Consider the following 144,179-nt stretch of genomic DNA (forward strand, 5'->3'; position numbering starts at 1 on the left):
GAAACGGAACTTCAAATCTCGATGGGTAAATCTTGAAATTTAAAGGCAATATTGTGGTGTGGATTCCATCTTAAACTGTAAATTCTTGTCTCATACAGCCCTGATACTGACAGGGGATGCTGAATTGCAAACCAATCAATAAATCAATAGCTTTAATAGTAAGAAATTCATGTTTTCGTGTTTAGATTTTAACCAGTTGAGAATGCTCCAAGAGCATTGCCAGAATGGACTAAAATAATTAGTTTCTCTTATTAACTTCTACAAGCTTTATACTAATTGTTCTATGTACTTTATTACTATACTCATTAAACAATTCTTGTAATATATCTATCCGTTTATAATTTCCTTGAGTACTCAATTTTTGCCACATATTTTGTTTAAAGATTCTGTTTAAATGTTCTACCATATGTTGTTTTATGAAGACACATTCTCAAAAGTGGAAAATTTGCAAAATATGTCCCTATGACTTCCCAGAAATACGGCTCCTTAAATCTCCCGAAAATCGAACTTTTTTGGCCAATGTCTGGGGAACGGTGGCCAATTAGCCAGTGGCCACCGGTTACTACTTAGTACCAAATATTCACCATCCTTTCAGGTATTGATTAACACCAATATCTCTCTATGACTTACGGTTCCCGTGATATGATCCTTAAATCTCCCGAAATCGGAACTATTTTTTGGCCAATATCTCGGGAACGGTAAGTCATAGAGACATGATATTAGTGTTGATCAATCCCTAAGATGATGAAAAAAACAGTGCTCAGTTGGACAGTAGCCACCGGTTACTGTTTGGTACCAAAATGTTCACCATCGCTTTAAGTATTGATCAACATCACCTCTCTATAATTTATGGTTTCCGAGATATAGCTCCTTAAAATTCTCGAAATTGGAACTCTTTTGGCCAATATCTCGGGAACGGTAAGAGTGATGCGAAAAATTTCACTTTCTCAGATGATGGTCTATCAAATGGAGGGTTCAAGATTGAAAAATTCCCAAATAACAGATACACACAACACACACACACACACACACAAGTATAGAAAGAGAGAGAGAGAGAGAGAACTTGAAAGTTGTTGTCATTCGCATGTCCAATATTATAAGAAGGCATTAAAAAATCAAATTTTATTCTCCCAAATGTGATATTCTACATTGTAATTTGTCACATAAAGAAATTTAATTGAAATATAAGCATGCCCTGATGATTTATTGCCGGCTATTCGCACATGCATTCAAAAAAAGATATTAAGATAAACATACGATTCAAATTTTTATTTTCTTTCTTTCTTTTTTTTAATTTTTTAAAGCATGAATAATGAATAAGAAATACTTATTATATAGTGAATAATTCTCATTTGCTTAAGCGAGCATTGCAACAAATAAGAAAAAAGACACAACATTCACATCAAAGTCAGTGAAGCAAAATAATAAATCTCTGAACAGCATGTCCGTTGGAATGGAATCTAAAACTTTCATTGTCAATGAAAAGACAGAAAGGGGAAAAAAAAAGAGAATAAAATTGAGTTTCGTTGTTTTCTCAAAGGTAATTTTCCTAAAACTTCCCATCAGCATCGTTTCAAACGCGCGATTGCCATGCTCGGAGGGAAATCCATGCAACAGCATTGGCGCTCTGGAACGCTCCTTCCGGGGCCAGGCGCTGTTCTCAGTTTTCATTAGCTGGGTCATATATAAAGAAAGAGTCGCAGTTCCCGCGCTGGTTTATTCATTGTTGGTTCATTGTTGTTGAGTGCACACTGTGTTAAAGGAAGGCCTGTGAAAGATGAGACAGTGGCAACTGGTAAGTTTGAGGACAATATTTTCCTACTTCGATTGTTGTTTGTTTATTGGATTCTTCTGATTTTTATTATTTATTGGAGATGTTACGAAAAATGTGGTGCAGTGGTGTTGTGGTTCGATTCTCGGACAGCACAAGGACAGAAGATAAATTGTGATATTTGTTCTCACCAATGAAAGTGAAACCAGTGAATTCGCTATGGTGTAATGTGATAATGATCGGGATTAAATTTATGTTTTATTTGACATTGTTTTCGAAAAATTGCCAAATAAAAACAAAATTAACACCACATTAATTAGTGGCACATGCTAATAGTTAAAATAAGAAATTTGCGTAAACCTTAGTGAAACAACGCTCACTTCTGAAGAGTAGGTTCGCGTGTTCGAGTCTTGGGTCGCACTGTGTAGGCATTGTGGCCGACAAATATATTGTGTTTTTTTTTTCCTAGACTTCATTTTACCTACCTTATCCCAAAATTTCAACATTAAACACTTGTATTATAAATCGTTTCCTTTAGACTAAAAGAAATAAACTTTGAACATTGGTATAGACATTCGACACTACTTCTTTTCGATACAACTCGAAATATTGTATTGTTCAAAAACACGTGTATATATCTCAGAATATTGTATTATCACACCAAATATATATCATGATATTATATATAGATTTTTTTATATCAACCATTGATATGTTTAGAATATTTTACACGATTATCTAAAGAAAAGTAAAGAAACACTTCGGACAACTTACGTTCCCCGTGTAAAAATATTTGCTACAATCTCTCTCTAAGTAACTATGGCGACTGTTAAAATGTGATTAAAAGAATTCAGTATGGAGTAGCAAGTGAATCCTTCCTTCGCAATAAGATTAAAAATTGGAGTTCAATCGCGGACCTTCTAGAATTATTGCAATCCCATCAAGCAAATTGTGGGATACTATGTGGGATACAACTACAGTCTCTTTCTAATGTTCCTTACGTTATTTCATTGTTGTTTTGAGTGTCAAAATGTTTCACAACTGTGTCAAATAAATCTGCTGAGCATCTGGCTCTATCTGGACTCGAACCCACTCACTGCAAGTATTTTGAAATTTTCCAAATCTTGACCCATTAGGTAGGAGAATTTTCACTGCAATATATGTTTTATAAATGGGTTAACGCCTCAATCTTACATATTTTTGAAGGTCACAATTGTATACTACCTCTGTTGTGTGGAGTCCCTGTTCGATTCCCGGCCAAGTAAGTTTGTGCTGAACACCGTGACCGTGGGTTCTCTCGGGGTACTCCCGTTTCCTCCTACGTTCACATTCCACCAATTATTCCATAATTCACTTGCCTTAATCGTCCATCTTCCTTAGCTTGACGGGCATAATCATGAGACGTTAAACTTAAATATATCATTTCGATTGTGTAGCGCCCACCTCTGACCCAAAGCAACCCTGGTTCGATCTTAGGCCCCATTTATTGTATGTAATATCGTCATCGAAGGTTTTTCCTGGATTTTCCATTTTCTTCTGGCTTTTTAGACCAACTGATTCAATTCTTGGTGGGAACTGATGCGGTTTGAATTCTACGTTAATCAGTAGATCCACGTCTCATACAATCTCGGTGCTAAAAAGGGACACTAAAATTCAAAACAACTAACTTACACTCTCATCCCTTGTACTTTGATATGCCATCCGTTTCCTTTAATCGAAAAGGCGCAAAAATGAATTCTTAAGTAAATGTATAATTCCATTTTCCTTATGTCCATTTGAGCATATGTAGATTGGTCTCCCAAGAGAGATCGAACTCGGGACCCGACATTATAAATGCACTGTGATAATCACATCTGAATGATGACATATTTGTACCATTTTACTTAAACTGAATAAGAATTTCCAGTTGAAAGTTCAGTCATAATTTCTTATATATCGCATAACCTTAGAAAATGTGAGCACACACACACACATACATACATACATACATACATACAGTGGCGTATTTACGATTTTGTTTCGGGAGGGGCTTTGCTAACTTTCGGGGGGGGGCTTTGCCTGGGAATGTGAAAATTCTGCAAGATATTTCATTTACTTTACTATACTAAGTAAGATTTCGGGGGGGGCTTAAGCCCGGAAGCCACCCCCCTAAATACGCCACTGCATACATATATATATATATAAACAAAAGTGACTATGTTTGTGAACTTAATAACTTGTGAACCATCCAACCGATCTCGATCAAATTTTCAACATAGATGAGGTTCGGGTCTGGATGGTTATCATCGTATCACTTTGATGGTGCAACTTAAGGAAGGGGGAGGGAAGATATTTTAAAATGATCGAAAATTACCGACATTAGTGTCGAATCCATAGTTTTCGGGGTTATTAAGATGAACAGTGACACTTCCGATGCCATTTAAATCCAAATTCAGCCTCTTATTAGTACTGCTAAAGAGGGATATGACATGTAAAAATAATTGAAAGTGAACTATATTTGTGTCCAATTCATAGTTTTTGGGATGCTTAAGTTGATTGGTGACAGTTTTGGCGCCCTTTATGTCCAAATGAAAGTATTTTCCCCCGTGCGAAAAACGGACATTCTGATAATTAATAAGAGATTGAATACGGGTTTATTGATTTATCGAAAAATTTATATTGCAATGAAAACTTTTTTAGCAAAAGGTTAATGTTACTCTTAAATTATGCAACCCCATTTACTTTTAAAAGACTTATAATGAAGAACTTTTATTTAAGAAAAAAATCATACACTGTTCATAGCAAAAGATCCTTGATTAATTTTCAATTCATACAGACCAACTTACACATTAGGAAACAATGAAATGAAATGTTTTGTTTCAAGTCGCACATATTGTGCACTTTAGACGAACGGTTGATTAATCAAAGTCACTGTTTATGAAAGAAGGGGTGGAATGAAAATTTGGGAGAAAACAGGACAACCTCGACAAAAACCCGTAGACATGATGTGTACACCCCCAAACTCACATGGGCTGGGATCAAGGGAGAGACCTTTCACACCAGAAGTGAGAGATCTACCATGTCCCCTCTCCTACAATATTAGGAAACAGAAAAGCAGTGATAGAGCTTGTATTGTTATTTTAAAACATGAGTCCTAATTCTTTCACAAAAGTTAAAATTATGTGTATTCATTAATAACACGTAACGTGTATTTAATAATTAATTTCCTGATTCGCCATCAGTATATATATTTTGTTTCCCGAGCTTTGGAACCCTCTTCGTACGTTCCTGCGTACCATAGTTTACGAGAAAATTTATATTCGGCAGGATACCTCAGTGGTAGAGCGTTTACATCTAGTGCAAGGGGTCCCTGGTTCGATCTCTGGCCAAGTAAGTGTGTGGTGGTGTCCGTGGGTTTTCTCGGGTACGCCCTTTCCTCCCACATTCACATTCTACCAAATCTCCCATCATCATTCACTTATCTTAATCAACCGTCTCCCTTAGCTTCACAGGCTTAACCGTCTTACGTTAAACTGAAATATTTCATTTCACTTTATTTCTCAAGAAAATTAACAAAAACTAATTTTTGTGGTGCTAAATATTTATCATTTGTGACCAACAATGATAGGCAGAATAACACGCCATGTATGAAAGTAAAACTGATACTAAAACATATCTCGTCAAACCCTTTCGTTATGACAACAGCTGCAGGACAGTACGTCAAGGGCTACCCAAGGGGAGTCCGGACCTCCTCCAAAACTTTCTAACTCAACGTACCTTATTTGTAAGCTTTCTCAATAAAATTATAGCTACTTCAGAGTGTCTATCGGTCACGAAAGTCACGAATGTCACGAAAAAGTCACGAAATCAGAAAACGGTCATGAAAGTCACGAAAAAGTCACGAAATTTAGCTTTTGGGTCACGATTATTTTTTAAACTGTGCAAATGTAAGTACAGATTGGAAAATTTTGTTCTATAAAACGTCAAAAATTCACCATCAAAAATGTCTATGATGCCGGCTTTAGATGCTACCAAATCGCAAGAAAAGTACGTTTCTATAGCATGGATGAAAATTCGGCCTAATTCGCACCCAAATTCGCTCTTGAAAATGTTAGGAAATCTTATGATTTGGTAAAGAAAAGGTCACGAAAAAGTCACGAAATTTCATTTTGGAATTTTAGTAGACACCCTGTACTTGTTTAACAGGGAAATGATTGATGTAGAATGAAAGTTTAATCTTACACTTCATCTGAACTTTTTCCTTATAAAAACAATCTAGTTCTATATATTTTTTTCTGAAAATATTGGTGAAAATACTTTACAATTACTTATCGTCTTGTCTGGTTCACAATAATACCCGTTCAATACTACTGGCTTGTAATATTGGACTCCCGCTCCCAAAACTTGGACAACTCCCAATAGAAATTTCTGGGTGCGCGCCTGCAGCACGTACTGTGAATAATGAGATGTAAGGAATCTACCATAAAATTAACTTATCATTAACTTTTAAACTTTAAATATGTTTCAACTAATATTCGCAGAATTTTACGTATTTCTTCTTATTCTTAGAGCTATAAACTATACCAAATCCATCTAACTTTCCCTTGATATGTTAAAGGTGTAACTTTTTTAAACTTTTACTGGACAGCCTCGCTAATGCAAACATTAAGTTGATTAATGTTCCTTGCTTCCCTTAAAAGTTTAAATGGTTAACGCAAGAAGCTCGGGATCTGAAACTGTAGAGTTAAAACAATAAAACACTCAACTTTGTAAAAATGTAAAACTTATAGCCATACCTAATTTTAATTACCTATTAACTTAACAGAAGTAAATTTAAAAAATATTCAAGAATCATTGTGTTATGTAATACCTATGTTTTTACCTTCTAATTACGGTACTAGCAAGAAAAACACTTCACAATTATTCCTGTTTTTCTGTGTTTGTTTTTGTGCGTAATGATAGCTATTCACGTTGCTACTCTTCGTTACCTCCATTAAAATCTCCGAAGACAATCCGAGATCTTACCCATATTCGGAACTTTCTCTCAATTTGAATTTGATTTCCTATCGAATAGCACTTTGATTTATCTGTATAGCCGAATGGCTATCGTGTCCACCTTAGTGTGTCTGAGCGGGGTTCGATTTGCGTTGTAAATGTTTGAAATTTTTAATCGCACATTAAATGGTGAGTCTAATATAAGTCAGTCTTGGTGCCAAAAACGAATGTTAAATTCCACATACTAACAAAACAATAGAATCGAATACACGCACAGAAAGCATGACCATTAGCAATTTAGCTATGATGGAATATCCAGCATACAGTAGATATATAGTCAAGAATGAACTAGAAAAGTATAGATAGAGGAAACGTCGTGATATGATATGAAACATTTTGAAAATTTACCTTTCTGAAAATGCATACTACTACTGAAGCATTTTTTTAGTTTCACATAATTTGTTTCGAGACTGTCAGACGACACCGAGACGAGATCGTGACTTGGACCTTCAGACAGACTCCGAAATCGATACAAGCATATGTTGAACGAGACGATACCGATATCGATAAAATGATTTTCGATTCGAGATAAAACCGAAACTGAGATAACTATTTGTTAACCAAAACGAGACCAAGACTGTAAGAAGTCTCGTCTCCTTTTGTCTCTATACCATCCCTAAACTCAACAGAGACTTCTTTTCTGAAAAAACACTCTGTAGGTCAAAGTAATCATAAATGTTATTTTAAACTAGGAACTAGAACTAGTTACCGAGATCAATTTGGTGTTGTTACTCGAATAACTCAAACGTAACTTTCAAATGTTTGGCCTGCACGTAACTCTGTTGAGCTCTCCCTCACTCCTAACACCTCTCACACAATTTCCTATGTTACCAGAGACGGTACTCAAACATTGTCCCTTCGTTCTGCAGTTATAAGCAAAACAAAATATAGAATTTCATTCAGTGACTAGTGGAAGTGCTTTCTATCCCTAAGTTTTCTTTCAGCTTAAGTTTTCTACCCATTAGCACTTTAATTTTATCTGGTTAGCCGAATGATTAATGCGCGTTTAGTCCGGGCTCGTTTCCCAGTGTTAGTACATATGATTTGCGTCCTACTTTAAAAAAAAATAGTTAACCTCCTTTAAAACTTAATGGACTTTATGCAGACTCGTTCTGAAGCGTGATCAGTGCCATACTAAAGAGTTCGACTAACATATGTTTCCTGCAGTAGTCAGGCCTACAGTATGACGCTAATCATACGTCAAAATGACTCTGCGTAAGGTCCAATATGTTTCGTTAGTGCTTCACAACAGTAGCAATGTATTATTATTATTATTATTATTATTATTATTATTATTATTATTATTATTATTATTATTATTATTATTATTATTATTATTATTAAAGTAGTAGTAGTAGTAATAATAATATACTATTATCTTCTTAATTATTAGAAACTTCCGTTTTAAAATCAGTTTTAGGACTTCATCAATTAACAGCTTCTTCGAACATAAATCATATTTGGCATAGCAAAAGACTGAGAGTAAAGTGTCATTTGTCTCAATTCATTGTATTTTCTTTTTAAATATAAAATTCTGTAAAAACTACAGTTTAATGTCCTATGGTTAAGCCTTTCTGACTACAGAAGGCGAGTGATAAGTGATAATGCAAGTAAATGTTAATGGAACAAAGAGTGGAAAGAACCGAGAATCTTGGAATTGAACAATGAACCCCTCGCACCAGATGTGAGAGCTATACCATTGGGTCAACATTCTTTTAAGAAATTTTAGTTCTGTCATTTGATTTTTGAAACGAAACGAAATGAAATATTTCAGTTTAACGTGTAACGTCCCACGATTATACCTTTCCAGGCTAAGGCAAGTGATGATGATGATGGAAAAATTGATGGAATGGGAAAGTGGAAGGAAACGGGAGTACCCCGAAAAAACTCACGGACACGATGTTGTCTACCACGAAGTTACTTGTCTGGGAGTAGAACTAGGGATCCCACGCACCGGAGGTAAGCCCTCTATCATCGAGCCACCTTGCTCCCTATCATTTGATTTTTAAGAAGGAGGCCGCGGTGGCTGAGTGTTAATAGCGTTCACCTCGGTTGCTTGGGGTTCCGTGTTCGATCCCAGTCCCCGCCAAGTGAACTTTGTAATGGACAAACACTGTGTGCCTGAGTTTCCTCGGGGTTTTCCCGTTTCCTCCCACTTTCTTGATTCCACCATTTCACTCATTTCTCATAATCACAGTCTTCTTTAACCTAGCCGGCATAACCGTGGGACGTAAAACTCAAAAATTTCATTTATTTTGATTTTTAAGAAATTTGCTTTTTTTCAAAACTGTTATTCTGTCAGGAAGACACAAAATGTCAAATATTATTTGTTGGATCACCATCATTTTTGACCACGATGTACACTCATGTCCAAAATTATTGTCGCATGTGTATAAATATGTTGTTGTAGGAATATAATTTTATAACGAATCACTCGGTATTTCTTATAATGTTAGTAAGTGTACAATCGGCAAAGACATGTATGTGGCAAATTTCATGTCAAAAGAGCAGTAAATAAAAAACTATAAAACGAAAATAAAACTTTCGCGTCCATTTAGCAACATTTTGTTTTACTTATTCTAATTTTTATTTATAATTATTTTTCTATGAAATTTACCACAAATATATATTTCCTGTTTGTACACATAATATCAGTACTAAAAGTACCCAGCAAAATCATTATTACATTATATTCTTACAAGAAGACAGTTATAGATATGCGACAATCATTTTGGACATGAGTGTACAAGATCAAAGATTAACAATCGGGTTCATTGATGGAGGTGATCCATCCAGTTGGTTCCAAAATAACAAACATTTAACATCGGTTCCCATGTATTATATACAAAAAGTTGCCCCTTCGTAGAATGCAACCCAACAAACGTCAGATTGGTTGCATACCTTTCAGTTAGTTTCAAAATAACTAAACTCCTTCACGTAGCGTACAAGTGACGCTGCTACTAGTTTCCTTGTAAAAGTGTGGCATCACAAGGATAATGTATACAAATGTGATACATTGTATAGGATTGACTAAGCTTATCCAATCCCGACCAAATTGGTATGATAGTTATTAACCTTAGTAAAGTCAATATGCATATGAATATATTTTGATGTCATCCCTTTTTGGTTAGCTGGTTATGTGTCGTGAAGGTAAGGTATGTAATTTGACAAATTTTGATAAAAAATCTGTATAGATTGACAAACCTCATGCGATCTTGATCAAAGTTGGTATGCATATGAAATTTATGGTATATATGCTTTTGGTTCCCCATTATGACCTAAATCATTGATGAGTGACCAAACTTAAGTCAAATTTTCGTGATACTTATATTTACAAAAGAGAGAGAGACGGAGAAAGAAAAGTTTTATATTCTCCCACTTTCTTCCAATTTCTTCATTCAGTCCCAAACTTCCAAAAAATTGAAATTTGCCTCCATAATTCTGGACTCACTCTATGAAAATATCGATCGAGGTCTACTATCATTTAAGAAATGTGGTGAAATATTAGAATTTTCTTCTTTTCTTGTTTTCTTTTCTCTCTTTTATTCTTCTTCTCTCCTCTTCGTGGGATAACTAAGCACCCGCAGAGGCGAATCTATGAGGTAAAAACTGGGGGTGAGCTGTCAGAACTCAGATTATGATAGGGATATTATCTTTACTATAAACTTACAAAAATATGTAAATGATAGCTGAAATATTTTTGTCACTCAAAAAACTGGGGTCTAAGCCCCCCGTGTAAAAATTCTAGGGTGGTCGAGCTCCGGAGCAACCTCACCGTCAGCGCCCCTATTAAAGAAAATACACTAAAATCTATCAGATAGTATTTGTAGTCGTAAGTATTCTTCTAATGGTGACACAGAGACTCCTAGAAGTGACTCACGTACTATCTGTAAAGATTTGCGAACATACGTAATCAATAGACGAATAAGGAAATCTACTATTTTGTTCACCGATTGGAGATCAACGCCCCTTTTCAGAGCCAGTGCAATATGAGAGGGGTACCTATATACCTTTAAAAACTTCCAAATAAATATTTTAGAATATCGATAAGTCAGGGTTTTACGTGATAAATTTAACAGTTTAATTAGAGATTTTTGATTTGATTTGATTTGATTTTGGGTTAAGCGTCCCTATCAGCAGCGAGGCTATATGAGACATGGACCTATAGCTTAACGTGGGATCCAAACCACATGAGTTTCCGCTGGGAATCGAACTCGAGTTTCCTACTCCCAAAGCGCGTACGCTAATCGCTTAGCCACGAGGGGCTCAATTAGATACTTTCATAGTTGACCTTGGTATTCTAAGGGGCCTGAATACTTTTAAGAGGCTGAGAGGTTTGTTACTGACTTTTGATGTATATACCTTTCATAATTCTTGTTTAAGGGACATTTTTTTTTTTAAAAAATCTTACATCAGAACAGAATAACACGCAGTGATAATCCTTGAAATATTACGATTTTTTCCTCAGAACGAAATTTGCAACGGAACGGTTATAAAATGGTTGAAGTACACCATTCCACTGTCTTGAGTACTTGCTTGTCGTTGGTTCCTCATGTTATATTTCTTCAAGGGTGAGAACATCTTTTTTTTTTCGACTTAAGTTTTGCTCTTGTTCTTGTTCTAATTCACATGAGAATCCTTCTCATCTTCGTTTTCTTCTTTTTATTTAGTAAAAAATTAAAAAAAGAAGAATATGCAACATGACAACTATGCTCCACAAATAAATCTGCATTGTGGAAGAGTTATAGTTTTTTTTTAAATAAAAAAGAATAAAATATTTTCTGCAGTTCAAGGTTACATTTTTGTATTTTTTTGGTCATTACTTGACCGTTTTATATGGCGTCCTTGAAACTCCAAAAAAATGTAGTCCTAAAACCATCTTTTAGTGTTAACCAAATGTATTATGTCTTGGTATGGCTTTGAAGAGGCCATCAGTGTCACGCAAACATATTGGACACAGAAATATCACTTTTTTTGTTCCTGTTAGTTTATGTATTGTCTACGTAAGTCGTGACCGCTTAGAGACATTTTGAAATAACATAATGGAGTTTTGTGTTTATATTATACTTGAACGATACTTCATTCAAATAAATAAAAAAAAAAGATAAGAAATGTAATATCTTCCTTTTTAAAATTCTTGTGGGAGATCAAGTCATGACAGCTGTGGGCATGTCTTTCATATGAACAAGATTTCTTAATCAACTGCGGTTCGGAAACTGAGGACTTCGTGACGGTTTATGAGTCGTTTAAAAACGGCTGGTGATCACAGAACGTGTTACAACAATGTATGTTGTAGTTGATATAGGAAATGTAACATACACATAGTAATCAAGTAATACTGTATTAACAGGTTGTAAAGTCAATATTTAAGAGAGAAAGTTGTTCCTGAATAGTTGAATTTTCGTTTACCGATATTTAATGACCATGCCTCAAGTACCACTGTTCACCAGCTACTTTTAATGATACAATGAGAAGTCATCTTTACATATTTCCCCCCCCCCCAAAAAAAAAACTTTGGTCTTTCTGTTACATTTCTGTCTCTTTTCGATATTTCGGAAACTATTTTCATTGAAAAGTAGTCACAAAAGTTTTGTGTATCAGATGTTGTCTTTGTAGCAGTGCCGTAGAAAATTGGTTTCAGTTTTGATGTAATATTATGTTAAGGAGGAAATATTTTGGCTTGGTTTGATTTGAATAGAATTTAATTTAGTGTCCCTTTCAGCAGCGAGGCTATATGATACGTGGAACTACAGCTTAATGTGGAATCCTAACCACACGAGTTTCTGACGGGAATCGAACCCAAGGCAATAATTTTGTAGTTGCGCATTTTGCATAAATATGGTTTCGTTTATAGAGAAGAAATAATACGTATTTTGATTTTTCATGGTTGCACTTGTGTTAGTTCGAAGGATTTAAAAAATCTTTTGTGTTTCTAAATTATGTATGTAGACTTTTGACTTTTACATAATTTGTTGAGTTTCTCTTTTGTTTGATACACTTCTGTTTATTTGAGATTTTGGGGCACAGTGGCTTAGTGGTAGAGTGCTTACCTTTGGTGCGTGTGGTCCTTCGTTCGACTCCCCTTCCAAGTAAGTTTGTTGTAGACATCGTGTCCTCGTCTTCCTTAGCCTAAGAGGCATAAACGTAGGACGTTAAACTCAAAGATTTCATTTCAACATCATATCTGTGGAGCTCCTTCGTGGCTAAGCGGTTAGCGTAAGCGCCTATGGCGTGGGAGTCCCGGGTTCGATTCCCGGAGGGAGCTCATGTAATTCGGATTTCACGTTAATTCGTAGGTCCACTTCTCATATAGCCTCGCTGCTGAACGGGACGTTAAACTCAAAATCAAATCAAATAAACATCATATCTGTGGGTTTTCTCTGGGTACTCCCATCCCGCCAATTCTGCCTAATTAATCACTTGCCTTGATCATCGTCTCCCTTAGCTCAATGGTATAATTGTAGAGCGTTAAACTGAAAGAATTTTCAATTCATTATGTAAATCAATGGACAAGAAAAAATACGTTGATATTCAGCACCTTTAATAGTTTGATTTTACATGTTATTTGATTGGAGTGGCAAATTATTGTAGTTTGAAAAGACAGTTCCGTGTTTGCGTTCACTCTCAGTTTAGGCGTATCTGTTCTTTCACATTTACTTCTCCGAGAGTAATGCATAGAGAAAAAAAAATTAAAAGGATTTGAAGGTATTGAAGCAAATTTTACTATCCATTTTGTTGTGCATGTGGGTTCTTTTGGACAATATAAATAAAACTGTCACATAAAGACAGTAAATTCGTGCCAAACAGTACCTGTTAAAAAAATCAAAACAAAAGACGAACGGAAAACCAGTTACTTTATCACCTATTGTAAACAAATCATGATATGCGTGGATTCAGCTTACTTATATATACAAAGGAGTAGAAGTTGGCAAATGTTACTTTTGTTTTCATCTTTTAAAAAAATAAGAGTTTAAAAAAAAGCAAGGATTTCATGCGAAAGGGGTCCTTGCAGAATCAACCAATGATGGCGTGTCTAGATGGAACACGCCAGTGCGTCCAAGAAAGGCGTGGTGTGCCCCAGGAGGCCAAGGAGAGAAATCAGTGAATGACGATCGAGGTAATCTCTCTCTCGTCTGCAACTTTCAACTCGCCCATAGGAATTCTGTACGTCTGCAGCTTTCAATGGTATTTGTAATGGACTCAAGAGTAGTAATTATAGGTCACCCAACAGGCAACGCGCAATACATACAAAAGTGTCTTGAATAACAAGCAAGATCAAATAATAACAGAGAGTGGGCCCTTCTAACAAAATTCGTCTTTTACTGATAATTATGAGTAGCAACAAACCCTATATTAACTATACATTTGTCACCCAATATTTGCTGTTCTATTATGTTTGAATACATAATAGTATTTAACATTTTTATGATAATTTTAATTTAAACATATGCGCATAAGGAAGACCAATAATATCTTGAAATCGGCTTATAATAACACTCTTAAAATATCTTCTAGGTTACTAGAAAATGTTGTGTTCTTAGTTGCCTATTATGTCATAGCTGATGGCCGATAATTTTCTAAAAAAGAAAATTACTTTGTAACAAGTTAACAGCAGCAATAGTACAGGTTCCCTTAGAACTATTCGTGACACTTCCATTTTGGACACAATGTTTATGTAACGATTTTTTTTAAAAAAAATGTCTTTTATTAATTATTTTAAAACTTTAACTGACAATTTAATATGTCATTTGTTTTGAACGTTGTGGAGTTTTGCTTTGTGTATTGTATGTATTTGTTCTTTCCTCAAAATCTTCTTACAAACAGGCACAGGTACACAGGAACTAAGTTTTTAGGAAGGAAGCAACACCTTTATAGGGGGTTCAGAATTTAATATGAACATAAATTATATTAAGATTTGTAAAATAACTCCTAAAATTAGAATAAATTTGCAGGAAAGTCGGGATTTCGGAGAGTCCTAGGGTTACCAACTTTTGAAAATGGAAATAGCGGGCACAATCCTGGAGTACGTATACTTTTAAGTTCGTGACGTCATTGCTAGTCAAAAATGTGTACAACCTGAAAGTGGGTTACTTCACATAAAATTGAGCGATTCGGAGTTCGAATTTCATAACTTCAGTTACTTTTGAAGCATTTATTAAATTTACTTATTCCACTTCCCAATTTTGAGTCGGCACATGTAATTTTTGTAGTCTACCACCAATAACAAATCGCATTTAAAACAAAAAAGCAAATATAATCTGCAATATAATTATGGCATGCACAAAATATACTTGAAAAATAAGTCTCACCAGCTTCGCTGGGGCTGGCAATGTTTCATAATTCGTACATTCTTTTACTTTATGTGGATGCATGATTTAATTGGAAGATGTAGCTGAGGATAAAGCAGTGTTAACTGTGTTATTGAAAATGTACTTTTGTTGGTCTTTAGCAGTTTTGATAAGTTCAGTAAATTTTCCTGCCTTCAATTCTTCAGCAAATTCCACGCACGACAGGTCGATATCAAAGCGAATTGTAAGCTCTGCTTTAACCATGTTCATAAAACATATAACAAACTATTCCTTCCGTCACTCAAAAATAATCTGAATAGAACAGAGAATAGGACTAGTAAGACGAAAAAATTACCGGTCATTTAACGTCCGGTTTTGAGGTCATACCGGACACCGGACAAGGAAGTCAAAAACAGAAAATGGACGGTTTTCAATCCTAGAAAGTTCGGATCCCCAGGACCCGTCCCCTGCCAGGAACGCACCCATAATTTCTTGTTCAGAGGAGTCCAAAGTTTGGGGGTGGGTCCAATACCACAACTCACTACGTCTATGTAATATTAAACTGGTGTTATTCTGGATCTGAACTCATGATTAATTGTTAAATATTGTCACCTATATTCTCAGAAAAAAGGGCACAATTAAATTGTTTTTATAAGATAAGAAATAGTACAAAAATGAAAATCTTTTCTTTTACGTCCCACGTTTATGCCGGCGAGGTTAAGGAGACGGTGATGGTGAGAAATGAATGAAATGGTGGAACGAAGAAAGTGGAAGAACCTCGAGAAAATCCACGCACACGGTGTTTGTCCATCACAACGCTCACTTAGTGCGAGCTGAGATCGAACCAAGGACTCCATGCACCAGAGGTGAACGCTCTACACTGAGCCACCGCGGCCCCAAGAAATAGTATAAATGAAGCGTAGTTGATTCATTAAATGCCTGACAGATTTATAAGTAATCTTGAAATATCCCATAGGTGTAACAGTTCCCTTTCCCTCCTCCCTGCAAATAAGGAATTCTTTTAGTGAACAGTACCACCTTGATACCAAGGCCTAGGATTAGCGATTAAGTTTGACATCATAATAATTTCTAGTTTAATAATGAAAACGTCTTTCAATAGCCATTTTAAAACATTGTCATTATATTGTGTTCATTAAGCTGTCATTATTTGTTTCGTTAACTGTATTTCAAAATTTAAAATTGAGTGATTAAAGATAATTAGTTGTCAGGAAAGAGAACGCTCTATTTCAGGGTGGTAGACGCAAATGTGAAGAAAGATTTGAAAGGGAAAGGATTTGTACTTCCCCCAAGGCCGTGACCCTAACCCTAAGATCATCTTTGTCCAAGGTTACACTCAGATTGTTATCAATCTTCAATTTATACTTTACACATACATGTTAGCTTTCAGAACAGCAATTTTTATGTTCATTAATAGAGGAAAACCTAAAACTATTTTTAGTAATTGTTGCTTCTAGTAATTGCTAACATTACGTTTTACCTCAGTTCTGGCACGTTTTTAAGTGGTTCACTCAAAGTTATAATTTCACAAATGCAACCCATGATTTTCAGGAGTTATTTCTACTGAAGTACGTGTTACAAACTACATGTTCTTGTTTGTATGATTATGGTCCGTAGTCTGTTAGGTGATGTGTGGTCAGCGCATCACAATCTCTCCTTATTGCATTTATTTCTGGATTTATATAACCTCCAAACGGTTGGGATTAAGAGAGCTAATTTTGAATTCTCACCAAAACTCCAGTCAAATTATGCTCCTGAAAGACAAAAACTCTAATCTTTCAGTTACAGAGTTCCTTCAGTGCTAAAACAGATGTTAATCTCAAAGCACTTCCGTATGTGTGGGTTTTCTCGGGTTCTCTCGTTTCCTCCCATTTTCTTCATTTCTCATCGTGACCGTCTCCTTTAGCCTAGCTGGTATAATCGTGGGATGCAAAACTTAAGATTCATTTCATTTTATTTTAATTCTAATAAAATAAGTTACTTTTCTAATATGTATATTTACCGTACTTTTTATTTTGGAAGTAAAATTGGTTCATCGATATTAGTTCCATTTTTTTTTTTAAACCAAATGTGGCTTTCTGTGGTTACAATCCCAGACGTTATCACTTATTAAACGTTACGTTTCATGTTTTTTCTAATCACGATGCTGAGGAAGTAAGTAAAAATATATATATATGAACAAATAAATGAACAAGGAGACCGAGACAAATAAAAATGGAAAACTCCTACATGGCTATATGGTTAGCTTACGCGTGTTCGGAGTGGGTGAACCGAGTTAAGATTTCCGGCAAGAGCTCATGTGGTTACGATCCTTCGTTAAACTGTAGATCCACATCTCACATGGCCCCGGTCTGAAATGAATTCTAAACTTCAAATGCAACTAAATAAAAATGTTTCGTTTGAGTTTCAGTTTAGTATTCCTTTGAGCAGCGAGGCTATATGAGACTTGGACTTACAGCTTAACGTGGGATCAGAACCACATAAGCTGCCTCCGGGAATCAAACCCAGGTCTCCCATGTCAAAGGCGCGTATACTAACCGTTTAGCCACAAGGGAACTCTAAAGACGTTTGAGACAGCTAAAGCACCGAGCATATTGAGGTGCAAGTTCTTACTAAGAAAAAAACAAGAAAAGAAAAGAAAAGAAAAAATGAAAACTTCTAAATATGGAGATTAAACACTCAGTAAAAAGATTCCAATAAAAGCTTGCATATCCGAAAAATATTCGAGTTACAAACCCGAGTACATAAAAGAGACAGTTGCTACGTATGTAAAATATAATATTAAAACGCTAAAGTATATTATTTTATGTAATTCACTGAAACGCTCAGTCACTGAACACGGATCACCTTTGCAATATTGCTATACATGTAAAAATGTCATCATAGGTATTGTGTCATTACTAGTAAAGTTACTTGACAGAAACTGAGAATCATACATGCATTACGATCGTCAGCTAAATTCTGTATGCACGTAGCAATTCTTTGGCTTACTACCGTTCATTAGTCATATTCTCATTTACTCCTTCTTTGTTTCCTCCCACAGTCCCTTCTATTGTGTCCTGACTAGTTCCTCCTCAGTCAATACTCCAATCAGCTTCTTTTTCCCATTTCAATTACATCTAAAATTGTTCTTTTCTCTCCCTTTCCGTTCCATTCAGCTAATTTTCTTCACATTCACCTAATTGTTGAAAACTTCTTTTTCTTTTCTTTTTTTTTTCACCTTTGCGTGGTGACTATTTTTTGCCTCATCGAGTTCAGATGAAACATTTTGTGGGTCTTTCCCTTAACTCTTTGTTTAATATCCACGAACGTACACTGCACATTGTTATATCCTTATAGTTTTGTGTCTATGTGTATTAAGTCCTGAATCAACAATGAATTCGTAGGGCCTACCAGTGGCGGGTCTAGAAGGTAACAACTTATTCAAAACCCAGACTATGATAAGTATATCATGAGTTTACTATAAACTTCCAAAAATGTATAAATAATAGCTTCAGTTATATTTGTCACTCAAAAAACTGGGGGCCTAAGCCCTCCGGCCATGGTTAGATACGCCACTGATTCGTAGAGTCTACGTATATATCTTCACATTTCTTCTTGCACGATATCTATTAGTGTGATTCAAATAATCTTCCGTGAACTTCAAACATATATAGTGAATTTTCGTTACTGGATATTTTTTCTTTTCTTTTTCTTTTCTTTTTCTATTTTGGGTGTCTGTAATACAGTCAGGTTCGTACTCAGGGCTCGAGAAAATTTAGAGTGTCTTTCCCCCTCATTTGTCTTTTATTCAGTTATGTGTAAGCAAAAACAATAGAAAGTTATGTGTGGCAAAAGACAAGAAGATACTATCGTTTTACGTTGGCAGGCAATAGTCAGGTTCTAACTCCATTAGCATCCTAATGAAAACACTATGGTGCCAAAACCATTGCTTTCATTAAACTTTAATTTCTTTCTCGTAGACAGTCATCTTTTTTTTCCGCACACTGTACTTGAATCTCGATTTTTTAAGTGCCATCCTGAGCTCGATTCTTCCTGACTCGTGTGTAAATTCGGATCTGATTACAGTTACCGTGACTTAAGAAATGACCCTCGTAGAATAAACTAACTAGAAAGGCCCAACTGAGGAAATTGATTTTTTTTTTCTTGAAGCGAAATATGACGTTGCATATCAGTAACCAACTGGTTCATACTAGCTTTGCTATAATACAAATCGCTGAGCAAAGTGACGTTTATTTAAAAATAGTAAATGTGTAACAGTTTCGCCAACTACCCGAACATATTGGCTTCATGTGTAACAGTTTCGCCAACTAACTGAACATATTGGCTTCATCAGACATTGTGAAGTCAATATGTTCAGTTAGTTGGCGAAACTGTTACACATGAAGCCAATATCTTCAGTTAGCTGGCGAAACTGTTACACATGAAGCCAATATGTTCAGTTAGCTGGCGAAACTGTTACACATTTACTATTTTTAAATAAACGTCACTTTGCTCAGCGATTTATACCGGTATTTTTAGTGTAAGTTGCATATCAGGTATTTGACACGAGATATGAAGAAATGACATTTATACGATGAAAATATATTAAAAGAAAGTAATTTATCAATGAAATTGGAATATATTAAAAGGAAAAAATAAAAAAAAATATGCAAGGATTAGAAGACTTGAATTGAAAGAAGGTACTAAATGTCAAAGATGTGAAGTCAAGAAGAAACCTAGATAACACACAGACTTCATAGGTGTGTTTCTAATACGAGAACATAATACTCGATAATACTCGTAGCTTACATGAAAATCTCTTTAGGGAGTGTGACATATTGCCTGAGAGGCCGCTATGAAAAGTGCTCTCCTTTTAAAGGAGAGAAATAAACAAGTTTACCAGATGACCAATACCGCTTCCTTAATGAGTGAAAGTTGAACCTTTTTATATTCTGTGTAATTTATCACTCCCAAAAGCAGATTGATACAAGCATTACAACATTTTATAACAAATTATTGTTCCAGAACATTACCTACTTAACGTAACCAACTATGTTTCTTTCCTGCTGAGTTATGCACAGTGAGTGTCACTAATTCTCAATCAGTCAAGTTGCAGAACCCGCTTACTTGTTTAAGAAAAGTGATGGTACTTATACGTTTATGGAATGTTAACTTTCTTACATATCTGTGAAAGATTAGAAAGACATAAGCATTTTGTATGTTAATTTGTGATTTCATTAAGCAAACACACGCGCCGATGTGTGAAATGATAGCCTAACGTACACGTATTAATTTGGTTTTGGTTTACAAGAATATAAGAAACAATAATAATAGTAATAAAACGTAATGTATATTTAAAGCAGAAATCTGTACAAATTCATCGAAAAAGGGTTGTTGTCGTAACGAGACACAGATGATCCAATAGAAGTATGCACTTTCCGAACGCAGTTGCGGGCTTTACAGACATTAGGCTATATTCATGTTTACAAGTTACACTATTTATTTATTATCGCAGTTATGGGCTTTACAGACATTAGGCTATACTCATGTTTACAAGTTACACTATTTATTAACGCAGTTGCGGGCTTTACAGACATTAGGCTATACTCATGTTTACAAGTTATACTATTTATTTATTTATTTATTTATTATCACAGTTATGGGCTTTACAGGCATTAGGCTATACTCATGTTCACAAATTATACTATTAATGCATCTTTTATTAAGGCAGTTACGGGCTCTATAGAAATAAATCTATACTCATGTTTACAAGTTACATTATTAGTGTATTTATTTATGAACACAGTTACGGGCTTTACAGACGTTAGGCTATATTCATGTTTACAAGTTACACTATTATTTATTAAGGTAGTTGTGAGTTTTACATAACCAGTGAAGGATCTAGACGGTAAAAACCGGGGGGGAGGGGCAGACAGTACCCAGCCTATGATAGGTATATATAATCTTTCAAAAATATATAAACAATAGCTTAAATTATTTTGACACCGAAAAAACTGCGGCCCTGGCCTAGATCCGCCACTGTACATAACTATACTCGTGTTACAAGATACATCATATTGTTGTGTAAATAGTAGTAGAGTATAGATTTGGTGCATGAAATATTTTAATTGTGCTCATATCTTTAAATCTTAACTTTACAATCTCGAAATAGCATTATTACTTAAATCTTCTAAATGTTTGAGTTTTATCTTCATATAAATCAAATACAATTACTCATCTTTGCATCTTATTTTAATTAATCAGTATTTCTTTGCCTTTCTATCTTGATACTCTACGTAATAAATCTAAAAATCTTAGTTTTACATTATTCGATTATCTTAACGACGTTTAAAGGTAATGAATCTTCAATAATTTATAGCAAACCCTTTCGCTTATATTGACATTATAGTCGCAACCTAGTAGCCAAGTCGACCATTTCCTCTCTAGAATTGTTCTTAAATTGTAAATTGCATCAATAATTACAGTATGAGCTGCAAGTAAAATGACCCCGACAATGCCGAATAGCGTGATCTATATCGCAGTTTATACTTAAAAAAAAAGTAACAAATATTTGTAGCACCAGATATATTTAAATTGTCGTAAGTTACTTAAATATCAAAACCAACGAGTTTAAAACTCTACTACTGATCTGGCAGCAATTGTAATCTTGGTTTCTCATGAATCTTCCAGTCTATTGATAGCTACCCGCAGATTATCGCTTAGCAAACATATCTTGCATCGGAATGTGGATATATTTGATTAAAATTTTCTGCCAACACGCTATTTAATTACGACTATTAACGAAGTTGCAGCTGTTGCAGACATTAGACTATACTCATGTTACAAGATAAGGTATTTATTTAATTATAGGGAGGAACGGTGGATCAGTGGTAGAGTGATTACCTCTAGTGCGTGGGATCCCTGGTTCAATCCCCAAACAAATGTTTGTGGTGGACAACATTGTGCCCGTGGGTTTTCTCGGGGTACTTACATTTCCTCCCACGTTTTCATTCCACCGATTCTTATATCATCATTCACTTGATTTAATCATCGTCTCCCTTAATCTACAGGGCATAATCGTGGGACGTTAAACTGAAAGGTTTGAAAGATTACTATTTAATTATAGCCAAGTTGCAGGTGTTACCGGAAATGGCATTAACAATAAAAGATATTACACAGATTGACCTCGATAGTAAAAAGAAAGGGGGTGTTGCAGAACATTCGCTCGGAAATAAGGATCAACCCCATTCCGGATAGAGGGGCCGAGAGGGTTCAGCGGTAGAGCGTTCACCCCTGGTGCATAGGGTCTTTGGTTCGATCCCAGCTCGCATCAAGTGAGCTTTGTGGTGGACAAATAACGTGTGCCTGGGTTTTCACGGGGTTCTCCCGTTTCCTCCCACTTTCTTCATTCCACCATTTCATCCATCTCTTATCATCACCGTCTGCATTAGCCTAACCGGCTTTGGATAGAATCCGAGTTCTTCTGATTCTTATTCAAGATTTACTTTCCCACCCGTACTGATGAACGTAACAAATAAAACAAATATATGTAAAATATTAAATACGTCACGCACGCGTTTAAAAAATAATGATCTCAATTGGCTTACAGTATTAGTATTACGTAAGAGAATTGTTTGAGACAATTCGCACCGAAATTCATGCCCAATTCGCTATAATTATTTCTGGTAATTCGTGAACTTTTATGTAAGTTCTCATAGAAGAAGAAAAAAATCATTTCATTCACACGCATTTGCAGCAACTGCAATATGCATTGATAATGCGCTCTTTGCATGTTTCGTTCCACACGACAAAGTAACTAAATGCAAAAGCGTGAAGTATTGAAACTAAATATAGGCATGAAACCGCTTTCGTAGCATGGGAAAAATGGTATGTTAACGTTCATACGAAATAGTTAGCAACTGATAATGAAATAACTTTAATTATTATTATTAAACTAACTCTATGGTCTATGGAACCTGAATTTTCAATGCCGCGTTCACAGAAGCTCTCTATTGGATTCCGTCCTTAGCCAACTAGATTCAGATTCTACTTAGTATTCCTATTTCTGCGAGATCCATCTTAATATTGTCCTCCCATCTGCGTCTAGATCTTCCTAATGGTCATTTTCCGATAGGACTTTCAGTTAAAACTTTGAAAGCGTTCCTACTTTCTTCCATTCTGACTACCTGATCTCCTATACTTCATTATCCTAAGAATGTTTGTTAAACGGTATAAATTATGTAGTTTCTCGTTATGAAGTTTCCGCCATTCCCGTTCCTCTTGGGTCCGAGTATTCGTTTCAGATCTTGTCCTCAAATAATTTCAGTCTACGTCCTTCCTTCAGAGTAAGCCACCGCATTTCGCAACCATACAGGACAACAGGCATGGTTATCGTTTTGAATATTTTAAGGTACCAATTCCCCGATAAAATTCGCGACGATTGCAAGATAATGAACTGAATAATAACACGAATTCCCTGTTTTTAATCAACATTTAATTTCTTCGTCAGTATAGTTTTGGTCTGTTAATATTGATCCTCAATATTTGAATTTACTTTGTATAATAATAATAATAATAATAATAATAATAATAATAATAATAATATTTGAATTTACTTTGTATAATAATAATAATAATAATAATAATAATAATAATAATAATAATAATAATAATAATAATAATAATAATAATAATAATAATAATAAAAGGTGAAGAAGAACTGATTTCATAATTTGGTTGATCGATCACGAATAATTCACAAATAGAACTATCATTCGACTCTAGAAAGGTGTGATCAGGACAACTTCGGTAGTCTTACTGGTTCTAATGTACCAAATGGATTCCAAATCGTCCATTGGACGTTCAAGTTATGTCCACAAGGTCAAGCCATGGTATATACCAGGGATATTCATTGGATCTCGTGGCCGGGGCTGGTAACATACTCCTTGTAATTCAGCTATCCTGGAGAGACCAAATAGTGTGATGGGAAATGTCCTTAGATCTCGCTCTTCATGGCCTGGGTGTTGCATAAGAACGCAAAAGTGTAAAACTCAAACCTTTGCGGTTGATGTGAACATCCAGTGAACACTTGGAACATACGCCATTAACATAAATTTGTTTTGCGGACTTTACCAACCTATTACAGATACTCATTGTATTTTGTTGAGGACATCTATAAAAATTAGTATTACCTAATTAGGTGACCTTCGAAAATAGTAAATGGTCGACAATAGAACATACATATTCATATTTGTTCATGAATATGGCGTGAATATTTATGTTACATTAATTGACTCACTTTTTGTTGAAATTAACTATTGCGTCCTGAGATGATTTCAATGGTGGCCCGGAGCGGAAAATTGGCTTCCCCAGAGCTACGAAATTTCCTCCCCAGTACTATGTCTTAGTTCATGTCCAACGTGGATTACTCGTGTTTCTGCAGTACTGCTGGGAGGCACGGTGCTTCGGTGGTAGAGCACTTGGTGCGTGACGTTCCTGGTTCGATCCCCGCCCAAGTAAGTTAATGGTGGATAACATCATGCCCGTGGGTCTCGGGGTACTCCCATTTCCTCCACATTCTCATTCCACCAATTCTTTCATAATCACTGACTTGCTTTAATAATTTTCTCCCTGAGCCTAAAGGGCATAATCATAGGACATTCAACTGAGTGATTTCATTTCATTTTGCAGTACTGCTTTTCACTCACCATATATTGAAAAGCTTAATATGGGGAAATCTTACATCATCACTGATTGAAATGGAATGAAACGATGTCCTTCAGTTTTGCGATCAACGATTAGGTACCGTAGCCAAACAGGAAAAACATAATCAATGAAAATGAATGATTGTGAAAAAAATTGGTGGAATGGGAATGTGGGGGGTGATTCTTGAGAAAACTTACGGGCACAATGTCGTCCACCACAACATCACATGGCCTGAGATGGAACCAAGGACCTCCAGTATCAGATATGAGCGATCTAAAGCTGAGACACCGTGCTCCCCTCCCCCCACTGATTGAGTCCATGTTCGAACTCATACTTCTCCTCATCCATACTACTAGAAAGTATGCCATAAATTGTTGAGATTACTAAAGAATGACCTTCAAGAGTATTCTTAGAAACTGGATTAAATACAAATATGTGTATAATAAATGCTAAATTATGTTTTAAAAGTAAAATAAACAAGTATTTACTCACCAACAAGGATATAATACGTTTTAATCTAAAAACTATTAAATATAACAAAGCAAGGTCACCTAGTGAAATAAATTAAGACAACGAGTTATTTAAAATTAGTTTTTTTTTCTTTTTGTTTTTGAAATTACACCTCTTATACGATCTTTGCCCTATTTTATGCTAAAAATATATCTTAAGAAGTTATGTTTAAAATGGTTATTATTATTTATTAATATTGATTAAATTTCCACCAAAATATGACCCAACTCTCACACATAGTTACGTCCTTAAGCTAAATTGACAAGAAAATACAACCTTTTTTTATATAAAAGATCTTCCTTTATTATCAAAATAGTTAAAAGAAGTAAAAGCACTTAGCAATACCAACACTGTTTTAACTTAAAATTGCTGTCCTTGTGCTCATTTGAAACTCATGTTTTAGCGACGATAAGGTGCAACACCAGGTGCATGTTGGGAAAACAAAAGAAGGATAATGTTTCACTTCTTGCTTCCTGTTAACCACTATCGTAAACAAAAATTTGTACCAGGGAAGAATATTGTAAAAAAAAAAAAAAAAAAAAAGAGAAACAAACAACACAAACATTGTTCTTTTGTTTTAATATTTTTAAAACAAAAAATATTACAAAATGACAATAGTGAGATGATATCAACGCCATGTTTGACCTTATTTATATTCTTATTGACACAATTTAGTGTTTGCTAGGAATCAGGAAAAGATAAAAATAACTTTTTTGCAAACAATAGATGACTAACCATATATTGTAATTCAGAAATAATGTTTAAATGAAGAGTATATTATTGAGTGCTGCACGTCTTTTCATGTCAGCAAATTTTTATGTATGGGGACGTTCTTGTTTATAAATACCAACGTGGAGAATATTCTTATACGATAATTAAATAAAAGGGTTAAGTTTAGAGTTGCCCCGCTGTTTTATTTAAAAATTAGGAAAATTTACAGGAGAAATGGGGTAAGAAATGACGATTTGGTGTGATATTTAGGTGTGCAAGTTTGGCAGTAAACTTGTTTAATACGAGAAAAGATATGTAGAAGCGGGTAGGCCCTACTATTTGCAAGGGGCCGCGGTGGCTCAGTGGTAGAGCGTTCACCTCTGGTGCTTGAGGTTCCGGGTTCGATCCCAGCCCCCGCCAAGTAAACTTTGTGGTGGACAAACACCGTGTGCGTGGGTTTTCTCGGGGTTCTCCTGTTTCCTCCCACTTTCTTCATTCCACCATTTCATTCATTTCTCATCATCACCGTCTCTTTTAGCCTAACCGGCATAACCGTGGGACGTAAAACTCAGAGATTTCATTTCATTTCCTACTATTTGCAAGGCGAGGAAGGTTTCAGCAGTATGGTATAGGATGACGAAACGGTGCCTTGAATATGATATTTCTGTATTTAGTTTTACAAAATTATATAAGAATAATGAAGAGAATCTATTAAATTTTTATGAGAATCACGAATTACTGAATTTAATTGATAATTGAAGCTTCTATGACACCTGTTCCAGTCACTGTTCTAGTCTAACTAAAGCCTTACCGGGTAACCTAAGCTAGCCTAAATTAACCTAACCTAACCTAATAATTTTTAATGTTTTAACTGCTGTTTTTGTAGGTTTGAAACTGGCGGGCACCTCTAAACTTAAGCTAAATAAAATATTCTATAACTACCCACAATAATTAATCAAACAGTACTAATAAATTAACACTTTATTTTGAGAAAATGTGTAAGTAATCTAACCAATAAGATTAATTGAATATTGATGATAACAATTTTACAATAATAGACAAATTACAAATATTAATCTTAATACTAGTAACAGTATAAAGGGTGTCTTATAAAGATTGCAACTTTTGATATGCCCGCCATTTCTGTTCTAGTAAGTTGGCAGCACTGAACGTTAAACGATTTTCATCTGTTGTCTTTGTGGTTACTAGTCATGGAGCTGCCGAATAGCGCATGATCTTCATCTGTTTTCTGTACGGGTAGGAATGAAGCATTTCATGACGAAACAGCGTGTTGTCATAGTGAAAACGTATTGCATGGTTTAATGTTCACAACGAAACCGGTTTTCTCAAATTTAACAATCAGTGTTATTACAGCTGACTTATTCGGTGCATTACGTTGACAAAACATGCCATAGAGTTTGCTAACAAGTCTCTGCACAGCATTCGCTACATTTGAAATAAGTTTCCACTATGACAACACGCTGTTTCGTTGAGAAGCACTCCATTCCTACTCGTACAAGAAACAAATGACGATCATGCGCTCTTCGGGGCTCTGTGGCAACTAAACATAAAGACAACATATGAAAAGCGCGCAACGTTCCGTGCTGCTAACTTATTAGAGCAGAAATGGCGGGCATTACAAAAAGTTGGGTACTTTATGGAACGCCTTTCATATTTTATGGACACATGAATCCTTTTCATAGTTAAATCTTGAAATTCGAATAAATCAACTCAAGCTTGTTGATTCAATTCATGTTTTCTGTCTGTCTCTCTCTCTCTCTCTCTTTACCGCAAGGATATATCGGTTAGCTTTCATCCCTAGCAATTAGGAAGATTCAGTTCCAGCCTTGTGGCCGGCCATTCTAACTCGTTATCCTTTGTCTCTTCCAAAAATACCTACCCTTTTCCCATTACTATAAGTTTTAATGACACCTTAAGCTTCTTGAAACGAATTCCGATTTGCCTCAAGGATTGAATCCAAACTTTTTCTTGCACAATATAACACATCTAGTAGTCAATCTGTTAACCCGAAATTTCAACTATTACCATCATGTTATGTCCTGGGTGTAACTCGAATTCACATAAAATGATATAATGAATGTGTAATAATATGATAAATGATCTGGAAGAGTGTCCAAGGACTGAAACATCTCAAAAAATGATCAGATAATAAATAGTACCCTTAAATTACTAAACAATTTGCAATGATTTAAGTCTTTGTGCATCATTTGCTGATTACATTGACAGGATTTAACATTTTATCAGCGATCTTTGCTACATGCCCCTGACTCCGTAACGTCCTTGACTAAAATAATAACAATAATAATAGTACAGATTAGCATAATAGTTTAGAACTCTATAGTTTCATAAGAACCATAATTTTTATTGTGGTGTTACGGAAATATTAATAAAAGCACTAGGAGTCGATTAGTTTAATATATAATACTACATCTTTAAATCCGAAAACTTCAATTTCACAATAAATTTATACCATACCCATATTGCACTTACGTGTGTTGTGGTTACATAAAATTACATATCATTATGAATACTTGATGTATATTCGCAGAAAGATCTACTATATATGTGTGTGTGGGAGGAGTGTATGGGAGTATTATTCAACGGTAACTTTCACACTTGAAATAAAAGACTACTACGATTTACATGTAAACACCAGTGTTCCTTAACAATTTTTCTGATAACTTTACATTTAAATTACTTTATATGTAAGAGCAAAATTTGGAGCTACTTTTGCTGCTTACAAAATTAAATTTATAAATATAAAAGCTTTCTCTTTCATAAATAATATATTTTTGTTATAATTTTTTAGTCAGTTTCTCGTTCTGACATTCTGACTAATTATTGTCATTTGAAAAGTCGTAGAAAACAGTGAAAGACAACTCAACCAGTGAAAGTAAACAAATTTGGTTGACGAAACTTTTGATTTCACTTCCTTTGAAAAAAATAAATATTTTTTTTCTTCTGCTTCCGAGAGTATTCAACGGATTCTGTCGTCCTTTTATATACATACATATATAATGCTTTAGTTTTCTCAGAGACAAGTATGATATGATGACCTCAACAGAAGCTTTTAATCCGAATGAATGACCTACATGTGTGAAAGAAAGTTCACATGCATGTACATGTAGAAATACACATGTCATCTCCTGAGGTTTTCCGCTCCCTGACTTTCATCGTCGTTAACAAGATATGTAATATTCTATCCGAATGACATTTCTGCATTGCAGTAGCAATTTTTGCGGTGTTTCCTGTAGTTAGTTTTTCTTTTACCTTTTTATATAGATATTTTTTATTATTTGTATGCAACTCATACATGAAACAACTGAAGTTTAGAACATACAATGAAGCTCATAAGAATAATTCATTCGAACGCCATGATCCAAATATGTATCGATATGTATAAAAAAAAAGTGAAAGTTTCAAGGTATATTGTTACACATTATTTATAAACTTACCTCCTCGTAGTCCAATCAGGATTCCCCCGCCCAAGCAAAGGGGAAAAAAAGTGAAGTGTTTACCCGAGAGCACGTGGACATACTGGTTTTTTAGTATATGTGTTTATTGACCTGATGAAAAATGTTTTACCGAAAACTTGTTTCCAAATGAGATTTTTAAAATTTTAGGTCAGCAGCTGGAGTCTATACTATGATTTTAGCAACTAATTTCGCCCAGATGAAATATAACATTTCCACTGATTATTACTTACTTGTAGAATACAGAGAAGTGTAAACAAAAATATTTCTAATGGCGAATATGTGAATAATTTCGCTTTTATTTCTTGGAGAACTTTTACGTTATTGAACATACAACAATAATACTAAACCTTCTCATTTAGAATTGTGCTTTTGGCAAAGTGAAATTTCTTTGCAATAATTCAGAGTAATTTTGCCGATTCTAATGTTTAATATCTGCATGCGGTATATTGACAAGGTATTGTACAACACGTAAAGAATTTTGTTCCATCTTGTCTCGTTGTATAGGACTAATCTTTTAGGTATGTATTTATACCAATGTACCGAAGTAATTTTATAATTTCATTGAAGAAAAGTACCTACTTAAAGAAAGTTGTTCCAATTGTAATTTAGGGTTTCTGTAGAACATACATATACAGATACAAAAAAATAATAATAAAATAAATAAATAAAAAATAATAAATAAATAAAAAAAATATAAAAAATTTTCTCTATGTATAATAGACATAAATGCATCTTTGTGTTAAAGCCGGTTAGTATAGTCGACCGGTTTAAAGGATTAAGCTGTTGGTCTCGGGTTATAATCCAACTCTGGGCATTAGTGTTAAGTATTGTTCTGCCAATATTGATTCCCAGTGTCTCCTTTAGTTTACTGGCATCAAAGTGTCATATATATAGCTTGAAGATATAATACAATGCAATACATCTGCCTGTAATGCATTTCTTAGCTATTTATGCATTCTATATATGATCAGATTGTTCCGAAATTGAAATTTTGTTAGGACTTTATACGTTTCTGTACTCTAATCCATAGTTTCACTCACTTAGGTTCTTCCACCGGATAACATTCACTCAGATTATACATTTTCCAGTAGGTTACAAAACAAACAATTTTGTGTAAGGAGCTCTACAGTAGTAACACGGAAATTGCGATAATAATAGAATACGGTAAGCCAGGGTGGTACTTTCAGGGGACATATGGAGCCCGGTCCCCTAAATGACTTCCTGACCTCCCTAAATGAAGTCCAACTCTTTAAGTGTTTATTTACACATGTTTACTAAAACAAATTAGGAATGCTTATAATAGAACAAATAGAAATGTTCATTCTTCACGTGGGAAGAACAAGATTTAACGAATATAAAACCAGAAATTGAAAATTGGATCTTTTGAAAATTGTAAAAATTGTATCTCTTTTCTTTTTTAGAAGCAAAATCGTCAAAAGCAGCCAAATACATGTTTGCTTAATTCTGATTGTGAGTTTATATATACAATTTCATGCTTCCAACTTGACGAATACTCTAATTAAGTATTTTTTGAATAAAGAATGGGAAATTTGAATACTGGGAATTATCCACTTTAGAAGCCGAAGTTTTCAAAAGGCTGAAACATGTTTTCCATTAATTTCAATTAGGAATTTATGTACCAGACTTCTTACCTCCAACCTAAAAAAAAACTCACTTGAAGTTTTTGTGCATATAAAAAACACCTTGGAAATTTAAGTATTATAGAAATTATTCCCATTCCCCATTAGAAACCGAATTGTCAAAATATGTATTCCCTTATTTTTAATTAAGAGTTTAAATATGGAATTTCCTACCTGTAATTTGAGTGAATCCTCACATTTGTCAGTTGCACAATAAAGAGTCGAAATTTGTAAGAGACAGAGTCTCCTTTTCTCTATTTAAGAGCTGATTTTTAGAAAAATGCTGACACATCCATATTCAGTTATTTTTAATAGAAAGCTCACATGTCAAGTTTTATCTTCCTAATGTGAGATACGGAATTCTTGAGGAGGAATTGAACCTCCTTGAACCTCCCGTAGGATACCAATTTTTAAAATCTTTCTTCTCACCTGTTTTCATGGTAAGGGGGATTATTGTCCAAAATTTAAGTTTCTAGCTAAAGTAGTATGACCTTTTTGTTGATGAATGAGCTATTTGTATACAAGAATTTTAGGAAAACCAAAAATGGATCAAAAGATTGCGATCTTGACCAACAATTAGTTTTTGGATCAGGGGCCACAAAACTTTTGAACGACCCCTAAATCGGCTTTTTGTATTTTCTACGGAATAAGCACATCATACCGAGTTAAGTGATAGTTTGGATTTGACTACACTATATGTAGTTCTCCAGACATAAGGCGTACAAGAACATTTTTTTTGATTGAAATATATTGGATCTTTTGATACAATCAGTGGCGTATTTACGATTTTGTTTTGGGGAGGGCTTTCCTAACTTTCGGGGGGCTTTGCCTGAAAATGTGAAAATTCTGCAAGATATTTCATATACTTTACTACAGTAAGTAAGATTTCGGGGGGGGGATTAAGCCCGGAAGCCCCCCCCCCCCTTAAATACGGCACTGGATACAATCATAGTATAGGTATGAAAGGGGGGGGGAAATCTGAACTACCTCAACACATTATAATAATAACGAGCTTTCCAAATGCAATAATTAGTGCAATACTGATTAGTGGATGCTCAGAAATATATCATGGAGAGCACTAAAAATTACCGTAACGGAGAAATGTGTTTATACTCACACACACAACACAACACACACATACACCAAGCATTATACCATACACCAAGTAGGAAAGTTCTTCAAAATCTTCCCAAAAGGTGCCGCCAGCATCGATTTTTATTGCGTTCATTATTTTTCTCCGCATATAGAGATAATGTAAAAACATAACCATACTGACTACGACATTGAGCTATCATGCATTTCATGCTTGGGTAGCCATACATGCAACGTATAACAGTATGGGCGGACTTGGGTATAAAGTATGCAAATATTATTTCATGCCTTATATGAAATCTTTCGCAAAGAAGAGAACATAAACAAACCAAACTAATAATGAACCGCAGGGAAAGAAAAGAAAAAATATCAGAAATTCCCAAGGCGTGTCTCTGACCTGGATTTAACAAAAACAAAAAGTTTCTCAATACTGCTGCTACGCAAACATTACCCATATTCATGTTTATTCATTCGGCTCATTATAGTAAGGCCAAATGCGAATAAGTGGCAATACATTAATTATGATACAATATTTACAAATTTCGGTATTTCGGTAGGAGGTAAAATGATTAGATGTATATGATTTGCAGATTATATGGCACTTGTGGAATCTAAAAAGAAAATCAATAAGATTGTAGAAAACTTGAGAAAGGGATGTGAAGAATATGGGATGGAAATTAATAAAAAAGAAGACAAAAGCCATGGTGATTAGAACGAAGCAGTCGGTATCAAATGTAGAACTAGAATGGGAGAAAATAGAGCAGGTGACTAGCTTTCCATACCTGGGTAGGATAATTAGTGATGATATGAAGTATGAACGTGAAATAAAAACAAAGATTCAAGGATAGGAATAGCGAAAGAAGCCTTTAGGGGGAAGAAAAGTCTATTTTGTAGAGCCTTGAATAAAAGTCTATTTTATAGAACCTTGAATAAAAGTCTATTTTATAGAACCTTGAATAAAAGTCTATTTTATAGAACCTTGAATAAAAGTCTATTTTCTAGAACCTTGAATAAAAGTCTATTTTATAAAAACCTTGAATAAAAGTCTATTTTATAGAACCTTGAATAAAAGTCTATTTTATAGAACCTTGAATAAAAGTCTATTTTCTAGAACCTTGAATAAAAGTCTATTTTCTAGAATCTTGAATAAAGAATTGAGAAAAATAAATATAAAATGCTTCGTGCGGAGTATTGTACTGTATTGGGCAGAAACATGGACACTACTTAAAATGATTAAAAATGATTGGGACCTTTGGAAATGTAGATATGGAGAAGAATGGAGAGAATTAGCTGGGCCAAGATAAACACGAATTAGAGGATGTTAGAAATGGTAGGGGTAAAACAGTTTTAGATATTAATGAGAAAAGGAAGAGAAACTGGTTGGAAAATTGGGTAAGAAGGACCGCTGTCAGTGACGGGTGGTTGTGTCCATTGAGATTTTTTTCTCGGGATCACAATGTCTACAACATATCACGGTTTCAAGAAATTTTTACCGAAATTCAGAATACCATTACCTTCTGCTGTTTTCAAAAAGTGGCCCTGTAGTGGCCAAACGGTCAGTGATTGGCGGTTGCCCATTGAGGCTTTTTCTCAGGATTACAATATGTACATCATATCACGGTTTCAAACAATTCTACCGAAATCCAATTTCCATAAGGATTGTGCGGGGTCCTTTGAAAAAAAAAAATGAAATGAAATCTTTAAGTTTTACGTCCCACGGTTCGAACCAGGGATCGAACCAGGGACCCCAAGCACCGGAGGTGCGGGGTCCTTTGGGGATAGAATAATAAACATTTGAGGAAAAAGAGTAAATTTGGGGATAGAATGATAAAATTTAAAGAGAAAGGGTAAATTTGGGGATAGAATGATAAAATTTGGGGAAGAAGGGTAAATTGGGGATAGAATGATAAAATTTGGGGAAGAAGGAAAAATTGGGGATAGAATAATAAAATTTGAAGAAGAAGGGTAAATTGGGGATAGAATGATAAAATTTGGGGAAGAAGGAAAAATTGGGGATAAAATGATAAATTTTGAAAAAGAAGGGTAATTTTGAGTCTAGGATGGTAAATTTTAAGAAAAATTTAAATTTAAGAGTAAAATGGTAAAATTTGTTGGTTGAAGGGTAAATTTGAGGATAGAATTGTAAATTAGGAATAAAGAAAGGTAAATTTGAGGAACCGAGCCATAAAACTCTTGGGGAGGGAATGGGTACTCCTCTCGGCTAGACACTTTGTTCTTCAATTGCGGTTCTTTTGGAAACATTCCGACAAATTTTCGGTGGTATAGAGCCTGACGCATTTATCCTATAATCATTATAGATATTTTCTCATTATTTGCAGATCATTTGAGTACCAAAGAAGCTTCTATGCTCCACGGTCTTCCGCTAACATATTCGTCTTCACGTGCGATTTTTTCTGTTTTGATATCATCTATTAATTGTATTCTACTTCGCTCCTCCCTCTCTTTCCTGCCACCATACCCTCCCTCTCTCCCTCATGATATAGTTACTTCTTAGCCAATGTCCCAATATTCCTTTCTCGTCCTCATCTTAATAATATATAAAATGATTCTCTCCTCCCCGATCATCTCTAACTCACTTTCATTTTTTCCGCTGAACCCAGCTAATTATCTTTATTCTTCTCCACACCCACATTTCCAAAGCTTTCAGTCGTTTCTCATCATTTTTGCGTAATGTCCATGTTTCTGTTCCATTCAGTACAACATTGCACACGTAGCATATTGCATGAGTTCTTTTCTTAACTTTTCATTCAAGGGCCCACAGAATAGTCTTTTCTTCCTCCTAAAAACTTCTTTCGTTACTCCCGTCCATGCTTTTATTTCAGTTCTCACTTCGTATCATCACTAGATTTGTTATTACACCTGTTATTTTTAACCACAAATGACAGACATACTATTCTGACGTCATAACTGTTCATTTGTGTTGATCGACTCAAAAACTACACATGAGAATTTACTCTTACACATTTCATTGTACTGACCCAATACCGACGCTTTTCTCATGGACTAGACAACGATTTAAGAGGCTTAATCAGTGCTAAATTAAATACCGCTAATTTTACAGTAATTATGTGATATCTTTAAATAGATAAAAGACAATGGAAAAGTGGAACAAGAGCTCGCTAGACATTATTATTTTACATGTGATACCGTTATCACGACTCACCTGTCTTCCAGCCATTTAGAAAATGGAAATTTATTTTCGCGTTTTTAAATGGCTGCAAACGGAAAGCTACTAGGTGACTCGTGATAACGGTACCTCATTGGAAATAATATTGTCTACCGCGCTCTTGTTACATATTTCGGTACAGTTATCACGAGTCACCTAATAGCTTTCCGATTGCAGTCATTTAAAAACGCGAAAATAAATGCCGATTCTCTAAACGGCTGTAAGATGGGTGAGTCGTGATAACGGTATCACATGTAAAATAATATTGTCTAGCGAGCTCTTATTCCACTTTTCCATTGTCTTTTATCTATTTGAAGATATAATATAATTACTGTAAAATTAGTGGTATTTTAATTTTGTCGTTATGGGGCCTCTTTAAGTGTTACAGACACACACAAGAGGAAAATTTAATTAAATTTGGATGGAGACCATAATAAAAGCCAAAAACAATATGTATTCTCACTTTCCTCCTCTATATGGACGCCCATGAAAAGCAATAGTCACATTTTTAAAGGAAAGGAAAGAAAAGTTGAAGGTTTATTGAGTCGTCACTTTGAAATATGACTGTTGTGCTTTAAAAAAAAATAATTCCATGCTTTGATTCTTATTCGAACGAAAAACAATTAGTTCTGATTTTTTCTGGAGCAAACTTCTTTTGTGTTGCAACAGCGTTAAAAATGTAATGTTATGTTTGGTTACATAACAAAGGGCGAGGTCAGCAATGCACAGCGGTTTACTGGAAACAAAACAGGCAACTCCTAGGCATTATATGCTCCGTCCGTCAGCACGCCTACCATCCTTCCTCCCAATTGTGTTCGAGGAGGAGAACTACTATCGAAGTCAGAAACACATAAAGAATATACCAGATGTTCTCGATAGAATAACAGTACTTAATTAGTGCATCTTACTTACTAATTTTTAGTTTAGTTTTGGAGTTTTGGAACTGGGAATGCCAAAACGCTAACCTTGGGTCTTAAACAAGGTGTCTTAGCACTTTACCTGATCTTCATTTCGTCTAATTATTTTATCAGCTGAAACTCACAGGTAAAAATAACATCTGCCATTTTAGGCAGTATGCAATTCCACATTTGGCCTAATTTCTCATTCTGCCTAATTATCTTATCAAGGAGGAGGTACTCGTTATAATTAAGGAATCTCTGACAGTCTTTCCAACCAGCACTGAAATTTCAAACCGTGGCTCCATCCGCTGTTATGCTTAATCCAGAAATATGACATGGTAAATTTAAAGAAAAAATGAAATGAAATCTTTACGTTTTACGTCCCACGATTATTTCGGCTTGGCTAAAGGAGACGATGATGATCAGAAATAAATGAAAGGTTGGAATGAAGAAAGTGGGAGGAAACGGGAGAACCCCGAGAAAACCCACGCACACGGTGTTTGTCCACCACAAAGTTCACTTGGCGCAGGTTGGGACCGAACCTCATTGATCAGTGTTGAGCACTACCACTGAGGCACCACGGCCGCAGCAAATTTAAAGACGTTATAACATTTCTTAGATAAAAACAATGGGCCTTATGCAGAGTCGTTTTGAAGTGTGATTAGTGCCAAACTAAAGAGGTCAACTAAAATATGTTCCCTGTAGTAGTCAGCCTTTTAGTACGGCGCTAATCATACGTTAAAACGACCCTGCATAAGGCGGAATATGTTTAAAACTCATACCACTCTTTATTTCGTAATGTTTCCTTTATGTTTTAAGACGCAATTCTCCAAATGTTAACATTACATTTCGTGTTATATTTATTTACTAAATGTTATTACCTGTAAATTATACTTTTCTGAACTGTTGCAGGTTTGGTCATACATCTAAAACCTGTAAAATAATAATGATTTTGTTTAACGTTCCTTATTTATGCCCTTTAGGCAAAGAAGACGAATGATCAATAACAACAAATGATTTGTGAGTTTATTTTTGTGCTCTCCCATCGGGAGTCGAACCCGGGACCAAGTAGTCAAAAAGTACAGGCTAACCACTAGATCAGCGGGTAAGGGTCAAAACTTGTAACTTGCAGGGAACAAAAAATTTAAGTCTTTGATTTCAGTATATAATTAATATATTTATAAGGATTTTTTCATGTATATGATTTGTTTTGTATTTGAAATACAGTATTTTATGTTGTACATAGTTATTTGAAATAAGTATTGAAAAAGTGGTTAATACTTGTAATTGGCATTTTTTTGTCAATAACACCTTTATTATTTATATTATTTACTTGTGTTTAAGTGTAAGTATAGGGGCGCTGCACCTACTGTATAGAGGATATTTCTTTCTTGATAACTTGATTGTTAGTTGGACCAGGCCCGTATCCAAGGGGGGTCTAGGGGGGCTGGGCACCCTAAATTTTTACCGCCCCCCTAAAATTTTCATGGTAGGCTTGCAAATGAACCATAATATAGTGATGAACTATAGTATGGTTGGATTGTGCCCCCCCTAACTTCTATCGGGCCCACCTAAATTTTTGGGCTGGCTACCGGCCTGAGTTGGACTAAGAATTAGGTCAACTACGGAATCTTTCAGTTTTAACGTCCAGCGGTTATCCCCGTTAGGCTAAGGGAGACAAATGACTAACGGAAGTGAATGATGATGAAATAATTGGTGGAATGAGAAGGTGGGAGGAAACTGGAATATCCCGAAAAAATGTTGTCCACCTCAAACTTACGTGGTCGGGGATCAAACCAAGGACCCTACTCACCAGAGGTAAACGTTCTACCACTCACCCCCGTGTCTTCTAGGCCAAATACAAATTTGCCTAAAATGATAGGTGTGATTATTACTTGTGAATGACAGCTGACACAGTGTTTTAGGCGAATTGACAAGTAAATTGTCTACCGTAATATGTCCGTGGAATTTCTCAGGATGACATTTACAATTCATTAATTCTTCCATAGCCATTCCCTAGCGTTTATTATCCTTACCTTCTCCTTCATTTTTAATCTTACATGGCATACTGTGGATACGTTAGCTCAAGAATGTTATCTCAAGTTATGAATATTTTAGCTCAAAAGTCTCTTTTAAGAATTAAGTTTTATAATTTGCTATACAATTAGCTTCTAAAAGACACTTGTAAACTGGTTCTTGTAACCTGCATATTCTTCTATAGTGTAGACAGTTGTATACTGTAGACAAGCGTTTCCCAACCTTTTTCAAATTGCGGCACACTACAGGTGTAACTTGAATTCTTGCGGCACACATATATAGATATTATTATTATTATTATTATTATTTGTAAATATAAAATACAGTGGTATTTTTTCTCTGTGATTACTGATTTCCTCACAGAGAAGAAAGCTCGATCACTGGTTTTCCCCCGTGATAAATCATTATGCATATCTTCCATTCTAATTTAAAACTTGGCAACAATTGCAATGAAATATAGGACTCAGGTTTCTAAAAATACAATTTCTTTTCCGAAAACTGTATCCAGCCTTTCACAAAGTAGGAAGATCACTAAATAATGAAAGAACAAACAAATCTCTTTTACTTTTAAAACACAAATGTAGGTAATTTGTATGCACGTTTGCTTTGTCGAGAGGATTGAATGATATTTTAAAATTTCAAGTTACGAAATTGTCTGCAACAATAAAGAAGCGATAAGGGTCATAACAATAACAAATACTTTTTTCAACATTAAAAATGTACAGAAAATTAAGTCAGTATGAAACTTAAAATTGTAGATTCATAGTAGACGTTCATAGTAATGTGAAATACGAATATACATTTTTCCTATGTCTTGCAATTTGATTAGTATAGAATAAATAATTTTGTTTCAATTTCCTCGCAGCACACCAGCGGCCCACTCGCGGCACACCGGTTGGGAAACGCTGCTGTAGATTATTGAAATAAGAATAACAGAATAGTAAATTTTTTGAACGTATTTAAAACTAGAGCAAGCCACTGTAATTTTACGACCACCGGACTTCGTATTTTCCTTGTCAATTAGATATATGTATATTAATTTAAGTAGAATACAGGACCTCCGGGTACTTTCTATGAATATACCCAATGTTCTAACATTATCTTCGTGTGTTATTGATTTCACCTTAATCTGTACGCCTATATTTGACACAATGTTGATACTGAAAAGGACATGAAAGTACAAACAAACAAATAATATTCATAAATAATTCTTTAAGAAATAAACTGAAAATAAATGCAGCAAATAGTTTCAGGATTTACAAATAAGTAAGTGAACATATGTTAATGAGTTTGAAATTATTACATTCAGTGGTATCCAACCCCTATGATCTATGATGGGAGTAATTTATAGTGTAATAGAGGCGCGTAACCAGGAAGTTTCTGTTGGGAGGGGTCCATAATTTGGAAATGAATAATCCAATGAGTCCAATAAGACAAGATAATACATTTATATAGTATCTAACGGGTATTATTCTACAGCCGAAACAAAGGATAAGCAACTTTTAAGTACTGCTATCTATATTCTCACGAAAAATGTTAAAATTAGATTGTTTTAATCAGAAAACAATTACTACAAATGATGAATAAGATCAAATCTTTATTCTACATCAGTTGTCTCACTGCTAATCAAGTATAGCTTTATTAGGAAAATGTACAAATCTATGTTGAGTTACGAAGTGTTTTCGGGGAGGGAGGCGGACCTGGTGAACCCATGCGTAAGTATGCCCCTGGTGAAATACCTCCCTCCAAAACGAATACACATTTTTAAATTTAAAGATTCTGATTTGCAACAATCCCTTCCCTCCACCCACCCATAGGCTTTAGTTAAGAATACTTATTACTAAGGTTTAAGAGACAAAATTTTGGCTTCTGACTGATTGAAATAAATCAGCTGATTTTTCAGGCACCCTGAAATTTTAAAGACTAATCTTCTGTGTGAAGACTACAATTGTGGGATGATTACTATCCATGATGCAACGTTAAATCTCCTTGACATGACCTGCACAAAGGTAATAAGTTGTCTAATGTAGGCTACTTCAGAAACTTTCTAATGATTCTAAATCACCCTTCTCCAAGTTACACGTGTGGCTAAAAACACGTTGTTATATTGTAAATTAAAATTTTAATTGTTAACTACTTCAAACGACCTACTTTATTCCAAATTCCACTAAAATTTCAAGTTCGTCAATTTTTCCTTCTCCCTCCCCTATTGTGGGCACTCATACAGTATTGGGGCCGCGGTGGCTAGGTGGTAGAGCGTTCCCTTCTGGTGTATGGAGTCCTTGGTTCGATCCCAGCTCGCGCCAAGTGAACTTTATGGTGAACAAACACCGTGTGCGTGGGTTTTCTCGAGGTTGTCCCGTTTCCTCCTATTTTCTTTATTCCACCATTTCCTTCATTTCTATCATCACTGTCTCCTTTAACGTAGCCGGCATAATCGTGGAACATAATACTTAAAGATTTCATTTTATTTTTCTATAGTATTGATAGGCTTCTGAGTGGTTTATCAAGGTTTTGATGGATATTCCAAGCTTTATTTTACTTAAAAGTCTAATGTTTGATCAAATATAGAGAGACAAACCGATCAACAACAAACATATATTTCAAGGATTTGATTATATATAACCCAAGTTGAGTAGAAATTCAAATTATTTTAAACAGCTTTATTCATTATCTTGTTCAAAACCATAACGATTGCTTTAATGTGAATTCAAATGTTTTATTTCATTATTTTATTCTTCCAGTTTTTTTCTTTTCCTTTCTTTTTTCTTTTTTTAATATGATAGAAAGTGAAATTGTTTCTGAGCGTGATGAACCAACTCCCATTTTCTAAGAACAAGTGAACTGACCGGAATTCTCTTGATACCTGTAGTGACATCTGTGGAGGAGAAAGCCGGATCTCGTCTGGGCTTGGCAACATTATTATTACGTGTATTTTTAAATCTCATAGAAGTCACGTCGTAAGAGGTGCAACTGTCAAGGTCACAGACGATACATTTCTTTTTATTGTTTTTTTTCTTTTTCGTTTATATGTCCTTTGTTAAATAAGTAAATGCTTAGTGTATCAAGTTCCAAGGCATGAGAATATTCCAGATTTTTTTCCGCTTGTTTGCAAATTATGGAATTAGATTTATTTCCAGAAGGGATGGCCCTAGGCAATTTGCCGCCCCATGCAATGGTATCATTTGCTGCTCCGCCCTCTTTCTCCAGAAAGAATAAATCTTAAAAGCCACAATTTTAAGTATGCTACTCCATCATGAACAACGAAGGGAAGGGGAAAAATACTCGCACTCAGAAAGGCCTAAACACTACACTATAAAAACTGTGATAACTAAAGCCTGTGACAAACATCTTGGCATTTCAGCTAAACGAATAAAACGCAAGCTCTGACGCGACGTTGCCAAATGGAAAAGGGGTGTGGTTATGGCTAAGCAGGCAAACTACAGCGCGATCAGGTGATAGGGAATAGACGTGGATGTGTGCAAAATAAATGTGGCAATACCGCTGCCCTCTCATTTGCTAGCAGCATTTAAATTGAACTTGGAGCTCTACCTTCAAATGCCAAGATGTTTGTCACGCCGTTTAATAAAATGGAACAATTGTTCGCTTCTATTCGAGAATTGAGTTCTTGTATTTGACAACAATCAATCAATTCATGCAAGAAATTTGTTCGATCACTTGCTTTAGCACTGTCCATGTGAGTCAAACGTGATTTATGAATGTAGTATTGAAATAGAAACAGGAATAGAGATAGTATAGAAATAGAAATAGTATTGAAATAGTGAAACAGAGTTTACCGCTCCAAGAAACTTGTCATCCCGTGCAAATGCACGTGTTGAACATGTGGTAGAGCCGGCCCTGATTTCCATGTCATCAGAGGTGAGAACCTTCTCTGACTTTGTCCTCATGAAGTCCCTTATCCTCATTTCAGTAAGTGAGGGCAAGGGTTAAGTAGAAATTTTTCTTTTTTGGGTGAGGGCTTGTATAGGGTAGGGTTAGCATATGACCGACATTAAAAAGGAAGACTTCGTAATATTTCTTTACTTTTCACTTAAACATTTAGAACTGCAATAAAAACTAAATCCAAACTAATTTTTTGTGTTGTACATTATTGACATTCTTACAATTATTATTCTTAAACTTCCACTGAAAAACATAGCTATTTTTTCTATCAATCTTGGCTGTATCTCTCCAACAGATGATATTTTATCTATTTCACGGAGCTCCTCCGTGGCTAAGCGGTTAGCGTACGCGCCTTTGGCGTGGGAGGCCCGGTTCGATTCCCGGCGGGAGCTCATGTGCTTCGGATTCCACGTTAATCAGTAGGTCACGTCTCGCTGTTGAACGGGACGTTAAACTCAAAATCAACTCAACTCAACTCTATCCATTTTCCTGAAAACAACTTGATCGGACAACTTTAGGACTGGGAGAATATGTCCGAGTAAAAAAAATAAAATAAAAAGTTTGGTAATCCTGTGCAATGAGAGTGAGGACCGATTTGACGATAAGAGTAAGAGAGAAATGTTGAGTTTGAGAGAGAGAGGGTTGTATATGAAGGTATGAGCGCAAGTGATTTGAGAATGGATATAAAGCATATCGAAGGGTTTGGATAGCATCACACAAAGCCACCTGAAATGATGCTTATAATTTTTGGTGTGGTAACACCTCAGACCACAATCTCTTCCTTTCTTAACTTCTTTATTATTATTATTATTATTATTATTATTATTATTATTATTATTATTATTATTATTATTATTATTATTATTATTATTATTATCAATTTACTTTGGTCGTTGAATTGTCATCTTCTGAGATAACTAACCACGAAAATAAATTCCAGTGAAAGTATCACATGCGTCTGAAGCTGACACAATAATTAAACGTCTTTACTATGTAAATTCCCATTGTAACGTTCTTACTTTTGACCTCGAATAACTTAGGAACCATGCATTTCCCTAAAAACTGGTAATAATAAAAGTTTTGGCAAGAAAGGCCAGAGAATCAGATCTTTGTCGTGATCGGTTGTCAAAATGTGATTTCAAGGCACAACGAAACTTTTTCTTTTCCCCTGCCTAGGGGATGATGTGACTAGTTAAAATATAAGGGAAAACAGTGATTTCAATAAAACTATTACCACAATCAGCTTACATGTGGTAAGCCTTAACAGCGAACGCCATTACAGTTAATTCAACCATGTTCCTTATGAGGATAATAGCAGGTAATCTCTAGTGTCTTTCTAACATTGAAACTATTAGAATGAAACGTATAACTAAACGTGCGATCAAATCCACATGTACTGTATAGGTAAATTGATAAAATTTAAAGATTTGCGTTAGAAATTTTTGCCACCATTGAAAATCGTCTTATGTTTTGGGACTTTGGATCAAGGGCAACGGTATTTAACAGTCAATCTCAAATCCAGAGCTAGCATGAATGATCTCCTTGATTTCGCTCACATGTCGTATTAAAATAATAATAATAATAATAATAATAATAATAATAATAATAATAATAATAATAATAATAATAATAATAATAATAATAATAAGACGTAGAGTATTGAAACACAACATGAAAAATAAAAACTTACCAAGTACCACTATAAATTCTCGACATGCACTCCTTCAGTCACGCGAGACTCGTCAACACTAGTAGAATTCCATCCACACAAGTCGGAGCGTATCATTGTGAATTTTAAGTACAGCCGCACCATCCAATTCTTTAGGTTATCGAGATTAGCTGATAAGGATAGTACATAAATTTCACTTCTGATGAAAACTCAAAGAAGAAAAAAGTCATAAGGATTCAAATCAGGTGACTGGCGAGGCCACTTATTCAGACACCGATAGCCGGATCAGATGGACGTGCCTTGAATTCCTCCTTTAAGAGTCTTCATCCCGGCGAAATTAAAATACTGCTAATTTTACAGTAATTATGTGATATCTTCAAATAGATAAAAGATAATCGAAATGTGGAACAAGAGCACCCTAGACAATATTATTTTACATAAGAAACCGTTAACACGACTCACTTATCTGCTTTCGATTTCGAGCCATTTTGAAAATCGGTATTTATTTTCGCGTTTCTAAACAGCTGAAAACGGAAAGCCACTAGGTGGCTTGTGATAACGGTACCTCACGCAAAATAATATTGTCTAGGGCGCTTTTGTTCCATATTTCAATTATCTTTTATCAATTTGAAGATATCACATAATTACTGTAAAATTAGCGGTATTTTAATTTCGCCGGGATGAAGACTCTTAAGGGACAGGCAGTTGCTGTCAATTTTAGGGTGCCAAATTCTGTATTCTTTCCACTTAGCGCTTCCTTATGAAATCGTGTATTGAAATGTTTTTGGACAGTAATTACTGATCCTGTTGCATGAATCTTAAAAGAGGCAATATACACGTGCTCCTCTACTGTCGCTGCCATTTTCTCTAGTTATTCCCTTAGCTGTCAAACCGGAGTACTAAGGCCTCTCTTGGTGTGTGAAACGAAACTTCGTGAGCTTTACTTTCCATGCTGTATGTTTCAATATTCTACGCCGTATTTTTTTTTTCAAAACAACATGTAAATGGAATTAAGGAAATCATTTGTGCTAGCCCCCGTACAAAGTTTAAGAGGAGAGAAAGTGAGATAGTTGACCGCTGTCCATTTCAGGGAAACATATTCCAACCAACAATTTGCTGTCATTTCTCCAACAGTTTCGTCGCTGCGGTCCCAATTGCAACTATGCATCTTTTGTAAGGATTATGCTGGCAAAATAACCAATTGCTACGTAGAGCCCGTGATGAATTGAGTTGATCTAAAGGGTGCTGCTACAGATACTCATCTACAGATACCAATCTCTGCGCCATATCAATTGCTCAGAGATTGGTCATTTATAAGTATCTTTGTGCTACAGACATCTCTATGTATATAACCATATATGACTTTAACTATAAAAAATAAGACACAATTTAAATACGAATTTCCTCGTGGCTAACTGTTAGTTTACACGCCTTTGACGTGGCTGACCCAGGTTCGATTCCAGGTGGCAGCTCATGTGGTTTGGATTCCACGTTAAGCTATAGGTCCACATCTCATATAGCCTCGCTCCTGAAAGGTACACGAAACTCAAAAACAAATTCAAGTTAAATAATTTAAATACATAAAGACACGTCAGTCAAAAGTGCTGTTGTAGTTTGATGTTTGATTACAAAAGACAGACCCGGGAATATAGCTGTAACTTCAAGTTAAGCCAATAGTTTCTAACCAGCGTTTCGTGACACATTGTTGTGTGGCGCAGTCCCATAAGGTGTGTCACGAAATTATAGAATTTAAACATCATAAAGCATTTAATAATTAGTTAAAATATATTTGGATACAAACTACATCAGTCAACGCTCCAGCAGTACTAACAATGTGCAGTACTACATAAAGTCATTACTTTATAGAAACTTATAGTATTATACTAAATTAATACATTTATTTTAATTTATATTTATGGACAAACAAATAAGTGTCTCGAGATGTCAAAAGTATTCAGTAAATTGTGTCGTCGGCAGGGACGTACGCAGGACTTTATTTTGGGAGTGGTCTAAAACGTTTTTGGGGGTTCAAATACAATTTGAGGCAAAATTATATCAAAATTTCTAAAATTACCCCTAAAACTAGACTACATTTACAAAAAAGTAGGGATTTCGGGGGGGGGGGTTCGGACCCCCAGGATCCACCCCCTGCGTACGCCCCTGATCGTCGGTCATAAAAGATTGGGAACTACTGTGTTAGATAACCTTAACACATCCTGAAAAGTAATTACCAATGAAGATTCATAACATACTTTAATCATATTTTGTGAGTTGTGACAAAAATATTGAAAACTTACAGAAAAAATTATTCATTTTATTTTCATCTTTAAAATTTTTTACCCAGCGTTAAGTTTTTTACCCATAAAAATAAAAAATGAGAGGGCATAATAAAATCGGTACCTGCCCGGTTACCTAGCAGGTCAGTCCATCTCTTCGTAAACCCAACGTTGGCAATTGGTTTACTTATATTTTCCCACTGTTGGACTTGCTATCTGTGCTGTTAGGGGTGCTGAGTTCTTTTCTAAAAAGTAAGATAAAAATTTTGTGCAAGCATAGCAAACACCCTTTAATATTCGTTCGCGCATTTGATGTGGGAGACCCGGGTTCCCGGTGGGAGCTCATGTGGTTCGTATTTCACGTTGATCTGTAGGTCCTGTCTCATATAGCCTCGCTGCCGAAAGGGACGTTAAACTCAAAATCAACCCTTTAATATTTTGAATAATTTTCGAAGAACCTTACCTACATAATTCGCATATAGCGTGTTTGTATGAATGAGTGAGTGAAATGTTTGTGTGTGTGTGTGTGTTTTGGAACCACACCCACATACTGAGAGAGAAAATTGCTCAAAAGTTGGCAACGATGATATTCTTGTATGCGTGCAAATATCTTGAATGAAAGAAACATGCCACATCATGCCAGTTACTCATGATCTGTATTTCTTGAATTCTTTTTGTACATACTTCTGTATTCACATATTACTTTTCTTTTCTTTTTGCATGTGAAGCGGAGAAAGCATTGAAAGTTGTTACTCATTTGTTTCCAAGGTGAAGGTTGTGTGTTTTCTATGCTTGGGAATTATTCTAATGGTGCTAGAGTACTACCTTGAGGAACTCCACTAACGTCTAACGGAAGTTTTTTCCCCTTATTTTTTTTCTAAATTCGATTTTTTTCCCTCCTAACAACCAGATAATTTTCGTGTGAAACAATATGGGAATCTTCTTCATTTTTTCTTCTGAATGTTGAAGACAATTTTCAATTTATAACAAACTTCCGCTTTTGTCAAAGAAAGGAAACGAAGTTCACACACACACGTTTTGTGCGTAAACAAACAGAAGAAAGTGGACTGTGAAAATAAGTAAAAGTTCATTGTGTTTTTATGTATAATTTGATCTTTTCTCTTCTATTGATAAAATTTAACCGTTACCTCGATGTCTGATATAGATTGTTCCTTTTAAAAAAAAAGAGAAAAGAAAATGCTTTCATATCTCTAGAAAGTATTGTTACAATATCTTCAATCAAATTACCCGTGTTCTGATGGTATCAATATCAGAACAGATTATTGTTTGTGTGGTGCCATTAAAACACTGGATAGTGACAGTTTCCGGAACTATTAGAACTAAAACTAAGTAAAAAGATACACGTAACTTGGGATCGTAGCAGAAATGTATTTGGAGGGGGGTTCAATAGCAATATGATTGTAAATTATATCACAATTTATAAAAAAAGACCCCTAAAATTAGACGAAATGACAGGAAAGTCGAGATTTTGGGGAGTCCGAACCCCCAGTAGCAACCCATCTGTGTACGTCTCTGACTCAATTAAATCTATCAGTTGATAGATCAATTAGTGATTATACAGATCAATTTGAATTTTTACGACTCTTTTCGGAACTGAGGAGGGCAAGGTGACTCAGTGGTAGAGTGCTTACGTCTAGTGAGTGGGGGTCCTGGTTCGATCGCCACACAAGTAAGTTTGTGGTGGAGAACATCATGTCCGTGGGTTTTCTCGAGGTTCTCCTGTTTCCTCCCCTTCATCATTCCACTAATTCTTCCATCATCACTCACTTGCTTTAATCATCGTCTACCTTAGCCTAATAGGTATATTCGTGGGACGTTAAACTGATAGATTCTATTTCATTTTCATTTATTGTTTTCAGAACTGAAGCTATATGAAACAGGCATTACTAACTGATTAAAAATGGGATGTGAAATAGGCCAATATGGCCAAGAGGTCGTGTAAAAGATTAAGATTCATTCTTCCATGTCCTATCACTGGCGCAAATCCTGGGGAAATGAAGGGGACATGCCCCTTCCAGTCTTAGAACTGGGGGGGACTGTCCCCCCAATAATCCGATTTGAAATGTGTTTTTTTTTGGGGGGGGAGAAATGTGATGATTTGTGTCCGATTGCCACAAAGGAAAATGAGATGAAAGTGATGTTCCCCAGAATAAGCCTCAAATCTGCCAGCCTCCCAATGTTGAAGGCAACTCTGCTCCCCTGGTACTCCACAGCATTGTCTTTGTCTTTCAACTTCATAAATATTTTGAACATTGCTAACAAAAAAAAAAAGAAAAAAAAATTCGAACGGTCCTACCCCCCCCCCCCAATGTTGGAGACAGATTTGCGCCACTGTGTCCTATGACTGTATATTTCATACTTGCAGTCACATTTACGCAGTCTGTACCCTGTGGGTGAACCCCAGAGCTGTATTCGGGTAATGGTAAAACAAGATTAGTTAATATGGCCTCGAACAAGGAACGAAACTTCAGGATTATGAGCACAGAACATATTCATTAGTCACAAAGTGATACTTATGTCTATAAGTAGTATGTTTATTTGGAATATAATGTGTCACTGCTAGGAGTGTGTATGTGTGCGTGTCACTGCAATGAGAAAACACGATTTGATCTTTACATAGTTTTTTTTTAAAGTATACCTAGGTACAATGGATAAATATACGAAACAGATAAAAAGAAAATCTTATTGGGAACGAACGACATAGTTTTTAGCGCCATAAAAGTTTATTTACTTGTCGTTTCTGTGGGAAACAACTCTGTTAAGCTCGGTGAGATTTCTCGACTGATATACGCACGTCTTATCTTCCGACAATATTTTAGTTAATTTAGTGACATAACTAGGGAAGGGGGTCAAACATTGCTTGTGCCCCGGGCACCAGATTGGGGGGGGGGCAGAACTGAGCAAATATTTATTTTCACTATAAGACAAGGATAGGAGTTTTATTAAACTAAAGATCCTAAAAAAACTACCTCAGAAACCTAACAGGACAACAACGACTCACACACCTTAGAATCATATCCATAGAGTATCTATCCTTTTTGAGGAGACTGTAAAAACCTTTCCACCCAAAAGAGCCCACAAAGTTAAATTTTAGTTCAAGCTTTTTGTATTTTCATTTAACACATCGATTTAAGATATTTGTAAAATGCACGAGCATAATACTCGAGACAACAGCTTGATTTTTGGTCATAATTAAATATTCTGTTCTAAAGCAACAGACTATTGATTCATTCTACACAAATGCACATCCCGATATAATTCCAAAAACATTATGATTTGCAGTTATTATAATAAGATTTATAAGAATATATCGATCATGCTACTCTCAGATTATTTGGGAATCAAATACTAATTAGTTTCTTGTTTTATCTTGTAGTAAAAATTAAATTATGTACTGCAATTTTGAAAACAAGATTTACTACTTGAACAAGGTGTCTATTAAAATTCCAAAATGAAATTTCGTGACTTTTTCGTGACCTTTTCTTTACCAAATCATAAAATTTTCTAACATTTCCAAGAGCGAATTTGTGTGCGAATTAGGCCGAATTTTCATCCATGCTATACAAACGTATTTTGCTTGCGATTTGGTAGCGTCTAAACCCAACCATAGATATTTTTAGTGGCGAATTTTGACGTTTTATAGAACAAAAGTTTTCAATCTGTACTTACATTTGCACAGTTAAAAAAAATGGTGACCCAAAAGCTAAATTTCGTGACGACTTCGTGATTTTCATGAGCGTTTTCTGATTTCTTGACTTTTTCGTGACATTCGTGACTTTCGTGACCGATAGACACCCTGTTGAAGAAAAAATGGAATAGGAGGAATACTGTGTGATGCCAATATCGGTGTAGTCGGAGAATGTTTTGGTTTGGTTGGCCAGGGGAGAGCGCTAAAGCAGATTCTTGCCTCGGACTACAACTAGCCTAGTTGCGTCGCTGAGTTAAATAGAAATTGAAGTTTATTTTTTTTAATGAAATGAAATCTTTAAGTTTTACGTCCCACGCTTATCCCGACAAGGCTAAAGGAGACGGTGATAATGAGAAATGAATGTAATGGTGGAATGAAGAAAGTGGAAAGAAACAGGAGAGCCCCGAGGAAACCCACGCACACGGTATTTGTCCACCACAAAGTTTACTTGGCGGGGGCTGAGATCGAACGCGGGACCCCAAGCACCAGAGATGAACGTTCTACACTGAGCCACCGCAGCTCCTGAAGTTTAATAAGAATTAATCATTATATGGGCCCATATCTCATTAACCATGCTACGTATTTTCATCTTTTTATGTCTGTAAATGAAGAGCTTCATGAGATCAGAATATACTTCAGTATCACCATCATCATCAGAGGTATTCTGCCATTATTGGCAAGTCACTTGCTGCAACTGAGAAACTTCCATGCGCCACCTCTTCGTCTTTCGCTAACCTATTCGTCTTCACGTACGATTTATTTGTTTTGATATTGTCTACTAATTATAGTCTCCTTCGCTCCCTCCCTCTTTTTCCTTTCTCATATACCCTGTAGCAGGTCCCTCATGATATGGTTCCTTCTCAGCCAATGTCCTAATCAGCTTCTCTTCCTCTTCTTAATACTATCTAAACTCGTTCTTTTCCCCTCTCATTGTTTATAACATCCTCCCATTCGTTTTCCACTCGACCCAGTTAAGTTTCTACATTCTTCTCCATACAGGCATTTCGAAATCTTTCAGACGTTTTTAATCGTTTTTGCGTATTGTCCATGTTTCTGACCTATACAGAACAATACTCCACACGAAACATTTTGATTTTTTAAAGAAACTCTTTATCAGTTCCTCTTAATAAGTGATATGGTTCTCGCTCACCATTTATTTTTATGTTTACAAAATATATATATTTTTTTCGTAAACAAAGCTTGAGCTTTCACACCGACATATAATTTTGTTACCCCGATAAACACTAATGGTAAAGTGTTATCGATGCTCAAAGCAATAAGATTCCTAGGTAGAGTGAAAGAGATGTATGTGTGGTACCGTTCGAATATTAAAGGTATTTGAATTAACATTTTCCCTTCATTTCGAAACAAAATACATGGTAATCTTTGAAAGAAATATGTTAGTTTAAGCTTTTAAATATTAACTTAATAGAGCAGAACTATAATACATAGTTTTAAACTGTTTGAATGGTAATAATAATAAAAGTTAAGGTTATTTATCCCCATCTATTGAACACATTATGGATTATTGTATACAGTGATGTGCCGTAAACTATAATTTTACGTCTACGCGATTGTCTACTGTAATCTATACGTAATCTACATTACACCTTTTCCCGTGTAGACTATGTAGACATCCACTATCAAATGTAAGAAACAATTTCGTTGCTCGTTTGTTCATATTTCCTCATTCAGTTGTTTTGCTTCGGTGCAGCGAAAGATTAGGGAAACGACTAACATATAAAAAGTAGAGGGAATTATCTAATCTGAAAGTGATACGGATGACAACGCTGAAGTTGCGCTGTCGATGCTGCTGTAATGTTTAAGAAAGGTAGAAGAATGAATCCTATACCCTTTGTCTGTGAATACCACTTCCTTAGATTTTCCACTTCGAGCACTGCTTTCATAATGAAACGTACAAAACTAAGGCCTATGTTTAGCAGAAGGGGTCCAGATCTTTTCTCTAAATAAATGTTACTATTTTGGTAATTTCTGTTCACATTCGGTTAGTTTAGGGTAGGGTTGGTTAGTTTAAGTTAGGTTAGGCTAGTTTAGGTTACGTTAGGTTAGTTTAGTTTATGTTATATTAGTGTAGGAGTCCTACATAATTTTCCAAAAAATGATAGAATTTCGCTTATTTCTACTAATATTAGGTTAGTTTAGGTTAGTTCAGGTTAGCTTACGTTAATTTATATTAGGTTAGGTTAGATTTGGTTACGTTATGTTACGTCTAAGTACTTGCATCACTCATTTCTCCTGTAAATTTTGTGTTTTTTACGTGCTTCTGGACCCCTTGTACTAAACATACTCCAAAACTAATTCTCACCTGTGGGCTTTCAGTCTTGAAGCTGCTGTATTTGCCAATTTTTTCTTGCATATTTTACAAAATGCATAATATTTGTTATTTTCCTTCATCAAGTCGAAACTAAGTATTCGAAAGTTACTATTCGCTGGTCTAGGTATTTTATTTTGTACGCAATTTCGCAAGGTAACGACAAAAGAAAGCTCCTTTATTGTCCACGACGCCATATTAAATTACGTGTTGTTGACATATTCTACATAGTCTACGTTGTTTACATTGTCTACGCATTGTTGACACGTAAACGTAAACTATCGTCTTTTTATGGAGATTAAGCCCTGTACATTGAATACATATGGCAACGTTAAAAAAAACAAGCACAATTCATCACTTAAATGATAACTGTTAAACATTATGATCAGTGTTGAAAGAGAAAATTTTATTTCTTGATATAAGTTAATCGAATTTCTCTGTACAATTACCACCGTATCCTTAGAAAAAAAGAGAACAAGATATCCGTCTAAAATTTTAGGAAATTACAGTAGCATACTAATGTTCAGCTGCGAAAGTGCATTTTTTTTAATGATGTGAAGCATTTTAACAAAAGTGTTGGTGTTTTATACCGTATAACTGTCACATGAATTCATCTGCAGTTGAAGAAAAATGATACATTGAAGAAAAATTACAAAATAGTCTATTTCAAGAAAACATTAAATTTTCTTAAACGTGCACAACCTACCGTGAAACTATAAAATTAAAAGTAGTGTTGATCTTTACTCCGCAGTGGTGAATATAGCCCGGTATCGGGGAGGCCTAACCCCCAATTTTTTCACTGACATAAATAATTTAAGCTTCTATTTTTACATTTTGAAAAATTTTATAGTAAAGTCATGACATACGTATCATAGTCAGGGTTCTAGCTGTCCCCCCACTCTTTACCTTCTACGCCACTAACCTTTAGCAGTGGTTTAATGCTAGAATTTTTGGTAAGTATCCGCTTGAGTGTTTTCAAAAATATAAAGTATACCTATTCCTGTTACCTCATTACTTCTAAATTTAAGTTGATTATACATGGTACTATAAAAAATATTATTTTGATATTCACCGTATATACCGTCCAGGCCGGTAGCCAGCCCAAAAGTATAGGAGGGCCCGGCTAAAGTTACGGGGGGGGGGCGATCCAACCATATTATAGTTCATCATATTATAGTTCATTTGCAAGCTTATCGTGAAAATTTTAGGGGTTCAGCAAAAATTTAGGGGGGGCGGACCCCCTAGATCCTTCCTGGATACGGGCCTGATACCGTTACATACGTCACATCACATCTCTGATCTTTCGATTATTTCCCAGTATAACCATTCTAATATTGTGCAATTTGATACTTTTTAAAGATCAAGTTTCTAGAAACTCTCCACACAGTTTTAATTGAAATTTCTTGTTATTCAGCATTTAGACATTCAGAAGTACCAGACGTATGCAGGGATGCATACACGAGAGGTTCACTGGGTCCAGACCCCCTCCTCCAAACATCCTAACTCAATATACATTTGTACACTTTCTCAATAAAACTATTAAAATTGTTTAAAAGGGAAATGATTGATGTAGCGTGAAAATTTGATCTTACTCTTCATCTGTACTCTTTCTCTTATATAAAGAATCTACTATCATTTCCCCCCCCTGAAAATGTAGGTGGAAGTATTTTACAATTACTTATTGCCTTTTTGGGTGCTGAATAATACTCGTTCAATAATACGAGGCGCATCCAGAAAGTAAGTTTCCCACGAGTCCCATATCTAGGAAACCGTGTGTTGCGCGAAGTGATTGCATGTACGTGGGAGAGTAAGGTCCTAACATGGTGCATGCGCCAGCAGAACTTCCCTAATCCTCTCAGTAGCGTCGTGGCAGTGATTGAAGATTGGCGTTCCTATTCAGCCGCGTGTGAAGTGCGAGCAGTGATAAAATTTTTGAATGCACAGGGCATAGCACCGATTGAAATCCATCGTCAGCTGTATCGTTGCAAAAATGTCAATGCTGGCCCTGTGGGCCGTCCTTTGTGCTCTAGGGTCAGTTGCTTCAACACAAAACTTCTTGATCAACAGGCACTCCATGACAGAGGTGTGCAACAAGGAGCGGAAAATCTGCAGGAACTGCTTGCTCATGCCGTTTGGCCCATGGACCTGGCACAGCTAACGATGAATTTCGATTGGTGCTATGCCGTGTGCATTCAAAAACTTTATCACTGCTCGCATTTCACACGCGGCGGGAGCTGAAATAGGAACGTCTATCTTCAACCACTGCTACGACGCTATTGAGAGCACTAGGGAAGTTCCGCTAGTGTATGTGCCATGCTAGGACCTTACTCTCTCACGTATACGTAGTCGCTTCGCGCAACATACCGTTTCCTAGCTATGGGACGCGTGAGAAACTTACTTTCTGGATGCGCCTCGTACATAGACGTAGTGGTTTGTAGTAATGGTACTCCTTCCTAAAAGCTTGGAGTCTTACCAACAAAAATTTCTGGGTGCAAGCCTGGACGTACGTAAGTTCTTTGAAAAAAACTAAGTATTTGTCTTTTTTCTTTAAATATGCTATAAATAGATACACCAAATTTAGGACGAGTATTAAATATCACTAGCAATGAGACATAGCTATCATAAGTAAATATACACCCCTATTTATATTTTTTTTCCTTTATTGAACCGTACCGACTTAATATAGTAACCAAATGGTAACCAAAGAACACAGATTTATACCTTGTTGATCGACCTTTTAGCTTGGAGCAATGTTAACTCGTTGGGGCATGGAATTAACAAGTACCGTGATTTTGGCCTTGGGAAGTTCTCCACAGGAAGTGGGATTTTCAGGACACCATCTGATGGCACGATCTAGGATAGGTCTAGATATGTTGAATTTGATTCATGTCATTCATGGGACTGACTGACCCAATTGCAGTTTTTCGGTACATTTTGTGTCTGTCAGATTTGGATGCTTTCAACAGTGTTGCAAAAGGACTATATCTTCCATAAACACAATTGTTTTTGGAAGCAATCCAATGGAAAATGTCAGTAGTAGATTCTTCTGTAAATGTCAATGTATACAGTGGTGTTGAGCGTGTCAACATATTGTAGAAACTCAGAATGTCCAGGGCTCCAAATATCTATCTACATCATGTTTATAAACCTTCCATATTTGACTGTTGGTTGTAAGGGGTCCAAGTGGAATTCTTGAAGGAATTATCTCTTGATCACGTGCGTTCACTGGATGAAAACTGGGAAAATATGGGTTCATCAGAGAAAATGGCGCCAAAAGTTAATATCGTGCCGCAGCATGTTTGTTGCCCACTGTTTCCGCTTATCAATATTGGCTGTGCTATCTTGCAACTCTCCCACGATAGTTTAGTTGATGCAGATATCTGACAGCTATAATCCGACTTCCTTCGAAGTGTTCTGCCAGGTCTGCAGCCTTGCACTTGGAATGTTGTTCTACCTTTTGGTTACCCTCACCTGGTGATTCGTTGGACTTGGTTGTCCAGAAAGTGGACTCCTTTTCTTTACGTCCTTTTTGATGTCTTTTAAACTGGGTAATAACCCGATTCATGGTGGACAGTGGAATCTACTTCCATCGAGGTTGTATTGTCCCACTATCCGACTACCTCTGAACTCACTCAACTCTTTGGTTCCTTTCGGCCATGGCATCGTTGTTTCCAGTGGCGTATTTAGGGGGGACTCCCCCCCGAAATCTTACTATATGAAGTATATGAAATATCTTGCAGAATTTTCACATTTTCAAGGAATTCGGATTTCATTTGGGAATAAATTATACCATAGGCGCAAATCTGTCTTCAACATTGGGGGGGACGGGTAAGACGATCCCATATATATATATATATATATAAGCGATAGTCAAAATATTTATGAAGTTGAAAAACAATGCTGTGAAGGATCAGGGGAGCAGAATTGTCTTCAGTGACGTATTTAGGAGGCTATCGGGCTCATTCTCCCCTCGAAATAATTTGTTAGTTTTACGCATTCCACGTACAACAATAATTCTTCTTACCATTTCTAAGAATGTCATTGACTTTCCATTTTCTTATGCTTTCTGTTCAGAAATAATACTGTATTTGTCAAATTTCATTCCATGTAAGAACTGCGTCCTTAATTGTTCTTTCTGTCATCCTTTCTATTTTTCTGTTTCTTTTTCTTGACGTTACTACTCTCATTTCGCCTCTCATACTTTATCGACCGTTGTCACTTGTGATTCAAGTTGGTCGTCATCAGTAACACCAAAACTAAGAGGAGTTGATAAGCGAAACTAGTGTTTCACACCAACATGCGCGGATATCAACATGACAGGACTTTAGTTATTATAACAAAGGAACAATTATATCGTTTAGTTATTTTTAAAAGAAGGAAATGTTTGAATTAAAGAAAATCAAAACGGGGGAATAATTAGTCCGGGAAATTAGGACGGCCAAGAGGATGCTTTCTTTTTCTTGTATGAATAGAATAAAGGGTTAGATTCACTTCTAAATTTTTGTATCATATCATATAGGATTTATCGATTTGTAATTCTTGCCATTATAACTTCAATTTATGCATAAATTAAAATATATTTAATTCTCAAACTCAGGTGGGCAATTGCCCACTTCCTTCCTTGTGTTGGGCATAGCCCTCGAAAGAAAATCCTAAATACGCCATTGGTTGTCTTCAACATTGGAAGGTGGTCAGATTTGAGGCTTATTCTAGATAAGGGAGATGAAACTCATATTACGGTAGATGAATCTGATCAACTGTTGTAGAGTATATTATCTATATAGTAGGTGATATAGATGAAGTAGTAGTACATATCAGTATTACAAATCACTGCCGTGAAAACATTCTGAAATTTGAAAATGAAATGAAATGAAATTTTGAGTTTTACGTCCCACGGTTATGCCGGTTAGGCTAAAGGAGACGGTGATGATGAGTAATGAATGAAATGGTGGAATGAAGAAAGTGGGAGGAAACGGGAGAACCCCGAGAAAACCCACGCACACGGTGTTTGTCCACCACAAAGTTCACTTGGCGGGAGCAGGGTTTGAACCCGAGACCCCTAGCACCAGAGGTGAACGCTCTACCACTGAGCCACCGCGGCCCATTCTGAAATTTGAATACATGCATATTTATAATTGGTTTGTTTCTAATTAGGCATCCACAAAGATCCACGTTAAAATTGTTTTATAGTAATATAATAATATAAATGACGACTTCCCCAAAACTATGAAGAAAGAATATCAATTATGTATGACGCAACAATACTCTTTGAGCAAAATGATTATAATCTCAATAACATTACAGGAATCGTTTCAGAAGTCTGACGCATGTCATACTCTTTACTTAACAGATGTAACCTTAAGATTATAGAGAAAAATATTCCAGCAATTTCTTTTCTTTGGTTACGAAACACCCTCTGTCAAAAGAAAAATTGGGACACACGGAAATACGTAGGAACAAACCATGGTTCAAACTAGCAGAGAAGAGAAAACAGGCAAAATTACGTTGGCTACAAAATCCGAATGAAATAACTACACAAAATTTCGTAGACATCAGGCGAGGAACTTCCAAAACTTTTAGAACAAAGAAACGCGATATTTTGAAAGCTAAAATTTAGGAACTTGAAGATAATAGTAAAAATAAAAACATTCGGGACATGTATAAAGGGATCAACGAATTTAAGAAAGGCTATCAACCTCGTTCTTATATATGAAAGAAAGCTGATGGAACAGTTCTCACTGATACAGATAGCATTTTAAATAGATGGAAAGATTTCTTTAACGATTTGCTTAACACGCAACAAAAACTAATGTGCGTGGAGAAAGGAAGATACACACCGCAGAACCATATATTCCAGAACCCAATCGAATAGAAGTAAAAATCGCTATAAAGAAATTAAAGAAACACAAATCTCGGGTGTAAACGAAATTCCGGCTGAGTTAATTTTAGCTGGAGGCAAAAAATTGTGGAACAAGATACACAAACTCATTCTCCTTATCTACAACAAGGAAAAATTGCCACAAAAGTGGGAAGAATCAATCATTGTTCCAATCCACAAGAAAGGCGACAAAACTGACTGTAATAATTATCGAGGCATCTCTCTTCTGTTAACATCCTATAAAATATTTTCAAACATTCTATTAGCAAGATTGACCCCATACGCAGATGAAATTTTTGGAGATTATCAGTGTGGATTTAGACGAAATCGATCAACTATCGACCAAATATTTACCATTTGCCAAATACTCGAAAAAAGTGGGAATACAATATCCCGGTACATAAACTATTTATTGATTTTAGAAAGGCTTATAACTCTGTTAGGAGAGAAACATTTTACAACGTTCTTACAGAATTTGGAATACCGAAAAAGCTAATTAGATCAATTAAGGCATGTTTAAATGAATCCCAAAGTAAAGTCCGGGTAGGAAAATTTTTGGCCACGAGCTTTCACGTTAAGAATGGCCTGAAACAAGAAGATGCGTTGTCGCCATTATTATTCAACTTTGTCCTGGAATACGCTATAAGGAAAATCAAAGATAGCAACCAGGGCCTAGAGCTGAACGGTGTTCACCAGGTTATGCGTACGCTGAATATGTAAATTTAGTAGGGGATGATCGGAGAAAAACAGAAAGAAATGCAGAGGTCTTATTAGATGCGCTTGCATGGACATGGGTTTAGAAGTAAATGCAGAGAAAACTAAATACATGGAAGTGCGTCGGGACTGTAATACGGCAAATTATGTATGTGTTAAAATATTAAATAATACTTTTGATAAAGTGGATACTTTCAAATATCTAGGATCAATATTAACAGACGAAAATCATATTCACGAAGAAATTAAATGTCGACTAAAAACAGGGAATTCGTGTTATTATTCAGTTCAAAACCTCTTGTCGTCGCGAATTCTGTCGAGGGATTTGAAGCTTAAAATGTATAAATTGATAATCGTACCTGTTGTTCTGTATGGTTTCGAAACATGGTCGCTTACTGAGTGCAGAGCATAGACCGAAAGTATTTGAGAACAAGATCCCGAGAGAAATATTCGGACCAAGAGGAACGGGAATGGGGAATAGTGGAAACTTCATAACGACGAACTACGTAAATTATACGGCTTACCAAACATTGTTAAGGTCATCAAGTCTAGGGGGCTTAGGTGGGCAGGACATGTAGCCAGGATGGAAGAAAGTAGGAACGCTTTCAAAGTGTTAGCGGTAAAACCAATCGGAAAACGACTATTAAGAAGACCTAGGCGCAGATGGGAATACAATATTAAGATGGATCTCGCAGAGATAGGAATACAAAGTAGAAATTGGATCCAGTTGGCTAAGAATAGAAGTCAGTGGAGAGCTTTTGTGAACGCGGCATTGAACCTCCGGGTTCCATAGGCTATAGAGTTAGTTAGCTTACGAAGCATGAGTAGATGCCTAGGCTGATACTACAAATAGATAAATGGGCATTTACTGAAAAGATGGGTTCTACTGAAATTAGATAGTCTATATACTCTTCGTGTGCTAGGGCCTAGGGGAGAGCAGGAGATAAGATTTCATATCAAGTTACGTCACGCTCACGCTTCATTAAAAATGGAAAAGCCAAGAGAAACAAATTTCATCTCACTTTCCTTTGTGGCAGTCGGACACAACTCATCACAGTTATCTGCAAAAAGCACTTTTCAAATCGGATTATTGGGAGAGCCTCCAGTTCCAATGTTGGGGGGGACATGTCTCTCCATTTCCCCGGAATTTGTGCCCGTACCTTCAGCTGAGACAACTTTCAAGCATGAGGAGAGGGGCATATCCTCCTCTGGCATTATTGCAATTTATGCCCAAATAGCGGAAGTGGAATTAATACATATTGATGAGACTACTAAACTCACTACAGCACGAAGTTCAGTTTGAAATACTACAGAATACGATTCTTAAAAAAAATAAAATGGAAAAGCCAAGAGAAATCAATTTCATCTTACATTCCTTTGGGGCAGTCGGACACAAATCATGACACTTATCCGAAAAAGCACTTTTTAAATCAGATTATTGGGGGGGACAGTCCCCCCAGGTTCAAGATTGGGGGGACATGTCCCCCTCGTCCCCCCGGGATTTGCGCCCGTGAATTATACAGGGTGGTCCAAAGTTGGCATACAGTCCCGTATTGATAAATTTTTTGCTTTTTATATCACTTCTTATTGTTATCCATCAGATAGACTTAGTTTCTTCATTATTTGTTCTTAATGTCGTTTTACTTATATCTTAAGCTCCAAAGAACCAAAGCAAACAAACCTATAAGCTAGAATGTTATACTTGATCAATGCAGGTGTGTATACCTACTTTCAGGCCACCCTGTATTCTTACGCAAGTTATAGAACTTATGGTGGAAAGAGAAGGAAGGAGGAGAGAAAAGACTAGAATTGATGAAGGACGTGAAAACGACTAAATTCAAAAAATGAAATGAAATCTTTGAGTTTTACGTCCCGCAGTTATGCCGGTTAGGCTAAAGGAGACGGTGATTATGAGAAATGAATGAAATAGTGGAATGAAGAAAGTGGGAGGAAACAGGAGAACCCCGAGAAAACCCACGAGCATGGTGTTTGTCCACCACAAAGTTCACACGACGCGAGCTGGGATTGAACCAGGGACCCCAAGCACCGGAGGTGAACGCTCTACCACTGAGCCACCGTTTAACTAAATTCAATATCAAGACGAATAAACTAGCTGAAACCTGTTGTATTATAGAAGTGTTTAGGGCTCATTTTCAACTAACTTGTGTGTGACGTAGGAAGGAACACTTTTAAGAGCGGGGAAACAATAGAGACAAATAGGTAGAACAAAGGAGGGAGGGGGCAAGGTAAGAGAATGGAATGAAACAAGTGTTGCCAGATTACGAACAGTCTGAGATTCCTGAATAGCCAACCTGAAAATCTATTGAATACGCAATCGCTGATATTATTTGTCTGTTAACGCCCTTCTTTTATCAAATCCAGGTCTTCTATCTGCTCCTTGTTCTCTCAGTGTGATTTAGTGAGAGTGAAAGAAGCAAGTTCTGACGTCACAGAGCAAGTAGTTGAAAATGACTGGCTTAAAGAGCAATAGAATACTCAAAATGATGAAGATTTTCTATGGAAACGTACGGCAATACTTGTAATGTTATTTCACTTAAGGAAATAAAAGCAGGAAGATACATGGTTCCTTTGTTTATAAAACACTTTCTTTATTTAAGAGAAAGTCACTCGTCAATTAAGGATCTCATTAAGACGTTGTATTGTTCTAGTTAATTCCAAACATAATAAACAAAACTATTTTACTTCACGACAGTAATTGAACCACTGATTGGAAAAAGGGAATAAGTACAATTCTTTACGATTTTAAATTGAGATAGCAGATGCGTTTCTTTAAGATAGTTACATCCTTGAGTAGAAAACAGGAATATTTGGACAACTCTATGTGGCCAATGTAGAAGGCGAAATCTCTCGCTGATTAGAATAAGGGAACAACTGCGTTTCTTATTTCCTTCTTCCACTCATTACAGGACATTACCACAAGTGCAAGACTGTGTATAAGAAGACAGACGATAGAGCTCTCTGCTCTCATTACGATAGTTCGCTTTGTCTTTGCATTGCACAATCTATAGAGAACTTTTTGCCGCAATCAGTGACAAATTTACATGTTTTCAGTGATCAAAACTGCAATCATACAATGGCATGAATGCTTTCCAGCCTGACCGTGTCAAAACGATTCACTATTATACGGCAATATTTGCCTGTGAGAGGTCACAGTTTTTTACCATTTACCGAACTTTCGCTGTAATCAAACGAGAACTCAAACGACACAATCGTATTTATGTACCAGCACAGTATAACCATATGATTGTGAATGCAAGAAAGACTGATACTCCATTTCCGATTTACGAAGTTGTTAATGAAGAAATCTTAGATTTTAAAACATTGGTGGCAACCGTTTCACAAGAAAATTCCAGGTAGCATTGTGGCCAAAAAAGTGAAATTCCAAATAATAAATACAGACACTTTGTTTCTAAGTAGAATCTAAAGGTTTTGTGCAAGCTCATAAGTTTATAAATGGACTGAGAACTGATATTTTTCGATTACTCAAAAGTAATGTCACAAACGTTCCACTGTCAACGTCAAAGGAATGCGATGGGCAAGTCCTGATCAATCAGAAGATCAACGATGTTTCACAAATCATCAAATACATATGTGACCCATACAACAGTTTTATAGGATGATTTGTTCATGAAAGACCACTGACCAAGAAACTGTAGAAGACGAAGATGCAGACGGCTAGGACCCTATGTAAACCCATTCTACTGTGACAACGTATTTTGCTACGTATTTTGTTCAGTGTCTATTGTATTACTTTTCTTGCTGTACGAATAACATGTGCTGTACAGAAAAACGAACGGTGACAATAAAAGTGTTAGAAGCCTAATATGCGTGATAGTTCGAATACATATATCCAAGATTAACATACAACATTGCATTCAACGTACATTTTCATAGCTTTCTATCATAAACTGCACACTACATACCCTACACAAAATTACAATTGCGTCCAACTCTAATTGATTGAAAAAAGGGAATATTTTTTTCATTTTGCAGCTTTTCTAACCAAGTGCAGTGCTGCAATACAAGATTCTCCTTCTTGTCTTAGTGTTTGTTAGTTCTTTTGCTACAAGTAATCAATTATATACTTTTTGAAGCAAATACAAACAACGCCTCGAGAAGGTTTTTTGGCGTTTTTGAAAACTTAGTTCTGACGCATTTATTCCCTTTTTCCAATCAGTGATTCTATTGTTCCTCTAAATATCAGATTGACCATTTTAGAAAAGAAAACATTCTTATTGAAACATTTTTAACTTACAGTTATAGACGACGACTGTTTCAATAGCACTTACTTGTTGGTTCATATATGTTTCTTCTGAATCTTCGACCTTTCTATTCCAACCCAACCTTCTTTAGAACTCCCAACAACAATTCACAATTCACTTTATCAAAAGCCTTTTCTAGATCAATAAGTGTGCTGAGCCAACACCAAATTAATCGTAGCCTAAATTCGATTTTTCGTTGTTATTGAATTATGCAGGCTGATGATAAGCGTACTTGATTCGTATTCATGACGGTTCTGAGTCAAACTCAGAGTTCAGCTATCCTGGTCGAAGTTTTTCCACTTTCTTTCCTTAACCGCATCAGGCAAATGGTGGGGTAGTTTTAATGGAGGCCTTGGCTGATTTACTTTCCCTTTCTTTCCTTTGTTGTTGTTACTATTGCATTGGTGGCCTAGCATGCTCTACCTACAAGTTAATTTAAATAAATAAACACGTTTCTTTGATATCTATTAATTTATTTTTTAATAACCAAAAGACCATGTCATTGGGATTTATGCTAGTACAAAGTGTCAGACGTATGATCAGGTACATATAATCTGGAATTTATGCAAGTACAAACTGTAAATATGATCGAATACAAGATGCAGATTGTTTCACAGCAAGAAACAGGACCGTCCCGTCGATTTACAGGATCTGGTGTGAAAGTAAATCGCAGAATTAATGGTGTAGATGAGAATTCTAGATCCAACAAGAATAAGTTATTTTGCCTCAACTTTGATTTTTGATATCAATGAAAAAATACTGTTCTACTACGAGTGGACTTCTTGACGTTAATACTATACAGTTCTGAAAATGTCTTACAACTCTGAGACGTGGTTCATGATATTAAATGAGAGCAAAAAAGTAATAATGAACATGATTCGGGAAACACTTCCATTCAGAGTTATAAACAGCCGAAAATGTGAAATATAACAATTTGAAACTCCGTTGTACATTGGTGCTCCCCTCTTAAAATTTGGGAGGGGTACATTGGCCCATCCTTCAAATTTGGAAATTGTCAAAAAACAAGAATTGATAAATATTCTCTAGGATCTTAATATACTTATACCAGTATAAATTTTGGGTGGTCCATCTCGTTCCCTTTCGTGAGTAAACAAAATGCCAAAAATTCAAAATTTGGAGATCTTTTTATCTTTTTATCCCTTTTGATGAGGGCTTTATCATATTACATGATTATACGGATGAGTATAGGTGTCCATTCCCATTCATGAGGTAAGGGTACATTGATACATCCCTCTTAAATTTTGGAAGGGATATATTGACCCACCCCTAAGTTTGGAATTATCAAAAATAAAATTTGAAAAATGTTCGGTATAACCTGAATATGATGGATGAATTGGTGGAATGATGAAGTGGAAGGGGAACAGGAGTATCCCGAGAAAACCCACTAGCACGATGTTGTTCACCACAAACTTACTCGGTCAAGGATCGAACAAGGTACTCCAGGCACTAGAGGTAAACACTCTACCACTAAGCCACAGTACCCCATGTATAGTGTTCAGCTTGTGCGATAAATTTGCGCTTCGTGCTAAATTCTCCAAGAAAAAAGCGTTGGTTTGGTGTTTTTTTTAAAGCCCTACTCTGTGTTCCGTAGTAATCAGGAACGTACACAGGAATTTATTTCGGACGGAGTCCAAAGCTTTGAGAGAATCTGAATCTAATATGAGGATGAATTATATTAAAATTTGTAAAATCGCCCTTAAAATCAGTCTAAATTTAGAGAAAAATCGGGATTTCAGAAGGGGGTTCGGACATTCAAGAACCACCCTGTATGTACGTCCCTGGTGATAGTATAAATAGTGTCCATCTTAGCACACTTTTCTTAAATCTACTATATAAGAAATATAGTGGCCTCGCGTAGCGTAGTTGCTAACACTCTAGTCTTTCGTGCTAGCGGTCCTGGGTTCTATTCCCAATGGGGACATTCGGTGGAAAAAGTGGAAAAGCTTTTTTAAAACAGCCATCCTGAGTGAGGCTTTTCTCATTTACACTAGGTAAATGCTGGGATGGTACCTATCACATAAGTTCCAGGCCGCTTCCTTCCTTCTCCAATCCTTTCTTCCTTCCCTTTCCTCGGATAGTGTGATTGCTGAGGAACGTTATCCATCATGCGTGACGAGCTAACATGGTCACAGTTCCTGAATGCTCAGAACTCTAATTCCCAAAGTACTATAAGAAGTATACCTGAACCACAGTAATTCCTGCCGGGAATCGAACCACGATCTCCTCGCCATGTGATAACATAACCACTAGGGAGCTCAGAACTAGAAGAATCCTGACATGTTTTATCCATAAAGAAAGAAACAACTTCGCATTGTTGTTCATTCTCATTTGTTTGGCACCAATACTGTCAACAATATTTTACAGCATGTGAATTCTCAATGTTCATGAGAAACTGGGCATGAGTGGGAAAATAACAGAGCTAGAATTAGTTGTAGACGGAAATTGACACATAACGAAGAGAACACAATGAAAATATAATAGAACTGATCCCTCCGCTTCTACATCCCCTTTACATTATTATTTCGTAATAATTTCTTCGAAGGAAAAGCGTATAGTTACGTAGTCGAAAAAAGGAAACCATAAGGATCAAGGGTTTCCCAATATAGTTCACTCAGGTATTTAAGGCAAAAGCAATTCTCTGTCCCCCTTCCGTATACAAAAGTTCCTGTTGTGACCTTCTAGAGGAAGGGGAAATCTTTAATTGTATCAGTGATACGTTGTGTATTGGATTTATAATGGTGGATACTTTCTATCACGTATTTCTCTCTTTAGAATCAAATCACAACAGTAGCCAAGTACTATGTGAAATGTGTGTTGAGTTTATTATTAACTTTCACACACATTCCGTATGTGGCCAAGGAGAAAGAGTGGGAACTTAGTCCAATAGCATTCCCGCGAGTAACATTTACAAAGAAAGATTTCTGCATTAGCCAACGCTAAATAAAAGACCTATTCTACTCAGAACAAAACAATATAAATAATACAAAACATGTCTCGTGATTTGAGTTGGAGCTTCTGTGCCCTCGTCCAACATCGAGGTTATGAAGAATAGGACGCAGCATTAACATGAGCTACGAACCACGATTGGAGTTTGTGTCGTTCGCAGTTGGAGTGTGCACAAACCATCACAACATAAGTTGGCCCACTATACTATTTAGCTTCACACACACATTGCTTACAGGACCAACCTGATAATTTACTTAAAAGAAAATGTCACACTTTATGGGCCAGGCCATGAGAACCCAAGCGGAGTGTGTGGCTTTACACTTTCTTGACTTTGAATTTGGATAGAAGTCATGTAGTCAATACCATTCTCCGGCCTGCTTTGCTTCCCCAGTTTCTCATTTCAAACAGAGTCTGTGAATCTCAGACCAGCATTGAAACGAGGGTAATACAAGAAAAAAATCCTTTACTTTCCCAGTTTCCCATTTCACACAGGGTCGGTGAACCTCAAAGCAGCATTCGAACGAGGGTAGTAAGAGAAAAATTTCCTTTACTTCCACAGTTTCCCATTTCACACATTGTCGATGAACCTTAGAGCAGCATTGAAACGAAAGTAACACAAGACATTTTTTTTTTACTTTCCCAGTTTTCCATTTCACACAGGGTCGGTAAAACCTCAGAGCAGCATTCGAACGAGGGTAGCAGGAGAAAAATTTCCTTTACTTTCTCAGTTTCCCATTTCACACAGGGCCAATGAACCTTAGAGCAGCAATGAAACGAGAGTAACACAAGACAAATTTTCTTTACTTTCCCAGTTTCCCATTTCGCACAGGGTCGGTGAATCTCAGAGCAGCATTCCAACTCTGGTGCTTGGGGTCCCGGGTTCGATCCCAGCCCCCGCCAAATGAACTTTGTGGTGGACAAACACCGTGTGCGTGGGTTTTCTCGAGGTTCTCCCGTTTCTTCCCACTTTCTTCATTCCACCATTTCATTCATTTCTCATCATCACCGTCTCCTTTAGCCAAACCGGCATAACCGTGGGACGTAAAACTTAAAGATTTCATTTCATTTTTTCAGAGCAGCATTCGAACGAAGGTAGTAAGAGAAAAATTCCCTTTACTTTCCCAGTTTCCCATTTCACACAGGGTCGGTAAAACCTCAGAGCAGCATTCGAACGAGGGTAGTAGGAGAAAAGTTTCCTTTACTTCCTCAGTTTCCCATTTCACACATGGTCGATGAACCTTAGAGCAGCAATGAAACGAGGGTAACAGAAGTAAAATTTCCTCTACTTCCCCAGTTTCCCATTTCAGACAAGGTCGGTGAACCTAAGAACAACATTGGAACAAAGGTAATAGGAGAAGAAATTACTTTACTTCCTCAGTTTCCCATTTCAAACAGGGTCGGTGAATTTCAGAGCAGCGTTGGAACAAAGGTAGTAGGAGAAAAGTTTGCTTTACATCTTCATTTTGCCTTTTCAGGCAGGATCGGCGAACCTGAGAGCAGCATTAGATTTGTCCCGGTCCCACTTAGGGTTCCTAGGTCAAATTTTGACTGTACATTGATTAAAAGAAAAAGGTAATCCCCTTGTTCCCCTACTATATGGAAATTCTGATTCCGGTACTGAGTTGCTAATCGATACCTTTACTTCAGTAAGACCAGATTGTATCTCACTCTACTTCCTGGTTAGTCTTACTAAAAATTTATTTAAAAGTATTTGCGCCTGCCTTTTTAAAAACATATATATTTTTTTTTAAAAAAACGTGACATTGCATTGCCATTGTAACAGCACAGAATGAGTGGAAAAGGGGAAAGATTTTCCCCTTGCGAAAAACAATGCGGATTCACGCTCTCGTTTTCAATCAGTTGGTTGTACAGTCAGCGACAAAAATTCTTTCCGTTTGATGAAATTAGTTTCATAAAGACCTTCATAATGGAAGGATAATTTAAGTATAATTTTCAGTAAATTAAAAAGAATGTTATTTTGGTAATACCACCGTTATTACCAAAATAAATTTTACCAACCAGTAAGAACTTTTGTTGCTGACTATGTATTGTCTAATGCTCAGTGATGTTATTACCAGCTTTTGGCGTACTCTTTTTTTTATATACTAGTGAGGCGGATATTCGCTCGATAGTTGGAGCATTTTTATTTCCACAAATATATTTCACTCATAAACTTACTTGCAAAACGAGATACTCATAAATCGGTGTACAACTGTATAATGATTTTTGCTTTTTCCCTATAGTGTTTGCTAACAAAAGAAAATCTGTTGTGTTGAAGATGTGCATTAATTTGGAATCAACAAAGGGTTTCAAGATCAGATGTCAAGGCCATTTCCTGACAAATGTGTTGATTGAAAAGAAACTCAATTTAAATGAACAAAAGCAAAAAACTGACTCCTTAAACCCAAATTGCGCAATTACTGCTCTGACAGAAGTTGTTTTAAGCTTACGTAGATGCTAGTAATAGTAGGAGGTGCATACGTGCAGGAAATAAATGACGTTTGTCTTGCATTATAGTACATGTTCCAGAATCGATGGCCTTGATCCAGACATTGATTAGGCTTTTCTATACAATTACTTCCAGTGCAAACATGATTAACCAACGCTTCGTCAAGGTTAGATTCCATGCAGAGAGACGCAGAAGTCCAGATAAAGGTATATACACTAGGGTCAAAGAATGTAATTACTTCCGCAATGTTTGAAGAATAACTCATTGGGATTTCCTATAAATTACCACATTTGTCGAACACTGAAGCTTAGGATAAATGAAGATTCATCGCAGTAGATACAAAAGACTACTGTTGGAACTTATAATGTACCTTGTTAATCTAATCGTATGTATATCATACTAGGCTTAAAATACATATACAGGGTGTTGATCAAAAGTAGGTGGATAGTAAATGGTAGCATTTGTTTTAGATTACATATACAATTACATTTACTAATACAATTCAATTTTGATAAGCAATTATTACACTTATGATTAAATTTAACAATTCAATTTTGATAAGCAATTATTACACTTATGATTAAATTTAATTAGATTCAATAATGCAATACAAAAGCACGTGAAGTATACTACCACAAATCCTATTCCGCCTACTGTCCATCTACTTTTGGCTCACCCTATATACGTATATATATATATATATACGTATATAGGGTGAGCCAAAAGTAGATGGACAGTAGGCGGAATAGGATTTGTGGTAGTGTGGTATATATATATATGTCACCGAACATCATAACATCCAAACACTGTCGATGCCGCCGATGTGTTGCACAAAGAGAGTTCTGTAAAGTAAGCTTTTTTTTTTTTTTTTTTTTTGTATATTGATTTCTACTTAAATTCAAAACCACCATCTTGTTTCATCCAAGGATATGGTAAAGGATAACATGTGTTTCTCAAAAATTTCCGTCAAAATTTTAAAATAAGCCTCTCCAAATGACACAACAATAATTGAAAATCGAGTCTTTTACGAGAATTTCGCGACCCATCAAGGGACGTGACCTCTAAATTAAGAACAGTTGGTTTAAGGAATTATATATTTATCAAACAGGGAGAATGCATTAATTGAAACAAATAAATTATTAGTTGTCTAACTCAATCACTTATTTGAATTTACCAGGAAACTTTCACAGAAGGAAAATGAGTGCAGAAATTATCCAGTTTTTAATCATTTTAATACGTACCTGTTTGGCCGCAGGTTTTAACCACAATAAAATGAAAGTCAAGGAAACCAGGATCTGCTTTTTGTCTTCCGTGATTTTTAATTTTGTTTTCTTTCCCATTATCTCTGAAACGATTAAATCAGCCAAACACACACTTTGATTTTAGCATGTATTTCTTTCTTTATTCGTTATGAGAATCGCGTCGCAGTTTTCTTTTTGTGTATTCAGGGACAGCCCTAGGCAATTTGCTGCCCCGTTCTTTCTCCAGAAAGAACATATCTTAAAAGACACGATTTTAACTATGCTAGGGGCCACGGTGGTTCAGTGGTAGAGCGTTCACCTCTGTTGCTTGGGGTCCCAGGTTCGATCCCAGCCCCCACCAAGTGAATTTTATGGTGGACAAACACCGTGTGCGTGGGTTTCCTCGGGGTTCTCCCGTTTATTTCCACTTTCTTCATTGCACTATTTCATTTATAACTCCTCATCACCGTCTCCTTTAGCCTAACCGGCATAACCGTGGTACGTAAAACTCAAAGATTTCATTTCATTTTTTTATGTATGCTACCCCATTATGAACAATGAAGGGGAGGGAAAGGACAGTCGCGTTCAGAAAGGCCTAAATGCTACAATTACAGTTTCGTTGTGTCTTTTTTTTTTTTCTTTCTTTAGATAGACTAATAATCTGTTATGTTAGTGAAAGATAAAGCAAACACACCTGCAGAGGAAAGAAGGTAACCCTTTTTATAGAATTCAATATGGAGCTTCAATTTCAATATATCAGTTTGCAATTCCAGTAGAACTACCTCTTTTATCTTTATTTCTGGATTTTCCTTCTACATCTGTTAAAAAAGATTTTAAAAATATTGTTTCAATTTCCAATGATAAGCAACATAAAAACTATGATAACTAACCATGTAGAACAGGTGTTCGAGAATTGAGTGCTTGTATTTGACAACAATAGAGCAATTTATGCTGGGATTTGTTTGACTATTTGCTTTAGCACTGTCCATGTGACCTTAAACTAATGCAACCTAAACGTGATTTATGCACGTATTCAAATAGGTCAGCTTAGCTAACTTAACCCTTTACCGCATGCCGTGCCATATATGGCACATACCCTTTTTACACTTTAGCTTTTTTTGTGATTTATCAGACATCAAATGACTGTTTTGTCTGCTGTGTGAGATATCGACGTGTATGAATAAGAGATTTTGGTGTCACCTGGCTTGTTCTTTGTCAGTTTTAAGTGCGTCATATATGGCACTTACTTATTTCTCGCCGGAATTAAGTGAAAAATCTAAAATTCAAGTTTTAATTCATTTTTCAAGTTCCCATATGAGGATTTCCAATACTGACATTTTTCGCTAAATGAAAAGAATCATGCAAAAAGGGGTTAACTATCAACATCATGAAGTCTGTTTCCAGCAAGAAATATTTATTTGAAGGAATATTGTTATGGCAGATTTTGCCGACCCTCGAAACTTGCCACTCTATGCAAATGCACGTGTTACACTTAGGTCTGTTTCGAAATCAATGAGAATGTTCTTGAAATAGTAGGAGAAGAAAGAAGACTATTGGATGCAATTAAAAGAGTCAGAGAAGCTGATTGAGACATTGTTTGAAAAGAAATTGTATCATAAATAATCCTAAAGAAGGTCAGATGGAAGCAAAAGGAGGGAAGAAATAAAGGAAATTAGAAATAATGAGTAATAGTAAAGTTGCTACATCGTAATGAGAAGATTAGTTGAGGACTGCAATACATGATGATCATAGTTTGCAGCGAGTGACCTTTCTAATATATTAATTTCAGATTCCTTATGATTAATAAATCTCTTGTGTAATCCTCTCAGTTCTAGCGGAAGGATTACTGATTTGATCCCAGCAGTGGCGTATTTACGATTTTGTTTCGGGGGGGGGGACTTTGCTAACTTTCAGAGGGGGGCTTTGCTTGAAAATGTGAAAATTCTGCAAGATGTTTCATATATTTTACTATAGTAAGATTTCGGGAGGGGGCTTAAGCCCACAAGCCCCCTAAATACGCCACTGGATCCCAGGCCTTTTTGTTGGGCCATATTGTACCCGTGAGTTTTCTCGAGCTTTCCCATTTATCCCCATATGCTCCTTTCACCAAATATTTCATAATCAATCATTTTTACAGGCGGCGGCGGCTTATTGGTACCTTCCCCGCTGGTCTAGTAGCTAACACATGCGTCTTTGGTATACGGAGTCCCGGGTTCGATTCCCGGTGAGAGATCGTTTGGAATTTTAACTGTCCTCGATGTTTCTGTGTTCGTGTCTCTGTCTTAAGAAGTTACTGGAAAACTGTAAAATCAAGTCAAATGAGTAAAACTGAGGTTACTGAGGAATGTTCGATAAATCAGTTAACTTTTAAAAGAAAAAAACTTGGTAGAGCGTTCACCTCTGGTGCGTAGAGTACCTGATTCGATCCCCGCTCAATTTAAGCGAACTTTCTGATGAATAAACCGTATACGTGGAATTTCTCGGGGATCTCCTGTTTCCTCCGACTTTCTCATTCTACCAATTATTCCATCATCATTCACTTGCCTTAATTATCCGTATTCCTTAGATTAACAGGCATAATCGTAGGACGTAAAGCTGAAAGATTTCATTTCATTTTCATTTTTTGTAACATTTTTATTAATCAAGGACTTCCTTTGCCATAAAGAGCACATGTGTGAGACGTTAAATTACTTTTTTTTTTCAGTTTCATCGCGAATGAGAATATATTAAATAATACGTTTTGTGAAGTCATTTCTAAGCCCTTAAGAACACAGGATCTCCATTATGGTATATACATTCACATCAACACATTTTAATTTATTTCTTTTCTTTTCTATTTTATTTATTAGAGATTAACGTGTTTTGTGACTTAGTCATCTGTGTAAAGCAAATAATTTATTGTTGAATTTGTGAGTTACGCTCCTTATAATCTGTTCAAACAGTCATCTTTGCCTTGCCATTTCTATTTTAGAGGCCTGGATCGATTTGCAATAATTTGGTATTTGTACAGTACATGCATTGATAAATGTGTCGTGGTATGCATTACTTCGGACTTTAGGCTAAAGAAGACGGATAATTGATGATAAAACATGATGAAAATGTGGAAGAGAACGGAAGAAGAACATTAAACAAACCCCACAGCAGGAGCGGATCCAGGACCGAGTTCTGGGGGGCGGGGCGGTGGGTTGTCATAATGCAACTTTTAAGGGCTCCAAACTCTGGGATAGATTTTATTTATATATATAAAGTAAGAAAGTTTCCTTTTCGGGGGGGCGATCGCCCCGATCGCCCCCCCCCCTGGATCCGCCCCTGCCCCACAGATACGATGCAGTTCACCACAAACTCACATGGACTGACATCGAACCTAGGAGCCCTTGCACTAGAGGTTAGCGCTCTAATACTGACCCAAGATATCACCTATAAAATAAAGAGAATGCAATTACTATACATAATCAGAAATCTACTATATTATAAAATTCAAAGTCCCTATGTTTTTGACTTTTAATCTTTCGAACAACCCAACTGATCTCGATCAAATATTCCATACAGATGAGGCTCGGACCTGGAATGGTTTTTCTTATATCATTTTGACGGTACAACATAGGGGAGAGGGAGTGAGAGAGACATTTTAAAACGATCAAAAATAACCGATATTAGTGTAGAATCTATAGTTTTTGAAGTCGCTGAGATGAACAGTGATATTTCCGATTCCGTTTAAACCGAAATTCATCCCCGCAACTTCGGGGAGATAAATAAAAATAATTAAAGATGATCAATATTATTATCGAATTCATATTTTTTAGGGTTGCTGAAATGAACAGTAACACTTCCGATTTCATTTAAATCCTAATTTAACCCCACAGCTTGGGGGAGGGTCATAATCAGTGACGGATCCAGGGAGCGATCGGGGCGATCACCCCCCAGAAGAAGAAACCTTCTTATTTTATAATATAAATAAAACCCATCCCAGAGTTTAGAGCTCTTAAAAGTAGCTCTAAGTAGCAGTATTACAACCCACCGCCTCCCCCCCCCCCAGAAGTCCATCCTGGATCCGCCCCTGGCCATAATGATCAAAAATTACCAATATCAGTGTCGAATCCATAGTTTTCGGGGTCGTTGAGATGAACAGAGACATTTCCGATGCGATGCCCCGCAATATTGGGGAGGGGGATGTATAAACTCAACGAAAATGACCGGTATTAGTGCTGAATGCATAGTTTTCGGGATCGCTGAGATGAATAGTGACACTTCTAATGCAGTTTAAATCCAAATTCAGCTCTGCGACTTGAGAGAAGGAAAAGGGGCATATATATATATATATATATAATCATCGAAAATTACCGATATCAAAGAACGCTTTAGTAATATTAAAAAGTGACTGACTATTTCTTCTACTATTACTATTACTATTTCTTCTTAATTTAACCCAGCGAATCGGGTAATTGATGCAAATATGCACGTATTCTAAAAATAACAGAAAAATATAGAAAATTAAATAATAACTTTTAATGCCCCAAGACACTTAATATAACATTCTGTTTCAAAATTCTATGAACAATTTATTTATTTAAATTTTAATTCCTGTTGTATGTACTTGTAATATACACTATATTATCAGATCATTATTTAGTTCTGATTCCAATTACGTCACGGTTCAAAGCTTTCACCACCGTTCGTTGTGATATACTTAGATTTCATCACGCCTCTCTAGAATTCAAGGATTTGGATGCAATATCGGATGCGTTATCGCAGTTAGAGGACACATCTCTATGGTGACCACGGGCCAACAGTTTCGCGGCGCAAGCCCATGTCGCCCGTCGCGGGGAATTGTATCAAAAACAAATTTGTTTCGAAACAGGAAGAGGTAAAGGAACCCGTAAGCAGAGGCTATAACAAACTATGTGAAAGGATCGTGCTAGGTGCTATCAATGGAAGTAGACAACACGGAAAGGTGTAATTTTATCAACAAGAGTTAAGCACTACCTTACGTCAATGATATTGACAGCAACTTCGTAGACTTTAATGTAAAAAAGGCTATTAAAATCTACGAAAAATCTGGATAATTGAATTGCCCTTAAACTCAGACTATAAAGAATCCAGTAGCTAACATCCTTTGTTTCTTACTCAAAAACTAGGGATGGCCGGAACCGGATCCTGGTAGAACCGCTTTTCGGTTCTGAACGGATCCGGTTCTAGAAGATCCGGTTCCGGAACCGGGTTTTCGGATCCAGGTCTGGAACCGGGTTTTTCGGATCCTGGTCTGGAACCGGTTCCGTAATCGGTTCTGATAACCGGATCTCCATGAACCGGAACTTTGTGGCCATCCCTATTAAAAACCTCTAAAATACTTCCTTTTTCTTAATTTCTTTTAGAGATCAAAAGAAAAACTATTTTGTTTAATGAGATGATAATTTGCACTTTCCATCTAACAGGAGATTTTTTGTCACAATTAGCACAAGTTAAACAGTGTCTCTAATAAGAGAGCGTACTCCACGACGCGACGGTTACCATTTAAATAGCTATTGTTGTGTATGTATATACTTGGAGAACTTTCTCCTTCATTCAGCAAAGTCTTTTAAAATGGAGTGCTCTTCAGACAGAGAAATGTGTTTAACTAAGAAAAGGGAATTCTTAAAAAAAATGACACAAAATACACTGCTGAAAAGAAATGGCGGAAGAGCTACGGTTTTCATTTTACACATATTGTATGTTCATTTCACTTACTTTTTACTCGTACAAGAAGTGGCGCATTTTTTATTTTTTTATTGGTTCTTTTGGGTACTTCATTCAATAGTCTTGTAGGAAACAGGAAGGTAAAATATCTCAATGTATGCATAGAAACTATCTGCATACCTAACAGCCACCTGTTTCTTTGGTTCTTTACTAACTCTCAATTACATCGCCCGTATACATATCTTAAGTATGTATTTTTTTTTTTTTCGTAACCCTCACTCATGTCCCGCATACTCACATTCATCCACTCTCATAATTAAATAATATTGATGTTCACACTGAAATTATTTTTCTATGTATAATTTTTTATTGTATTAGAATTTTACGTAAAATATGCAATCAGTGTTGCCAGATTAGACTACAAGTTGCGCGTTGGGCGATTTTTAAAGTTCCCTCGCTACCAAAATTTCAAATTGACGACACGCTATTTTTGGGGCTACTAGACTATAACTAGTAAGAATGCGCACCTTTTGTTATTTTCATAAATGAAATGATAAATTATTAGTTTTATAGAATACAATAAAAGTTTTCATTCTTGAGTATTCTATTCACAATGAACAATAGTTTTACTAAAACTAATATGTTCGACACTAGTTCAATTCTTGTTCTAGTACTTTTTAATCACCAGTTGTGACTACACTAGACTTTTGCTGAGTTTGCGCTGTTGTAGTATCAATCTGACCCAGGGGCGGATCCAGGACGAACTTGGAAGGGAGGGTTGTAATACTGCTACTTAGAGATACTTTTAAGAGCTTCAAACTCTGGTAAGGATTTTATTTATATGTAAAATAAGAGTTTCCTCTTCTGGGGGGGAATCGCTTCGATCACCCCCCCCCCCTTGGATCCACCCCTTCTCTGACCGTGTTGCTGCCTCAGTTAATGCCTAGGTTTAATAGTTATGCGGATCTGTGTAAACGTAAACATCGATAATTTACCGTATTAACGTAATAAGTAAGTGGAGTTACAATGAAAACTTCCAGAATACATGGTTCCCAGATGAAGAATTTAACAAACGAATTTAAAGAGTGAGAAATAGCAATGGCAAAAAAGCATACTGTAAACGTTGTAAAGTTGTAAAGTTTGTTTCAGAGCCTACACAAATGACTTAAACAAACATGTCTCCTTGGAAATCAGAATAGTCGCACATTTTGATATCATCACAGTCTTCCCAGTATATTGCACGCTCCAGTTCTACTGCTTCTGAAGTAATATGGAGTTTGCCCTAACACATCACTCAAAACAGTTTGTAACTGCCTGCAAAATAAATGAGTTTTATGTTTGGACTACAGTTCAAATCCGCTACTTTTGGAACACAACTTCGCTGCTTCTTAATCTTCAGATCTGGCAACACTGTACGGAATGTAGTGTACACTTCAATGCATGTACCACAAAAGGGTTACTCATGAGGCTATAGAGTTGAAGAAGAAACCTTGTCTCGAAAATATTCTCTGAAATGATGTCTCGTCTCAAATATACACGTCTGTTTCTATACGAAGAACGTAATCTCGTCTCTAATCTCATTACGAAATCTGTTGCGTCTTGTTCAACAGTAATTGCTCCACTTTAAAAGCTGATGTTAGTTGTAGAAAATACAGAAGACCTCATTCACAAAAAGGAAATAAAATACATTAAAACATTTTTTTCAAAGAGAAAAAGATCTTAATAAAAAGTAAAGAAAAAACCTGGTTTCAAGAAAATCACTTTGAAAGCATTTACTATTTTATGCATGGGTAACGAGGAAAACATGAAGGGGTGCTCTTATATATCAATAATAAAACGAACATTGTATGATAATATTACATCAAATTTGACGAGTTTTATTAAGAGTGTATATGAGAGCGCTCGCCAAACCTTTGAAATGAAATCTTTGAGTTTTACGTCCCAAGCTTAAGCCGGCTAGACTAAAGGAGACTGTGATGGTGAGAAATGAATGAATTGGTGGAATGAATAAAATGGGAGGAAACGGGAGAATCTCGAGAACACCCACACGCGTGGTGTTTGTCCACCACAGAGTCACTTTATGGCACGAGCTGGGATCAAACCAGGGATCAAACCAAACACTGGAGGTGAAAACTCAACGAATGAGCCATCAGCCCTCGCCATACATTTGTTTTTGGTCAAAAACAGAATTACTTTTTATTTTCACTACGATTGTTTAATTTTGTTTGTTACTTTTTTGTTTAAAAAATTGAAAACTTGTTTTTTTAAATAAATTATTCTATTTTTTTTATTTTAGTACTGTTTGTTTCATTTTGTTTATTACTTTCTTAAAGAAAATATTTAAAAAACATTATCTTTTTATTTTACTTTCAAATGTGTTAACGAAAAATCGTGAAAAATCTAATAATTTTGTTTGAACTCACCGATGTCAACCCCTGTTTACTAGATATCCCATTTTACTCAAGGGTAAAATTGGTTGCATACGAAATAGGATTAAGCCGATCTTCAAAATAAAAATAACCCATTATATATATATATATATATATATATATATATATATATATATATATATATATATATATATATATATATATATAAGGGTCGCAGCCAGAAATTTTTATTGGGAGGGATTAAACCTTTGAGGGGAGAAGTCCAATACTACAAGCCACTACGTCTATGTAGTATTCAACGGATATTCTTCTGCACCCGAAAACAAATAAGTAAATGTAAAATACTTCCACTTATATTTTCAGAAAAAATAAATGATAGAAGTAGATTGATTTTTTATAAGAGAAATAGTACAGATAAAGTGTAACATTAAATTTGTCCATGCTACATCAATCACATTCCTGTTAAATAGATATATATACTTTTATTGAGAAAATGTACAAATGTATGTTGAGTTGGAAAGTTTGGGAGGATCCGGGCACGGTGTATGTGCCCCTGATACATATGTAGTATTGTTTAAGAGTAACAATGTAAAAAATGAAATTAAATGAAATCTTAAAGTTTTACGTCGCACAGTTATGCCGGCTAGGCTAAAGAAACTGATGATAAAAAAATGAATGTAGTGATGAAATGAATAAAGTGGGAAGTAACGTGTACCCCGAGAAAACCCACGCACACGGTGTTTGTCCATCACAAAGAGTACTTGGTGCGAACTGGGATGGAACCAGGGACCCCACACAACACAGGTGAACGCTCTACCGCTAAGTCACTGCGCCCCGTTTACTGAGAAAGTGTACAAATGTATGTTGTTAGAAAGTTTGTGAGGGAGTTTGGATGCATCCCTGACACATGTATAGAAATATTTAAGAGTAACGATGTAAAATTGTGTTGTCACCTAACTTACATTGCTATTCAAACTTTCATCATTGTATGACGTAGGAAAATAAGTATTATTAAAGTTACTAGATTTTTGAGGACACAGGTTGAACTAGTGTACCGTATGTTTAAGAAAAATATGTAATAAGCATTGTTATAAGAAAACTATGTTCTTTTAAGAAAAAATCAATAAATTCAGACTGACATAATTATTGAATAATTTGCATTGTGAGACGTAAATGCTCGTAGCAGACGTTATAAATGAAGTAATACATGTAGTGTTGTTTTACATTACATGTTATTAATTTAGAACACTTCCTCTATATACACATATGCAAATGCCTGAGGATTGACACTCCTATGTAACTTGAAACACAGTAGTCAAGAGATCTCAAACTATAATTATGCAACTGGTAATTGCTCTTGTTAATTAACAAGTGTTCTCTAAAACCGATCATTAAATATACGTCAAGTGATTCCGCTGGAGTATTACGTAATCCTTACTACCATATACTTTATGTAAACATAAAAATTCTTCTTGTGTTACCTTTTTTTGTGTTGACATGAAAATATTTATACTTTCTAACTTTTTTGTGTGTTTGTGTTCCATAGGGTTTTGTTCATATTAAACAAATATTATATGGTTAGAATTTTAATTATTATTATTACGTTGTAAATAAGTAGGTCTGTTTCCTTAATACCACGAATTCAGATGTAACACAAAAATTTGTAGAGAGCTCAGTGGTTGATCATTCTCCTTAGGTGCCACTGATCCCTGGTGTTATCGCAGGCCATTATAAGGTCGTGGTGTACAATATCGTGCCCGAGGAATTTCTCGAAGTTCTTCCGCTACCTCCCTTCCGCTATTCTTCCACCAAGTATTTTGTGATCATTCATTTTCATTAATCATTCATCATCATGTATCAATATTCAAAAATTTAATCTTAAAAGCATAGCCGCGGGACGTTAAATTAAGAAGTGTTCGTTTCAATTTGAACAATTCCTAGAGATTCACAGTGGTTATATCTAGTATCAGATTTGCTTTTTTTTATTTATCGTGCTTTCTGACTAGTCAGGCACGTGGCTAGGATTTCGTAAAGGAAAGGGGTCCATAACACGAAATATCACACCACACTTGGGGCTCGATCATTCTAAACTATTTTACTGACAACATTTATATTGGTTCGTTTAGCCAGGATTTCGTACTATGAGGAATAGGGCTGATATGAAATACTGTGGTTATCACACTAGGAGTTCGATCAATCTAAACTATTTTACTGGCAACATACAACTTATATGGTTTATTAGTATAATAAACTGAGGATATGTTAGTAAGTATTTTAATAACAATCTATGAAGAAATCTTGCGTAAAAGAATAAAAATAAGTATTGAAAACGATTTTGCAATATCTACGTTCGTTCCTCTGTTCATTAAAATTTAACAATTTCCCTTCCATTATGACCTCAACTATTATAAAGAGTACATATCCAATAAAGTTTTACAAAATATTTTACAATATTGGCGTTCCTTTCTCTGTTGAATCAAATGTTAACAGAATTTTCTTTCTATATAATTTTGTTTTTATTATTCAGTCAACTAGTGTCTGTTCCAAATGACAAGTTCAAGGAACAGTAGAAAACTGTTTCTGCAATAATATGTTTGATACGGTACTGCAGAGAAGCGATGAAGACATTTATGATAAAAAAAATGTCCTCACTATTACAGAAGGGCACTATGTTTTCGAAAGCTTGAAATATCCCTGACTTGCAGCAGAAGTTCTGAGAATTCCGTAACTTTTCTAGAAATTTCAAATTCCCTGACTATTCGACGATATCCCGCTCATTGCCATCATGTATTGCAAAGTAATTCGGATAATGCGTTCCTCGTAAAGATGGAGTGGAGAAGAAACAATGAGAAAGGCACATACGCTGTGCTCAAGTTTGCGTATCATTGGTTACTGCATATTTAATTTGTCATTTAGAACAGAGAGTAAGACATACGTTAATAACTTTCTCATTCTGTCTCTAATAAATATTTACAAAAGTAACACTCCCCTTCCTCTAAACCTCCGTTTCCTCCACACAATGCTTCTCGTAAGAGAGAGTACTAAACGCCTGTAGTAACTTTTTTTTATTTTTAACGCTGATTCTTCTTTTTCTTGTTTCTTTTTGTTTAATCCTTTCTTAACACTTTTCATTTCTGGTTTTGAAGTTAGGTTCGAACTCCCCAAACCCCCGTTAGATACGTACCTGGGCTAGTAGATCTTTTTTAATTGATAATATTGGTTCTCAAACTATTCACCGCGAAATTGCAGTTGATGTCAGGTTTGAATTGTAACGGACTATTACGATTCTAGCGTAAAACGAAAAAAGTTTTTTTTTTTTTGAACTACTGCCATAGCGCATTAAAATGACTAAACTACCATTGTTCTCCTCGCTGGTCTAGTGGCTAGACACTAAAATACTATTGTCCTCCTCGCTGGTCTGGTGACTAGGGCACTAAAATACCATTTCTCTCATTGCTGGTCTAGTGGCTAGACACTAAAATACCATTGCCCTCGTCGCTGATCTAGTGACTAAGGCACTAAAATACTATTGTCCTCATCACTGGTCTAGTGACTAGGGCACTAAAATACCATTGTCCTTATCGCTGATCTAGTGGCTAGGGCACTAAAATACTATTGTCCTCCTCGCTGGTCTAGTGACTAGGGCACTAAAATACCATTGCCCTCATCGCTGGTCTAGTGACTAGGACACTAAAACACCATTGTCCTCATCGCTGATCTAGTAGCTAGGGCACTAAAATACTATTGTCCTCCTCGCTGGTGTAGTGACTAGGGCACTAAATACCATTGCCCTCGTCGCTGGTCTAGTGGCTAGGGTGCGCGCTTTCGGTGCACGGTGTACAGGGTTCAGTTCACGGTGGGAAAGAATTGAATCCATTATGATAGTTTAGATTTCACTTTAAACTTTAAGTCCACATCTAATATACAGGGTATTAAGGAACTCGGCGCCATGAATTTAGAATACAATTCCTTTTATCAAGTGAAAGAATAAAGTTCTAATAAGCGTGATTCGGAATATTCCTCCTTTTCCAGTTACAAACCGATGCAAATGCGAAATATCACGTTTAAAGACCTCCTGGCGTGAAATTATGTGAAATCTTGTAAGCAACTCAAGGAATTATACAGAAACTGGTATGAGCTTTATCTAAAAGTCAATATGTCTGGTACTCACCCAACAAGTACTAAATTTATACGTAAAAGTATATTCTCGTAAACCCAACCTACTTTATACATTTCGTTACGACGGTACTGGTGCAATGCGAAGTATGGACATTTAGATAAAGCTCATAGTAGTTCCTTTGTAATCTCTCCCGAGAAGTTCGATAATTTTCAACCAGTCTTTTGACGTATGTTTTCTAGAACTTTTTTTTTCGTTAAGTGAATATAAGGAATCCTGAATTTGTGGCGCTGAGTTCATTAACACCCTAAGCAGCCTTGGTGCTGGGAAAGGACGCTAACTAAACTAACTCTATGGCTTATGGAACCTGAAGGCTCAATGTTGCATTCACAAAATCTTTCTTGTGACTTCTGTCCTTAACCAAGTGAATCCAATTTCTATTTCAGTTTCATCGCGAATGAGAATATATTAAATAATACGTTTTGTGAAGTCATTTCTAAGCCCTTAAGAACACAGTATCTCCATTATGGTATATACATTCACATCAACACATTTTAATTTATTTCTTTTCTTTTCTATTTTATTTATTAGAGATTAACGTGTTTTGTGACTTAGTCATCTGTGTAAAGCAAATAATTTATTGTTGAATTTGTGAGTTACGCTCCTTATAATCTGTTCAAACAGTCATCTTTGCCTTGCCATTTCTATTTTAGAGGCCTGGATCGATTTGAAATAATTTGGTATTTGCACAGTACATGCATTAATAAATGTGTCGTGGTATGCATTACTTCGGACTTTAGGCTAAAGAAGACGGATAATTGATGATAAAACATGATGAAAATGTGGAAGAGAACGGAAGAAGAACATTAAACAAACCCCACAGCAGGAGCGGATCCAGGACCGAGTTCTGGGGGGCGGGGCGGTGGGTTGTCATAATGCAACTTTTAAGGGCTCCAAACTCTGGGATAAATTTTATTTATATATATAAAGTAAGAAAGTTTTCTTTTCGGGGGGGCGATCGCCCCGATCGCTTCCCCCTGGATCCGCCCCTGCCCCACAGATACGATGTAGTTCACCACAAACTCACATGGACTGAGATCGAACCTAGGAGTCCTTGCACTAGAGATAAGCGCTCTAATACTGACCCACGATATCATCTATAAAATAAAGAGAGTGCAATTACCATACATAATCAGAAATCTACTATATTATGAAATTCAAAGTGCCTATGTTTTTGACTCTTAATCTCTCGAACAACCCAACCGATCTCGATCAAATATTCCATACAGATGAGGCTCGGACCTGGAATGGTTTTTCTTATATCATTTTGACGGTACAACATAGGGGAGAGGGAGTGAGAGAGACATTTTAAAACGATCGAAAATGACCGATATTAGTGTAGAAGCTATAGTTTTCGGAGTCGCTGAGAGGAACAGTGACATTTCCGATTCCGTTTAAACCCAAATTTATCCCCGTAACTTGGGGGAGATACATAAAAATGATTAAAGATGACCAATATTATTATCGAATCCATAGTTTTGGAGGTTGGTGAAATGAACAGTAACACTTCCGATTTCATTTAAACACAAATTTAACCCCACAACTTGGGGGAGGGTCATAATGATCGAAAATTACCAATATTATTGTCGAATCCATAGTTTTCGGAGTCGTTGAGATGAACGGAGATACTTCCGGTGCGGTACCCAGCAATATTGGGAGGGGGATGTATAAACTCATCGAAAATGATCGGTATTAGTGCCGAATACATAGTTTTCGGATCGCTGTGATGAATAGTGACACTTCTGATGCCGTTTAAATCCAAATTCAGCTCTGCGACTTGAGAGAGAGAAAAGGGGATATATATATATATATATATATATAATCGAAAATGACCGATTTTAGTGCTGAATCCACGGTTTTCGGGGTCGCTGAGATGAACAGTGGCATTTCTTATGCCGTTTAAATGCAAATTCAGTCACAAAACATAGAGGAAGAGGAGGGGAAGAAATTTCTCTGGACAATTTATTTATTTAAATTTTAATTCCTGTGGTATGTACTTGTAATTTACTCTATATTATCAGATCATTATTTAGTTCTGATTTCAGTTACGTCCCGGTTCAAAGATTTCATCCGTGCGTTGTAATATACTTAGATTTCATCATGCCTCTCTAGAATTCAAGGACTTGGATGCAATATCGGATGCGTTATCGTATTTAGAGGACACATCTCTATGGTGACCACGGGCCAACAGTTTCGCGGCGCAAGCCCATGTCGCCCTTGCGGGGGACTGTATAAAAAATAAATTTGTTGCGAAACAGGAAGAGCTAAAGGAACCCGTAAGCAGAGGCTATAACAAACTATGTGAAAGGATCGTGCTAGGTGCTATCAATGGAAGTAGACAACACGGAAAGGTGTAATTTTATCAACAAGAGTTAAGCACTACCTTGCCTCAATGATATTGACAGCAACTTCGTAGACTTTAATGTAAAAAAGGTTATTAAAATCTACGAAAAATCTGGATAATTGAATTGCAATTAAATTCAGACTATAAAGAATCCAGTAGCTATCATCCTTTGTTTCTTACTTAAAACTAGGGATGGCCGGAACCGGTTTCTGGTGGAACCGGTTTTCTGCTCTGAACGGATCCGGTTCCGGAACCGGGTTTTCGGATCCAGGTCTGGAAACGGGTTTCTCGTATCCTGGTCTGGAACCGGTTCCGTAATCGGTTCTGATAACCGGATCTCCATGAACCGGAACTTTGTGGCATTCCTTATTAAAAGCCTTTAAAATATTTCCTTTTTCTTAATTTCTTTTAGAAATCAAAAGAAAAACTATTTTGTTTAATGAGATGATAATTTGCACTTTCCATCTAACGGAAGATTCTTTTTTTGTCACTATTAGCACAAGTTAAAGAGTGTCTTTAATAAGAGAGCGTACTACACGACGCGACGGTTACCATTTAAATAGCTATTGTTGTGTATGTATATACTTGGAGAACTTTCTCCTTCATTCAGCAAAGTCTTTTAAAATGGAGTGCTCTTCAGACAGAGAAATGTGTTTAACTAAGAAAAGGGAATTCTAAAAAAAATGACACAAAATACACTGCTGAAAAGAAATGGCGGAAGAGCTACGGTTTTCATTTTACACATATTGTATGTTCATTTCACTTACTTTTTACTCTTACAATAAGTGGCGCATTTTTTTTTTTTTTAATGAGATGTTGGTTCTTTTGGGTACTTCAATCAATAGTCTTGTAGGAAACAGGAAGGTAAAATATCTCAATGTATGCATAGAAACTATCTGCATACCTAACAGCCACCTGTTTCTGTGGTTCTTTACTAACTCTCAATTACATCGCCCGTATACATATCTTAAGTATGTATTTTTTTTTTCGTAACCCTCACTCATGCCCTTCATACTCACACTCATCTGCCCTCATAATTAAATAATATTGATGTTCACACTGAAATTATTTTACTATGTATAATTTTTTATTGTATTAGAATTTTACGTAAAATATGCAATCAGTGTTGCCAGATTAGACTACAAGTTGCGCGTTGGGCGATTTTTAAAGTTCCTTCGCTACCAAAATTTCAAATTGACGACACGCTATTTTTGGGGCTACTTTTAATTATCTGCAGGCTATAACTAGTAAGAATGCGCAACTTTTTTTTTAAATTTTCATAAATGAAATGATAAATACAATAAAAGTTTTCATTCTTGTGTATTCTATTCACAACGAATAATAGTTTTACTAAAACTAACATGTTCGACACTAGTTCAATTGAGGGGGTTAGTGCAACAGTGGTCTAACCTACATTTTTTTTAAATGGAGAAAAATCAAGTTAAAGTTAAACACATGTGGTTGTTTGTACAATATAACAAAAGCAAGCACAAGTGGTTGAATGTGTCATGCATCGTACATACATATATTGTACATAAAAACACATGTGTTTAACTTGATTTTTCTCCATTTAAAAAAAATATGGGTTAGACCACTGTTGCGCTCACTCCCTCAATTGTTGTTTTAGTACTTTTAATCACCAGTTGTGACTACACTAGACTTTTGCTGAGTTTGCGCTGTTGTAGCATCAATCTGACCCAGGGGCGGATCCAGGACGGACTTCGGGGGGGGGGGGGTTGTAATACTGCTACTTATAAGAGCTTCAAACTCTGGGAAGGGTTTTATTTATATATAAAATAAGAAAGTTTCCTCTTCTGAGGGGAATCGCCTTGATCACCCACCACCCCTGGATCCGCCCCTTCTCTGACCGTGTTGCTGCCTCAGTTAATGCCTAGGTTTATAGTTATGCGGATCTGCGTAAACGCAAACATCGATAATTTACCGTATTAACGTAATGAGTAAGTGGAGTTATAATGAAATCTTCCAGAATGTATGGCTCTCAGATAAAGAATTTAAGAAATAAAGTTAAAAAGTGAGAAATAACAATGAAAATAAAGCATACTGCAAAAGTTGTAAAGTTTGTTTCAGAGCCTACAAAACTGACTTAAACAAACATGTCTCCTTGCAAATCAGAATGGTCGCACATTTTCATATCATCTCAGTATTCCCAGTATATTGCACGCTCCAGTTCTGCTGCTTCTGAAGTAATATGGAGTTTGCCCTAACACACCACTGAAAACAGTTTGAAACTGCAGTCTCCAAGTATAAAGTGTATACCTACAAACTAATTTAGTTTTATGTTTGGGCTACATTTCAAATCCGCTACTTTTGGAGCACAACTTCGCTGCTTCTTAATCTTCAGATCTGGCAACACTGTACGGAATATAGTGTACACTTCAATGCATGTACTACCCAAAGGTTTACTCATGAGATTATAGAGTTGAAGAAGAAAACTTGTCTCGAAATATTCTCTAAAATGATATCTAGTCTCAAATATACGCGTCTGTTTCTATATGAAGAACCTAATCTCGTCTCCAATCTTATTACGAAATTTGTCGCGTCTTGTTCCGTAACAGAAATTGCTCCACCCTAAAAGCTGATGTTAGTTGTAGAAAATACAGAAGACCTCATTCCCAAAAAGAAAAAAAAAACATTAAAAACAATTTTTTAAAGAGATAAAGATCATAATAAAAAGTAAAGAAAAAAAACTGGTTTCAAGAAGATCACTTTGAAAGCATTTTCTATTTTATGCATGGTTAACAAGGAAAACATAAGGGAGGTGCTCTTATATATCAATAATAAAACGAACATTGTATGATAATATTACATCAAATTTGACGAGTTTTATTAAGAGTGTATATGAGAGCGCTCGCCATACCTTTGAAATGAAATCTTTGAGTTTTACGTCTCAAGCTTAAACCGACTAGGCTAAAGGAGACGGTGATGGTGAGAAATTAATGAAATGGTGGAATGAATAAAATGGGAGGAAACGGGAGAACCTCGAGAAAACCCACACACGTGGTATTTGTCCACCATAAAGTCACTTTGGCGCGAGCTGGGATCTCACATATTGGAGGTGAAAACCCCACGACTGAACCATCAGCCCTCACCATACTTTAACTCCAAGGTCGAAAACAGAACTACTTTTTATTTTCACTACGATTGTTTAATTTTGTTTCTTACTGTTTTGTTAAAAAATTGAAAACTTGTTTTTTTAAAAAAAGAAATTATTTTATTTTTTATTTTAGTACTGTTTGTTTCATTTTGTTTATTACTTTTTTTAAAGAAAACATTTTTAAAAAACATTATCTTTTTATTTTACTTTCAAACGTGTTAACGAAAAATCGTGAAAAATCTAACAATTTTGTTTGAACTCACCGATGTCAACCCCTGTTTACTAGATATCCCATTTTACTCAAGGGTAAAATTGGTTGCATACGAAATAGGATTAAGCCGATCTTCAAAATAAAAAAATAACCCAAAATATACATATCAGGAGTGTACCCAGAAACTTTTATTGGGAGTGATTAAACCTTTGAGGGGAGAAGTCCAATACTACTAGCCACTACGTCTATATAGTATTGAACGGATATTCTTCTGCACCCGAAAAGACAATAAGTAAATGTAAAATACTTCCACTTATATTTTCAGAAAAAATAAATGATAGAAGGAGATTGATTTTTTATAAGAGAAATAGTACAGATAAAGTGTAACATTAAATTTGTCCATGCTACATCAATCACATTCCTGTTAAATAGGTATATATACTTTTATTGAGAAAATGTAAAAATGCATGTTGAGTTGGAAAGTTTGGAGGGATCCTGACCAGGTGTATGTGCCCCTGATACATGTGTAGTATTTTTTAAGAGTGACAATGTAAAAAATGAAATTAAATGAAATCTTAAAGTTTTACGTCGCACAGTTATGCCGGCTAGGCTAAAGAAACTGTGATGATGAAAAATGAATGTAGTGGTGAAATGAATAAAGTGGGAAGTAACGTGAACCCCGAGAAAACCCACGCACACGGTGTTTGTCCATCACAAAGTCTACTTGGTGCGAACTGGGATGGAACCAGAGAGATCCCACACACTGCAGGTGAACGCTCTACCACTGAGTCACTGCGGCCCCTTTACTGAAAAAGTGTACAAATGTATGTTGAGTTAGAAAGTTTGTTGGGGAGTTTGCACTGTTAAAAATAATTTATTAAATTTGAGAAACCGTTTCTTATGTGTGCACCGAAATAATATTTTCTTAGAAATGAGATTTGGCAATTCTCATTCATAAAGAAAGTAAAAGTATATTTTCTCGTTTCGCTTTATACAACCTCATCTACTTTTCTTCATTTCTCATTAATAAGAGCTTCAAACTCTTGTTTCTAAGAAAGATATTCTCGGTGCAGAGATAAGAAACGGTTTCTCAGATTTAAGAAAGCATTTTTAACAGTGTGGATGCATCCCTGATACATATATAGAAATATTTAAGAGTAACGATGTAAAATTGTGTCGTCATCTGACTTACATTGCTATTCAAACTTTCATCATTGTATGACGTAGGGAAATAAGTAATATTAAAGTTACAAGATTTTTGAGGACACAGATTGAACTAGTGTATGTTTAAAGAAAAATATGTAATAAGCATTGTTATAAGAAAAACCATGTCCTTTTAAGAAAAAAATCAATAAATTCAGACTGACATAATTATTGAATAATTTGCATTGTGAGACGTAAATCCTCGTAGCAGACATTATAAATGAAGTAATACATGTAGTGTTGTTGTACATTACATGTTACTAATTTAGAAGACTTCCTCTATATACACATATGCAAATGCCTGAGGATTGACACTCCTATGTAACTTGAAACACAGTAGTCAAGAGATCTCAAACTATAATTATGCAACTGGTAATTGCTCTTGTTAATTAACAAGTGTTCTCTAAAACCGATCATTAAATATACGTCAAATGATTCCGCTGTAGTATTACGTAATCTTTACTACCATATATTTTATGTAAACATAGAAATTCTTCTTGTGTTACTTTTTTTTTGTGTTGACATGAAAATATTTATACTTTCTAACTTTTTTGTGTGTTTGTGTTCCGTAGGGTTTTGTTCATATTAAACACATATTATATAGTTACCATTTTAATTATTATTATTACGTTGTAAATAAGTAGGTTTGTTTCCTTAATACCACGAATTCAGATGTAACACTAAAATTCGTAGAGAGCTCAGTGGTTGATCAGACTCCTCAGGTGACACTGATCCCTGGTGTTATCGCAGGCCATATAAGGTCGTGGTGTACAATATCGTGCCCGAGGAATTTCTCGAAATTCTTCCGCTACCTCCCACATTATGCTTCCACCAATTATTTTGTGATCATTCATTTTCATTAATCATTTATCATGTATCAATATTCATCAATTTAATCTTAAAAGCATAGCCGCGGAACGTTAAATTAAGAGGTGTTCGTTTCAATTTTAACATTTCGTAGAGATCCACAGTGGTTATATCAGATTTTTTTTTTATTTATCGTGCTTTCTGACTAGTCAGACACGTAGCCAGGATTTCGTAAACGGAAGAGGTCCATGACACGAAGTATCACACCACACTAGGGACTCAATCATTCTAAACTATTTTACTGGCAACATTTATATCGGGTGTTGCAAAATAAGTGTTACAACTTTTGGGAGGTGACTCCTGCCACTGAGACAAGAAAAAAAGTTCTCTTCAACTTTCTGCTATCGGACATAGTTTCAGATCTACAAGGTGCCGAAAGCGTGGGAAAATGACTTTCGGACGCCAATAGTTCGGAAACTATCCAACATAAAGAGGGCGGGTAAAAAATTCACTGAAGAAGTCATACCTGCTCTATTGAATTTTGCATGTTTCACAATCCTACCATGCATGCGCAAGGGATTCCCCAAAGGAACGTAGGGAGTCCCGGATAATCTGTCAAATGAAACTTGGTCTAAATGGATATGAATTGATAGGCTTTCTATCAGGTAACAATAATTCGTTTGTCTTAAGTCGATATCTGGAACAAATACAAAATGGCGGACACCTTTATGCCCGTTGTGTGTGGTTGCATAATCGCCAGGTGTGGATGCTGGCCAACAGTGACGTTCTAAGTATTAATTGTAGCGAATTTGTACTTAAATGCTCTAGAAAGACATCTGGAGTGTCGGTAGAGCATAAAAGATGAAGCAGGGTGATTCACATGTGTGGAAACACTTAACGAAAAATGTCCAGAAATGCACTCATACTCGGTAAACGTGAGTTCAAAGCATCGGAAATGTAAGGATCAGCATCAAGAACATGAAAGCCATTGCCAATTCACCAATAATACTCTCTCAAACCGATGCAATATGATGTGCACGGTTGCATACCAATAAGGATGCAATAACTGAAGCCAAGTTCAAATTGTGCAATGGACTCAGTAAGAAACTGGGTACACTAAATGAATGTCACTAGTGGGATCGCATGATCGATATTGAAATGTGGCCAATGTGTGTGTTGATATCAACATGTAGCTAATGAACAAATGTCAACATGTCACACTACTGCCGGGACATCGTCCCACGTGCGAAAAATAGGAAAATAACTACTCGGGTCTTGAGTCTGAGGCCGTGGACTCCCAGTAGGATTGGAAACTGCGACCACGCGAGCGAAAGCGAGCGCTCTAGCCCTGAGGTTCGAAGGAGCCTCACTTTCTCTGTATTCGTTTCTTTGAGGAGTACCCACTTTTTTGGCAAGCCCTCTTGTACAGCCTCCCGACATACTTGTGTGTTTCATTTTGTTACTCCTATTGCACAGTTGTAAATAATCAGAGCTTTAAGACGTTTCTTCGTATTTCTCATGTCGTTTTATTTTCCATATGTATGGTGTTCCAGCTGTAGTGTTAAATGTGCCAAATCGGTTCATTTTCGTCTTTGTCTTGGCATGTACATTGTGTGTAAGATACGAATTTCTGGAGATATTTTCCTATATTTCGAGTACGTCATATGTCTCAGAAGACGTGGGACATGATACAAATTTGTTATTTTCACGCTCTATCAGAATTTGAACCATGCATTAAGAGATTTCTTTTCATATGTGTCGACTGTGGGGCAATGTCCCAAACAAAGGTGCACCAGATGTAATAGCAGAATGTACAACGTTATTTTCCTAGTTTTCGCACGTGAGATGGTGTCCCAGCAGAAGTGCGACATGTTGACATTTGTCCATTAGCTACATGTTGATATCAACACACACATTGGCCACATTTCAATATCAATCATGCGATCCCACTAGTGACATTCCTTTAGTGTACCCAGTTTCTTTGTGAGTCCATTGCACAATTTGAACTTGGCTTCAGTTGTTGCATCCTCATTGGTATGCAATCTTGCACATCATATTGCATCGGTTTGAGGGAATATTATTGGTGAATTGGCAATGGCTTTCATGTTCTTGATGCTAATCCTTACATTTCCGACGCTTTGAACTTACGTTCACTGAGTATGAGTGCATTTCTGGACATTTTTCGTTAAGTGTTTCCACACATGTGAATCACCCTGCTTCATCTGTTATGCTCTACCGACACTCCAGATGTCTTTCTAGAGCATTTAAGTACAAATTCGCTACAATTAATACTTAGAACGTCACTGTTGGCCAGCATCCACACCTGGCGATTATGCAACCACACACAACGGGCATAAAGGTGTCCGCCATTTTGTATTTGTTCCAGATATCGACTTAAGACAAACGAATTATTGTTACCTGATAGAAAGCCTATCAATTCATATCCATTTAGACCAAGTTTCATTTGACAGATTATCCGGGACTCCCTACGTTCCTTTGGGGAATCCCTTGCGCGTGCATGGTAGGATTGTGAAACATGCAAAATTCAATAGAGCAGGTATGACTTCTTCAGTGAATTTTTTACCCGCCCTCTTTATGTTGGATAGTTTCCGAACTATTGGCGTCCGAAAGTCATTTTCCCACGCTTTCGGCACCTTGTAGATCTGAAACTATGTCCGATAGCAGAAAGTTGAAGAGAACTTTTTTTCTTGTCTCAGTGGCAGGAGTCACCTCCCAAGAGTTGTAACACTTATTTTGCAACACCCGATATTAGTTCGTTTAGCCAGGGTCTCATAATAGGGGGAAGGAGTTACATGAAATACTGTGGTTATCACACCAGGGCTCAATCAGTCTAAACTATTTTAGTGGCAACATATATTGGTTCGTTTAGCCAGGATTTCGTACTATGAGGAATAGGGCTGATATGAAATACTGTAGTTATCACACTAGGAGTTCGATCAATCTAAACTATTTTACTGGCAACATACAAGTTATATGGTTTTTAGGACAATAAACTGAGGATATGTTAGTAAGTATTTTAATAACAAACTATGAAGAAATCTCAAGTAAAAGAATAAAAAAAAAAAGTATTGAAAAAGATTTTACAATATTTATGTTCCTTCCTCTGTTCATTCAAATATAACAATTTCCCTTCCACTATGACCTCAACTATTATAAAAAGTACATATCAAATAATGTTTTGTAAAATATTTTACAATATCTGCGTTCCTTTCTCTGTTGAATCAAATGTTCACAGAATTTTCTTTCTATATAACTTTTTTGTTTTTATTATTCCGTCAACTACTGTCTGTTCCAAATGACAACTTAAACGAACACTAAAAAACTATTTCTGCAATAATATGTTTGATACGGTACTGCAGAGAAGCGATGAAGAAAAATTATGATAAAAAATGTCCTCACTATTACAAAAGGGCACTATATTTTCGAAAGCTTAATGTCCCTGACTAGCAGCAGAAGTTCTGAGAATTCCGTAACTTTTCTAGAAATTTCAAATTCCCTGACTATTCGAGGATATCCCGCTCATTTGCCATTACGTATTGCAAGTAATTCGGATAATGCGTTCCTCGTAAAGATGGAGTGGAGAAGAAACAATGAGAAAGGCACATACGCTGTGCTCAAGTTTGCGTATCATTGGTTACTGCATATTTAATTTGTCATTTAGAACAGAGAGTAAGACATACGTTAATAACTTTCTCGTTCTGTCTCTAATAAATATTTACAAAAGTAAAACTCCCCTCCCTCTAAACCTCCGTTTCCTCCACACAATGCTTCTCGTAAGAGAGAGTACTAAACGCGTGGATTAACTTTTTTTTTATTTTTAACGCTGATTCTTCTTTTTCTTGTTTCTTTTTGTTTAATCCTTTCTTAATATTTTTCATTTCTGGTTTTGAAGTTGGGTCCGAACTCCCCAAACCCCCGTTAGATACGTGCCTGGGCTAGTAGATCTTTTTTAATTGATAATATTGGTTCTCAAACTATTCACCGCGAAATTGCAGTTGATGTCAGGTTTGAATTGTAACGGACTATTACGATTCTAGCATAAATCGAAAAAAGTTTTTTTTGAACTACTGCCATAGCGCATTAAAATGACACTAAACTACCATTGTTCTCCTCGCTGGTCTAGTGGCTAGGCACTAAAATACTATTTCTCTAATTGCTGGTCTAGTGGCTAGGCACTAAAATACCATTGCTCTCGTCGCTGATCTAGTGACTAAGGCACTAAAATACTATTGTCCTCATCACTGGTCTAGTGGCTAGGGCACTAAAATACCATTGCCCTCATCGCTGGTCTAGTGACTAGGGCACTAAAATACCATTGTTCTCATCGCTGATCTAGTAGCTAGGGCACTAAAATACTATTGTCCTCCTCACTGGTGTAGTGACTAGGGCATTAAATACCATTGCCCTCGTCGCTGGTCTACTGGCTAGGGTGCGCGCTTTCGGTGCACGGGGTACAGGGTTCGGTTCACGGTGGGAAAGAATTGAATCCATTATGATAGTTTAGATTTCACTTTAAACTATAAGTCCACATCTAATATACAGGGTATTAAGGAACTCGGCGCCATGAATTTAGAATATAATTCCTTTTATCAAGGGAAAGAATAAAGTTCTAATAAGCGTGATTCGGAATACTCTTCCTTTTCCAGTAGGGCGTGTCATTTTTGAGGGTGAAATATACTTTTTGCAATTTTTCATGATGAGGGGTCTTAAAAGTATGTTTTTAGGTATGAGAAATTCAAATCCGTACTTAGTTTTGTGATTAAAGAAATTCTAGCTAGGTAAATCAAGATTTGAATATAACATAAGAGCAGTTTTTGGAATTTCATACTGAAATACTTTCAAAAATGCCATGCAATGCTATAAAATAAATTATTTTTCCGTATGAAACATTTTATTAATCATCAAACGTATTAATAAAGCTAGAGATACAGTAAGAAAGAGTATATAAGCAATACTTTGAGAAAACAGTCAATAAAATTTCTGCACACATAGACGTACGTATTGAAATACTGTACCGGTATTTAAATTTTATATTACTGCATTGCAGTAACTAAGAACAGAAAGCATTATTTTGATTACGTACTATTATACTTTATAATTGTTTTGGTAGAAACATGTAACATTCTCCATGTTTGAAGTGTCTAGCTTCTGTTACAAATCATGAGAAACACATTTTTCATTGATTTTAAAAATACTTTCTCCACCACATTGGCAAACTACTAATTTTCATTTTAATAAATTATTTTGTAACTGCTGCATCATACAGTTCATATACTTCTTATTTACTACTATAGTATTACTATATATGCTACATTTGTGTTACATTCTGTGATAAAACTGTCGTTGTTTTACTACAAATGTATTCAAGAAACAGCAACAAGTAAGCAATACTATTAACCCACAAGTTATTCACAAAACAAGTTTCATTATGTCTTGTTTTGATTCACTTTCGGACATCATCTGTGGACTTGCTTCTTGAACTATCATGTACCCCTCACGTTTCTCATGTGTATAGACTTGCTGCCTCTGTGACTTGTTTCATACACCTTTCTATAGACTGAGCGTGATTTGGCCGATGAAAGTACCAATCGGAACGTCTACAAATTTCTTTACTACCGCACTTTCTGTTAAAAGTTTGCATGTCAAGGGAGGTTCATAAACACCTTTAGACCAGTCGATCATCTCTAGCACGAACGAGGCACTGGGGTCGATAGCAGGTGTTTTCCTCGGACGTACAGAGAGATTTCCTCATACTGCCTCACTTCTCAAGTTAAGTATCTTTTGAAGTACAGCATCCACAACAATTTTCTTCTGCATATTAAATCACTGGAGTTGAAACAAGATGTGGCGTGGCTCTTTTTCCAAGCAATGCTTGACTTTGATGTTGAACCAGCAGGGTAATAGATACTAACAATGTATTTCACTATCTACCTAAGATTTATGAGATATTTGACGTTAAGTTCATGTTTTAAAACCCACAAACGACGCAGTCTATTTGCTGTAGTCAACCATCTTGAATGACTGACTGGACCAATTTCAAAAAGCGCCAGATCCCATGGAAGTTTTCCAGTGAGAATGGCCTGTGTAATCTGATATCCGTATACTTGATCTCTAGATAAATCTTTTTCATTTATTCACTCAGCGCAATAAGAAGCCCTCCAATTGGGAGCCTTTGCTATGAAGGATTCATTTCAAGTTCAGTAACTGCGTCTAGCATACCTCCAATAGTACCTTTCCACTGATTGCTAGACAAAATTATGCCATCCAGTGTTGTGATTAAATGTCGTAAAGGTAACTCGCTGGTGTGAAGAGCACACACTAACCAATTTAGCTTACGACCGAGTTTGACTTCTACCCAATGCATAGTACGACCTTCCCAACCAGTGTTGATGTTGCTAGAATCACCTCCAATTGTTTGTAAGATTTTATCAATACCCTTCTAAAATCTTGAAGATTATCAGCAAAAATTTCAGCTTGTTTTTTATTGTCACAATCTTTCTGAGGAGTGAAATGATAAAGATAGCGTCCACCTGGCTCGCTGTTAACAGAATAGTGTTGTTCTCATATAATCCCAGGGAACTGGTGATTTGAATTTTCTGCTACCAACATAACGTTCGTAATATCTTCACAGCCATCAAAGAAGATGCAGTCGAATATACCTTGCTGACGGAACTCATCAAATTCTTGGTCCACGGATTTCATTATTTTTTTCTTGTGCTCTCTTCACTTTATTGTGATCAATCACAAGCCTTTGGTCTTTGTCGGTCATCAAGCCACCATCCATAAGGGCGGCAGTAGATATGGCAGCTGTGACACGTAAGCCGACACCATACCAAATGCTCTGCATGACAACATAGCTTAACGAGGGGGGGTTCAGAGGGTAACAATTCTCTGCAGGTTCCAATCAAATTACTCCTATGTGTAAATGTATGAAGTTTTGTTTTTGTCTTAGAAGTCATTGTAAAGAATCATCAAGAAACCATGATGTTAATATAAAAACTAGTTGAAAACGTTTACACACTCAAATTTGAAGCTCTTAATCTTATATCCTTGGAGTTATTAAATAATAAATGTGAAAACATCAGCACCCGTTTAAAATTGAAAATGTATCTAATTTAATGATTGTAGAATATCAATTTGACATAATACTAAAACTGTAATTCAGCAATGTGCAAATAGATAGAACTAATCTTAACAAGCATGTATTTCTGCTCAATAAATGAAATACAACGCTGGCGCCATCTATGAACAACAAAATTAAATTTGTAAAAAAAAGATCGAAAATGACAAAACTTTGGACTGATATTTACCTAGCAAAACAACATTATATCGAATTTGTAAATATATGCTTCGAAACACAATGTCAGGTGTCAACTATTTAGCACCCCTCATTTTAGGATTTTGAAAATTGAAAAAATCGACACGCCCTACTTTTCCAGTTACAAACCGATGCAAATGCGAAATATCACGTTTAAAGACCTCCTGGCGTGAAATTAGGTGAAATCTTGTAAGCAACTCAAGGAATTATACAGTAACTGGTATGAGCTTTATCTAAAAGTCAATATGTCTGGTACTCACGCAACAAGTACTAAATTTATAAGTAAAAGTATATTCTCGCAAACCTAACTTACTTTATACATTTCGTTACGACGGTACCGGTGCAATGCGAAGTATGGACATTTAGATAAAGCTCATAGTAGTTCCTTTGTAATCTCTCCCGAGAAGTTCGATAAATTTCAACCAGTCTTTTGACGAATGTTTTCTAGAACTTTTTTTTTCGTTAAGTGAATATAAGGAATCCTTAATTTGTGGCGCTGAGTTCATTAACACCCTAAACAGCCTCGGTGCTGGGAAAGGACGCTAACTAAACAAACTCTATGGCTTATGGAACCTGAAGGCTCAATGTTGCGTTCACAAAATATTTCTTGTGACTTCTGTCCTTAACCAAGTGAATCCAATTTCTATTTTGTATTCCTATTTCTGTGAGATTCATATTAATATAATGTCCTTTCATCTGCACCCAGGACGTCCTAATGACCTTTTTCTGATTAGGTATCTATGTTAAAATTTTGAAAGTGTTTCTATTTTCTTTCATCCTGGCTACATGGCCTGCCCACCTGAGTCTCCTAGATTTAATGACCCTAACAATGTTAGGTGAATGGTACAAATTATGCATTTCTTCGTTATGAAGTTCTACCATTTCTCACTCCAGTCTCACTTGGGTCCGAATATTTGCTTAGAAAAAGAACCCTAAATTTTAATAAATGAATAACCATATTAATTCAAAGTACAAACCAGAAAATGAAAAAACATTACTAACTTTATGCTTTTAAACTTTCTAAATAGTTACCATTCAAAGTGTTAGGAACGTCTTGAAAGTTTTAACTGGAAATCCAATGGAAAAATGACCATTAGGAACAGTGGCGTATTTAGGGGGTGGCTTCCGAGCTTAAGCCCCCCCCCGAAATCTTACTTAGTATAGTAAAGTAAATGAAATATCTTGCAGAATTTTTACATTTCCAGGCAAAGCCCCCCGCCGAAAGTTAGCAAAGCCCCTCCCGAAACAAAATCGTAAATACACCACTGATTAGGAAGACCTAGGAATAAATGAGAGGACAAAATTAATCTGGATCTCGCAGAAATATGAGTTAAAATAGAAACTGGATCTAGTTGGATAAGAACTGAAGTCAATCGAGAGCTTTTGTAAACGCGGCATTGAATCTCCGGGTTCCATACGCCAGAGAGAGAGAAAGAAAGAAATAGTTATCATAATCTAAAATGATCAGTGTATTTCCTTTAAAATAATGTTCTAGTTGAGCCCTTTGTTGAAGCAAGTAAAATTAAGTTTCAACACTCCATTAGCGCCCGTCTCACAGAAAAGAAAAGGTCTGAAAGAAAGGCACAATTCAAGTGCTTAAAACGTAACGACATAGTGTGTTTGTTTGTTTAACAAAACACATTAACTACGGTTTTGACTCACGAGTCAGTAAACAATCTGACTTGAACAATACAAGTATTTTCTTCTTCCAATAAATTATCTACATTTCCACTGTAATACCATAAACTGGAATTATTTGATGGATAGCAATAAAGAATGCTTTGAAAATATTATTAATCTGTTTTGCTATATTTTGTTAATTAATATTGAAATAATATATGTTTCTTTATTAGATATTGTGTACTTTTATTTATATTTAATATAGTACAAACTTGTTCTTAAAAAAGCTCTTCTTTCTGTATATTTTCAGATTTTGTTTCTCTTGGTGGGTGCACTCTTAGTAGAGATAACAGTTGCACAGACCAGACGAACGCGATTAAGAGTCAGACCACTAAATGAGGAAGACGAGGAAGACGATGGAGATTCACGAGAACAACGACCAGCGGCGCGTCGTCTGCGCGTCAGAGTGAGGCCTCAAACTCAACAAGAAGACGAGCAGCTTCCTCAAGTTCAATTCTACGCCGCCCAGCCAGCAGGGTTTGACGACTCGCAGGCGGCAGGCGTTGTGTTAGTGCAAGGAGTTACCAACGACCCCGTATACAATGGTTTATACGGACGTCAGATTATCAGAGAAGATGCAGAGCCGATAAGGTATCGGCCATCTTTGACACGTACCAGTGCATCAACAAGAACTGCTGTTCCTGCTACAGCCACCTCCAGGAAAGGAAGACCTCCACCAGTGCAGACTATTAGGAACTACAGCCATATCAACGAAGACGGTTCTTTCACCTTTGGCTACGAGGCTGCGGACGGGTCCTTCAAAGAGGAAACGCGAGGAACCGATTGTGTTGTTCGTGGTAAATACGGTTATGTAGATCCTGACGGTAATAAGAGAGAGTTCACCTATGTGTCAGGAAATCCATGTGATCCTAACGCTGTGGAGGAGGAAGAACAAGAAGAATCGAGCGAAGAAGACTCACAGGAGAACATCCCAATTCGCCCTATTAGACCTTTGAGGCCACGACCTCAGACAACTAGAACTGGTTCAAGGGTTCACCAGAGCCTTGAAGAAGTGACGCCCTCGCAACAGCTCGCAGACTCCGATGAGCAGGAGGAAGAAGATGAACAGCAACTTTCGATCACTCCCTCACCTACACCTGTCTCTATACTCCGTACAAGCACTCCCCAACAAGTTGTCAGAATCACACCACGACCTGTCCGCCCCCTTTCAACCAGAAGACCAACAACACAGTACGTCACCAGCACCCATCCTCCAGCGACCACTTATCGCCCAGCGTTAATTTTCCCAACAAGCACACGTCCTCCACAAGTCCAATTCTACAGCGAAGATAACGTTACTCCTAAGCCAATCACACCGGGAGGACGAAGACCAGTTTCACCTTTCTTGCGACCTTTGACCCCAACAGTAGCCCCAGGTTTACGAAGCACAATCGACTTTGATGCAGAACTTAAGAAATTCCAATTGGAAAACAATGTTGTTTCCACAGTAAAACCCACACCTGCTAAAGCAATCCCACAAGGTCGTACGATATCAAAGGTTCGACCACAGAACACAGTATCACAACAGAGAAAAGTAATACCCCAACAACAAGCACAACAACAGCAATCAGTGTACCCTGGACCAAACGGTCCTGTTTACACATCTGAGTTAGTTTACGACCCAACAACAGGCCAATACAACACAGTACTTTATCAACAGTTGCCAAAGGTTGGAACAGAAATCAACCTCAATCAAAGGTTGCAAGCGTTTGTCCAGCCACAAAATAATCCTCACCTCTTCCAAACACAAGTTGTTCCACAACAAACTTTGCCTCAAACGGGATTCCAAACTTTACCCCAAACATACCCTCAACAGCAACAGCAGTACTATTTTGTAGCGCCCAATCAGAGGGCGAACGTAGCTGCTGGACAGATAGACGCTTTTCTCAGAGGCCAGAATTTACAGTTCTAAGCTAACACCATAGTCTGAAATTTCGGTGTACATCCGTTTCTTCCGTCCTAGCTAATTAAAAAAAAGTCCTTCCCTCATTTTACTAAACACACACGCGTAAAACTTGCAACATTTCGTGTAATTTGTGAGGGTTAAGAATTTTTATTAAAAGAAAATACAATTCTTACAACAAAATGACATATTAGCATGATGGTAAAACGATAAATGTGTTTATGTCGAAATAAAATATCGATATATATGTGTGACACATTTGCATAATGAATGTGGGAGAGTCCTCAAAGGAGTGCATGAATGTAGAAGAACGAATGTGTACGTGAATGCGAGTGCGTGATTCATGAGTGTATTTGCGTTATTTAGTATAGCGTGTGTGATGTATGTATGTATGTATGAAATAAAACCGCATGAGGGATTCGCTCCTTTAATATTTTTTGTAGAATTATCTACACATTCATATTATCATATATGTACATATTAAATATATATATATACGTATGTTAAATAGCCAGTAGCATTGAATGGACTTATTCTATAGAAGTATATATAGACTATCAATACAAGCAACGATAAGTACTATTACAAAACATAATGTCTTCCCAATATCTTTGTTTTTAACTTCTAATGCTCAAAGTGTGCTCAGCTTGTTGTTACAACAATTAACAATGGTTCCGTGTTCGAACCCTATCTTCTACTATATTTTCCCGATAACATGTAATTACAACGATCGCTTAAAGTTCTAATTACTGTTTGTTTTCATTTTATATGAGAATTCTTCTACATTTTTGTATACTCGGATTGACGAAAAAACGATTCTCGTGAGTTTAAGGCCAGACGCGGATCTAGAACGTAAAAACTGGGAGAGGGTAGACCAGAAGTTAGACTAGGATAGATATACCATGAGTTTACAATAAACTTTTTTTTTTTAAATATTAAATGACAGTTTCAACTATTTTTGTCACTCAAAAAACTTGGAGGGAGCTAGGATCCACTAGATCCGCCACTGTTTAAGACGACCAATATTAGCATTACTCTTTTAAGTGATTACACAAAAGGCGTACCAACAAACTATAGCTTTCTAAGAAGACGAGCAACACGTTTTCTTTTGGACTATGGGATCCCATATTCAAACTGTACTCCTTGTAATAAACGAAGAAAAAAATCCATGTGTATCCTGTAGTCTAATGTTACCGTACTTGACTTTTATACGTATATTCGCTCGATATATTGAGGAAACAAATTATTGAACTTCATTTTAGCCTATATGACAAACACCTTCTTGTTAAGGTCTCTCAATTTTCATATGGAATGTTCCTCAGGTTGGGAACCACTTTCATAAATATACAAAAGCCAATATGACTAGACGATAATAGATTAGGAACGGAAACAAATAGAAAATTAGATTAGGTAGTCAGAACTAGTTCTAAAATTAAAGTTAAAAAGTAAATATATATACTCTAATATTAGTTTGGTTTTACTTCAAAAGTTAGAAAATGAAAAAGTAAAACATTAGAAAATTAATGAAGTACACGGTTTCTGTAGTTTTATATGATAGCACTGACTAGCTGAATTAATTCTAATGGTGTTAGATTTACGATCAAATTTCAGTTTTTCAAATAGCCGAAACACCCAAACTGACACTAATTTGTTTCACAAGCTGAAATCTTAATATCTACTAGAAACATACGATGGGATGGAAGACCAGAGTTCGATTCTCGATGGGAATTCATTGTGATTTCGATTCCATGTTGAGTTGTACGATCTGTACGTTCATGTCCTTATAGTTTCCACGTTGAAAAGGGAGTGTTAAACAACAAATTAACCAACCGCTGATTTTTTTAAAGTTACTGTGCTGTATTTTGGACTGCTCACAAGATTTCAATAAAACAATTATCAAAGTTGGTCCCTTTCTAACATATCTCTTTGATAACTTTAGTTGAATGATAAGCGTGAACACTACAAAATCTTATGATGTAGAAGAGAAATTCACTCAATCTCTATGGACTTCATGTTTTTCACTCGAAAATATATTGGAAGTTGGAATATTAATTTATATCATGTAGAATAACTAGATTCCGAAACCAAAATTATTTTTAAGTTTAAACAAAATAGTAAGAATTCATTTGCAATCTAATTGGCACTAAAAATCATAAATGTGTTTTTATTCCCAATATTTAACTTATTGAAATAATAACCTAACTTAGGCTCCTTTTATATATATAATCTCGATTTGAAAACCAAAATCTCTCTTTTATATATATTTCTAAGAATAAAAAAGTCAGAAATTTTGATATCAATAATAAAAATCTGAAAGTAAAGCGCTACGCAGAGAAAATTTTCTGTCATTTTTTTTTACTGTTATATTTTTTGTTTCTAAAAAAATAATTTTGACTATAATATTGTGAGTTAGGCATTCAAGCGCGGAATACAACCATAAGATTTAAGATTATTATCTATACTTTTACACATTATCGATTAATATATAACGCCATTTTCTTAGTGAATATGACAATACTGCAATAATGACCTCATTTCTTGAGAATGAAATAACACAGTCGCATTTTTTTTTGTCCAATACAAAAAGCAGTACATGTATTACACATATGTTTTTTTTTTTTTTTTTTTTTTTTTGTATATCAACGTATGCTCACGATATTCTGAGAGTGAAAACTTTAGATTCCCACATATTTCATTGTATTTTCCCTTCCGTATTGTACACAATATTACTTCACATATATATGTACACAAAACTTGTCATGGGAATAAACATGTGAAAATACCCTTTTAGTTTTTGCATTCAGCATTCTATGAGATTTTTTTTCCCTTTATAAATACTTAACTGCCACCTGGTGACACAGTAATAAAAGCATATAGTTATATATATGAAGCAAGTTGTACTAGGTTTATACAACTCTTACGGAAGCAAAAAATAAAATAAATCCACGTGGACATCTTTGTACGAATAATGAAATTAGTTCTATCATGAAGTTTTTAGTACTATGCACTTAACTTCTTCCTGAATGGCAACGTACAATGAAAGTGAAAATTTTCTATTGTCTTGTCGTTGTAGGTGACACAAGCTCCATCTCCCTGTGTCTTGAACAAAGACAAAAGAAAAATCTTAATCTGTAACCAGAAAAGAAAATTGGTGCTGTTCAGTCTCAATGCACTTTTGCGCTTGTTAAATTTTCTTCCTGTGTAATTTCATTAATTTTATCCTTAATTTATTTACGTTTGAAATTTATTTCGTTTATTTACGGCAACGGTATTCAGTTTTTGTGTTATTTCAAAGTATTTTTTTAGCCCATTAATTTATGTGAGAAACTATTTTCTCTGGTTTTCTTTGAAATAAACTAGAACTTTTAATCGTGAGATTTTTTTACTGATATCTTCTTGAAACATGGTTAAATGTGTCTTGCTTTTTCAAAATGAATTTGCATCAGATTTCAAAATATTTATTGAAAAAGTCCAAAAGGGGAGGGGGGTCCAATACCATTACTACAATATAATAAGCTTATGTAGTATTGAGGCGGTATTATTCTACATCCGTAAACGTGATAAGTAATTGTTAAGTCCTATATTCTTAGGAAAACAAGATAGATCTTGGTAGTTTTGGTTAAAAAAAAAAAAAGGTACAGATGATAATATAAACTCAAACCTTTAGACTGGCGTGAGAGAGCCGGGTTCGATTCCCGGCAGGATCTCATGTGGTTTGGATTCAACGTTAATCAGTAGGTCTACGTCTCATATAGCCTCGCTGCTGAAAGAGACGTTAAACTTAAAATCTTTAGGCTAAGTCAATAATTTCGCTGGTTGTTTTATTAAGAAAGTGTACAAAATGCATGTCGGGTTACGAAATTTTGGGGGGATCCGGGACTGGTGGACACTCCACGTAAGTGTGCCCCTGATTTGCATTATATTCAGTATAAAGCTTTATCCCCACACTAAATTAATTAATTTCGATTATTAAATAATTAAAATAATATTTAACAATATTAAATGTTAATTAAGTATGAAACAATTAGGCTAAATAATTTTTTTTTAATCAGTAAATCCTATCTGTTAAATTTTCTGTTTATTTTGAAAAAAACTGAAGAGTAATTCCTTATGTAAATCAATGTGCTAGAAAAAGCCGAGATGGCGCGAATATTCATCGCCATTAATTGTATTATAAGAAGAGGCATTTCTGCTTTGTTTAAACAAATCTTTTGAAAATATTAAATATAATAAAATATCATAACTTAGTAACATGTATTCTGTTAGATTTTCTACAAAACCTTAATATTTCAGCCTTATCTATAGAGTTATCCACAAAACTATTTTGAATTGTTTACTAATTCTTTGCTGAATTAGTCCATACGACAAGGTGATACATTACATAAATAATATCTGCTCTAATAGGGGAGTAAGGAATACTTGTAGTAGTTAATACATTATTTTTGTATGTTGTTAGCCTGTTATGCACTGATTAGCCTAAATTCAGAGTTGCAATGCCTTCCAGTTATTTTAATCAGAATCAAATGTCGTCGAACTCCTTTCCATCTCTGTCACCTAATTTTAAAAAATATTGGAATTTTTAAGATTTGAATTTGGAATAAATAATTACAATTATTTGTAGACTATATTTTTTTATGTATTACTTATTTTGAACGTTTAATAATGTATTTTCCTTCAGTTTCTTGCTTTTGGAAAATTATTATTGTTCGTTTAGAGTTTCAAGTAACTAATATATCATTAAGACATAATACAACAAGAAAATCAAGTGTGTCATTTAAAAATATAAAATGTCATAAAACATTTTTATAATTCATATTTTACTTTTCAATTAACTTATAATAATTTGTATTTTGCAATTATTATTAATTTTACTATTAATAATAAAATACTGTGTTTCTCGTTGTGTGATTTCTGCATTATATAAAACCATAACTTACTGTAAAAAATTGTATGTAAAACGTAATGTTAGAGTATTATGTATTATGATATGTATATTGTATGAAACATTGTTGTAACAATAAGACGAGCGCTTTCAAGAAATGAAATAAAAGAACTCAATATCGTTCGAATCAAAAAAAAAAAAAAAAAAAAAAATTAATATTAAAATAACCAAAGTAAATTTCTTTTGTTAATTACTTTATCTCAGGTTTATATTCTTCAACATGATTAAACTAAATACATATATTTTTTAAATTGTTATTTTTCGAATATTCTTTTGTACTAATAACCAATTTTATGATACTGATGTAAAAAAACAAGTATAATCTATTGTATATACTCTTTTCTCGTTTTCCTTACCTGTATTTTGTTTTGTATTACACTATTTAATAATAAAATTTACATAAAATATGTTTCTTAATTTTATTTACTCTTTGTCTTAAACCATTGAATATCTCCGCTACTTAATTTCTCAGCTCATGATTTATAGAAGGAAGCATTAAAAAATAAATAAATAAACGAGTACATTAGTAAGAGGAGCATATCAAGGAGAAGAGCCGATATTAAAAAAAAAAAAAACAAGAAAATGATAGGAAAAGAAATTTATAGTGATTGATATATAAATACATGCTTTGACTATTTTTCGACACAGATAACATGACCTTCAGGCATTTCTGGTAGCGTGACACAAGCTTTCGTATACCCTCTGTGTAAAAATCTACTGCCTGAGAGTGTAGCCAGTCCAGGAGTGATGTCTTGAGCACTTTACTATCGCGGGAATGCCTCGATGAAAGTCACTTTTTCAGGTGAAAAAATCCCTGGGGGCAAGGTTGGGACTGTAAGGGGGATCATTGAATAGCTTCCATCGAAATCATTGAATTATCTCAACATACGAGCAGCTGTATGTAGGTGGACATTGTCATAGGTCAGATTTCCGTGTAGCATCCTTCGCTTTAGGAGAACTAGAGTACCGCTATTGCGTTGACTGTTGTTTTGACTCGACAGTGGAGTATGATATCCAGGTTTCATCTCCAGACACTATGTGGGAAAGGAGGTCACCCCATCCTTCACAGTAGGGGCAAAAAATCACATGCAGCTGTCATTCTTTGCTCCTTGGGAGCTCTATAATTGTTCTTGGCACTCACCTCGCACACAGTTCGTGGTAACCCAAGTTGTTAGTCACAATTCGATGCACTGTTCTCGCAGACACTGTTCTAGAAACCGAAAAATTCAGTTACTGTGAATTGGTACCTGAGTCGCACTTTCTTGTTAATATATTTCACCGGATCGTCCGTCTAAACACTGGGCCTTCCATCGTCATGAACATTTAAACACTCTTCCCGAAGCTCTCCCGACCATTGCCTGACTTCCTTTCTTTCATTACAATCGGTTCGTAAATGGTACACATTTCTCGATGGATGTCAGCTGCATTCTATCCTTTGTCGTTCAGAAATTGTATGACAGATTTCACTTCGCATTTGGCGTAATTTTGTATTACGGCAGCCATTTTACCTTACTGCTACTCGCATGTACACAATTTCTTCACTCGGACTATTCTATCTGTGTTGCAAGCACAGAATATTAGGGAATGGTTCTACGCATACTCGACTTCATCAGTGTTACCAACCCCATGTAAAAATATTTGCCTTTTTGACATGCGCCTCAAATTAATTAATTGGTTTATATGGAAAAATATACGTTCTCTTTAAAATGAACAGATACCGTATATTAATAGCTTATTTGGCTTACACAGGGAAGGATTCTTCCTGTTTCTTCGAAATGAACGAGGATATTATAATTTAGATGGTTTACAGAGATGCATTCTTTTTTTTTCTTTGAATTTGAACGGAGATGTTAATAGTTTGATTAGAATGTTTCTTTTCTTCAAATCTTTTTCAAAGTTCCATATTTTGTGAAAATAAAATTTTCCGACACTTATTAATATTAATATTAGAATAAAAATGGTGTTTCTCGATAACTTCGACAACGCTATGAAATGGTTCTTTACGCCAAGATAATACTAAAAATGTAGTCCAACCTGGGTCTAGAAATGCTTGTAGTCTAGTTAGTGTTGTGAGCAACCGATAATTTGTCAGAAAATTGCAAAAAATGCCAAAATTCGAAAACAAAATCTCGGATCCAAGTAAGGTGAAAGGTTCATTATTTTGAGTCGTAGGGTTCCATTAATGCACAATTATATATGTACCGTGTCATGCGAAAATGAACTAAGCGCCACTTTCATACTTTTAAGAAAATCACGTATAAGGGTTGGTGTGCAACATAAATGTAGCTGTAATCAAAAGTGAATTTTTTTTTTTTTTAAAGGTGTTGGTTTTCCTCTCTTTTCGATTGTGCAAAACTTTCTAATGCGTATCAGGAACCAATCGTCGCATTTGCGTGGATTTTCAAAGTTTGGCGCTTAGTTAATTTTTGCATAACACGGTATGATGCAGGAGCGGCGCAACGGTAGCGTTAGAAAAATGGAGCATCCTAAAGGTATTTTATCAAAATTGAATGAAGAAAGAAAACAACACCTAAGTATTGTACAATATTTCAATGGTTAAAAATTATATTGTTCAAGTGAGAAGAACACTGTTAGAATTCAAAAGAAGGAGACATACACATATCTGATTAATCTACTTTGTCTCAATACAGAATAAACTATTGAAAGAAGAACTTAAATGAAATGAAGTTATTAACGTCTCATGTTTAGATTTTTAGGGTGAATTCGTAGAATAAAAGTGTTGAAGAAAACACAGAAAAACTCTAAAAAAAACTCACGGATACGATATTATTCACAACAAACTTTCATGGTCTGGGATCGAACCGGGGAAACCTCACCCAGAAGTGAATGCTCTGTCACTGAGCCACCATCCCCCACTTCCAAGGAGGAACTATGATTCGGATAAATGTATCGGTCAAGAAAATACTATGTGTGATAAACCAATGTACAAAAAGTATTGAGGCTTAAAATGTTAAACACGTAGTTTTCTTCATTTGGAAACGGTAAGTACGTTGTTCTCAATTGATGAGTCGCAACCCTTCAGGGGACCCTAGAGTGATCATCGGTAGGTCGCCATCGAGGTAGTTTTTAATAACTTTATTATTATTGTTATTATTGGTACTGTGCCAACAAGAAGGAGATTGTAGGGTTCAAAAGCCTGAGAAATACTGCTCTATGTTAATTACAAGAAAATACAAAATCCATGCATGTCGTATAAGGACAGCTTGTAGCTTTGTTTATAAGTAGTATTATGGATAACGATGTGGATTTAGAGGGTTCTGTAATGGTGAAAAGATGGCAAATATAATTTTACTTTGTCGTAATGAAGTGGCCAGATGGTAAAGTGGGAGCATACTGTATCGACAAATAGTACAGGTAACGTCAATTTATATTTGGGAGGATATTAACTGGATTCCCGTGCTATTAGGATATTTCCCAGTACAATGTACTGCATTTAGTATGCGTTGTAACTATGTAACCTGTAAATTGTTCAGTGAAAGATACTTTAAAGTCTGAAGAAACTGATAAAGGCACTCACTAAAGGATTCTTTAACTTAATTACATAACTCAAAGGATCCCAAGTATATTAGGGTGTAAAAAGTAGAAGACCATGAAATGTAACTGTAAAATGTAAGATAAGGGAATTTCAAGAATAAGATAGAAAAATTCAACCAGGAACCAAATGCAGTACAGTAGAGGTGGATCTAGAATGTAAAAACTGCGGAGGAGAAGCAACCAGAACTCAAGCTATGATAGGTGCGTCATGAGTTTACTATAAACTTTCAAAAAATATATAAAAATAGCTTCAATTACTTTTATCATTCAAAAAACTGGGGGCCGAAAACCGCTGTCTCCGCGCTAGATCCGCCTCTGCAATACAGAGGAAAAAAATGTTGCATAGTTAAAAGTTCAATGGCATATTTGCTCAAGATAAGTGTAAACATACCAATCATAGATTCTACAACAAAAATATAAGACGGCAAAAATGAGGAAAAATCAAGGGTTGTTCGTATATTACATGATATTCTTGTTAATAATTAGACTTTTGGAGTGACAATTTTTGTTTGTATAATTTATTTTGTACGAACACAAAGTAGGTTAAATATATTCTTCTTTCAAATTCTTGCAGTGTTCTTGTAGGTTGAACAATGTACTGTGATATTTAGTCATTGAAATATTGTATTTCAATGTTCTTTATTTTCCTCATTCAAGTTTTGAAAAGATACCAGAAGAATTTCCAATTCATTTGAGGGCAACCCTTGCGCCGCCCTTTCATCACATCGTCGCATGAGAACCAGACGAACGTAACTCCAAAAATGTTGTTTTCGTTTTCTACATGTTTGGACATAATTTTGAAAGCCTCACTTGGTGTAAATGGAACGGAACACCATTTATTTTCCTTGTCGATTATCTGTTGTAATGTAGCTCAATTACCATCTTATTAGAAACAGACCTTTCTAAGCAAATAATATTTTTGTCCTCTCGCCTGTAAACCTACGAAAATGGAGTTACGTTTCTCTGGTTTTCATGCGACGACATCTAATTGTCCATTAAGGGAATCTATATCTGAAAGCAATAAACATTCCCTTTTAACCGACTTCGATATTTTTTGTGGAGTTAGGGCTATTTTTGCATTTTTTCGACACATTTTCAGCTGGTAGTAGCACCAAAATAATAATAATTTCTCCCCCAGGTTGGTCTATAGTTTTAGTCTTATATTATATTTATAAAACCGGAAAGGCCATCACTCACAGAAAAAAAAAAAAAAAACTTTCCGCTTTTTCTCATTGAGTTTTGCATTATTTACACATTTGGTAACATTTAATTTAAATTAGAGACATACTTTCGTAATTTAATTCATACACAAGTTGTTTATAAATATACTAACAACTTGTGCATGAATTAAATTACGAAAGTATGTCTCTAATTTAAATTAAATGTTAGCAAATTTGTAAATAATGCAAAACTTAATGAGAAAAAGCGGAAAGGTTATCACTTTTTTGCGATGAGTGACAGCCTTTCCGCTTTTTCCCATTGAATATAATTACCGCTCGCAATAGTGGGATAATGCAAAACTCATTTTGGCAAAGCAAATAACATTTAAATAAGATTTGAAGAAAAAACATTAAGATCCCTGCTCCTTTGAAAGGAAATATTACAATTTTTCCTCGGATAGAACAATGGGCTAAAACACAAAAGTGGTGAAGGTACTCAACATCAGGACGGCAGCCAAGGAAGAGCTCCGAGCTACTGTAAATTTAGTTGGTCATAATACATGAAAGAATTGTTCCAACGCTGTTATCAAACATATTAAACAGGAGAGTGGCCAAAAGACATCTTGAACACGATCATAATACCAATGGCTAAGAAATCGAACCCAAAGAGATGTGAGGATTATAGAACAATTAGTGTCATATCTCATGCAACAAAAATTTTCCTTCTAATTCTGAACGGAAGGTTGTATGGAAGAACGAATGAAGAAACTGAGGAGGAACAGTTCGAGTTCAAGAAAGATAAGGGTACAAGGGATGTAATTGCATTATTAAGGGTGATCGCTGAAAGATTTATAGAAAAGGGAAAAGAGGTGTATGTGGCATTTATTGATATAGAGAAACGCTTTTGACTGCTCGAATTAGAAATTGTTGGGAATACTAAAGAATGAAATGGAAAGATCAAAGAGACATAAGAAACTTACATACGAACCGTCAAGCAAGTATTAGAACAGAGGAGGAAATGACAGAATAGGGGAGGAATAGGGGAGAAAATAACAGAGAAGGAGTGCAATTGGAAGGAAAGTTCGTCAAGGATGCACTCTCTCGTCAACATTATTTAATATACTATATCAAGAAGAGAGAGTGAAAAAGAGCTTACATAATAAAGATGGCATTTCAGTAGGAGGTAGAATTATTAGGTATATACGGTTTGCAAATGATATAGCATTTGTTGCGGAATCTGAAAATAAAATCAATAAGATGTTAGAAAATTTGAGATTGTAAAGAATATGGGATGAAAATAAGTGGTAGAAAGACAAAAACCATGGTGATTAGAACGAAGTGGTAGGTATCGAGTACAGAAGGGAACCGGTTAAAACCCCCACAGCCCAAACTCCCACACTCAAGAAATGTCAAAACGCCCACACAAACGGTCATAACCCCCACACAAATGGACAAATCTCCCAAATACACGAACGGTCATAACCCCTACAGCCAAAACCCCCACACTGGTAGTCGATCATAACCTCCAACGGTCATAACGCCCACACAAATGGACAAAACAGCCACACATAGCAACGGTCACAATCCCCATATAAATGGACAAAACCCCCACACAAATGGACAAAACTCCCACATGCAGAAATAGTCACAACTGCCACACAAATGGACAAAACCCCCACACAATCGGACAAATCTCCCACACTCTGAAAGGATCCTGGTTGCATGTATTGCCCTTGTACTTTTTAATAACATTTTTTATTCCAATTAAACTGATGTTGCAACTATTCTTCTTGGGCGTCATAAAGAGCCGCAACAAAGACGTGGAATGACGATCATTTCAGAGTGTGGGGGATTTGTCCGATTTTGTGGGGTTTTTGTCCATTTGTGTGGCAGTTGTGACAATTTCTGCATGTGGGAGTTTTGACCATTTGTGTGGGAGTTTTGTCCATTTATGTGGGGATTATGACCGTTGCTATGTGTGGCTGTTTTGTCCATTTGTGTGGGGGTTATGACCGATTGTGTGGGCGTTTTGACATTTCTTGAGTGTGGGGGTTTTGGCTGTGGGGGTTTTGACCGTTCGTGCGTTTGGGAGATTTGTCCATTTGTGTGGGGGTTATGACCGATCGTGTGGGCGTTTTGACATTTCTTGAGTGTGGGGGTTTTGGCTGTGGGGGTTTTGACCGTTCGTGCGTTTGGGAGATTTGTCCATTTGTGTGGGGGTTATGACCGTTTGTGTGGGTGTTTTGACATTTCTTGAGTGTGGGGGTTTTGGCTGTGGGGGTTTTGACCTAGACCCGGTACAGAAATACGAGGGGAGAAAACAGAACAGGTATCTAGTATTCGATATCTGGGTAGTATTATTAGTGATGATATGAATTGCGATAAAGCAAAGGTACAAATCAAGAAAGAAGTCTTTAGGACGAAGAAAAGTCTATTTTGTGGAACTCTGAATAGAGTTAAGAAAAAAGTCTCATAAAATGCTTCTTGTGGACTACTGTATGGAGGAAGAAACATGGGCATTATGGAAAAGTGATGAAAAATGACTTGAAGCTTTCGAAATGTGAATGTGGAGAAGAATGGAAAGAATTAGCTGAGTCGAGCAGAAAACGAATGAAAAGGTTAGAAATGATGGGGGAGAAAAGAATAATTTTAGATATTATTAAGAAGAGGAAGAGAAACTCACTGGAACATTGGCTAAGAAGGAACTGTAGCACGAGGGATGTGCTAGAGGGTATGGTGGCAGGAGAGAGAGACAGGACGAAGAAGACTATAATTGATGGACGATATCAAAACAGAAACATCGTAGTGAAGAGAAATAGGTTATCGGAAGACAGCATAATAGCTTGCGGCAAGTGACCTGCCAATAAGGGCAGAATACCTATGATGATGATGATGATGTTTGTCCGCTTCTATGGGTAAAAAATGTCAAGAAATATACGTATTGTCATGCGCTCACCATTTGGTTACTTATTTACGTAATTAATCTTCTTTGGTGAGGCTTTATTACAACATATGGTTATATTGTTGAATATAGGGGTCCATTATTTTTTTTATAAGATACACACCTCTTAAATTTTGGTAGAGGTATGAAGGACTACCTCTTAAATTTGGGGATTCTCAAAAGTAAAAATTTATAAATGTTCTCTAGGACGCAAATACATACTATTGTAAATTTGGTTCGTTCACATTATATCCTTTTACCATTTAAAATGCTAAAAATATACATATGGGGGGGAATTTGAATTAGCATTAGGAGTTATTTTGAATGTATTGCCCAAGGTTCACTAAGATGATACTTTATCACGTTGTGTGGTTACATTGTTAACTAAAAGGGTATATTCGCCTTCTTGGAACATAAGTAGTAAGTCTATGATCTCATCTTAAAATTTAGAAACAGTCCATTGGCTCACCACAAATTTAGGAATAGTCAAAAAACAAAATTTGATACATGGTTTGCAGGATTCGAATGTAAGTTTAATTTTTAGCTGCTTGTCCCCTTCTATGGATAAAAAATTACCATAAACTCAAAATTTGTTTATATATATCTATATATATATATATATATATTTTTGATCATGTTTTATCATTTCATCTGGTTAAATACTGTAGTAGAGGACTCATTATCTTAGAACATGGACACATTTATACACCCTCTTAAATTTCTGGCAAGACTGACCCATCCCTTAATTTTGAAAAATGTCAAAAAACAAAAATTCCTAAATGTTCTCTGAGACTTGAATATATATATATATATATATATATATATATATATATATATATATATATATAAAAGTATATCTTTATAAGTTTGTTCAAAAATTTTTGCTCAATTTTTTTATTTTGAAAAGTCTTCCACCACTTTTTATTTTTTAAAAATTACGAATTATAGTTACGACTATTGGTGGAAAAATTAGAACTGTAATTTCTAGTTTGAATCTTTTGAACTTCTTGAACTATGGGTCATTAATGTAAAAATTAGGGTATGAAACGTGATAGGTAATAATGTAAAAATTAGGGTATGAAACGTGATAGGTAATTAATACAACCTATGAATATGTAATAATAATAATAATAATAAATTCACACTTTGAAATTTAGTCATAACTCAATCTGTCATTAGATTTGTAAAAAAATGTCAACATTGTTTGAAAATTTTTAGTTTGGAATATTCTATGGGAAATTCGTATTTTGAAAAATTTTGCACTTAATGAAAAAATAACAAACAAAAACAACCGTAGTTGAAGAGTCGGGGCAGTTTAGATAAATCAAAATGATAACACTGTACATGTAACAACTATGTTTTCCAATAATTAAGGATAATCGGACTGAACTAAGCGTTTACTTGACACAGCTGAAGGCTGGCTGTTAAAAATATTGCTCAAATCATTCATATTATTTCCAAATTCTTGTCAGTAAGACTCATTGTTGCCTCGTGTAGTGAATGTAGGTAAAATCGGGCAACTCTCTTGAATGAATTGGTTCAGGACTAACCTCCTCTAAATTATGACATGTTTACGTTTGACATTGTTCGTTCGAGTGAGGGTATAAAAATTCCCAAGGAATACAAATTGGGTAGGTTTTGTATCCTAAAGTAGATTTTATGGTCGTAGGAGTAAATTTGATAAAATGTATAAAATTAACAATTTTTGAAGGTTTAAAAGTGAAGACCAATAAGTATATCTCCATAAATATATTTAGTAATTTCAATGGGATCAATTTGTACCCTTAGATCATTATTTTAAGAGAAGAAAAAGGATATGTTAAGGTCAATGTACTTTGGAACTAGATTATAGTAGGCAACCCTGATTCGCAGGCATTATGAGGTCATATAGACTCTTTCCTATGACATCATATTCCTCTCATTGTGTCTTCGCTGAATTCTGATAATTGTTGCTTAAATCTAAAAAGTTAATTGTAATTAGAAATTAAAATACTATTGGTGAACCTAACCCACTGAACGAGACAATAATCAGTTTGCCTAATTCTGGCCACATTCACTGCACGAGACAAGCTATTGTCAACAAGGATTTAAAAGATTATGAATAATTTGAACGATTTTTTTAAAGCCAGTGTCCAGTTGTGACAATCAACGGTTAGTTAAATTCGATAAACGCTTAATTTATTAAAAACCTGATTGCATGATTGTTATATGTAGAGTGTTGTCAGATACTTTTTATCTAAACTGCTTCAGCTCTTCAGTTCTTTTTGTTAGACTTATAAAAAAGTTTTCACTGAGAGTAAGAATTTTCAAACTAAACATTTTCACTCAAAAAGTTTCTAACAAAAATTTTCCAACTAAATATTTTCAAACCATGATCAAACTTTTAAACTAAAAGTGTTTTTTTTTTTAAAAAAAAAAAAAAGCTTTTCAACAAATTAAACAGAAATTGGAAAGCGATCAGGTAATAAGATTACAAAAATAATTTTCGAACACTGACTTTAGACTATGAATTAGGACTAAAGTTCAAAGAATGAAATTGTTATTACATATTAATAGGTTTAAATAATTACCTATCAGATTGCAAATCCTAATTTTTTTACATCAATGATCTACAAATCTAAAGGTTCAAAAAATTCAAATTAAAACAAGTCTTATTTTTTTTAACCAATGATCTTAGACTATGAGTCGTAACTGGAATTCTAAGTTCCCAAAGTTTTTTAATTAAAAATTAAAGAAGGGGTCCAAAAATTTATTAAACTAAAACTTCAAGCAATACTTTTCAAACTTAAAAAAAAAATAACAAAAACTTCAAAAGATCAGCCAATCAAATTGCACTAAGAATAACTTTCCATCAATGACCTTAGATCTTCAGTCCTAACTACAAGTACTTGTACAATACTAATGTTTAATCAAACTAAAAATTTTCAATCGTGGTCAAAAATTTTAAACGGAAATTTAAAAGTGATCACACAGTCTCATTGCACCAAGAATAACTTTTCATCAATGACCTTAGGTAATCAGTCGTAACTACAATACTGAGGTTAAAACATTTTCAAACTACGATTTAAAAAAATAACAAAATTTTTCATAAACTTATCAAAAATGTATGCAGAGATTTAAAAGTGATCAGTCTATTAAATTGCATAAAAAAAACAACCACCAATGACTTTAGACGATGAATTGTAACTAAAGTTCAGAGTGTGAAGTAGTTGTTGCATATTAACTGGTTTTGATTATTACCGATCAGGTACTACAAAAGTTTTCACTTTGAAAGCTCAACTACATTCTTTTGCAAAACAAACATTGAAAAGCGAAAGTGATATTTTGATAAGAAAAACGTTTCACCATTAACCGTCAAATTTTATCCGGTTTTCAACTATTCGATTAGCAAATAACACGTTTGAAATATTTGACTACATTTTTGGAGTCATGACTACAATCCTAAAGTTTAAAATGTATCAATCAATCAATCAGATTTCACCGAAGCTATCTTTCCAGCAATGATCTTAGACTATGAGTTGCGTCTACAAGCTCTAGTATAAAAGTGTTGTTTTGTTTGGTTTTAACCCTGTTGGGAACCTGGGTTTTTGGGGTATGTTTTAGACTTTCAGTCAAGCAGCTGCATCGTCACTATTTATCCTAGGATCATGGTTCATACCTCATTCTCTTCAGAACGGAGCAGGCTTTCAAATGGTAGCACTTGCATGCCCATACCGTATACCAGCCCGTTCGGGGGAAATTTTTTTCACACTTGGGGCCCCCTGGAACGGCCCTGTGTGAACGTAGAGATCTCAAAAAATCTCATAAATAGTACTTGGTAGATTGAATGGGTGTGCCAAATTTCAAGTTTCTATCTTGAATAGTAAGGGCGGGAGAAATTTTATCAAGAATCCTCACAATGCCCCAAATTACCGCAAAAGACCATGATCTCAGGTAAAAAATTTCCTGAGACATCTCTATTAACCCTAGGACTATAATCCGTCAATCATTCTCTTCAGAATAGAACTGCCTACCATTTACATGTCTCCATCACGTATCTAAGGCGGGAAAATCCCGAAGAAAGGGATTTTTTGGTAAAAATGTCCCTTTCTCAACTTTTTGCCCCTCTGGACCGTCCTGTTTTAATGCAGAAATCTGGAAAAAACCCTGTTAAATACTACTCGGTGGACTGAATGTTTTTGCGCAATTTCAATCTTCTAGGTGCAAAAATAAGCCCGCAAAAAATATACCGAAAATGCCCCATATTCCCCTGTACAGAAGTATATTTTGATAAAAATTCAAAGAGACATCCCTAATTAACATAGGGTCATTTTTCCCACATCATTCTCTTCAGAATAGAACTGTCTTTCAGACAGTACGACTCACGTGTCTCCATCATGTATCTAAGGCGGGAAAATCCCGAAGAAAGGGATATTTTGGTCAAAATATCCCTTTTTTCAACTTTTTGCCCCTCTGCATCCCCCCGTGTTTTAACGCAGAAATCCGAAAAAAAATCTAGTAAATACTACTCGATGGACTGAATGTTTGTGCAAAATTTAAATCTTCTACCTGTAAAAATGAGCCCTCCAAAAAATAATGAACATAGGCTTAATAAATATATATATATATATATATATATATATATATATATATATATATATATATTAAAATTATGACTTCATCACCTCCTATGTCTCGACGCAGGAAGGTGTGAAACCATACGTAAAGTCTTCTACAATGCCTCTGGACTTGAAAAAAAAAACGGATGACAAAATTCACATTGGAGAGTTATAACGTAATGTACCATGAAACCATAAATTGTACCATAATTGTACCATAAGATCCCGAAAAGGAATGAGTACCTATCTGGTATCAAATCATGAATTTATAAGGTTTACTTTGAAATCAAGTATGTGACTCACATTACAAAGTATGAACACTTTGTTCCAAGTTGAACCACTCAAATTTACACGAGTCCTAGAAACCTTTATCAATTTTTATTTTTAGAGAATTTCCAAATTTAAGGATGGACCTGTCAAACTTTATGACGGGATGCACCAAGGGATCACTCTTTTATGAAAAATATGATCCTGTACTTATTCATATGATCATATACTATAATAAAGTACAATAAAGTATAGTAAAGTAGATGAGGTCAAAACAAGCACACATTTATTTCTTTTTGTAATTTTATTATCCATGCAAAGAATCAACGTAAATCATCCAAATTAAAATAAAAAAAAACTATATGCTCTTGGCCTGTATAGGTCAATATCTTATCACGTGATAATATATATTAATTACGTATATATTTTATAACATTTTACTCATAGAAGGAGAGAAGCAGAACCAATTACACTTATAGAGATATATATTCGAGTCACAGAGAATATTTGTCAATTTTTGTTTTTCAACATTTCCCAAATTTAAGGGGGTGGGCTAATGTGATTTTTCTCGAAATTTTAAGAGGGTAAATCAATATGACTAGGTCCTTTGAATGTGAATGAGTCTCTCTACTAAGTTATATAACCGCATAACATAATAAAAGCATGATCAAAGATGATATAATAGGTCAAAAACCTCAAAATTTTGAAGTTTTGGTAAATTTTACCCATAGAAGGGGACAAGCAGGACCATTCAAACTTATAAATGTATATATTCGATTTCTACAAAACATGTGCTTTTTTTTTTTGGCTATTCCCAAAATATAAGTAATGGGTCAATGTACCCCTTCCAAAATTTAAGATGATGCGGGCGTTGATATACTCACGTCCTATGAAGGAGAATAAACCTCTCTACTTAAATATATATAACGATATAACGTGACAAAGCCCCATCTTAGTGAATCTTAAGCAAATAATTCAATTCATTATAACCATTCAAATATGATGACTCAAATTTCCCGGCCCGTTACTTACGTATATATATATATATATATATATATATATATATATATATATATATATTAATCATAGCAAGAGTACAATGTGAACCAACCAATCTTACAAAAGTATGAATTAGCGTCCTAGAGAACATTTATCAATTTTTACTTTTGATATTTCCCAAAATTTAGAGTGGTTCCACCTAGCACTCTCAATATTTAAGATAGAAGGAGCAATACACCAGTGTCTTATCAAAGAGAATGAATTACTGCATTCAACTGAATAGCTGCATGACATTAAATAACGTAAATTAGGCCAATAACAGATCACGTGATGAACACATAACAGTATGTATATTTGTCGCATTTTTTTAACGCATAGAAGATTACAAGCAGGACCAACGAAATTTACAGAAATATATATTGGTAGAAAATATTTAGACCAATTTTTGTTTTATGACAGTTACCAAATTTAAGGGGTGCTTATATGTACCTCTCCCAAAATTTAAGACAAAAGCATCAATGTACTTTTGGCCATAAAGGCTCATCAAAAAAGATCAAATAGGGCTAAAACCTTCGAGATTGGAGTTTTTGGCATTTTTTTTATTACAAATGAAAAGAAAGGAGGATGACCTGTCAAACTCACAGAGGTGCATACTCCAGTCTTATACTAAAACTAGAGATGCAAAAAAGCTGGCTTTTTTGAATCGATGGCTTTTTTTCACATAAAAAGCCGGCTTTTTGGAAAAAAAAAACGAGAATTTTGGAAATTTTGGCTTTTTTCAACTTCATGATTTTTCTATCTAAATAGCTTTCTTATAGTATATTCTATAGTTAGATAAGAATTCCATGACCTGAATGTGATATTTCGCTCTGAAATTCACCATCAAGATGGATGGAGCACATGTTTTACGAATTAAAGCTAACATGAAGAATGTAGTATTTGAGGGTAATTTTAGAGGCTATTTAACTTTATTTTAACTTTTGAGTTATCGACATCTTTTTTCTTCTCTAGTTTGTCATTCGTGTTTCATTTCTAAGAGCTTTTAGTACTCTAGCTTCTAGCGCAAAAGTTAAACTTGCCCGTTTTTCTATTTATCCGTCAAAGCGTACGTTTTTCAATATATCCGTCAAACCGTACTTCCACATTTCTGTTATACCGTAGCTGTGAAGTGATTTAGCAATAATTTTCCGGACACAACCTTGAATACCAATTTATACAAATAATCAGTAGCGGATTTAGAAAAGTACTTTAGGAGGGTTTTTTCTGATTGTTTCGTTTCCTAAAAAGTCTTAATTTTATTTGGGAAGTGCTTGAAGTTTATGAGTACAGGCATAACTAATATTTCGTTTCGTTTATATGTTTAGCAATAATCTTCCGGATACAACTTTAAAAATCATTTTATACTGAGGATCAGTGGCGGATTTAGAAAAGTATTTTGGGAAGGGTTTCTTACTAATGTTTAGTTTTTTTAAACATTCGTAATTTTTATTTGACGGGAGCTTAAAGTTTATGAGTAAAGGCATAAATAATAGATATTTCGTTTGTTGCAGACATTCCGTAACTTTGGGGAACGGGCTTCAGTCCGAAAGACCGCCCCCCTAACCTTCGCAAAACCGTCACTGCTGGTAATTAGTAATAATAACGATTTAAAAACAATAAAGAAGGAAGTAGCCCAACTCACAGTACACGCACTATTTCTACATTCACAGATGGAATGAAGAAAAGCTTTGTCAGAATGGTCGAATGCTGGTTGAATCCCGGACTTCCCGATAGAAGCGCAAAAGCTAATCACTCAGTCATGTTTGTTGTGCAGTTGTATTAGCTTAACTACTTAAATATATTCCGTAGTCTTTTTTTTTTGGGGGGGGGGGGAATTCCGTAATGATATGTTGAATCCCTCTTGTTAAAAAATCAGAAAACTTGAGGATTGGGTAAACTGTGATGGTGGTTCTATAAAACTTAACTGTAGAATTTCAAGAATATACAGAACCAAAAGCTCTAGATGTGCAGCCTTTAAGTGTATCATATAAATCTAAGTATTTCTCTTATGTTTAATTTTAATTTTATTTTGTTTCAAAAAGAGGGTATAGAATATTTTGAAGTAAAAATACTACATACTATTTTGTTAGTTATTTGTGTATTCTTTAAAAAGAAGTGGTTACTTTTAGGGTTGGCTGGTTTACACCAACTTTTTTTGTTTTTTAATAACTGGTTTAAACCACAAAAATAAAAAGAATGAAAAATGCGAATCGTGTGAACTTCATGGTAACGTTTCCAGATATCAAACCGCCTGCAATAGTTTTATTTCCCTTTCACCTTTTATCAAGGTGTCCCATGTTCAATTCTCGGTCGAACCACAAACCTTCTTTCATGCGTAACCCAAGTAGCGGTTCGGATGTCAGTTTAAGCGAAAGTCTTCTTCTTGATAACCTCGGTATTTCGTAAGGATGCTAAGCCTACATATACGAAACAAACCAAATTGTATATTTCTACATGCCTAAATGCGTGTTGTTTTATAAAGAAGCCAATATTGCTTAAATATATTGATAGAAATTGGCAAAATTTATCGATTGCCTACGTAGCTTCCAACATTAGCTTGGATTGGACTTCTACGTACCTACGATGGTTTGTAATTTAATACCTCAGTTTTAGCGTACTGATTATGGTACGTTGATCTTTAAATTTTACATGCAAAGCAATAACAGGATTTTCCCGTTATTGTCTTACATTTCAAGTAATGACGGGATTTTCCCAATGGCTAGGGCGGGAGATTCTCAACTTAAGAAATTTACTGACCGCACTTCTTTAAGCTTATGGGAGTTCTTCCGGCATAACCCCGCTGTTGCATAATAACATCAAGGCGAAACAAACTTATTTCTGTGAATATGTAATATAAATACATAAAGCAAAAAATGTAAGTCAAAAAAGCCTGGTTTAAACATCCCCCCAAAAACGGGTTTTTGGCATTTTCAAAAACAACCATGGTTCTTGCCAACTCTGCTTACTTTTGTACATAGGAGGTTAAAAAATTCTTATTATATACATTGGTTAATCCTGTGGAATTCATAATGTAAATATGTTGAAGAAAAATTGTTTGAAATATTTTTTTCGAAATTCATAGTTTATTTTCGATGTTTTATATTATTATCAGCATCAACCACTAATTAAATGTTTTTTGTGTTATAGAGAAGCGATACAAAGTCTGTTTTATCAATTTAAAGCAGTATTTTGAAAAAAGCCCAAAATTTCCGAAGCAAAAAAGCAAAGCAGAAAAAACCGAGTTTTTTTCCAAAAAAGCCGGTTTTTTTCCGAGCCCTTGCATCTCTAACTAAAACACCAAATTTTTAATGTGGTATTATTCAAAATGTAATGGATATGACCCTATGTGCAGGATTCTAGAATTTAGGATGGGCCACGGCATCCATAACAAAATTTAGATTGACCCGTCCTATACACCCCTGAACCATGATTCCTGGAACAGGAACCATAGCTCTCCAGCTACGGACCCAGGGGCACAAAGGTGTCCTCAATTGCCGCACTTACTACCAAGCACCGTTACATTGAGCTTTCCTGTGATAAATGACTGATAAACCAAAACAAATATTGTATTCATTGTTGTTGTCTTAAATAAAAGTCGCGCACGAGGAAAAGCTTTTTTCTTAGTAATTCAGATAATCCGTTAATTGGGACTGTAGTAATGGTAAATGATAAGTCTTGCAATATTCTAATACACAACACACCTGTATTTTTTTTACAGTATAGTGAAACTAGATTAACATTCAAATTATAGCCTTTCATGTTGGACTGTCTTCAAGCACCTTCCTGTCAGCTTCTCGATTCCATGTTGATACCAAGTCTTCTCCTTTTAGGCAAAGAAGTCAGTCAATGTTGTTTCCACTTCGTGCCAGTTGGCGAAGCACCGTGATTTTAGGGAGTGTGCCATTGACTTATACTGGTAATAATCCGAAGGGGCAAAGTTAGGACTATATGCTAGGAGTGACATAAGTTCGATGTCTTCAAGTTTCTAATATATTGTTGTGTTTTTCGACCCGAGTGTGGTTTTAGGTTATCCTCTTGCAGTTGTGTGCACTTCCGGTTCACCAATGCTGGATATTTGTCTCGTGATGCAGCATACGTCCACTCCAATTGTTAGAAATAAATGTTGTCATTGATGGTACTTCCGCTAGGGATGAACTCGAAGTAATTTACAATCTCGTAGTTCGACTACATGCAGAGCATAACTTTATGCTCGAAACAGCCCTGTCTGAGTACCGGTTCTGAAGTTGGCCTTTGCTCAGCTACTGTTTTTGCAGATTCCAATTTCATAAAAACACCCACTTTTCGTCGTCGCATGTGACAATCCGTATCAGGAAACGCACGTCTATCAGATTTAACAGCAGTTGTCGGTATACATTTACTCTTCTCTGGGCCTGAGCTGAGATCAACTCATGTGGCACAATGCGGCAGCTTCAGATAATTTTCCTGAGTTCTTGGAGGCGATACCCTATAGTGGACTTGGACATGCCGAGTTGTTTGACAATCTTCATGTGATGGTAGATTTTCCTCAATGGCGTATGATATGATCTCAGAATCTGTTACCCTGAGACGGCCGGGCTTTGCACTGATCTTCGACATTTTTACAACCCGCACAAAAGTTTTGGAACCAACGAGTTGCTGTGATTCCTTGCACCTTCTCATGACAAATGAAGGGTACACGGAGAAAAGGGGTTCATTACATTTTTTTTTGGCGAAAAATCCGATATGACACCACCTGTTGGTGTTAGTTTGTACTTCTAACTGCACTAGGAATATTGTGAAAAAAGTGACTCGTTGCAGAGAAACTTAGAAAAGAAAAAGAAGCCATACAGGGAAACAGTGGCGTAACTAAATGCTTGGGGATCTTCCCGCAAACAGCGTGGAGTGGGGCCCCTTCTCTACGTCCCACTTCATGATTTGGGCCCCCTGATGGCTTGAGGTCCCCGCAATGCGGGGTCTGCAAAGCCCTTATTTACGTCCCTGCAGGGAAAGAAAAGCCCATCAACATTTTAAATTGCTTCTCCTGAAAGAAATGTAAAATGTCGATTAGCACCTTCTTTCCGTGTACTCTTTGCTGATCACAGCATTATGTCGACGTTTGAAGTCACACAGTGACAGTTCACTTATCGAGCGTTGATTGAGCCCTCAACTTCACTGCCACTATAAACTAACAGAAGATACTGACGAAGTGGTGGCATCAGTGTTTCTTCCAAACATGTTTTTTTGGGGGGGCTGCCTCCCCCGGAACTCTGAGAGTGCCCCCTGGAGGAAACCAAAAGAATATGCCTATAATATAATAATAAATAGAATGGTACCAGCAGTGTCCCCCGGAATACTAAGTGTGCCCCTCCCGAAACACTTTTTCTGAAAGAAAGACTGGGTGGCATCCGTGTTAGATAGTCCGCTTGCCATACTATCTCTTGAGCCAGTTTGACCTTGTACTACAGTCGAGGATAGGTGCTGATTGCCACGGGTGCTGACTGCCACTGCCAATCATTGGTGCTGATTGCCACGACGGTCGCTGATTGCAAATATGAAGGTGCTGACTGCCACGAGCCTGGGAGAAACTGTATTTGGAAGGAGAGGAATTAATCCTTCATACTAAATTTATGATTATTAATTAATTTAGTAGGGATTAATTTAGTAGTCATCACAGCAAATCTATGTGGCATCCTATGAGTTACAAAGTTGCTCACTATGTGGAACGACATACACTTGGATGTTTATAAAAGGATTGTCTTTTCTGTTATATGTACAATTTGCACATTTCATTGTTTATATTAATTGTTTTATTGTATTATTTAATGGATATGATGGTCTGAAGCCAGCTGACAAGGGAAGTTTGGGAGAAGCACTCGCCTGCAGAGAAATAAGCATGTCATTTGAAGGACCAATTCATGCTGATTACAACAGGTAATAAAACTCCTGTACGTTGAGAACTGTTCGAGATATTCAGCTTGGAAATTTATATGAGAAAATGAGTGGATGCACGTTTCAATGCGTTAAGTATTCTCATCCATGGCGAAGCCTGATGGTTTGAACTTGCTATTGCTTGATCACTGGGGTCCATTCATAGACAAATTGTCCATTACAAGTTGCATGACGGATGGCAAAGACCTAATGGTTGAGAAGATACCAAAGAATTGCACACGATTTGTGCAACCATTTGATGTGTTTTGATTCCGATCAATCAAAGATTATGGCAGGAGATTTGTACATAGTATGAATCTTCTTCATCTGGACGTTATAATGTACCAACGAAACAATCAAATAAAGTTCGTATCCATACGAATCACTTCCGATCACCGCGATACAATGGATTGTTTCAGTTTGCGTTCTGCAAGGCAGGTTACGAACAAATTATAGGCCTATAACTTTTGAATCACTTGTCGAATTTGCTTTTTGGTTTGGTTCTGTGAACTGTTCTCTTGACGGATGGAACACAAATGCACATATAAAATGTTCATGGTGCAAAGGAGTATTTTGCCTGCGTCATTTCTTCATAAAACAGAAGAAAAATAGTGATCAATTTTCATCTCTAACCTATGATTATTGTGAACAATGTAATGACTAATTGTATCTAACAAATCCGTTAGTTATTGTGAAATACTTTTTTTCTGTTACTTCCGATAGCTTTCAATTCGTATGTCAATATTCGTTACTAATTATGTTGTACTTAACGCGTATAAATGCGTATATCCTCATTTTCTCATATAAACTTCCAAGTTGAATATCTCGAACCGTTCTCAACCGTTCAGGAATTTTATTAGCTTGTTATAATCAGCATGAATTGGGACTTAAAATGGCATGCTTAGTTTCTCTGCAGGCGAGTGCTTTCTCCTGAACTTCCCTTGTGAGGGACAGCCAGCAGTGCTTTTTTGATGGAACTTTCAAGAGCTGCTCGAAACAATTTACGCAGCTGTACACAGTTCATGCTGACATAGGGAGTTCAAGTGAGAATACATAAAAAGTGTCAATTTTGTACGCACCGCTCCCTGACAAAACTGAAAGTACACTCATGTCCAAAATTATTGTCGCATATCTATAACTGTCTTCTTGTAAGAATATAATTTGATAATTTTGCCGAGTACTTTTAATACTTATGTGTATAATCAGGAAATGTATATTTGTGATAAATTTCATAGGAAAAGAATTATAAATATGAAAATCATAGTGAGTAAAATAAAATGTAACTAAATGGACAAGAAAATTTTATTTTCGTTTTATTGTTGTTATTTACTGCTCTTTTGACATGAAATTTACCACATATTTGTCTTTGCCGATTATACAGATACTAACATTATAAGAAATACCGGGCGAATTCGTTATCAAATTATATTACCAGAACAACATATTTATAATCATGTGACAATAATTTTGGACATGAGTGTACATACAAAGACCTGTTTACCTTTGTTAGGTGTTGGTCTGAACAACACGATCCTAAGGTTCATCTAGTTTCTTTCATGCTTCTTGGCGTCCGGTAATGTTACGTCTAGCTCGTGGCAGTCAGCACGCCATCGTGGCAGTCAGCACCTTGATATTGGCAATCAGTGCCAGTCGTGGCAATTAGCACCAATAATTGGCTGTGGCAGTCAGCACCCCACCACAGTCGATCACGGCGTATACACATGCCTCCTATTTGGATTGTGGAAATATTGCAAGACTTATAAGTTACCCTTGTATATAAGTCTTACAAACTCCAATGTCTTGAAAACGTGGGCGTGGCTGATTAGCACTTTTATAGATAGCTAAATAATATTGATGGAGTTTTAAGGATTAAGTACCACAGAGTAGGTCCAGAAATGACCTAACTGAACTTAACCGAAACTAAATTAAACTAACCCAATTTAACCTAACTTAAATTAACTTCATGTGTCCTACCCTATCTAAGCCATAACATATTGGACTTACTCCATGAAGTTCAGTTTTAATAAATAGTTCTGTTAGTAGAGTGCAGGAGCATAGTCCTTCAGTATGATTAACAAAAAATTTACAATATCTTTATTTATAAACTTAAATTTCTTCTCAAACTGTTACGCCAAAATTAGGGTAATACATTTCTTTTAGATCTAAGTACTTGTAAAATAAATTTTGTGATTTTACTAAATGGTGCATTGAAAATACCGTGAGAGGAAAGTAAGTAAGTTGGCATTATCAAAGCAAATATATATTACTTGATGTAGCATACGGAATTGATGTCCCTTTTTCGCTTTGAAAAATCATAATGGAAAATTTCCATTAATTTGTGTTTCCCTTTCGTCTGGTAAATTGTAAGGTTAAAAAATTCGTGTGCACTCATTTTCCATTTCAAGTAGTGGGTTATAACCAGAGCCCGGATCTTGTTGACCTAAAATTTTCTGAAAAGTGACCTATAAAATGACACTAAAATTCCTGTAAAATGACCCTAAAATTCACAAAAATTTACCTTAAAACTAGCATTTTAAAACTGTTTATTTCGTTAAACATTGACACTTTTTGAATATCTATTGAATTTTAATTACCACTTCTCACTCATTTTTAAAAGTTTTGTCAGTTGCAATCCATTGATAATTTCTCTCTCTTGGTTAAAAAAAAACAAACAAACAAACAAACAAACAAAAAACTAGGCAATAATATTAAAACTAAACTTTGCCCAATTTAGTAAATAGTTAAGCATTTCTTTGCATTATCCGTTTTAGCAACATATAAACTTTTTTTTTAAGCTGTGACACAAACTAACTCAGGAACTTACTTTATAATCGTCACCAAACTTAACTTATACCTTATTCAGCATTAAAGTAGATAACTATAAACATGCGCAAGTTCTCTTGAGTGAATGAGATCCTGTTGTCCGCTAACACACTCTTATATTTGGAACAGCTCCTTTTAACGTCAACAGAAACTATAGGCGCATACTTGAAATGAACTATTTCATTGGGGCTTAAATCTTCAACTTCGAAGGATTGGGGCTTAAATCTTCACCTTGCAGTACACTTGAAATTGCATACAAAGTATTGTATCCGTTGTTTCTTTCCAGCACACGTTTCAATTTACACAGAACACTATTGCCAACATCACGTGACACTTTTTCCAATGCTGCTTTTGTTTCTTGAACTACAAGTAAGGATTTCGCAAGAGGAGCATCTTTTTCCTGAAGACGCATGATGGATGTGGGCAGGAAACCGAAATTCGATTTTATATATGCCAATTGACACTGTACTTCACTGTCGGAAAACAGATCCTGGGCAGACTGGATTGCCTTTGTATCATGTAATTCAAATGAGTTAACGACACGTTTTACTACATCAATATTATCGCAGTAATAAACACAAGCGTCGATCCAGGTTCCCCATCTCGCAACAACAGGTTATGGTGGCAAAGGAATGTTTGGCGCGGCAGATTTGAATGCCCTTCTGCGGGATGGAGCCTTCACAAATATCTTTTTGACATTCGAAACCAAGGAATCGATGTTAGGAAAAAATGCCCGTACTTCTTCTGCCACTCGGCGTAAACCATGAGCTAAGCACGTTACATGGAACATTTTCGGATAAAATTATTTTATTGAATTAGCAGCCTTAATTATATACGGAGCAGCATCTGTTACAAAAAGAAGAACATGGTCATGTTGGACACTTTCGGGCCAAAGAAGGGACATCGATTTATCGATAAGTCTACATATTGCAAAATGGTTGACAGACTCTAACACTTCACTAGTTAGCAAAAATATTTTGCTAGGTTCGTCGACTTTCATTGACCCAACAATAACGTTGGCTATATACCGTCCCTCCACATCACTACACTCGTCTATACCTAGGTAGAAACAAAAATTTTCTGATTTCTAAGTTCCTCTCTTATTTTTCTTATTGTGTCCTCGTAACACTTTGGCATGTAATTTTTCCTAAGAGTCGATTCGTCTGGAATGGAATGACCTGTATGACGTTCTAGGAAATCCCGAAACTTCACATTGTTAAGTTTCCAAAGAGGAATGTTTGAAGACACAAAAAGTTCACACAACTCTTTTGAAAACTCTGATGATTTGCCTTTACTATTCGAAGCACTCTCCACAAGTAACAACTGCGAACACTTCTTTGTATGTTTGTTTTCTACTGCGCGTAAATGTTTCTCGCGACTGATATGCTTTTGCACAGTGTATCTTTTCTCTGCTGCCACTTTTACTCCACATACCTTGCAAAACAATATTGCTTCGTTAGTACTGAAAACGTCCTCACCAAACTGAGAAACAATCTGTCTTAAATGAGAAGCTGTAGATGGTTTAGGCCTCGGCATTGTACGTACTGAAAGAGTCACTCCACTTCTGAGTCGAAACTAGGAAGCACACTTAAAGAATAAAAGTTCACAAGTGTAGACTGTATACACGAGAACAATAGATAAAAGCCCTGTTTAAAATCTTTGTACGCCTTCTAATCTATTTTTAGTTATTCACGTAATTACATCCATCTGCTTTGGTCACCTACCAACCCCATACCCTCGTCAACCAGCTACAGCTTAGTGTCCATTAGCTTGTTAGGAATGCAGTTTTTCCGCTCTAATAGTCACGAAGCAGGGAAAACGATTATTTAACTTTGTGTTTTTCAAATCCCTAAACAGTGTTCATTTTAAGATTTCCTTATGTAAAAGAAAAAGAATTAAAAAAACATAAATGACCTAAAAGTTACCTTAAAATATTAAAAGTGACATGAAACTTCAAAATGGCAAAAAGTGACCAAAAGTTAACCCTAAAAAAATATATTTTTAGAACCTAGAGTTAATGGATAAAGTTTTTATTTGAACTTGCCTTGTCCTATGCGTAACAAAAAAAGTTGACTTTTCAACAAGATCCGGGCCCTGGTTATAACAGTAAAATATTTCAGATTCTTCCGTTCTGAAGATAACTAGGACCAAGAGGAGTAGTAGGTGCATATTTATAAATATAATTATGGAAATAATATTTAAACATAAATTAATTAATTATAAGGCTTAAGTTTAGAGTTGCCCCTCCAGTTTCATACCTACAAAAAAAAAAAAAAAAAAAAAAGCTGCAATGGGATTGCGCACACTTTTCCAGTTTTATCAGTTTTATTTGATAAGTCATTGACAAGCTGTCATTATGTACAGGATTGCGCACAGAAAAATTAAGCAATGTTGTCAGATGGAAAATATTTTCTTTTCTGTTATGTAAATCTGTAAGAAAAGAGCAGCGGAATACCTGAACGAAGGGTCGAATAAAATTACTAGAATTGAGCTAATTTAGAAAATACAGAGGAATTAACACATAAGGATAGAGAATCTATATACTGCATTCGAAAAAAAAAAAAAACTCACACCAGTTCTTCCGAGAAATATTACAGAGGCTTCTTCAGTAAGTGATTGAAAGAGAAGTTGAGTTCCGTTACGATGGAGAAAAGTTACTATTTATAAATGAAGAAGCTAAGATTATCGTCCTAACTTGTGCGAGTAACATTAGGTACGAACAATGATAGCATTTACTGTGCATAGTCGTAGTGTATGTAATAAAACTAGCACGTAGCTACATCATACTGTTTCTAAATATATATTCTAACTAGATTTAGGAAGGTTATTTAAGATATATGTTGACAGATTCCATATTATTAATAAGTAAATCGTGTAATTTTGCAAGGATTATATTGGAATGCAGTGTAATTAGTATGAGGAAGTAGTTTACTCACATCGTTGTATTATACTAATAATATTGTAATTTAAGTTTATTGTATCGCACATATTATTGTAACGAGTACCATATCCTATTCTATGACCAGACGTTAACGACAGACCTCAATAAATTTACCAAAGCAAAACTTTACGACAATGGAGAAAATTATTCACTTTTTCAATTTTCAATTTTTCCATAAAACTTGGCTAGTAGTGGGAAGTATGTATACTATATTACTATTATTATTATTATTATTATTATTATTATTATTATTATTATTATTATTATTATTATTATTATTATTATTATTATTATCATTATTAACATTAAGAACGTCATCATAAATGTTTGCTTTGTTTTATTTAAGTTCCCACCTAAAATGTGGGCTTCAGAACCCTCAGTAGCTCCTCGAACGAAAATAGGGCGGAAACATTTCACAAACATTACAATTAATAATTCTATTCACTTGGTCCAGATATTTATCAGGTGATCTCTTCTTTGTTGAAGATACAATCAAAAACAAAATTGAAATTAAGATCAATTGCTAAAGGATATACCAATACACAAAAAAGGAAGATTTAAAGAAACATAACATTATATTGAAGCAGTATGAAATGCTTAACCCTTATAGATTCCGGCGTTTTGAGGTAAATTAGAGACTTTCAATCCAGCGGCTAGAGCATCATCCCTATTTATTATAGGATCATGGTTCATACCTCGTTTTCTTTTTTACAATAGAGTAACCTTTCAAATGGTACCATTCACATCTCCTTATCATGTCCCTGAGTCGGGAAATTTTGAGAAAAATCGGGATTTTTCTTTGAAAATATATTTTTTATTGAGCCCCTCTGGACCCCCACTGTGTTAATACAGAGACCTAAAACTCAACTGGAAAACACTAAGGGGTGTACTAAATGCTTGTACAAAATTTCAAGCTTTTATCTTGAACAGTCAGGGCGGGAAAATATCAATAATCCCCACAATGCCCCAGATTACTGTAAAATACCTTGATCTCAGGCAGAACATTTCCTGAGACACCCCTATTTATCCTAGAATCATAGTTTGCCCTTTATTATCTACAGAATAAAACTGATTTTCAAACGGACCCTTCACATGTCTCCATCATGTATCTCAGGCGGGAAAATCGCGAAAAAAGGGATTTTTTAAACCACAAAGTCCCTTTCATTTTCCTTTTTGCCCCTCTGGATCCACCTTGTGCTAACGCAGAGATCCGAAAAAATCTAATAAATAGTACTCGGTGGACTGACTGTGCAAAATTTCAATCTTCTTGGTGCGAAAGTAAGCCCGCCAAAAAACAATGAAAATAGGCCTAACAAAAATATTTTTGTAAAGTTATGATGTCATCACCTCCTTTGTCTCGACGCAGGAAGGCGTGAAACCATACGTAACGTATTCTACAGTGCCTCTAGACTTGAAAAAGAGCAAAAAGCTTTATTGGTTCTTTTTAATCGAATATTGAAGACGCTATTTTAGTACCTAAAAATAGGTACTAGAACTCCAAAGGGATTCAGATTATGAGACAAGAAAATTTTAACATTTGGATTGTAAATTTTTAGGTATCATGACTTCTTGTATCTACTGACCAAATTATATTTAGTTAATCCTCAGTATAATATGAATTTTATTTCTAATTTCAGTTTCTATCCTAGTCTGAAGGAAAACCTTTGCGCACAGATTTTAAATCTACCATTGTGGCAACGTTGGGCAAAAATCTGTGTTCAGAAAGACCAACAGAGATTTGTGCGCAATTCGGGATCTATAGTGTGCGCAATCCTGTTGCTCCCAAAAAAGGCAGTAAAAACATTAAAATGTGCTGTTTTACTATACAGATTCATAGTATAAGTAGTAGTTGAGTTCTGTTCTCGACATAAAATGGGCATGCTGCTGAATCATCGAACCTTCCGCGTCTTGCAAATACTACCCACTTCCACATATCTTTTCTGGTATTAAACATAAATTTACTGCCAAACTTATACACCTAAACATCAAATAAGATCTCGAAATCATCATTTCTTACCTCATTTCTTCTGTAAATTATGCTAATTTTTATAAAAAAAAAACTGAAGGGTAACTCTAAACTTAACCCGATTATAAAATGAAGTAGCAATGTCACATGTAGCCACGTGAAGAAGTTTGGTTTGTATGGGAGCAGGCCGGTATCCAGAGGAGGTCTAGGGGGGCCGGCCCCCCCTCTAAAATTTTCACGGTAGGCTTGAAAATGAACTATAATATGGGATGAACTAATATTTTTGGATCGGGCCCCCCTAACTTCCACCGGACCCCCTCTACATTTTCGGACTGGCTACGGGCCTGTATGGGAATGATATTTCCTCAATACTGAAACTAGAATTAGTAGTAGATTTCTGCCGCTTTCGGTTTTAAAAGAAATATAAAGGGTGGTTGGATATTCTTGAGACGTTTAATTGATTGCTAAAAGCGGATTCTCGCTAGTCATTATCGTTTTCACTCTACACTAATCAACCGGTGGGGACACTCGGTCGGAAACGTGTTATACCTTTTTCAGGCCAGGTACCCTGAGTGAGGTTCTCCTGGGGTTTTCCTTATTCATACCAGGCAAATGCTAGTATGGTACCCAACATACAGATCCCAGGTCTCTTCCTTCCTTCCCTATCCTTGGATAGTGTGATCGCCGAGAAACGTTGTCTCTCATACGTGACGGGCTAACAAGGCCCTAGATGCCGAAAACCCAGAAATCTAATTCATAATCTTAATATACAGTAATCAACGTTAGAATAGGAAATGATTAATTTCCGCCACTTTCGGTTCGAATAGAGGATTAAGAGAGAAGTTACTACCTATTCTTAGAACGCTAAATAGATTTATTAAAAAAAAAAAAAAAGGCTTCTAGGTATCTTTTATCGTATTTTCTCCCGGTAGATCAATGTTGAAATTGAAAGTTGTTGTGGATTTTTATCAGTCGCAGTTTTAGTAGAGAGTACGGATAGAGATTAAATATATATTTTATTGCTAAGTTTAATCAATTAGACACAACGGCTCTATAATGATCAACGCTAAAACCGGAAACGGTCTATTTCTACCGCTTTCGGTTTGGATATCACCTGTATCAACAAACTCGATTTTTGACTTTTCACTACCTGTACACCTTGGCTAAAATTGATGGTGAATTCATCAAATAGTTCTTCAGATTTTTATCTGCGAGATACATAAACTTACACACACACACACACACACACACACACACAGAGAGAGAGAGAGAGAGAGAGAGAGAGAGAGAGAGAGAGAGAGAGAGAGAGAAAGATACAAGCAGATACGAGGAGCAATCAGAAAGTAAGGTTCCAAAGCCTGCAGTGAAGCGTGTAAATATTATTTCATACAACCAGCACAGCCAACAGATAGTACATACATTAGGTTATATTTCGACATAGTCTTCATATCGGTCGAGGCAATTGTCACATCGTGGGATGAGTTTTAAAGTTCTCCCCTGGTTAAAGTCCTGACCTTTGCGTGTTCAGCCACATTGTCACGAAGTGCTTCACCTCCTCGTCTGGAGCGAAGCAACGGCCTCCTAGGTCCTCCCTCAACTGTGGTAACAGGTGAAAGTCGCTTGAAGCAAGGTCTGGACTCTAGAGAGGGTGTTCGATGATGTCCCAGTGAAACTGCACTTCTCGTCGGTGACGTTTTCTCTACCAGCCGCGCAAACTTCTGACACCGTTCTGCGACATGGTGACGAGGCAATACAGTCTTTCCATAAACCTCTACCAGCTGCCGGTGAATTTCAGCCGCGGTGACATGTTTCGCCCACAGAAATCAAATATCCGAGCGTACTTAATCGCGAGACCAGTTTTCTAAATGAGTAGCCATTTGGGTTTACCTACAACTAGCGCCTTAGGTGGTCGGTGGCTGAAGCTCTGCATAGTTGCCAATTACATGTATTAAAAATACAGTACACTCATCATTCTTCTCCAACAGACGAAACTCCAGAAATATCACTCTTGTAACCTTAGTTTTTGATCCTTCCTTGTAGAATAAATATATTTTTAAAAATTAGGTAAATCAAATTCCTTAATTAATTGTGAAATTGATTTAATTAGATACACATGATTTTGAAAAAAACAATAAAATGAATGAAATCTTTAATTTAGCATCCCACTGTTATGCCCTTTATTCAAAACCAAACATGTGATTACTGAAAGTGAATTACTATTAAACAGTAACATAGCCATAGTAGGATGTGTGTTTGGGGGAGGCCAAGTGCTGTTATAGATACATATAGAAAAATTACAAACAAAAAATATATAAACATAAAAATATATAAAAAATTACAAACATCAAAGTACCAAAGTACATTGTCGGACCTCTTTGGGGGGGGGGCCGGCCCCTCTGGCCCCCCCTTCCCTACGCCATTGCTATTAAACAATTTGTGGAGCGAGAATATGGAGGAAACGGGATAAACTGGAAAAAACCCATGGATACGATGTTGCCCAGTCTAGAATCGAATCAGAGACCCATCGTATCAGATCTGAGCTCTCTGCCACAACCACCGTGCCGTCTACATATGATTTAGCGAAAGCATAAATTTATAACGACAGTTAGTTATTGAAGATGAACTTGTTTATTGAAGAAGAAGCTGCAGTGACTCAGTTGTATAGAGCGCTTACCTCTGGCGCGTTGGGTAAGGATAAAGAATTAGATTTCTGGGTTTTCGGCATGTACAAGGACCATCTCATATGAGGGATGACATCCCTTGGCGATCACACTACCCAAGGAATTGGGGAATAGATAGGATAAAAATAGGAAAGGAATGAAGCATCCTAGAACCATTATGTGAGGTACGATTCCGGCATTTGAATGGTGTGAATGAGAAAAACTCAAGAAAACCTCATTCAGGATCACTGACCTGAAAAAGTATACACAGTTTTTCGACCGAGTGTTCCCACCGTCTAGCATGTTACATTCCTAGGTTGATCTCAGTTGTCCACCATTGTGGTGGATAAACACTATGGGAGGGAGGTACCCGACAGAACTCCTCCAATATAAACACATACACTTTCTTAGACGATACATCACTTTCATTACATTTTTCCGAGACAAGATAGTCTCGCAACTTGTTTCGTATGCAACCCTAGCGAATGAACATAAACCCCACTTCGCGTAGGTCAAATAGAGTATAGTTAATATCTGTTTAAACTTTAAAATTGTTTCGCTAATTAATGCTTTCTATACTCTTATGCTCGTGTATAATATGCCAACTGCTTGTGGTATGCCTGCAAACTTAATAGGCAAAACTGACAAATGCAAAAAACACCCACACGATCGTTACTAAATCAGACAAATGCTACATGCTGGCATTACATCTATTCTGGTTCAGGGTAGTGTGAAGCAGGATGGCCCTCGCAAGGAAGTAGAGTTTTCTGTAGGTGCAAGTGTATTAGAGACAACGGCAATGCTAACCTGTCTCAAGTAGTCACTACAAGTTAACTTTACATGAGAAATGTATAACAATCAACCACAGTTTTCGATGTTATTTCTATGTTCACAGATGATTTACATGTTTGATGCCTTCATAAATAAGTTCTTTTCCTTTGTCAATTTAGCTGATTTTACATATAAATTTTCAATGAAAATAAAATGAGGCTAAATTCTTAATTTCCACTGCAAAGGGAAAAATAATATATATTGTAAATGGATGATAACTATTAAGCACATGTTTTTCTATGTCTTCTCTCTTTCTATTCAACTGTGCTTTAAACAGGGTTTTCAACCTTTTCGAGCCTAGTGCTTCTTTGGATGAATGCAATTGCACTGAGCGCGCCACTTCAGTTTAACCCAATCTTCTATGCGCAAGACAGAACGTAAAACTTGGGCAAAGCAATCTGGGAACCAGAAAAAGGCATCAATTTTACAAAGATCCTTGAAGAATGTGCACTTATGTCCGAAATGATTGTCGCACATATATAACTGTTTTCTTGTAAGAATATAATTTGATAATGATTTTGCAGGGTACTTTTAGTACTGATACTATGTATATAATTGTAAAATGTATATTTGAGGTAAATTTCATTGGAAAAGAAATATAAATACGAAAATTAGAATAAGTAAAACAAAATGTTGCTAAATGGACAAGAAAGTTTAATTTTTATTTTATTGCTCTTATTTACTGCTCTTATGACATGAAATTTGCCGCATATATGTGTTTCCCGATTGTACATATACTAACATTGTAAGAAATACCGGGCGAATTCGTTTTCAAATTATATTCCTACAACAACATATCTATAGACATGCGACAAATAATTTTGGGCATGAGTGTACAAACGAGGAGGTACCGAAAAGAAACGGAATTTATTTATTTAATTTGAATTTATTTATTCACATTGTAAGCACAAATGTTCAATCCCCTTAAAAGTACTCTCCATTTTCACTAATACCCTTGTCTAATCTTTTATTCCATTTTTCAAAACATTGATTTAAATTCATCTTTTGTGATGCTCCACAGCGACTCTGTCGTTTATGTCTTCACCTCAGCAACATCAGTAAAACGCATTCCTTTCAATGTCTCTTTTTCGTACCAAGTTTCGTCATCTGTGATATTTTTTGAAAAAAAAAAAAAAGGATCATTTCGGGACTCTTCTTTCAAACCACAGAATGCTTGCACTCGACCTTGTTTTTGTTCAGCAGTCAGCAGTCATGGCATGAATTTGGCAGCCACTCTTTTCACTCCCAAATCTGTGAAAATTTGCTCTACTGAACTCCAAGTCACTTCCGACAGCTCTACAATTTATTCAATGGTCCGTCGTCGATCTTCGTTGGAAATTGAACGAATTTTTTCAACATTTTCATGTGTTCGGGCCGTGGAAGGAGGACCAGAACGAGGTTTGTCATTAATTAACATATTTTTTTAACACTTTAAGAGTTTCTGTTCCATTTTTTTCCGATCAGAAAGCAGAATCTCACCGCCGCACGCTCTTCCCAAAAAATTAGCCATTGCAAAAACGACGATCGCACAAAACAGTTGTTACTGTAAACTCTGTCGAAACTAATTCTAACCTTCTTCAGTGATGGCACTCGGCTTACTGATACAGGAATGTTCGCTCTACGCACTCCTAGCGGAAAAACGCAATGGTACAAAAGCTCTGCCCACCAAAAAATTAGTTCGGTTTCTTTTGGGTATCCCCACGTACTATGTATATGAAGTTTAAAAAAATGTTTCGGTAATTTGTGTTACAACAGCCATCTTTTCCCTTCCATATACTTCCCTTCCTTCAAACAGCCCTTAAATAGTATGTCACTCCCCGATCAGTAGGTCTACTTTCTTTTGTTGACAACTGTACCTGCTTACCTTTCTATCCGTGTTATCTTAACAGTAAAATAAAATTCAGTCATCTGAAGCAAAGAGAAAATATTTCTCATGAATCCCACAAAAAGTAATTTATCGTTACTATACGTAATTTGTGTTACGAAAATAAATATTTTATTCTCAATAAACTGGGGGGGGGGGGATGGCAGGATTGCAAACACAATATCAGAATATTCTAATAGATGTGAAGATAACGCTTTTCAATTCTTTTAAAGCAAAATCTCCAATATATATTACACTTATATTTTTTCAGTTTTACCAACAGTAATCAACTTATTATTATTATTATTATTATTATTATTAAGTAGTAGTAGTAGTAGTATTTTGTATTGAATTGATTTTATGTTCGGAATAGACAGTGGTAAAATGTCCCAGGTTGAGTATCTCTGCCACTCATAAATTTGGTGAAGATTTGTGACTACAATGCCTATTAAATAATAATAATAATACAATTTTGTTCTTATCTTACTCCATAGTTTGTTCTTTCTCTTTGCTTGTTCCTATTCATCGCAAAAACGCATTCTGTACCAGAAGTACACGGTGTTTGCGTTCTCTTCTGAAATATAAGTGTTAAAAAAAAAAAACTATATTCTAGACCCTACACAATACCATACAGCCAAGAATTGCAACACGAAGACACACGATGTGGTACTAAAAAAAAGTAATATACGAATATACCAAATTTCAAGTCATAAGCAATTCTTAACTTTCTGTCACTGAACAGTGAGCCAATAAATTATGTATTCCAACAGTATTTATGTTGAAATAAGTGTCATTGGCAACCCTTCAAGATGTGTTCAAGGCAACCTTTCAGTAAGAAACCACAAATTCACCTTAAACTGAAAGCTTAATAGAGGGCAATGTTTAGCGTGCCTCCAGTAGTAGAAAGTTACATTAAATATATTCTAATTTGGGTGAAAATCCACTTTAACACACCAAGGAAATTATTATTTTATTTTTTTACCATTATTACTTAGAATAGTTTTGTACTTTCTTGTAGGTGTATTAACAAGTATTTTCCAACAACCTTCATTAAAAATTCAAGTTGGAATGTGTTTTCGGATTAAGTGTTATCGGCTAGAAAACAACAAAAAAGAACTAGTATAGGCCTACAGATTGTTTTCGAAAATATTTTAACAAGTAGTATTTGTGTTACTATTAAGAATTTGTAGGTTACTATTAGGATAATCAGTGATGCCAACCCATGGGGAAAATCTCATTTTGTGGGATTTTTTTTACATTTATTCGGAATGGGATAAAGGGAATTTTCGTTGAAATTGGAAACATATATTGGATTTTTTACTATATGTATAATCCAGAACAAAATTCAATATGAGCGGAAAATAGACATAATGAGTCATCAATAACGTGTCATGTTGTCAACCTTTAGTCTGAAGTTTTTTTTTGTTTTTTTTTTATCGGCAAAGTTCATGCTAGTGAGGAGTGATTTAATCTTTTATGTCATTCTTAAATATCAAGTACCAAGAAACAAAATTTGTGCTCTGGTAAGTTATTTGAAGAAAGACGCTAACAAAACAATGAACAAATAAAAGAAAGTAAAATACCAAATGAGAAGCAATCTATTTCCAAACGTTCCACATAAAATATGTGGAGAACAAAACTTTTCTCTTTCATTTGGTTCAGTATAGGATGATGGCACAAAGATATGGACTGCATTTCTGACACAATATATTTATTCTCCATTAAGGAAAATTGTTATTCACAACCTATTTTGTAAATGTGAAAGATCGAAATTTATTGATAATTCCCTCAGAAATTGAACAAAGTAACACAAGACATACATAAGTTTTATATTATTAGTACAACGTGGAAATTAAGATGTAAAATGGATCTTTTGCATCTGGAGATGGAATTTTATAGAGTTTCAGGTTGGTATCACTGGTATATATGCTTCTCTGTTAAGAGTATGTGTATCACTTTTACGAGAAAATAAATATAATCTAGTCATATGTGATTCTACATACACAGTAGCTACATAAATATATAAACATTCCGTTCCAACATAATACAAACTATCAGTGAGTACTAGGATGAATAACATAATAACATAACTTTTTAACATTCCGTTCCAGCATAGTGCAAACTATCAGTTATTATTAGGGATAAATAACATAACTTTTAAACATTCCGTTCCAGCATAATACAAACTTTCAGTTATTATTAGGGATGAATAACATAACTTTTTAACATTCCGTTCCAGCATAGTGCAAACTATCAGTTATTATTAGGGATAAATAACATAACTTTTAAACATTCCGTTCCAGCATAATACAAACTTTCAGTTATTATTAGGGATGAATAACATAACTTTTAAACATTCCGTTCCAGCATAATACAAACGATCAGTTATTATTAGGGATAAATAACATAACTTTTAAACATTCCGTTCCAGCATAATACAAACTATCAGTTATTATTAGGGATAAATAACATAACTTTTAAACATTCCGTTCCAGCATAATACAAACTTTCAGTTATTATTAGGGATGAATAACATAACTTTTAAACATTCCGTTCCAGCATAATACAAACGATCAGTTATTATTAGGGATAAACAACATAACTTTTAAACATTCCGTTCCAGCATAATACAAACTATCAGTTATTATTAGGGATAAATAACATAACTTTTAAACATTCCGTTCCAGCATAATACAAACTAATAGTTATTAGTGCGAATGAATAACATAACTTTTAAACCATTCTGTCCGACCATAATGCAAAGTTATTATTCGGAATGAATAATATAACTTTTATAACAGATTTTGCATCATCTGTACAGTATAGTTTATTGCGAACAGCCAAATGAACTTAAATTCTCAGATATATGAAAAATATATATGTGTTCGTGAGATTTATTATGCTTCTAATGCAACAAAAAGAGGAAATATTATTTTACTTGGTTCATTTGTCTTTTAAGTAAGAATAATCTATTGAAGAGTTAGCAGACAGCTGAGATAAGCACAAAACTCAATTGCAGATATTTATTCAGAACTATTTTTTTAAAAAATATAATTTTTTGTTGATGCTTTACACCAGATCTATAGACATTTTAGCTCTCCTACCTGGCAACGTTGTTTAAAAGGTTTACGAAAACTGTTGGTACAGCTTGTCTTGTTTTCTATAATTATATCTATGAAACAGAGAGGGCGTTACTATACTTGCGACTTCTTTAAATGTGGTGTACCATGAAATCATCACATTGGAATATAGCTACCAGTTTTCGGTTAACATTTAAAAGGTTGCGCCTAATCCATCTTTAATTTGCTATGTGGACGGCCTTGTAATGGTAACAATGTCAAACAAGAAAGGGCAAAACTTAAAGCAGGAGAAAGTGAAATACAAAAATAAAACGGAAAGTTTTTTTAAACTAAAATTATATTGTAAAGTAAGTTATATGAAATAAAAGCGCTTGGCAGAGATTTTAAAAAGAAAATTTACAGGATATGGTAGAAGTAATTGGAAGTATTAATGGAAATTGTACTATAATTTTGGCGTAATAAGAAGTAATACATGCAAATTATTAATGAATGTTTTAAAGAAATGTACTAAACAATTGGGTGTAGACTAGTATCGTATCCATTGGGACAGTTTCTATCTCGGAAGGAAAACTAATAACAGCTTTATTAAAACTAGGACACACCTTTGGAAATGTTCACAAACTGTCTTTGACATACTTCAAAAGAATTCATAATCATTTGCTGTCGGTAACAGACACACACACACACACTCAGGAGAAAATAAATACGGAGGGGGGGGGGTGATGGATTTTCTTATCCTTTGGAAGGGGGGAACGGGAAAACAGGGTGCTTGTATGTACGTATTGATCAGCATAATAAGTGCATTGTTGTTTTACGCATTCAACGCACATATAATAAACGCAGGTCGCGCGAACACTTATACCAAGAGGGCTTTGTAACAACTTTCACTGCTGTTAACTAATTCGAACCAGAGCAGTTAAGTTAGTCTCTTTTGGAGCTGTTCCGCCTACAGATTTCTAATACACAACAGTATGGAGGAAAAACGAAAAATCTGAAGGCATTTTGTTCTGAGGAGTTCCGCTACGCTCTGATGATAACAAAGCGCATGTAGTTAACTTGTAATGGCCATGCCTTTCTTTCCCCTTTCCCCCCCCTGAAAATCTCTTTTTTTTTCTTAAAATGGAAAATGATGTAAATGGTGCTGGGTACGAGGATTTGTATTGAAGTGTTTTCGACTGTTTTTTAAGGAAGAACATAATCCACCCACACACTCTCACGACGTTCAGTAAGATAACGACTCCACCCTGTTTCAATACCTATGTTTCCCTTCTACCCATGTACTGGTGAGTCACAGTACTACTGACCTACTAGTACACTATACAATTTTAAAATTAGCCGTAAATGTCACGAAATATGGGAGCTATTTTTTTCCTATTATTATTACATCGCCGAACGTTTAAAATAATCTCATATCTTTGTTAAATCTTATCGTATCTATAGTGTGTCAGAAAAAAAGGAGCTACGGTGCAGCTTATATTTAATAAAATCTACTTTGTCCTCCAAAATGGAATAATGGATGTTATATGTGCTTTTAGTATGCGTAATCCCATGTTCGATTCCCGGTGGGAGAGGAGTCCACCTTAAACTTTAGGTTCATGTCTCTCATAGCTACAACACTGAAAAATGCCAGAGGAGGGCAAGGGGTGGGCGCTTCCTAGTAACTACGTATTCACCGTCCCCCGATTGCAATCCCCGACATGTTGTATTGGAATGTAGAAAAGTAAAAAGTAGAAAAGGAGGTCGAAAAAAGAAATGGCTAAAACATTTCAACGATTTTAAAAATTTTCTAATGTGTAAAAGAAAAAATAACCAATAGTATGGTTAGGGAAATATAATGAGAGGCTAGAACCATTGACTAGGTTTAAAAGTGTTAGGCCTACGTGTTTCTTTTCTTCGAAGGGAGAACACCGGCAGAAGAAACTGGATGGTGATGAACTGATGCTATTAAAATTCGAAACAATCCTTGTTGACATGTTCAAATAATGGATTCCTCGTATATTGGCAATTCAAATAATTGTATGGTTAGTGGAAACAAAAATTCGAAAAGCAGAAGAAAAATTATTCGAAAATTTGAATAACATCACCGAAATATTCGAAATTGTAAATAACAGCAGAAAAATTACTCGAAAATTCGAACAAGAGAATAAAAGTTATTCGAATATATAAATAACAAGATTTTTAAATAACAGCAAAAATTCGAGTATTCGAATAATAGCCCAAAAATCGAAAACTTAAATAACATTAAAGTATTTGAAAATTCAAACAGCAGCAAAACTATTCGAATATTCAAATAGCGGCAGGAATATTATTTTGAAATGAAAATGAAATTAAATCTTTGTGTGATACGTCCCACCATTATGTCGGATAGGCTAAAGGAGACGGTGATAATGAGAAATGATTGAAAGGAAGAAAGTGGAAGGAAACGGGAGAACCCCGAGAAAACCCACGCACACGGTATTTGTCCACCACAAAACTCACTTGGCGCAAGTTGTGATCGAACCAAGGACTCCAGGCACAAGAGTTGAACGCTCTATCATTGAGGCTCGTCGCAATTCAAATATTCTAATAGCAACAGAAAAATTATTCTAATAATTTTAATAACTCTATTATGATCTATGAAGAGGATAGGCATCCATGATAGAGTTATTAAAAAAAAGCTTGAACGAAATTACTGTGTAGTATATTCATATCTGAAACAGTTAATAAACACTTAATCATGTTCAAGCACATAAATAATTCTCAATGAAAGTAGAGTAACTTAATAACCACTTATTTCATCATAATACGCATAACTTACGCGTGTGTTTCATTCAAGAACACTGTATTAAAAAGGTGGCTATACCAGGAGAATAATAACAGCCTAGATACAGAACGTCCACTCCCGATTACAATTATTATTAATACGGTAAGTATGTAGCTGGAATATGTGACCTAGAACCTTCACAACCAATTGACCTTCAGATATCAATAAA

General features: G+C 35.5%; 1 protein-coding gene across 1 annotated transcript; it reads left to right on the plus strand.

Annotated features, from left to right (window-relative positions):
• The first annotated feature begins 1,678 nt into the window (after positions 1–1,678).
• Positions 1,679–104,288, plus strand: LOC145663107 (uncharacterized). The gene is made up of 2 exons (XM_081729382.1): positions 1,679–1,795; positions 98,982–104,288. The coding sequence occupies exons 1-2, from the start codon at positions 1,778–1,780 to the stop codon at positions 100,641–100,643; spliced, it is 1,680 nt and encodes a 559-aa protein (XP_081585508.1). The 5' UTR covers positions 1,679–1,777; the 3' UTR covers positions 100,644–104,288.
• The last annotated feature ends 39,891 nt before the right edge of the window (positions 104,289–144,179 follow it).

Source organism: Thermobia domestica, chromosome 10 (genome assembly GCF_964235325.1).
Source record: "Thermobia domestica chromosome 10, izTheDome1.hap1.1, whole genome shotgun sequence".
Lineage (NCBI taxonomy): Eukaryota > Metazoa > Arthropoda > Insecta > Zygentoma > Lepismatidae > Thermobia > Thermobia domestica.